The sequence below is a fragment of the Pipra filicauda genome, unplaced genomic scaffold, assembly GCF_003945595.2.
Source record: "Pipra filicauda isolate LSUMZ 115617 unplaced genomic scaffold, ASM394559v2 scaffold198_size2598500_pilon, whole genome shotgun sequence".
Taxonomy (NCBI): domain Eukaryota; kingdom Metazoa; phylum Chordata; class Aves; order Passeriformes; family Pipridae; genus Pipra; species Pipra filicauda.
In genome coordinates, this window is record NW_024104307.1 from 413,283 (window position 1) to 557,461 (window position 144,179).

Genomic DNA, 144,179 nt, shown 5'->3' on the forward strand with positions numbered 1-144,179 from the left:
GGGACAGCAAAAGCTAATTAAAAGCAAAATTTCTGATAATTTTAAACAGTGAAGACACATAAATTAATGTCTTCTAAATGGTTAGCTGTCCTCAAGGCAGTGTGACCTGTGGAGAGAAGAGCAGTTTTCTGCTTCTGTCTTCACTGTTGTCCTGCTGGGTGTCCTTGGGGAAACTGGTGCACAAATAAGTGCTTTTCCTACCTGTAAAACGGTGATAATGACACTGACCTTCTTTGTAAAAAAGCTTTAAAAACTAGGGATAAAAAGCATTATATAAGGAGTGAGTATTATTATCGTTGCCCCTAGCAACTAGCAGCCTGCTTCCTGACAGCCACAAGAGCAATTCTCAAGTGACAAAAATCCCAGCCCTAATTTCCTTCTCACTGTTTTTACTTGTGAAACTATAGCTTTCACTTATTCTTCCATTAGTATGTGCCAGTTATATACTCATGTGATGTAGTGCCTGGGAGGGTCCTTCTACCTCTGGCTGCTGTAGCAAAAGAAACGCTGCAAGGATTGGTTTTGGGGTCCTGTGTTGCTCCAAAGATATCCTAAATGTCTAAATGTCTACCAGTAACTCAAAAGGTAAATTGAAGGACAGAACTACAAGCAGTGAACAATGTTATTATCATTTAACACCCACCAAAAGTCAAAACCTGTGTTTGTGCAGGCTTACTTTGTACAACCTGTCACTCCCCTGTGAGAAGTGATGGGAGAAATGCTTGGCACACTGACTCTAAAAGCAAATGCTTCTAAAATTAGAGTTCATTCCAAGTTTGATAAAGGTATATTAATAAGTGTTATGACAGGAGCTATGTCAAATTCCATGATAAAATGAAGAAATCAGGAATATGCTCATACTTTAAGTTACAGGACTTTTATGAAAACATATTTCCTGCTAAAACAGAGCACAAGAAAAAGACATTGAAGTGGTGACAAGACATTGTCACTTCTTCAACATTTATTGGTGATTGAAATTTGCTAAAAAGTATTCTAATGAATTTTACTGGAGTGGGCGAAGGGTGCTGCAGAGTGTTTTGCTTTGAATGGAGGTGGTGGAGCAGCAGGGAGTAAAAGGAAAGAAATATGTGTTCCTGGATTTCCTCTGCTGCATGGAGCCCGGTGACAGCCAGTGGGCTGATTCCAAGCAAAAGCACTCGCTTCCCCTGCAGAAATAACGTCAACATGATTTCTTTGGAACACAAGAACATTGATATTCACAACACTCTTTTTCTGCATTTCATTTCCATAAGATTTTAATGAACATGAAAAATCCCAGATTTGGAAGTGATTTTTAAACAGAGTTCAGGCCAAATCTCTTCTTGTTTGATTTGTGAACTGAAATTGAACTGAAGTGTAAAATGTACCTTCTAACAACAGGATGCTAGAATATAAATCTGTGAAATCAGATTGTTTTATATCTTTTGGTTTATACCTAGTTGAATGTGTCTTGTGTTCTTCCATGGATTTTTTCCTTTTAGATGGGCATCTCTGTTTGAATAAGTGCGGTACCTAAAGGTTAACCCTATAGATAATAAAGTGGGGATTTTTTTAATATATGCATATATATTCACTCACCCCTACATACAAAATGAAAAAACAGATGCATACAAATAATATCCATGTCATGTTCCTGAAAATGCTTCTAAAATTCATCTGTTTTCTTTTGTTTGTTTGGTTGGTTGTTTTTTTTTTTCTTTTGTGTTTGCTTTTGTTTCTGGAACTGCTCAAGTTTTTCTAAAAGTTCAATTTTAAAACATAAAGTGTAACAATACTTCAATATGCAATGACCTGAACACTTATGCGTGCTGTCTGCTTAGCATAAGTGAGGAATGGTGTATAAATATAACTTTAAAATATAACTTTCAGTGTAAATTAGGCCATTAGCAGTTGAAATGCCTTTGGTAGAACAAAAGGTGTTAATATCTGTTGTCATCAATGCATAAGAAAAGCACTAAGGGAAAGTTACATATATTTTTTTGTTCTGTTCTCTGTGTGACTATGCTGTTCTGAAAACAGCCATTTAATGAAAGGACTAAAAATTTTGGGAATGTTTATGTACAGTGGTGGTTGTACTTAGAACGCTTTATCTGGTATAATGAGGAGTCTGTCTGAGTATTTAATTGAAAGATGTAACTTTCTATAGGAGATTGTCTCCAGAATTATTTTTTACTGATAAGACGATTTACCAGAATAAGCTTGTAACTCTATGTGGATGGTACAAAAATTCAGTTTAAATGAAAAGAAATAGTAAATACATAAACATTACAAAGAAGACCTCCATCAAGGTGGAATGGATTTCTGTTAGGCTTTGGTTTTGTTTTTTTGTTTGTTTGTTTTTAGGTTTTTGTTGGTTTGTTGTTTTTTTTTTGAACATTCAGTGGGAATTTTTCTGTGTACATTTTTACTCCTTTTTCTCAGCTTATTTTTTCTTAAGCCTGGAAAGAGTCTGTTCAAAATTAAGTAAATTCAGAATGATCACTACATATAACATTATTTCCTCAGAAGTTACTAAATTTATCTTAGGTCTTAGCAGTCACAAGTAGTTTTTCTGCAAAAGATCCTGAGTTAGTCTTGTAAATTCCAAGTGTTTCCGACTACTTCTTCTCCTTTGCAGTGAACCACAACACATCTGAGTGGCAGAAAAGTAGATCCTTGGTAAGATTAACACCAAAAAAAAGTAGTTTTCTCCTTTCTCTTGAGCCTGTTCTAAGGTCTTATGACCTTGAACTCCCCAGAGAGACATGTCTGAAGTTTTAGGTAATCCCATGGATCCAGAATTTTGCTAAGTACTGTTGACTTCACAGAGGATAAAGATGTATATAAACATGAAATACCCAGCACTTCTGTGCCTCTGTTCTCTCACAGAGGGAGGAACATCTGCAGAAGCATCACTGGAAGGAGTTCTGACTTCTTATCTCTCTTTACTTCCTAATGCTTTACTGGTTTGGCATATCCTACTGTGTTATTTAACACTTCTGCCCATTATTGGACCAATATTTTTTGCCTATTCAGCTGAATCCTGGTCTTTTTTGTTGGATTTTTTGTAAGTTGTATTAATGTCACTCATCTTAAAATGCCAAAGGAAGCTACTAACTTCATCAGTACTATCAGACTGGACAAGTCAAAGACATTTTCTGTGTCAGTTAGCTCCCTCCATAATATGAGAGTAGTAGTATCCACGCCGGATCTCACCCAGATCCTCCAAATATAGACATGTGAAACCAAAAATAGCCACCAAATTCCAGGGCGTTTCTCTTAACCTTCTTTTCCTTCTCTGTATCTTTTGAAATCCAAATACAATGTAGCAACAAGGTCTGGGTGTGATGCTGCCTTTAGGTCTTAGAGAAATCATATAGCCATTGTTTCACTGATGGTTAAAAGATGACTTACTAGTAACTGGACTTCAAATTGAGTTGTTCAGATACATGTTTAGTATCCAATCTCCTTTCCTTCTCCATCAAAATTCCTGTTTGTTCATTGAATTATGAACTATGTTTGTATTTGCTTCACAAAAATATTTTTAAATTATCAAAAAATTAATGTACATAATTCCATCAGTTTGAACTTACTAATTGAAAATAGAAGTTAGTCAAAGGGTGATCTGAAGTTTTTCTGCCACCTTTATAATCTGAAAATGTAGATTTCTGGATCTGTCAATGCAATGCAATTTCCTATTAGTTCCTCTACCTGACCCTTTGCCTGTTCATAGTAGTTTCCACTGTGAATATAAATTCCCCATCTGTGATGTGCTGTTTACTGTGTTGTTTCAAACACAAGAGCAAAAGAAGATCCATTAAAAAAAGAAAAAGTCAATTTAAAAAAAAAAAAATATATAGTTTATGTAGTCCATTTGAATGAACAAGCTCAAAGAACTACCAGTTAGACATGTCAGGTGATAAAGTGTCAACTAATTTTATTCATTGTAAGAATGCTTGAAATCTTTAGCAATTTTGAGAAATTACTTGTTTTGCTATGTCAACTATGCAAAATTCTGTGAGCTCTAAATCCATGTAGGTCATCTTTTAAACATATGTTGCTTTAAGGAATACAGGGTTCTTAGAGTCACAACTCATTTTTCTAAGCATGGGAAAGTCTCATTCTCTTGCTGAAGACAAAGGCTAAAGATCCCTCTCTTTATTTCAGTGACAATGACTCACGGGATGAGAAAACTTACAGTAAGAGAAGGCAAGGAGGTACTTTTATTTGTTGATTTTTCTGGACTTTCTGCTCTTCCCAAAGTACAACAGTGGTACCATGACATAAGGATATCGAGGACATATCTCTACCAGAGCCTTTTGCGAGGTGACTTCTACAATACTCCTTTTTTCTTTCTGTCATTGAAGAAAAGCAAACTAAAATCCTAAAATACAGAAATAAGATTATTTCTTTATGGAAAATACAATTTCTTAATTAATTTTATGTCTTGAAGGAATAAGAATTTCTCACACCCTGTTTCTTTCATCGTGCTTTCACTAGAAGCCTCTTTGAAATTCCACTGGAACTCAGATGTGTCCTGGACCAAGTCTTGACATCTTAAAAACTTAGTCAACTCCATGGACATATACCTTGTCTGTATCTGTCCTTACTTGAGGACAGATATATTTTCATTTTCCTCTCTCCTGCCATTTTACTTCACTGTTTGATATTCAGACTTCTGATCGCTGAAACACTCCTCTTAGTCTAATCTACTTTGTAAGATGATGTCTGGTGTACAATTTCTATAAGTCAAAGAGCTTTATATGCTCTATTCTATTTCTATTTTGGTTTTCACCACACTCCCTCTTGCTTCCCTCATCCCCAGTCATTTCTCTTCAGGGAGATAGCTTTTATTCTTTGGTTGTTTTTTTTTTGGTTTGGTTTGTTTGTTTGGTTGGTTGGTTGGTTGTTGTTGTTGTTTTTCTTTTTTTCTATCTCATCTTAAGACAGTGCCTTAAAATTATGGGAATTGAATTCAAAGATTAATGGATTTCTGTGTACTTTACTTTATCAGCAACGATGTTGAGAACATACACTCCATAAATCTTTTACTTTCACCTCCAAAAGACAAAAACCAGACACATGCAGTCCTACGCCATCAAATTATACACTGATGTCTTGCCACTGCATCACATCCATGTACATAGCTAACACATGCCCACACGTTATTTTGACCTTTTTGCGTCACTAGAGTATTTTGTTTGCAACATAATGTTGCAGACCTGACATGCAGCTCACAGCAAGATGTTCAGGCGTTTGTTCAGAACCACAGATACAAACACACACATTCTGCTCCCCACAAAAAGGAGTTCAGTGTGAGAAAACTTGAAGTGAGATGTCTTGGGGTTGACGGAAGAGTCTAGTAGAAGGATAAAATAAATAATAATAAAGAAATATTTTTGATAAATAATCTAAGGGTCAAAATAATAGAGAGGAAAATATTAGGCAAGAGTGTGCTCCTATGTCTGGCTGAAAGGCCTTTACTGGAGCCTTTTTATAATCTTTTTGATAAGAGATGAGTGCCTTAATATTCCATATTACATTGTCAGTCTGTTTCTTAAGTTTCTTTCTGAAAGGACCTGAAAAATAGCTAGGTAACATAGAGAAAACCTTAAAACATTGTTATTTTGAACATCTGTAGGAAATTGGTTTTCCTCGAAGTTGATACTAAAAATGGAAATTCTATGGATAGTGTACCTCATACATTGTTGACATATTTCATTTTCTTCCATACATTTGAGGGTCTTTATTTTTCTTTTTTATTAAACAAATGTGGACAAACCCTTCAATCCCCAGTTAGATAACGTGATACATTTAAATTCCTCTTATCCTCTTATTGTGAAAAAGAATGTGCATTGCATAAAAGCTGATTCAGCAAATATATTTTAAACACAAATATATACTTGACGACTGCTATTAAGGCTTTAGGAAATATGCAAATGTATGCACTTCTTTGAAGGGATAGAAGATTAACATCTTTAATAAAATATTAGTTGGACTTTGGTTTTATTGCTTGGCTCACTTTTATTTAAAATAAACTATTAGTAACATTAGATTTGTCTCATTTTCTCAAAGCCCTCCAATTTTCTCTTATTATTCCAATGAGATAAGAATACAAAAGCCTTCCTTTCATTGTTGATGTTTGCTTAATTATCCATTTTAAAAAGATATATTATAAAATTGTTTTCATATATACCAGACTAAACTTTTATACTTCTTTAAATCCTTAGACATATACTTGTTAAGTCTGCTAAATGGTCACCTGTTCATATAAGAAGTGGGAGTGAGTTTCACCATGAAACTACATTATTGTGTCATATAGTAATACACATTGCAAATCAGAGTGCTTTTATTTATAATTACTTTCTCAAAATAGTTTTTCTTTTTCTATACTGCAGTCCTATTACAGAGCACTCTGCCTATATCATTCTTGTACAGTACATTTTAACCACTAATCCAATATAAGAAGATGCATTAAAAAATGAAGTATTGCACAATATGCAGTTTCCTTTGCTCAGACAGATTGGACAGTTCTTCACGATTAACAAAGTACGTGAGTAGGTAGTGTTTTTATAAATACTAATTTATTTAATAAAAATACAAAAATATAAATATACATATATAAAAATATTGGGATGAATCAACACACAGAAATTCTTTAACTCAAGAAATATGGCAGTAATATTAATTAGTTTGAAGTATATTTTTGAGATTATGTTACAATGCAGGTGCACACTGTCCAAGACAGTAGGAAAAGTAATGCAAAGAAATTTAAAAAAATGGAGTTTCCATGTCATTATTAAAGGCACAAAAAGCCTTTTTTTTTTTTCATTCTAAATAAAACCCTTTCATCTGAGGCTTCTAGGCAGAGAGGGTGAATTATAGATTTTTAAAAATCTAAATCATTCATATTCATTCACGTTGACTTATTGATTAAGCAAACCCTTACTAAGACAACACTTATTTTTTGTAATTTTTTTATTCCCAAGTAAGAGAGAGTAGGTCACTTTATCTAGTAACATAGACATGAATTCCACTAACACTGACCAGGTCACAGATTATTTTCTCAGTCTCGATCACTATCCTCTCCACCATACATATCTGCCAGTTTTTTAAACCGAGGTCCCCAGTCAGTGAGGTACTCATAGTCTTGATTGCCTTCAGTGGTAAGTGACTCCAGGGAACTGAGTGAATTTGCTATGGAATCATTTCCTTCATAGGCATATGTTGCTAGTGAATCATAAGGAGGGGCAGCTGGGTCTAAATCATTTTCCTTTAACCTTCTATGAATAAAATCTTGGACATCGATGTTTTCCCAAAGAGGTGCGGTCCGCCTTATCTGAAATATTGTTTCTGGGATGACATCTCTTCTCATCTTACTTTCCTCCCTCGCTTCTGGATTTCTCAGTGTACCAATGTCAAAAGCCTGGGTATCTTCTTCCCCACCTCCTTCATCATTGTAGGTCACAATGTTGTCCCGAACATCATCCTTGGAGATGATCAAGGGTTCTTTCTTCCTCTGTCTCTTGAGAGCTGTAAACAAGACAACTAATACTAAAAGGAAACAAAAGATAAATGAAGAAATATGTAGTTAGCAGTGAAATAAATGAGCAAATATTTTATATCATCTGTTGAACCAGAAATGTTTTTAGGCTGGAATGGGATTTTTAGTAGGAAAATATTGATAAAAGCTGTCTCCAAGTTGAAGGTAATAAGAAAAAGTATTAATGATTTTATAGCAGTGAAAAAAATATGCTTTTTTAAAACCTATGGGAGCAATGATCAAAATATTATATATTTTAAATAGATATACAATTAAGCTGAAGTTAAAAAGCAGACAATGCCTTACAATATATGGTCCTACTAAAGTTTGACTTTATTTTTAGTTTTGTGAAGTACCACATTTCTGGCAGTCATTAAGGGTGATTTCCTCAAGTATAGTTGAATCTGCTGGCAAAAGTAATTCGCACACTTGAAAGCTTGTGATTTAGGTATTCCTAAGTGTCTAATTCACTTTTAAATATGAGATCTACAGGTCCTTCTGAAAATAAGAACCTGAAGACCGTCAGCTATCAATATTATTGACGAAACCATTTTTGGCTTCAATGACTGCAAGAATTGAAATCCAGTCTTTGCTACTGTTTCTTTTGAAAAATATGATCCTCCTAGTTTAAGTGCTAGTTGAATGACTCTTTCTTCTGAAGAGGTGAGGATTGACACAAAAATGAACCTCTGCAAAAGCAGATGAAAAAAAATGAAGTTAAGATTTTTAAATACATTGTAATGCTATTGATTTTAGGAGGAATTCAATGCTTAACTGCATTTTAAAATCTGACCCTAGCTGCAGTAGCTGGAGTAAATAGGAGAGGTCAGAAAGACTGTCTGTCAATGAGGTACAACAGTGGTTGCTAAACCATACATTACAAGTTATACATTATAAGTTTTTACTCTGAGTGATTTGAGTACTGATGAATAAAACGTAAGATTGGACATGCTGCAGATAGGGAGAAGGGAACAGAAATCTTCCACATGCCGTAGTATAATGTTGTGAATAAAAAGGCTGTTCTGTTCTGTTTTGTTTTGTTAGCTTTTTTTCTTTCTATCTGTACAGGAGCCACTTTTTTTCAAGCTTTCATAACGCTAGACAAGAAATAGCACACTTAAGTAAGTTTAAGAACTCCATATATGAGACAAGGGCAGATCACTAAAAGGTTACTATGAAGTGCTTTCACAGCCTGGTACTTAGTAGGTTTCTCCTATGCTGGGTATGTTGACGTCAGTCTACTATTCTAAAACACTGCACCTCATTAAAAAATTGAATAAGGTGCTGAGTATCACACTAGCTGTAGACTAACTGTTCTGTTTAGATGCTCTACAGCCATACACTTCTTTCATTTCAGATATGTCTGTAACGCTAAGTAAAGCAGGGCCTGTAACCCTGGGGCTAGAGACAGGACGTGGTCATATTTGCTCTGCATGACAATGGTCCCTGATCCTGTTCTGAGTCTCATGTGCTATTGATGTGATCCTAAGGCACATTTAGATTTTCTTTTTTAGTGCATTCTTTCTGTACTAAAAGGATTGCAGCTGATCAGAGTAATATTTTCACTGTAAGTAAGGGTATGCCTTCCATGCTCCATCTTTTGATGCTCTATGTTGGGGCATGAAGGATGGTTTTGAAGATGCAGAGCCTGTTGACTGGTGTTAAGAACTTTGCAAGGTGAACAGCTAGGTCTGGCAGAATTGAAGCATAATTGTCTGCTGGCAGGGGTTCCCTGCAAGTTCTGCTGCTCAAACTATGCCTGGGCAATGTTGTCCATTGAAAATCAGTTTGTCAGAGCTTAAGTATCCTTCCTTCCCTAAGCCCAACATTACAAATATAGTTCCTAGATATTGCCCCTCTCCTAATAAACTCTGTGACCCTCTGAATATTTACTGGAGGTATCTTGAATCCAGCCTAGAAATTGGGGGGAAAAAAAGTGATCTCCTTATAATTATATAAACCAATACCTGTAGCTTCTCATTGCCCCCTTACCTAGCTGTGTTTGCTGTGGCAGGTGGAAGAGATTTTCTGCAGACTTTTACTGGAAAGTTAAGATGATGGTACTTTTAAGGAGGCACTTCTCTGGTAAGCAAAACATGCAAGTTGCAATTTTTTTATTCTTAACACCAGGGTATGAGTAGCATTTATTCTAGTTTTCTCATGTATCAATGCATTTTTCTAATGCTTCCACTCTCCAAACACCCACCTAACTCTGCGATCACACTTTATTTAGTCAGCTGTTCTTGCTATTACTTGCAAGCAATCAAAAATTTCTATGTTTTTGAGCTAAACATTTCCTGAGCAGAAAAGAATATAAACCATTCACCCTTTAATAACTAGTATAATTTATATCATTTAGTCACTGCAAAACTTAACACTCAGATTCAGGAATATGATTTTAAAGTTCTGGATCTAAATGAAGATCTGATTATAGTAAAAACATTATTCAAATAAGCACGGTATCTAAAACTGACCTATATTTTCAAATTTATTTAATCTAAATAGCACAGTCTCATTCCTTTTACATATTCTTCTGAATAGAAATGATGACAAACAACCCATAGTACCTGCCTCTCCCCCTCTCCCTGTTCCTTTTCCCTCTTAGACAACAGTTGGTAAAAAAAAAAAAAAAATCGAGAAAAAGACCATATCAGGTATGAAATATTGTTCTGTGGGTCATGTGAATAATGACCTTTGCCTAGTCAAGTAAAGATCTCATCACAGGTACTTGCCTAGGAGGATAATGATGCAGAGGAGAATGGCAACCAGTGCCCCTGTGCTGAGGCCGGCAGGGAGGAGCAAGGCCTCAGCACTGCAGGACTGCATGTTCCCCCGGCTGTCGCAGGCACACACTCGAATGGTCAGCGTGCCCGTGCTGCTCTGGATCGGGTAGTCGTTGTCAAATATTATGATTGGCAGAAAATAGGTACTCATCTTACTACGGTTGTATCCATTTCTTCTAGTCAGAATTCCTGCTGTGTTATCTAGAATGGAAAAGCAGAATCAATAAATGTTTCTGGATTAAGTTTTATGTGATATTGGGGAGGGGGTGGTACAGTCAGCAATTACCTTTGTTGTCTACAATGGAGAAGTTAGGGTGAACAGCAAATTCTGGCGCCAACTCAAAGAAAAATTTGTGTCCTCGAGGAGGCTGATCTTTGTCAATTGCACTCACAGTCTGTATCAGCTATAAAGAAAAGAGTATTTTATGCTATTTTAGAAATCATGTGTTTCAAACCTCCGCTTTTCATGTCCAGTAATAATCCAATGAATCTCTATCTGAAGACATAAACGGATGTTTTAAGCCAAATGTTTCCTACATAAACCAGTAGAGGTTTTGGTAAATACTTTGTTTTATTATTTAAATACATAATGAAGGATGGAAAAGGATCCAGTCCTCACTGCAAAACAGCCATGTGCTTTGATTTGTACTCATTATCTTGCAGTGTTACACAAACAATTCCCCTTCTGTATAAGCTGTAAACCTCCTGTGGCCTCATCGTAGCAATGATATTGTGTAAACCAGTTGTTGACTGGGTCTGATTCTCAATCCACCTCATCTGCTCCTGGCGATAAATTGGAGTACCGCACTGGTAGGATGCTTGATTCTCCTGAGGTAATAAAAAGAGATGCTTTACTCCCTCCTAAATTGAAAGCTCTTACTGTGGAACTTAATAGCTGCCCTAACAAGGCCACTCAAGCCCAGCTGGGAATGAGTGATAAACGTAGCAGTATAGGGTGAGAGCAGAGAGGACTAAAAAAAAGAAGCTTCAGCAGTACCTCTGGATTGCACAAGCTTTTCTGTTGCATCAAAATGTGCAAATATGTGTACTCTACTCATGTGTGTATAGGCATGCATATGCACTAGTAATTTGACTCTTTTTCTGCTTTCTCTGTCTATCTGGACTGATAGATAGAGGCTAAGGGAAACAGCTCCAGAACTGAGGAAGGAGAAATTGCCTGGGAGTAGCTGTGGTTTATGAATGGACTTGCAACAGTTAAAATGCCACACTACATGAGTCACAGTAATGCCAGTAGGCTGTATAAATGACTGTTCTATCCTTTGCCCTTCCTGATGGGTGTCACACTAGAGAGTAGCCCCTAGTCCACCTTGGCTTGCAAGGACATGTTTGAGTTCAATAACAAGATGACAAAACTTCTTGGCATAAGACCAAGGAGTGAGTCTCAACTGAGGATGCTTTAACTCAGTAGAGGTGCATTCCTATAGCACCTAAACTTAAAGCAGAATGAGTTTGTTTCTTTCAAAGCTACAAGAGAGCCAATGACTGTCTTGAGTTTTCAGGTATTTCCATTGCACAGGTTGTCTTGAAATCCTGCAGACATCAAAACAACTTTTTATCAAAGACTTCGTTGTTTGTTTTTCTTTTATTTCCTCAGAAGGTGCAGCATGACTTCTTCAAGAAATACAGTAGTTGACAAGTAGCACTGATACAATCTTTGGCTTTGCATGAATCAAATAAGGAATTACTTTTACTTATGTACTTTCTCTGAACATCAGCTTGAGTAGGACTTGAGGATACAGTTAAATTTTGGAGGGTATTTAGTATCTCACAGAATGGAACACTGTTTTAGGCAAACATATTTATAGGGTTACAAAATAAAGCATTTTTATTACTGTAACATTCAGAAACATGCTGCTGCTAGGGTGCTGTACTGCATCATGGGTATTCAACCCATTTTTTTCTAGTTAACTTTGGGATAATTTTATTACAGCTAGTAATATTAAGGTGCAATTAAAACAAACATAACACAAAAACAGTAGAGAGGTCTGAGTTTAGCTTGTTCAATTCCTAGCATCTCTTTCTAAAACAGCTACAATACTTTTTTTATAATTTCTTTTTATTTTTGAGGCATATGGAGGAACTTGAAAGGTAATTTGTGAGCATCAGCCTTACACAAAAGGATGTGACTATATTGAAAGCAGGATTAGGCAGTTTCTAAGTGCAATTAGAATAATAAGTACATGTTAAGATCACTTTTAAAGCACTTAAAGATCACTGTTCTTTAAATCATTATTTTTTCCCAAGATTACTCAAACTCTCATTTCTGGTTAAGTACCTTTTTCAGTATGTTTCTGAGTCTCTGTTTATGCCAACATTTTTCCAATGTCTCATTGCTTTGATCTTTTCTGTAGTCTACCTCTGAGACCATTAGTACAGCAAGCAGGACAAGGGTTGGACTTAATTTTAGTTTTACAATGTCTAATAATAGTGTTACCAAAAAAAAAAAAAAAAAAAAACAAAGAGAAGAGAGAATAAGTGACATTATTTGTGGAGTTACCTGCTGAAAAACCTAAGGCGAAAATACCCATATCCTCATGTAATAACTACCAAAAATTGCAATTTAGTATCTTGGGGCTTTTTGAGATGCAATCAGTGGGGTATTTGTAAGATCTGGATTTGATTCTCTTCATGTGCAAATCACATGGAGAAGCACAATTGTATGAGGCATAGAGGAACCTAATTACAATGAAAAATTATTGTTGAGGGTAAGGCAGAAGAAGAAATAAAAAAACCCCAACCTTATTACCTGTTCTAACTGTTGGATTCATAAGCTAAGAACCAGCTGTTCTTCTACCAGAAAAGACGGGAGAATAAAAGAACAATGAGAATGGATGATTGCAGGTGAATTGTGTTAAATGATGAATAGGTGAAAGGAAATTAGAAATTTTATCTAATTAAGGAATTTTTTTCAGTTATACAGCTGTAAATAACAGAGAATGATGTCAATGATAATTTCTGCAGAAATGAAACAAATCTATTTTTAAGGATCACATTTATATGAATAAATTTAGTGTTTTGTGTACATTTTGTAATTTCATGTCGGAAATATATTCTACCATTTAGATGCAGTTATGGACGTTGAATTATGATCGCTCTTCACCAAGGCTTCAGAGAAAGATCTCTGATGCTGTAAGATTCATGAGGGAAGACTTATTTCAAGAAAATTACTTTTACCGGAATATATTTCAAGAGTATCAGGCTTAGAGAAGATAAAAAGCATTCCCATTCTTTTCTTTCTTTCATACTTTCCTATGCAAATGAGCACACTTTAGAAAATACAGCATTATTGTCACTATTTTTTTGACAGCTGCCTATGCATGTGCATGTGCATGTGCACTCCTGTATGTTTTAAGAAACAGTGTCATACTCTTGAGTGGATCTTATTCGATGGATTCAAGTTTTTAGAGGTCGCTTTTCTTTGAGGGTAATGAAAATTTAAACATAAACATTGACATAAAGTTTTCTCTTTACATTCAGAACAAGGTGTTGGTAGCAGTTTGACAATGTAAAATGTGTTGTGAATGAGGAATTATTCTCAATGGAAACATTTCTCGAAGATCTTGGGACTAGTGCTGTTTAGTCATGATTTTTATTGGTGCTCTGACAAAGGCCAGTGTCTTGGGACAGATGCTCTTTAATATCTTTGTCATGACAGACAGTGAGATAAAGTGCATCTTCAGCAAGTTTGCAGATGACATGAAGCTGAGCAGTGCAGCTGACACAGCAGAAGGAAGAGATCCCATCCAGAGGGACCTGGAAAACTTGAGAAGTGGACCTACAAGAATCTCATGAAGTTCAACAAGTCCAAGTGTAAAGTGCTACACCTGGGCTAGGGCAATCCCAGATATGAGTACAGACTGGGAGAAGAACTAATTGAGAGCAGACCTGCAGAGAAGGACTTTAGGGTTCTGATGGAAAAAAACTGGATATGACCCAGCAATGTGCACTCGCAGCACAGAAGACCAAGTGTGTCCTGGGCTGCATCAAAAGTCATGTGGTCAGCAGATCGAGGCACTTGATTCTACCGCTCTACTCTGCCCTTGAGAGACTCCACTTGGAGAACTGCATCTATGTCTGGCATCCTCAGCACAAGAGAGATATAGGTCTATTGAAGCGAGTCAAGAGGAGGGAAACGAAGATGATCAGGGGTCTGGAGCACCTCTCCTATGAAGACAGGATGAGATAGCAAAATTGTTGAGCGTGGAGAAGATAAGGCTCTGGAGTGAAATTATTGTGGTTCTCCAGTACCTAAAGGGGTCTTATTAAATAGAGGGAGTCTGACTTCTCTACACAGGCAGGCAGTGATAGGACAAGAGGGAATGGTTTTAAACTAAAACAGGAGAGATTTAGATTAGACATTGGAAAAGAATTCTTTATTCAAAGAATAGTGAGGCACTAAAACAGATTGCTCAGAGACATTGTGAATGGTCCATCCCTGGAAGAGTTCCAAGCCAGGTTGGATGGGGCCCTGAGCAACCCAACCAGTCTGGTGGGTGACATTCCTGACCATGGCCAAGAGGGTTGGAACTAGATAATCTTTAAGGTCCTATCCAATCCAAATCATTACATGATTGTATGTACATTATTCTATGTACATTATTCTGTTTATTTCTTTAATGATGAAGACAGAGATTCTGTTAAAGGGTTTGGACCTGTTTCCCATTGTTTTGTTTTGTTTTGTTTTTTTTTTCCAAATATGGCAAAGGTTCAATTATAATACTGTTTTGTACTGTTTGTTTGTTTGTTTGTTTTTCTCCTGGATGCTGTGTTTTTAAGGCCATGACTTTACATCACAGTCAAAATTGTGACAGTCAGTCTAGTTCATAGTTATTCATACTCATGTCTGAAAAAGTGATTGGGGCTAAATACACAGCCTAGTAACAGATTTCTTATGTGTACTTGATATGTCCTTAGACAAAGGCTACTCTCTAGTTTTTTTCAAGTTGTTTAAAAGAGAGAAAGCAAGTAAAACCTAGGTGGGGGAATTCTGAAATAGGAAGATTCACTTTGCACATCAGAGCATGCTTTTAGTGCTCCTGAGGCTGCATTTGTGGATGCAGACACCTGCACAAGTAGAAGACTTGGGTCATGAGCTCAGCCTTGGGAATGCCTTTAAAAGGAATATAGGAACCATAAGCAAATGTTAGGATAACAGTGCATTTTTAACAGTACAGAGGTCGGCAACAGCTAGTCACATTTTAGATGAGCTTTTCAGCCTGTGCTGGCTTGGCCTGTCATGCAAATAAATGACAGTTGCACATTGGGTCCAGGGTATACACTTAAACCTGCAGCCATATGCTTCGTAAAGATTCTTGAAAAGCTCATTGAAGAAAGATGAACAAGATAAAGTCCATGGGTGGACAGATATGACGTATTTTCAGGTTAAACATTTCAATTAATAAAACAATATCTGAGACAAATAGAATGTACACAACTAAATCTGCTGCTACTCCTTTTCAAAACAGCAGCATGTTTGTGGTTGCTGTCTGGTATTTAAGCCTTCTTTTTTTCTTTTTTTTTTTTCAAAATTCCTTATTTTGAAATTCCCTATAAGACAGTGAAAAATAATTTAAAGGTGGTCAGTGTTGTAGACAGTGCCTTCTGAAGTATTAAAATAATATCATTACCATATAACATAAAAATTGTACTTCTAGAAGTAAGACCACTGGAGACAGATGTTGCTAAGCTAGATATACAGTAACAGCTGCTGAATTTTTTTGTTTCTGTATGCAACTGTAGAGTTGCAGAGTCTAGGCTTTTAATCCACTTGAATCGTTTGGGCTTTCATTCTTGTTATATTATTCTCTTAGTTAAATCTGGTTATTGTACAACAGACATATTGTCTAATGTCACTTATCTACTTTCAGCTGTTTCAGAGATTAGACTTTAAAATACTACTAGGTATTTAAGGAAGGAATGTCGAGGAAATTTTAACATTTGTTTTTGTCTAACATTTTTCAGAAGTGGTATAGGAGAGAACAGAACAAATTCTAGACCTCAGCGCACTGGTTTTGTCATTCTTTGAAGTAATCAATCTTGTTTTCAGCTGCAAGTATTTTTCTAGGAATCTGAAAAGATCTCACTAGTTTGTCTGCAATAAACTATGGGGAAAAATATGGTGAGAGAGACTGTGTTTTAGACAATCATGAGAACATAGTAGTGTGCAAATGTTATTGGGGAACGGCAGAAGAACATCTTTGTATTTCTCCTGTCCTTTCTTTCCCTTGCTTCTTTTTCCTGCCTGTATGATCTAGCAGGGCCAATCCCTAACTAATCTTGAATGTAACAGTTAGTAAACAAACAGCACAGTGTAAATGTGAGGGATGAAGATTATGTAGAATGTTTTGAAGTGGCTACATTTCTCTAGGAGTGAAGCAATGTTATGATTCATAGAAGTGTTTCAAAATCAATCCAGCTGTCACAGGATGTCCATCTTGTCATTATGCAGCTTGAGTGATCACACATGAACAAACACAATTCTAGGATATACACCTGTAAGCTCCTAGCTGCAGAAAACAACCTCCATCACATGTGCACAAGCTAGAATACATGCCTGCCACTTAACAAAGCTTCACGTTTAGTAAAGCAAAGCAGTTTGGTTTTCAGATCTTGGCTCTGTTCCAGAAATTTGTTGGCAGTTTTAAAGCAGGACTGAATGCTTATCAGGAGTTGGAAAACTCTCTCTTGCAGTTCAATTCTTACTTCAAAAGAGAGACAGATTGTTACACGGGTCTCTTACTAAATCAAGCCAATAGGTGTCTACCTAGAGAAACAGCTACAATGTATAAACAAGTCATGACTCATAATTATAGTGGCCACATGAGAAAAAGTGATCTCTATCTTTAGATATCTGCTCTATCTTTATAAGAGAGGGAGGCTATGGAGAGTAACGAAATGAAAAATCAGCCAGCTCTCTGAAGGAGGAAACAAACTTTCTCCATTCTGATGTCTGAGAGCCTCTGAACGGCAGGAAAAAATATAGCACCAGTGGGAAAAAAATTAAAAAAAATTAAAAAAAAAAGTGACTCAGGTTATTTGTTTCAATATTATTATGGGTAGGTGTTGAAATTAGCCAACTTTTTAACCAACAAATTGTTCAGTTAAATCACTTTCCTTTTCAAGTAACTCTTCCTGGTTTCCATGGAGAGGACTCATCCTCTAATCCAACTAAAAAGACCCAATTAATTCCTGTGACAAGGCCATGAGAGAACTTTTACCAGAGCCTTCCCCACAACAGTCCCTGGGGCTCCAGCATGCCATTAAAGGATTAAGGATTTCTAAATTGAATGAGAGGAAGGCTGCTTCATACTTTTCTTTAGCCAGTGTACTAGCTGGTGGAATGCGATTCACGTGGTGACAAATGTGTTCCAGCCTAGTGAACACAGTTTTTTATGAACCTTTAGTGATAATGTTTCTCCCCAGTCATATAATTGTTATTTGGAGGCAAAAGAGGAGGAGAGAGTCTGCAGGATTTTCTTTCCTCTGACTCTCCTAAGGCTACCTGAAAAACACAAGTGCAGCCTCTAATATCTACTGATGTTGCAAATAAGTAATGTCACTTGCTAGCAGAGAGCAATGTTTGATCAGTCTGCTTTCTGATGCACCTGAGATTTAGAGAGCAGTGTGATTAATAAAAAAAAGTGTAGTTAAAAAATAAATTTAGAAATTAACTAAATATATTTATGTTCTCAGTCTGTCTCTTTTGCTATGTGCATCAGATGTAGAAGCAGTGCTGTGATGTGTCAGGAAGCAGCAATGTTTCTAATAAGACAGTTGGTTTAGATGATCTCCAAAATAAGGTGTAGCAGTACTAAATGAACACATGATTCCATATCTTTCTTGTATTATAGGGGACTGCTAGAGACATGAGCAATACAGACCATCTGGAACTTAGCATCCTTGGCCAAAATATTCAAGTTTCTATCTCTATACTTGTTATTTTTAAGCACCAAAACAAAAGTAGTCTCACGTACTAAAGGTAGTCAACTAACTGTAAATGTCCATACATGTATTCAAGGTGCCTGTCTTGAGGAATCCAATTATTAATAAATAGAAGAACAATCTGGCTCTGTCATTTTTCTGTAGCTACACTCGGTGCATACTGTCTTTCTAGTAGTTTTGGGGAGTTTTCCAGTGAGGGAAAATAGTTGCTGAAATTATGTTGGTAAACTAGATGTACGGGAGGTCTGAACAACAGTATGCCTGTTGTATGGGTCTCTGTCATCTCTGTTTTTAGGAAAGCACAGAATTTACCAGAAAGGTAAATGAAATTTCGTACATTAATGGATATTTCATCAAGGATGCCAGACTAGATGGAAATGGACTTAAGGAATCTGACAGGCAATATGCCTGGGTTGAACTTCTTCAAATATATAACAAAACCTGTGTTTGCTGCTTGATAAAATTGCACAAGAATAATTTCAAGAAAATCTTCATTTGTAAGCTTTAGAAAAAAAATTTTTTGTTATGCAACTAAAATACATGACTCACTTTTCTATCAGTCATTATACCGAGATTTTAAGATTTATTTGCTTCAGTTTCATCTTCTGCAATGACACTGATGCACAGACAGAATTTAGATATCTGTTTGAAATTAATGGGTAGAGTTCTCTGAATGTATTCCATCTGAAAAAACAGCTTATAAATCATAAACCAAAACAATATTGTTAGAATAGCCAAAAGTTTAGGGAATTTTTGTACATTCTTATACTATATTTTTGCAGTGACAATTTAAGTTACTGCTTAGGATAGAATGTTATGATCATAAACTTCAGTTGTTTTGAAAAGTGCTCTTTGCTCATTTTTCTGATATTATAATTCCTTCCACTTTTCTAATTTAATTCATCACTGCTTTTGATATGTATATTCATCTATTTGTGTCATTTGCATGAAAAATAGTAAAACTTTCTAAAAAAATAATTAAAATAATGGTCAAGTACCATTAAAGCCAAGTAATTTTAATCCAACTATCCTCTGTCATTCTAACTATAATAAATAGAATTGAATGCAGTCTACAATAATCTACTGTATCCTCTTTTTCTCCTTTTTTTCCCTTTTTCTATCTGTTAAACTATTCATAAAACATCGTTTGAATTGCGACTGGTAAATTACGTGTTCTTTCTCTGTACAGAGTTCTCAGTACCTGAAATTCTAGACTCATCTCAGGTACGATCTATGCTACTTTCAGTAGAGCCTCTGAAACTCGGTTAAATACAATAGTGGGCAGCAACCAAGGTAAAACATAAGCATGTTATGCTTCCTGATGTGTATCCATATCCATCATCTTTGTAAAGTCTTTGAATGTTGTATGGTCACTGTGCTCTAAAACCAAAATATTATACACATACTGTCTGTGAAGTCAGCCAGCTTTGGTTGGATGATGGCAGCATAAAATTAGTGAGACATGAGGATAGACCTAAACCAAGCTTAGGGTTCCAACTTGGACTTTCTTTGCTGGAGTAGGAACACACGTTTGTGCTGGTTAAAATAATGATCTCAAGATTTTTCTTCCTGTCAAGAATGAATCAGTCTAGACAAGAGGCTCATGTATGATCTTAGGCCTATTCCTGAAAGATAATCTCGAGGTCATAATAACATATATCTTTCTTCACAGGATTTAAAACTGAAAGACTGACATTACCATAAGCAGATGATGTTGTAACATCAGTAATATTAAGAGATTTCTGTAATATACTGGTTCTGAGTTCTATTGGTCTGTCTACTTACTCAAATCCAATTCTGAGATTGTTTATAAAGGGATATATATGAGCTTTGACCAGATTCAACACAATACCAAACTGGGTTTCAACTTACAGTGGAAGCAGCTGCATTGCCTTTTATTTTTGTAAGAGTTCATTTTTCACATCTTCTCTTCTGAAGTATAATAAAGATTTCCTGTTTTGTGTACTTGAAGTTGTGGCTACATTAACTAAGGTTTTGATAAAATCCAGAAAGAAATTGAATTATAAAACAGTGTAAAGGATTTTGTAGCGTTATACACAACTTTTTCCCAGAAATATGTTCTGATACTAGAAAAGGAAAGCCACCTAAAACTATCATTTTGTATTATATTCTATGTTATTATACTAGGGTATTATCCTTCATCTTTTATCTCCTCCTTTTTTGAATCAACTGGTATTTTCTGTATAAGATAGGAAATAAAGAGGCTGGGTTATTTTGCAGCTGCTCAAATTAACATATGTTGAAGTATCCATGATGGCATTCCAGGATAGTTTCATTGCAAGTTCTTCAGTAACATAAGTATTGGTTTACCTGTCCTGCTTTTGCATTTTCACAAACAATTGTTTCATAGTAGTTGGCAAACTCTGGTGCATGATCATTTATGTCTAAAATCCGGATGAAGACAGGTATCTGGCTACTTTGTTTGGGATTATCTGGAAAAAGAAAATTATTTATATTACAATAGAAAGAGGTATGTCTGTGAAAATAGTCCAATACATTTTTTCCAACAGACATTAGAAATGTTCATTTTTATTATACTAAAACAGTTATGTTTCATTTTCTACTGATGTACATTCCGTTTATATAAAAGCCCTATTTATATCTGAAACAATTTTTTATTATGGTATGTATGTTTTGAAATAATATAAAGTATACTTAAATGGATTCGCATTAAAAACAGGTGACAGAGTTATTATTGCTTTGTATTCCATACATCAGTACAGCAAATGATTCATTGCAAAAGTTGTTTCACGGGGTCGAGCTGTCAAGAACATTTACTTTTTCAAATCAATAAAGCAGTAAAACAGTGTCAGTCAACAACGACAACACAAACACACACATAAAACCACAAAAAAACCCCCAACAAAACAATGTTGTCCTTTCTCCCCAAAACATAAAAAACAAAACAATAAAAGGAGATAGGTAAGATGTGATCAATCACTCCTCACAAATTTGACCTCCAATCTCAAGCTGCTACCAGAAAAGGTTCTCACACTACACATATCAAAAATGGAGAACGTTTGACCAAAAAATGAAAAGAATTTATGAGGAAAAGATATCAGTCTTTCTGAAAATGGGGATAGGATTCATCTCTCCATATTACCTAAATCCCAAGCTGTTAAGCACACTGACTCCTGGGGAATCTATACAGAGAATTAGGTAAGGGAGAAAAGTTGTTCACTAAAATTAGTGTCTCTGTTTCCCCTTTGATTACTGTTGCCTGGAAAAAAAAGTAGGCAAGAGACATCCATATCTATGAGTTTCTAGCAGAATAGTAAGGAATCCAAGTGAAAGACTAAGGCCTAAGGTTTGCTTCAGAAGTGGAGGGAAAGAATTTTCCTTGGCTTCAAACAAAGCCAGTTTCTGAAATAAGTTAAAGCAGTTGAGGCAAAGCATAACTTCTTCCCATTTACAGTGGCCATTCTGACAATGTATTATTGATATGTCATGGACAACTTTTTATTTTTTTTTCCAATGATTTTCCCAAAGACTTAACTTGGGTCAGAGCCAGTGCATCACACCTGCACCAAATTATTGTCTGTGAATTATCAGAGAACCAGTTAACTTGTCATATATATATATAGTACATGGTTTTGTTGAGCCTGAGAATTACAAATTATCTTTTCAAAAATGGGCAAAACCAATCTTAAAGTAATAAATTGAAATTTTAGATGTGCATTTAAAGTTGCTCTGTATATTGATAATATCCAAATAATAGCAAAACTAATGAAACAAATAAGTCATAGATACTGCAGAATTTAATTCTTTTCTCAATTCTAATATTCCTCTGAGATAAATTTTCTTCAGCTTACTGATTTCAGTTGCTATGACAGTGATGTTGTGCCAGGGAGTTTCTTCTCGGTCAAGTGGCTTTGAGATGAATAAGGATCCATTTCCTGAATAGATGTTGAATATTCTGTCAAGGTCAGTGTGTCGATCCACAGAATATCTGTCAAGATACAGTAGAACTGAGCATTACTTTCTCCTGTTGCAGTCTCCAGTTTAGCTTACAGCCATCTCTAAAAGTTTTCTAATTTTAACTGTGGTTAATCAAGAATGTTTTCTTAACAAGTAACCTAACCCTTCCTGTAGCTGCCTACATGCTACAAATAGTGAGAAACAAGTTTTTAAGACTAATGAGCAGGAGGAAGAGCAAATTATTATGTGGGCGGTTTGTAGATCGATATTGGAACTTACATTTCAGCTCATAAAGTGAATTCTGGAATAACAACTAAAGGCAGATATTTTTAGATAAGATTTTATGCAAATTAATTGTCTCTTAGAGAACTCTGTCACCAAAGGACACACATTGCAGATATAAGTAAGTATCAATTTTTAAAATAATATTTTTGGGGTGTCACAAGGACAATCAAACTCACCAGAAAAATCTTCATGTTAGTTGCTGTTTCAGATGAAATTTCTTAAAATCTTGTTTTATGATTCTTGCTTTTGCTTTGTTCTTACCCAGCAAAGAAAAACTTATTTTACAGGTGTTTTTTAATTAGCCTACTAGTTACGAGTCACTATCAAGTTAGATTGAGATGTTATACATAGTTTACTTAAAAATATTTTATTCTCTTCCTCCTCTCACACTTCCTACCTCAACGTGTTCTTCTGCAAGATATAAAAGGCTTGTTCAGAAATGCAGAGATCAGGTTTCATAGTCACTTGCATGGTAAATACACAAATTTAAGTGCTGTATTTATCAATGCAGATAATAATAGCAGAATTACAGAAATTTTACAGTGCTGAATCCTCACCTCTAATTGTTATGACTTTCTAGCAATTGCTTCTTATTCAATATACTGTGATCATTAAATTGTTAAGCTATAGAACATGGTAGACAATATTATGTACAGAAGGCTGACTGCTATCAAGCTTCACAGAACATAGAAATACATAATTTTGAGTTTTTACATGATATAAAACATAACTTTATGAAGAGTTTGGTGAAAGTACTAGAACATACCAGCAGTTAAATGCTGACCTCTCCTTTCTTTTTACATAGTACCTATAGGCTGTTCTTCAAAAGCATTGTCTACACTGTTAATTGTGTTAATTGTATTTGTTTTCACAAGCTCCACAGCTCTCTGTTCGACACTTTTCAAGAGACCACGTGTGCTTAGTTACTCAGTCTCCTAATACATTTCACTCTCATCACTCTCCATGCATGAGACTTGCCCCACATCCAAAGCATTTTATATTGTGTAAAGTCTTACTTTATTGCATTCTTTGCTATATCTGGATCTTGGGCTACAACTTGCCCAATAATGCTTCCTTCCCTGGCATCTTCATCTACCTCTATTAAATACCAGGGTCTGCTGAACATTGGAGGTTCATCAATGTCTTCAATAGAAATTTTGACCAAAGCCGTGTCTTTGAATGGCCCCAGCTGAAGAAAACGAGGATCAGGATGAGCATTTGTTGCTTCCACTCTTAAGGTATATAGCACCTTGTTTTCAAAATCCAGATGCTGAGGATCAAACAACAATAATAAAGAAAATTATGTCACTTTACAAAAAATGTGAGTTTTATAATGCTGAATTAAAAATGGAAACATTTTTAGAAGTGAAAGCTCTAAACTTTAATGCATCCTGGGGAAGATTGAGTATATTAGGTCTTTTTCTAGGCAGAAGAAAAATAAGAATTGGTATAGGAGAGTAAGGCAAACATGATCCCTCTGCCTGCTACTTATTTAGGTTTATAAAAACCAGAAGAGTTCAACCTATATAAAATACAAAGAAAGAAAGACAGAACTGTCACTCAGTACACAAGTAGGAGTTGTTTAAAGTCTTATTTGTCTTATCTCATTGTAGGAAGAAGAGCAATTTTCTCTGTTACTAAATGTTCTGTCATATTTATCTTTTCTTTACTCCTCCTCCATTAACATCTACCCTTGCCTGTTTGGCGTCAGGAGCAATCCAGACTTGTCCCTGAACTCCATATTCCACAGTGAAAAGAAAAACCGTGAAATCTGATTTCCAATATGACACTTACATTATTCATATCCATATATGCATACATATACAGACATTCATATCTACACATATGTACATACATAAATATACATGTTTCCAAATATGTTTATAGATCTATCTTATATAGAAAGAAATCAATTAATTTTCAATATATTCAATAACAATAGAACTGGAAAGAGTGTTCAGGCTGAATTTTGAAAAACAACTAATAAATATGTCAGAGATGGTATTTTGAATTAAGTTTCTACCAATGCCTTTGCTCTTTGGATTTTCACTGACATAATATGTAACAACCAAAGTTTCACCATGGTTGGACCTGAACTGAGACAGATTTCAGGTCCTGGAGGCTGTTGCACAATTAGAGAGGGAGAGTTTAGGCTTGGACATGTAAGTTCATCAAACTTCAGGTGAGCCTCCCAACCTGGTGAGTCTTACCACAGCAATCAGCTGACAAATCCCACTATAAACTGAACCCCTCTAGCTTTTCACAATCCTAATTTGAAAGTACTGTGTGTGAGACTATATATATTGAACAGACAGCAGCCACTGAAATATTGCTTTATGTGAAGTGACATGCCAGTAAATTTCCCTTGAGACTTGAAAATAACAGATATCTGCTGAAGAAAGAGAAGAACAAAACTAATACAACAGCTCCTTGGCAGCCTGACCCCTTGTGAGACCTACCATCCCTTCCCCTGGAAAAAGAAAAATAACTGTAACACTCGGAGAGCTAAGTACATATAAAAGAGAGGGAGGAAAAAATAAACCTTTTTGACAGTTATAATCCCTTCCTGTGTGTCCTTGTCAGTGACGATATCAAACATGTCTGATCCATCCCCACTGGAGATGCTGTACTCAATCTCTGCATTTTCTCCCACGTCAGGGTCATTGGCTTTAATTCTGCCAAGAGGAGTCCCAGGTGGTGCGGATTCAGGAGAGCTGAATTGGTAGGTTCCTGGGAGAGTAAATTCAAGCATTTATTGTTTTGAGAAACTTTTTTCTTCTGAATAAAAACCCCCTCCAATTTCACATGAATTTATTTAAGTAACTTGAAGTTCCAAACACGTTAAGAAAAGTGCTCTTAGTCATCATATTAAACTTTAAAACAGGGTTCAGAGTTGATTGACGAACTGTTACAAAAATTTCAAGTTATTCTTCAAAGCCATTTAGTACTGTGCCTTTGTTTTGTTGTTTTTTTTTCTTTTTTTTCTTCATCTGTAAGGTGCAGAGAAGCTAAACAATAAGGTATCAGTTCTTATCTTGATTATCTAAAATTATATGTATGTAAATATATTCTCTCAGTTTTCTAGAAATGTTCCTAGATATATTTAGATATAGGAGGGGATTTAGTTTTGTTTTCTCAATGCATAAGCATTGTAAAAAGCACAGAGGATTTTGGAAACAGACTAAAATAAAATCGGGATCTTTTTTTATTCTTTTGAAATATGTATTCCGTTAGGTGTTCTGTGTGAAAGTAATTAATTCATCCACTATTGGCAAAACCTACTAAAGAGTCACGGATATATGTTCATTTGGATATATGTTCATGTTAATTGCTACAGTTAATTGAAATGCAGATTCATTCAGATTTTCCTTAATTTACTCTGCATATACTTTTTGTGCTCTTTTAATGGTTGGTTTCATTTAATGTTTTTATAATCAGGGTTTTCTAAAAGAAATCTGATTACAAAGACATTTTAATCTTGCCCATGTACATGAAAAGTGAATTTATGTGTATTTTATGACAATATTTGTAATAAAAATCAAATTATAAAGACATGCTGTTGCAGAAGTATTAATTGGATGGATTTCCTGACCAGTCAGAACAAGACATCGAAGACTTTTCATCACTAGCAAGACAAAAAAAAAATTCAAAATCAGTATTTTCAGTTATTTACTACCAAGAAAATGTAAAAAAAATAAATTTGATATGTTCAGATTTTGCATGAGATGCCAGGATCTGGTATTTCTTTTCATCTTTTTTTTCCATGTAAATTCATATTATTTTACTGAGTGAGGTAGTAGCATTGGAAAAATACCTTAAGAGTCTGACAAAATTAGCACCTGATAAAATGTACAATCCTTATTGAAAGGGTTCAGTAAGAACCCGTAAAAATTGTGTTGACTTGTAGTAAAGTACAGTCAACTGTCTTTCTTGCAACTACCATATTTCCTATATTTACATGCTCTTTACTGTCTTTTAAGACTCCTAAAGGATCCTCAATGTTCCATTTAATACCAGGAAATACCAAACATCTGAGCGCTGGATGAGTTTCTGTCCCCAGTTGTACAAAGCACAAAAGAGAATCACTGCAAATACCTTATATTAATATAAATGTGCAACAAAATGGAATCTAATGCTTGATACCAAACTGTTGCAAATTCAAGGTTGTAAGTGAAAACTCAGAGCAGCCTGTTTGACTATCATCCACACAGACCAAAGTGCATTTGTTTCCTTAAACCAGTCTGAAAATGGGAAAAAGGTAGGATTCTTGAAAGCTAAACCAAGAGTTTGAAGGTTTGAACCCTTGACAAATTCAAGGGTTTGGCAGGTGAGCCAGAAATACCATAAGAACAGATTTAATCATGGTACTTATTACTCCTTCCAGACAAATAACTCCCTTTAGTGCTTTTTCATTTGAAAGTATTCCTCTTTTTTGTGGTCCTGTGTGAATGTCACACATTTTTGGCATGTGAGGTGGATGTTTGGGTTAGAGTACAATAAAATTCAAAACGTGTAAGATTTAAATTCCATTTAGACCTAAGTCTTCTAGATGTCCAGGATTTCTTTCAGGAAACAAAAAAAACCAGAAAATCTGTTTCGTTTTAATGCAGTCCGAACAACCAGTACTTCACAGTGCCATTTTACTTTCTTCTGTCCCTCTAAAAAATTAAGCTTTAGTTCTTAAATACCTTGATATTAACCGGTGCTGCTTGCAATTGCCATTCACCCTCTGTTCTGGCAACATTTTCACTTATTGTAGCCTCACACAGGAGAAAATGGAAGACAAACGTTTTTGTAAGAAACAAACTTCCAGAACTAGATAGTTCTTTGAAGGCATGCCCTGCTTCATAGCTATCTAAGAAGAACTCAAATCCTTCAGATGTTTCTCTATGTTTGATTTCCTAGGAAGTAATGAAAACCAGCCTGCTGAGGACAAAGAAAATGACAGGGAAGGGTCATCAGCAAAATTAAAATTGCACCACTGAACAGATCCCACAGCAAGCCTTCTATATGCCATCCAATGTGTTTCAGTGGTGTTTGAAGTCGAACGCTGCAGAGAATATTGTATGAGGCATCAAATTGTGTAAATTTCTCTATAAAGTACCAAACACAAAGATTATTGAAATAATCATAAGAACTTCCATAGACCCGAGCCTTTAGTTAATTTTGAAAGAGGAGCATCATAAGGAGCACATGCTGAGGAGATTGGAAATCTTAAGTTATTTTGCAGTTCTATACATTTTTCATTTTTTATTTTATTTTATTTTATTCAACAGCAAGACTTGCAATGCAATCTACTATACTAAATTATAATTTAGGTTCAAGAATTCTTATTTGCCGAAATATAACAGGCTCTTTCATGCTATACATGTTTAAAAAGTATCCCCTCATAAAGTCAAACAGGCAATTTAGCTAAAAATTGCTGTTTGAGTTTGCCATGTGAAGTTTATTTTCAGCAAGTGAATTCTCAATAAGTGAATTCACTCTGAATGTGAATTCAAATTATCTTTTCTTTATGAGTGTTGCAGTACTTCTTCTCCTTCTTTTTTTAAAGTTATCGGTAATCATGGCTAGAGATTAAAATAGTTATTTGTAATTCATTCTTCCATCCTGCCAAAATTTTTCATTATTTTTTTTTAAAATCTGCTCTGGGTTGACCTGTTTGTACTGCTCTGGTTGTACTTATTGTCATGGTACTGAAGTGCTTTTCAAGTTTCTTTAAGTCTGGAGGAACATTTTCTAAATCAGCTCTGTTTGTTCAGTCCTAAGTGAATCTGAAAGAGAGCCAGGTCCCTCATCAGCATGAATGAGCAATTCAAAATTTATAATGTGGACATTTTTCCAGCAGGCACTGAAATGAGGCTGTAAATTTCTCCTATCTGCAGCCTATCAAACAGTTATCAGACACTGACTATAACAATTTGAGATTGGATTTAAACCAGAGGCCTAGGATGAAAAGATCTGCAGTGTGCTACTGTAAAGCTTTTTGTATTGTGCAGCTTTCTGTTATTTGCCATTTTTTATTCTACAGATGTATTAAAAAAAACTTTATTGTGTCAGACTGGTCTAGATTTTCAAAATCACTCAACATCAAGAACTGAACAGAAATTACAAGTACCTAAAGCAAATGTTAGACTGCAAGCACAGCATACCACCTGATCAACTTTGGGCAAGGCAGAACATTAGAAAATTTGCTGACCTCTTTGCTTGCCTAAACATACAGAACTAAAAATGACTCCCAAAACTGAACCCTATATTTTGTAATTAAATTTCTCTGAAGGTTTTCAAGTCCCTTCAGTTAGCCTAAGTCATCGTTACATCTTATATACCTGTAAGCAGAGTAAGAAGCAACTTTATCATTCCAAGAAATAATTTGCTATTAAAAAAATGTAGGCAGAGATTCCCATTTGCCTTAATAATGCTGCAGTGTAAACAGACACAGCAGTGGGCCAGTATTTACACTACCAAAATAATGAAAAAAAAAAAAGAAGTTTCCAGGTGGACAAAGCAAACCAGGTGATTCTAGAAAGGTTCTTTGGAAAACAGAACTATTAGATGCTCCATACTCTGGGGGAAGCGAGGCGGATTGTCGTTGACATCAGTCAGTGTGATATTCACGGTGGTGGTCCCTGATAGTCCTCCCATCTGGCCTCCCATGTCTTTGGCCTGGATGACCACTTGATACTGTTCCCTGTTTTCTCTGCTCATGTCCGGTAAAGCAGTCTTGATTATGCCTTGAAGAAGTGAGAAAAAGGAGAGACAGAACGGTGAAGGAGAAGCACCACCCACTTTGAACTCAGAATTTTTAAATGGACTCATATAAGATATACTGTGTAGATGATAATCCATAGTAATCACAACAAGATATACAGCAATAAGCCTTTCAATCTATAACTGATTTACTGTGATCTTAAGGAGAAAGATAAATAAATGTAACAGAGACATTAGTCATTGTTTTTGATGTGCTAAATCAATTTAATTATTCTTTCAATGACAAAAATATCAATATATCTGTTGAATTAATGAATTTTTTCATTTACTAACCCCAGTTATTATTTTAATACATTGTGTTATGTCCAGCTCTGGTGAAGTTTTGATATTATAACACAAGGCTAACTCTAACATGCCCTGTATTCATTATTCTGGGCCGCAATAGATCATAGATTGTAATGCTCAGTGATGGACACTGTAAATCAGCTAGGGTTATAGCTAACAAAAGAATTGGACAAGATTGTAAAATTAGTGTTGGAAAATTCTTTTTTGGGTGTTCAGTTTCAAAAATTTCATAAATGTAATTTAAATACATCAAGGTCTTGTATGGCACACAAAAAGAATAGGGGCCTCAGGTGAGAAAACCAAAAGACTTTTTCATTAAAGTGGTCATACACTTTTTTTTTAGAAAACCAAGCAGAGCCTTTTTTAATTTTTTTTTTCTTTTTCTTTTTCTTATTTTTATTTAGAAGGGTGGTGGCTTTGCAGGTCTGGAGTTATGAGAGTTTTCTCTTGTGAAGTGGAAAAAGTTAAATATTTTGTCCTTTTCTGCTTGGAGGATTCCCACCCCTGCCCTTCCTTTCTCAGAAGAATGCTCTTGTTATAGGATGTTAGATATTGTACAAAAAATCACCCAACAAACAGAAAACAACTCTGGAAAATGTCTGCTTCTAGAAAGAGAGGAAAAAAACCTTTGTAGTTTAGTGGTTATGGTATTTATGTCTGATCCAGGATTACCAGATTCTGATTACCATACCTAGGCTTGTTAGTATATATAACATTAAAAAGTAAGTTGGTTTAAAATGAAAGATAATCCCTGAACCAAAGGTGAGAGCCCAGGTCTGCCGCAAAACAAATGCCTGCCTAACCACCTGCTACCATCAGTTATTGTCCATATGATACTGGTCCTGTTTCCCTGATCATGCTTGTTAAAGATGTTTGTGTAAGGGACTGGAGAAAAGAGAAAAAGGCGAGAAATTGAAAAAGGTGGGAAAAAGCCAAACACTTATCCAAGGCAAAATCGTTTTGCTCCCTTTTAAAACTGTAGCCTTGTGACTCATTTTCTTTTTTATACCATGCCCTTGCTGTATTCTAAAAAGGAAATTGTTTCAAAAGGACTTTAGCCATCTTCTGATCATGCTCAATGGATTAGGAATTCAGGAGTTCTGGGCAAAGTAGCTCTTAAATTCTCAGTTCTCAAACTAGAACAATTTTGATAACATGCAGGAACAAGCTAATGCAATTCCTGCTGAGTCTTGAGTCCCTTAGGACTCGTCTGGAGGAGAGACTGTGGTTGAATGTTTCTTTTTTGAACCCTAATTTTGAATTATAGATATCTGAAGTTCACACATTTTTCTAAATTTTGGGGTTTTTCTTATACAATTTTCTGCATAACGGTGAAAAAGACTTTCATTCGTGCTTTACAAGATTCATGCTCCAGCCACCTCTCGACTCGAGCTGGTTCCGCTCCAGTGCTGTATCTGCCCACCGATTGCAGCCCTCTGGCCGGCCGATTGGGCTCCGCGCCGCCGCCTCTCCCTGGCAGTGGGAGGGAGGGTGCGGTCTTAACTCAGCATCCTGGCCCAGCTACAAAGCCATGCCAGGTCCCACTGACTCAGGGCTGGGGAAGGAAAGAAGCCCCCGGCCCCAACAGTCAGGACGGGGGGAACCCCACACCCACCCACCCCAGCCCGCCGTTTAACACGTGTCATCTCAACTCATAGCTGCCTCTCTTCCAGCTACACAATTAAAATTAACCTCTTCTCTTCTGGTTCTGTGAGTATGTAATTTCTGCTGGGGGCACCAAGTTTTTTAATTGGCCCAGTATTAAAAACACTACCCCTGGGGCAGACTATCACCAGTCCCGGGGGGGAAAGGTTTTTTCCAAACCACCACATTCTTGCTTCATTCTAATAAGAGTTGGAATTAGAATACAGTTTCCAAAAGCATCTTCAGTTAAAAATTGTCAGTGGTCAGGAATCAATTCCAAACTTTTAGAAATAATTAATTACCTATGAGATTTTTCTTTTGTTTTCACCCTATAATGTGAATTTGTTCATCTCTTATTTCCTTTTCTTAAGGACAAACACATGAAAATCCCAGAAATTGGTGTAAAATAGGTTTGATAGTTTTTGATAGTTCTTTTTGACCTTTTACAATTAACAGTCATCTTCTGGAAATCTTACTCGTAGCATTTAAAACAGTTCTTCAATAATTTCATTTTAACAGAAAAGCTGTACTTTTATTGTGATTCCAGTTTTCATTTAATGGTATCAGCTTTGTGTCAAGTCATATGATGTCATACACCTGTTCCAGTATCGAAATGGAAACAAAAAGTATCTTGGTCCCTGCATCCTGTCTCTGTTATTGCAAAAAGTAAGACTGAATGAATTGCTAACCTGTTTCTGGATCCACTGAGAAATATGGCTGCCCCTGGAGGATGCTGTACACCACTTTGGCACTGTTTCCGTAGTTGGCATCATCGGCATCTGTGGCTGTCACCTGAATAACAGATGTACCTAAATGGGTACCAAACAAGGAATCAGCAGATTTTAAGAAGGCATCTACTTCTTGTAAACAAGGCATCGTTCTTGTAAACCGCATACAATTGTGGCAGTGCTGAATTCAGTAAGAAGTCAAACAGTATCCAGTGGACAAATCCAGAGTTACCCTACCCAAGAAACAGTAAAATAAAATCAAATCTCATCTTCCTTGTGACTAAACCTAAAATCATTATCACTTAAGATTCATGTTTCAATTAAACACAAGTAAACACATGGGGACCTACACATCTTTGAAACCCAATACAGCATTAGGTTCTTTGGTGATCAAACAGGTTTGAGTATTGCTCTCTGGTACATGACCTCAGCTGAAACTGTTCACTCAAAGGTTTACCTTAATCAATAAATAAACCTAAAGCAAATTTTCCCATACACATTTTCTGCCTAGATGGCAAACTCCAAATATCTGAAATCAGACTGAATGTAAAATTTTGTCTCAACCTAACTGATTTTAAAGATGCTCTTAAAAATTAGCTTGGTTTTGCAATGAGAAATTGAGGTTTTGGGTTGGGTTTTTTTCTCTCTTTGTCAAAGTTATCCATCTATTCAGCAAATAAATGTCATTAAATGATAACTATTGATAATAAGTGAATAGTATTCACTTATTTTGTGTGATAATAGCTCATCCATGTCCTGTGATCATAATGAAGACACTATAGGCTATATGGGATCAAGAGTACTGTGAGTCAATAAATTTGGTATAGTTTATGGATTAAAAGCAAATGAAAGTCTGTAAAGAGTTTTTTATAAGATATATAAAAGGACAAAACTGTTCTTCACAAGCTTTTATTTCTTAGTACTTTTCAAGATGTCAAAATGCATTTTGCTAACCAAGTTTTGAGCTGACAAATGTCTAGACAAATGCAGGCAGTCCAATGACTGGAAGTGTAAAGGTCCTTCACTCCTTGCCAGGGGAAGAAGGCTGACTGAGTAGAAGCTCTTTACCCTATTTTTGGCTAGGTATTTTTTATGTATCTCACTTTCCTTGAAAGAAAAAGGTCTATTGAGCACTGTTCATTTAAGTGAACATCATTCCCTATTCCTTTTTTTTAGATCTTCCACCTCTCTAGATTGAAGTTTATCCAGATAACTTGCAACTTGACTAAAAATTTAGAAGATGCTCATTTACCTGGGACTAGTGGAATTGAAATGAATCATCTCTACTGTCGCTTTTCAGCATATGCAGGGGATGGAGGAAAATAGAAATCCAGAGTAATCAAAACAGATTTCATATTAATATGAAATCCTGTTAGATGCAACTATTTTTTTCATAGTACATAATACAGCTTTACAAATAATAATTTTACCTAGATAGCAGTAACAATTTCCACTATTTCAGGTTATCTGAAAAGCATGTCAAGAGAGGAGGAATACTTCTTTCTCTGCAACAAACTAGCAGAACAAAGTTGTAAAAATGATCTGTCACAAGTCATCAAACTCTAAAGAGGATTTTTGCCATCAGCTATCTGGATTACTTTTTTGCCTGGTTAAACAGTTGGAGGTCATCTGTGTGCCAAGCTTAGCTGCAAAGATAATCCCAAAGAAATTAATATTTAAGGACATTTTTATCACTAACTGTTCAGCAGAACTGCTCATCTGGACAAAAAATGAAGACAGCTTTTTGAGAATGGTAAAGTTCCATTAGTCTTATCTATTTTCAGAAAAGCAAGTAAGTTAAATCCCATGCCTCCTCAAGACTAACAGGGAAAGTCAATATCCATTGCTAGCCTAAAAAAACCCATAAAGGTAATCAGTAGACTCAAATGCTTATACTGTCTGTCATTATGGCATCTAGAAGTTAAGAATCAAGAGAAATGTATGTATATATGTCCATCCCACCCTCCCACCTTGCCCCTCCAAAATAAACAAAAAAGAAACCAACCAAAATACCTTCATCAGGAAAAGTCATTGGTGTGGTCTCCTGATCTAGACACTGTCATGGTTATAACAATGCATGCACATCAATGTTCTTTCTTTCTTTTCCTAGTCTACTGTTTTGATGAAAAAAGTTGCTGAATCTTTGAATTTCTTTTGAGTTGGGTTTTTTTGTTTGGTTGGTTTGGTTTTTGTTTTTTAAGACAGGTATATTACAGAGCTCAGGGCAGTCTTTGGGAAATTTCTGTCTTTGTCTCATTGGAATGTCTATCTTTCTTTCCTGAGGCTCAAGTGCCATATAATTATGGTTGCTGAGGAGAGTACAGAAGATGTAACCCTACAGAAACTTTTGAGATGGTGAATAAATAGTGTTACAAAGCTCATTCTTTCTAGGAAACTAACTGTACAACTGTGAAAAATGATTAACAAAAGTACATCCTCAGAAAATTCAGTGTCAGCCTGCAGTTAACTTTCTTCTCTGACACAGTCTGCTGTGTCGTAAAGGAGGATACTCACAAAAGATAGGCAATGCTTGTGAAAGGTTCTTTCACGAGGAAAGAAACTTCTCTCAGTTTTTTGGGTTTGAAGTGGGAGTGAAAAAAAGGTGGTGAAATAATGGAACTCAACACTAAGTATGAAATCATTGGCAATGAAGCAAAAGCAGCTTGGAACTTTTTAATTAAAGTATGTCTTTTCTTTACTCCATTTGAATGGTACCCATAGAATTATCCATTTATTCATTTGTTCATTTATAGTCTAGATTACTTCACAAGCAGCCTCTTAGCACCTGTATTGATGAATACAGCAGGAATGAAGGGAGGAAGTGGAGCCTGGGAAGAACTGGGAGTGAAGTAATGTATTTTAGTGTTTATCTTTTTTCTTACCATCCAACTATTTTTAGTGGGCAATAAATTAAATTGATTTTCCCAAGTGAAGTCTGTTTTGGACATGATGGTAATTGATAAGCAATCACTCAGTCTGTATTTCAATCCATGAGCTTTTCCATCTTCTTTTCTCTCCTTGTTTTTTTTTTTTCAGCGGGAGATAGCTGGGTGGGCTTCTGGCAGCCAGTCAAGATCAAATACATCACAGGAGCAAATTGGTGTGAAAGATCACCAAGAAAATGTGAGAATGACTACAGTAGCAGTCTAAGCAGTGATAACACCACTCCTCTGCAAAACAAAGTCCACTTCAACTCAACCCAAACCAGCCAGCCTATTCCATCTCAGGATGATAAATAAATCTCAGAGTTCTCAAGAGATGTGTACTTTTCTTTTTTTCTTTTTCTTTTTCTTTTTCATTTGTTTCGACAAATTCTCAATACTTCTTTAACACAGCTTACTGATCATTTTAGTAGCTTTGTCTCTCAAGGATTTTCTGTCTGCACACAGTAGGCAAGAAATAGGAATTTGCTGTATATGTTGGATTTACCAAGCTTCATGAGTGCTATAGCACCAGCATTTCCCCCCCTTTTTTTCTCTGCTTTGAGTCTGGAATCTCAAGCACTTTGGTAACATTTCTGTGATGTATGGGGTCCCAATGTAAAGGCAGAAAAATGCAGAAGGATAATTGTGAAGGTAACCTGAGAGAAGGTAAATCTATGCTAAATCTGTGAAAGTAGTGTTGGTGTGTGTGTGTTTGTCTGTTCATATGTATTGATGTATGTTCATGTCAGAATGTAGAGTCCAAAAAGGAAAAATGAGTTAGAGAGAGCATCACTTCATATCTAGGACAATATAATTCAAATGTCAGAACTGAATGTCGCTAACACAGACTACTAGAACTTATGAGGAGTGAGACATAAATTTGAAAAAAACCGCAACATTTGAAATGAGAATGTTTTTATAAATTATGTTTAAAATGCTTTCTATCCTTTGTGCTGTGTTTGAAAGAGTCCTACTGGTATAATTAGGTCTCCCAGCATGACACCAGAGTGCATCGCAACACTGAAGTAAATAGCCTGAAGAGTATTGCTGTAGTGCAAAAGAGGTCTTCCACTAGATGAGAGGAACATATTTTGCTACATTTTCATATGAAGTCATGCTGTTCAGCATGCAACTCTTGTTCCTGCTTGGCTCCTTTGGTTGACATGAATCCTGCCAATCAGAAGAATATATATACCTCTATTGGAAAATGCTATTTTTACTGATAACTTGTTCTTTAACCTTCATTTTGAACAGTATTCTCAATCTTGGGTGAAGAAAATGAGCAGATTATGTTGTTAGTAATGTACGTTTCAAGATTCCACCATGAATATTGGATCAAAAAATGACAGATAGTGATTTAAATATCATTCAGAACCATGTCAATTTTTTTACAAAAGGCAATGCTCTAACTTCAAAATGCATTTTGATTCTGACATTTTTATAAAAAGTAGGATTTCAGAACAATTAAAAATTCTCATTTTAAGGAAAAATAAAAAGGCTTAGACTTTGACCTTCTAATATAAAGCATTCAAAAATAATTTGAAAGTAAAAAAATCTGAAAACACTGAAACAGGATGTCTCTTATATTATGAGACAGCTTCATTTCTATTCTTTTTTTCAAGTCAACTTCTGTCAAAATTGGTAATTATTTAAAAGTTCTGGTTTTTACAGAGAAGTTTTGTCTGTGCATGTGCAGAAAGTCTGTTTCATTTTCAGAAATAGAAGACCAGCTGGGGCAAGTGAAGAGGCAGGAAGGACTTTATCTCCCTAAAGGAGAAACTCTTGTGCTTGCTTCCTGTTTTCAAGTGCAATGACAATCTGCTGTTTGTCAAGTTTATTTACAGAGGGAAGATTTTAGAAGAGGATTACTTTTACAAGCAAAAAAGATTTGGATGAGCTCTGGAAAACCTCTGGAATAAGGAATTTTGTATGGCTAGAAGCCTAAAGAAAATGAGTGGACAGGTAGTTTGCTCAGACAATAAGGTTCCAATGATTATGCAGGCATACTATGGAGATGCCCCTGCTGAAGACATAAGTAAAATTTTAAGTGAGCTACAGAAACAGAGATGTTAAACTACCTTTTTCTTTGTGAGCAGGTTGTTCTCTCCAGATAGTAGGCTGTGCTTAGGCAATGAACTGGACACATTATGCAATAGGAGATAAATGGCACCACCCAAGCCAAAAAACATTGGACTCACCATCAAGGATCTCATTACCACATCAGTTGGATGACTTCACTTCTGACTACTTTCTATACAAAAGGCAGGGCTAAATAAGGTTGAGCTACAACTCTTATATTTTGATTGTAAAACAAATCTACCTAGGAAGCTGAAGGAATTTCAACTTCACTGCAAAGTGAACTTTGCTCTTTTGTGCATGACCACAATTTAGTGGAGCTTTCACTAGACTGCTCTTCCTTCGATGCAGAAAAGGACAGGAGGTTGGTAACATGAAAGATTTCATAGAGCAAATGAAAAGAAAGAGTAAAAGCAGAAAAGGAGCAAGTGTCAACAGGTAAATAGATAAATGATAGAATCATAGAATCATAGAATCGATTGGGTTGGAAAAGACCTCCGAGATCATCGAGTCCAACCCTTGGTCCAAATCCAGTCCATTTACTAGATCCTGGCACTCAGTGCCACGTCCAATCTGCGTTTAAAAATCTCCAGGGATGGTGAATCCACCACCTCTCTGGGCAGCCCATTCCAATGCCTGATTACTCTCTCTGTAAAGAATTTTCTCCTGATATCCAACTTAAATTTCCCCTGGCGGAGCTTAAGCCCGTGCCCCCTTGTCCTATTGCTGAGTGCCTGAGAGAAGAGACCAACCCCCACCTGGCTAGAACTTCCCTTCAGGTAGTTATAGACGGTGATGAGGTCACCTCTGAGCCTCCTCTTCTCCAGGCTAAACAACCCCAGCTCCCTCAGCCTCTCCCCATAGGACTTATGCTCCAGTCCCTTCACCAGCCTTGTTGCTCTTCTCTGGACCCGCTCCAGCACCTCAATATCCTTTCTGAACTGAGGGGCCCAGAACTGAACACAATACTCAAGGTGTGGCCTCACCAACGCAGAGTACAGGGGAAGGATCACTTCCCTGCTCCTGCTGGCCACGCTATTTTTGATACAGGACAAGATCCCATTGGCCTTCTTGGCCACCTGGGCACACTGTTGGCTCATGTTGAGCTTCCTGTCAATTAGTACCCCCAGGTCCCTTTCTGCCTGGCTGCTTTCCAGCCACTCTGTGCCCAGCCTGTAGCGCTGCAGGGGGTTGTTGTGGCCAAAGTGCAGGACCCGGCACTTGGCTTTATTGAACTTCATCCCATTGGAATCAGCCCATCTCTCAAGTCTATCCAGATCCCTCTGCAGAGCCCTCCTGCCTTCCAGCAGGTCGACACTCCCTCCCAATTTGGTGTCATCAGCAAATTTGCTGATGATGGACTCAATCCCCTCATCTAAATCATCAATAAAGATATTAAACAGGACTGGACCCAACACAGACCCCTGGGGAACACCACTGGTGACCGCTGCCAGCTGGATGCAGCTCCATTCACCAGCACTCTCTGGGCCCGACCCTCCAGCCAGCTCCTAATCCAGGAGAGGGTACACTTGTCCAAGCCATGGGCTACCAGCTTTTCCAGGAGTATATTATGGGAGACAGTGTCAAAGGCCTTGCTTAAGTCTAGAAAGACCACATCCACACTAACACTAGGAGTAAATGGCCATTACTGAGAAAAAAAAAAATGAAGCCAACTTAGCACAAATAAAGAACCCGAGGAACCAGATTCAATAAAAGCAATAACACAACAATGGGAAATTAGAAAGGAACTTAGAATGTAGTTCAGTCATATATATTGAGAAGAAATATCTAAAAAAGGAGGTAAAAAAAAAAGATGCAAAAAGGTGACATAAAAAGGACATGTAATAAATAATTAATTTTTATTTTTACTAGTCTACTGCATAGATATGAGGTGAAACTTAGGTTCACTTGAAAACATGCTGTCTTATTTTTGTGTATACTGTCTCAGAAAATGTCTGATTGAGAAGTCAACTGATATGCCAGCTACTGCAAATGGGTACTGTGCCTTGAATTTCAATGTCCACTGATCTCTCATGCAGGAATCACAAACTTTGCACCACTGTGGTGTACGCAAACAGTCACTGCAACCCCTGCTAATTTGACCAAAAGTAAATTGTGAGAGATGTAAGAAAGACAAGCATTAAAAGCAGATGGACCTTACCACCCATTTCAGAAATACAAGATGCTATTTCTATGCAGTTTTACTTCAGAAACAGTCTCATTTATTTTGTAAACATTATGGGGAAACAATGCTTATAGTTTTTTGTGTGTGCTGCATTTTGAAGGTTTTGGGTTTTGTTTGATGTTTCCTTTTCGATGACAAAGAAGTCCCATTTTAAACTATGTTATCAAAACTTGCATTAAAGAAGTAACTACCTGCAAATGATTATCTCACTGTAGTGAGAAAGGTGCAATGTGACTAAACTATAATCTGACCTGTCTATAATCTGCCTGAAATGCTGCATTTTCCAGTGAATACAATACATATACTGCTGTAACATAAGGTCAAAATTTGAACTAGAAAAGAACTGCTAAAACTGAACAAAGCCTCTAACCCTCATCCTCCTGCTGTTCAATACCTTGATACAGTAACTTAGGTTTCCTTTGGCAGTAATTGTAACTGTGAAGTGTATCAGATACCCTGCATGAGAATTTGAAAAGCATTATATATGCATTAACAAGTGGAAAACAGGAAAAAATTAGGAATAATTTGAAGGATTGGTGGGTGAACAACTCTAAGTTTATTCTTTTGTGAAGCTCCTTTTCCTCCTTCTCATCATAAAGTCTTTTACTCTTTCCTGGAACAGTAATTCTGGTGCAATCAAATGTCAGAGATGAAACAGAGAAAAGAGTAGTCAGACTCTTTTAAGTGTTAATGTAGATTAGCTTTTACATTGCATTTTCTAGTGAATAAAGAGGTACAGTATAAAGTGATCTGCCGTCCATAATAAACAAACTACATCTTAGAAGTCCTCTAAGTCCTCTTCATTTTGTTCAATATTCTGTATATACTTACAATTAGAAAACACACTTCTTTTAAGCAGAACAAATGTCTACAGTCCATGTTTAAAAATTTAAACCTCAAAATTAAAATAATCACTGAATAATCCTCAAAATTTCTATTCAAAATAATGATGAACGTCACCAGTAGCATGTTCTGGGCCTGAAGCTGCTATGCATGTGATAGAGTTGTTCCAAATAGAAATAGTGACTAATGAAATCAACATGTTGAAGGAGCAACAAGTAATTCTATAATATGGCACTTAATTACCTTGATTACTCCTAATCTGACCACAATGCTTTTACAGAGTATGTGGAAATGAGCCAGCTGTGGGACCTGACAACTGTTCTCCATGACAGGTCAATCACAACTCCACTACTTACTTCCTTTTATAAGATGAGAGCTAATATTTTTCATCCTTTGCCCCATCTTAATTTCTGGAATACTCCAACAGAGAGAAAAAACTTTCAGCTGCTTTTATGATAAACATAGGAAGAACTTGACCCTGTTGATCCCATTAGACGAAGCAGTAGTTCATAAAGGTTGCAGCATGATTATCTGTTGGTTAGAAATCTCTATTCCTAGCCAACAGTTCCAGAGAAGGCTTTAGTTCTATTTATAATTTTTAATTTAGAAAATAATTGATTAATCATAGGAATATTATTTATTAGTTCCCTTTGTTCATGTAGCACAACTTTAAGACACTTCCTGCTTTGCCCTTTTCTCAAAAGAAGTTACTTGTGGTCCTCCGTACAATTTGTAAAGTTCTCATTTAAAAAAAAAAAGCAAGCTTAAAAGAATACATTCCTATACTGTTATTTATTTTGCAATGCAACACATAGAAGTTAATGAATTATTTTTTTTTTTGAGAAGGAACAAGTTCACTTTCTGTACTTATTTTTCGTTTTGTCCTTTTCTGAGCTCAGCTTCTGCATTCGCTTATTAGCTTTGGATTTCTATTTATGAAAGGGAACTAGAAGCTTACTCTCATTTATGTCTTCAAAATTTGTCTGTAATGTGAATTAATAGAAACCTTTAGGGAGCTTTTACCTTTTGTCAGCTCTGCAAACAGATGCATTTTAGAATCACATGTGAATCTCTATTATGACCATGAGAATGTAAATAATTATTTTTAACACTATAGGCTGGTCCTATATTTATTTTACTTGCAGTCATCTTTGTCATCTGCGGGAAATCCTGATTGGATAAAGTTTGTCTCTTTAAACATTAATACAGCTGTGGAATATAGTAATTTTCCATAAAAATGTAGTTAATGAAGTTATTATGGTAACCCCAAATTTGCATTATTTTATAATACGTGATTCATGACAATCTCTTACTTCTGTCATGTTTAGATATTGTGATGTCATCTGTGAAAATAACAATAAAGACCTACAATTTTGAAGAGACATGGAGTCTAAAGCAAAGAAAAGGAAGCAAATTTCAGGGTTATTTCCATCGTTTGCTTTTTAAAATTACATCAGTTAAAGTACCATTTTTAGACAAAAGCAAAACACTTCTAGAGCTTGCATAGGCATATAAAAGTAAATACAGATGTATTTATATATATGTGTGGGTGTAGGTACATGTATAGAGATAGCATATTAACTAAGGTCACTCATGGGACTCTTCTATTATTATTTCTAGACATTTTATTTATCTTCAAAAGTGTTTAAAAGTCTTGAGAATAATCTGTCAAATGATTCACAGGTAGAAGCGTTCTGCTAAAGACTTTTCACAATGTTGGCAAATCAATTACAAGTGTGTTGGTTATTAACTGCAGGATTACAGTCACAGTAAATGATGAACATCATGAGGACAATCTCATTTAGACATATAGATTTAAAAACTTCTGGTTGAGAAAAATTAAAGGTGTTGATTACAAATTGCTTGGTTGGGAAATACTCTTAAAAATACCTGAGCCAATTTCAAAAGGTTTAGACACTGGGTTGATTAGATCTCAGCGAAAATTAATTTGACATATGCATTTAAACAGTTTGTTTATCTTCCTCAGGTAGACACATGTTCCCAATAGTCAAGGTGTCTTTTAAAATCGTAGTCATGAAGTCAGTAAGTATTAGTCTTCTAGACCATGAAATATAAGATTATTTTTTTTCCTTTCCTTTCTCTTAACCACCTCTGTGTGCTAAAGAGGTGTCTCTCCTTTAGGTGTTGTTTGTGGGGTTTTTTTTGCAACTGTCACATATTTTGACTTTATGAGGAAATAAACCTTTCAATTTTTTGTTTACACCTCCAGTATACTGTGTACATAGCCTTATTTATCACAGGTTATTTATCATTTGCCTTAGAGCAGAATGAAATAACTGTTATTAAGTTGGCTTTCTGACAGGAAGCTTTGATGAGAATCTGGGGTTTACTGACAGTTAAATGCAAAATATTCATGCATGTGTACATACTTTACAGGACTTTAAGTTGTTTTGTTCTGGTTTGATGGGGGTTTTCATTTGTGTGAGCAATATATTTTAAAAATGAAAATACGAACAACTTCTATAAGAAATAAAACTAATACTTGTACAGATCTTAAACGTGTTTGATCTTAATTTCACAGTGTCACATATCTATGAGGTTGTAGGAAAAAGCTATTCTGGAAACAGTTCTCAGGCACTTGGTGAGATAGTAGATAATAAAGTAAATGTGAACATCAGGATTGCTGCCATTGTGAAAACTTGCAGATGTGCATTTTGCAAGATACTGAGAAAAATACAGTGATTTCCAAGAGAAATGCGGTAACCCATCTTGTTCCACATACTTAGTAACAGATGAGTATCAGTGGGAATAATACAAAATAGTTTTCAAATAGACAGGACTTAGACAAGTTAATCCAGGATAAGGCTTTTTTTTCCTTCATTTTCTTGACTCTGTGAAGGGTGTGTATAGTACAGAAAATTTCCAAAATTACTATATAATTGGCAAAAAGAAAAATACTGTTGGATAACAGAATTAAAGCTGATTATTAATTGGACTAAGAAACCACAAATGCAGTAACTGTCATTTCTATAATTCATCATCTACGTTGCTAAAAAATTGTAATAAATTCTCATACTTACTTTAACAATTTAAGTTCAAAAATGTCATGTTTATGTAACATATATATACACATATCTTTCTGTATATATACATATAAGCACATTTTAAGTGATAAATTTACTTATTTATTAATACTGTATCCATTATGAGCAGAGATTTCATAGTCCTTCTATTTCTGTAAAGAACTATTTTATCATATCTGTTAAGGCAAATAGTTGACTTCAAAGGCAAATATCATATAAATCATATCTGTTAAGGCAAATAGTTGACTGGCAAATGTTCCTTTTGACTGGCAAATGTTCCTTTTCTGATCTTCCTACTCTTAGGCTGCTGGTATGCTGTGGCTAAATCATTTGTAATAGAAGTGGTTCTAATAATTAAGATTCACATGAGATAAAGGTTTTGTTTTTCAGTCACTCTACTAAAATTGAGGATTAGGTTGGAGGGGGATAATTCACAAAAAGAGGTGTACAGGATAAACAAAGAGTTGAGTCTGGACCTTTGTTTTGTTACAGATTGATCTGTTTGACGAGACTACTACCTCTTTGGAAGATGGAAAATTATGTTAAAACATCTTTGTGTATATTTCACTCTGTGTTTAATGATTAATTACTTTAATTTATATTGTGTTAGAAAAAATACGTTTTATCATGCACCCAAATATGATGCATTGTATCTTATTTATATATTTTAGAGATACTTAGAAGTTATAGAGAAATGTGGTATGCAAAAGCAAACCAAATCAAACCAAACCAAAACCACGGAAACAACCCTAGCATTGTGTTTTACTTTTAAAATACATGCATATATGTGTTAGTAGGATTAAAAAGAAAATACAAAAGTAAATCCCTGAAATTTTACACTTAGTTGCATAATGTTAGCAACTAAAATGTATATTCGAGCATTCAGAAAGCTGTTTTTCCTTTTATAAACAACTGAAAATATTCTGTGTTCAGTAGATTAGACTAAGTGAGCATCCCAGATATGCTTTGATTTAACAAAATTATTTAACAAAAAAAAAAATAAAAAAGAAATTATATTTCTCGATGTAGTTTGTAAATATCTTTTATGGCTACATATAAACAATTCTCAAACAGATTTACCTTATATCTAGTTAATTACAATTCTTGACTTAAATCTGTGTGAACAGCCTTCCCAGCCAACTACAGAACCAACAATGAGAAATCCCATTCTCAAAAATCATTTAAATGAAGAGCAAGAATTTTTTCAAACAGCCAAAACTGCACAAAGGACTTAATTACATGGTGTCAGGAAAGAACCCTGTGCATCAACGTGATATAAATCGTGACATTAACATTAGCACTTTTAAGGCAAAAATCTGTCCTTAGACGACAGATTAACTCCTCTCCGCTACTAACCTGTTTAATTTAATGTCTACCATATTTTAGTTTTAAAGAAGGACATAATATATGTATGCCTCTATTTGACATGTCCCTTCTGATAAAGACACAAGTGTTCCTAATATCAGTGCTGTTAATTAGTACCAGTCCTTAGTACGAGCTCTTCAATTGCTGCAGGTTTCAATATGGTCCCATAAATGTCAGAAGGGGCTCACTGCAACTTGTATACTTTTTCTCAAAACAAGGAAGATTATTTGGTGGCTGGTAGCTGCAAAAGCTCACAAGGGAATAAATTAGCTATCTGTAAACTGGCATCATGTATAGGAACTCTATTTACTGTGGCTCTGAAAACAGGTTGCACATGGCTGTGAATTGTAACATGTTTATATCAAAGGATGTGTAAAAGTGTGTATATTCATATCAAGAGGTATACATATTGGCTGAAGCAACATGGCTGTTCCTTAATAGCTTCAGAATGTCAGTGAGATTTTTAGTTTTCAGATGTGAAGCCATGAAAGATGAAAGGACCTTATCAGAGGGACAATATCATTGTATCAGAGGGACAGCATCTCTAATGATGCAAAATGTATCCCATTGTATTGCACTGCAGTATGAGCAAAAGAGCTGATGTAAAGAATCCAGGTCCACTATGCTTTTGTTCAGAGATTATAGAGCTATAGCTGAAAATCTAATGAAATAAAATTAAGAAAAATTGATACATCAAAAAATCTTTAGTGTAAGTATGGGACGGGAACTTTTAATGCTAATTCCAGGCTCTAATTTTGAGAACAGGTCTAATTTAGTGCAGGTCTCTGGTTGTTTTGTTTCTGGGAGGTTTTTTGGTGTATGTGTTTTGTTTTGGGTTTTTTTTTCCCATTTTGTTTTGTTTTCAATGTACACAGATAATGAAAAATTATAAATTTTTTGCAATAAAGTAGCCAGGCAAACAGTATTGCACTGAATCATTTCAGAGTGATATAAAGGGGAGGCATATTTAACATAGCCCAGACCTGAAAATTCCACTTGGCAAGGAAACTGTCACTCCAAGGCACTGCAATGTCCATTGCTGTAGTAGCTGAACAAAATAAGACATATTTATGATGTAGAACTTTTCTAGTCTTCTACTAATTGGTGGGAATTTAAGAGTTTGTGGTCAGTTTAAAGATGCATCTCCAAAGTTTAGATTAACCAGCTGACAAATCCTGAAGTCCCATAGAGTGCTTTAAAAGTCACCCATCCTGCTTACTAATTGCTGCATTTGAACTGCTGTCATCTTATTTCTTCCTATGAGAAATACTTTAGACCAGAACATAAGGAAGGGTCAGCAGGTGGAGGTCTAAGGACACTCACAGTGAGTCGCACACTGACAATGAGTTGACAGTGGCTCAGTTCTCACAGGACAGACATATTTATGTTTTTCTATGTTAACAGCAAACACTAGCTACTTTTACTTGCTGACAGCGCATCTACAAAACCCCAATTTCTTATAGCACCCTGAGTGAGCTGTTACTCACAATGGGTGAGTAAATGGTTCTGGTTTTCCCATTGTGCTGTCTCAGAATTGTGGTGTTTTAATAAGAAACCAAACTTCCCTCCACCCCCCTTCCAAAAAAAAAAAAAAAAATATTAGAGGGATTTGGAGCTGAAGAAAAATAGATATGTCAAGTGATCCTTTAGCTGAAGTTTGATACTGCTGGATGAAAGAGTCTCTCCTGCTTTTACCTGCTATACATTGCACACTCTTGCCACTTCCCTAGCACCAGTTCTGGCATTTAACCTCATGTGATCTGAACCAGGGAACAAGAGTAGCAGAAAAGGAACATTGATCTTGAACAACCCACTTTTATGATGATTTAGCTGCTTAAACTTTCTTCTTTTGAGTTCACAGAGACAGTGGAAAAGGCATAAGACAGAACACCTGGGAGCAGAGAGACCAAAAGGAGAAAAAGAGAGCCATTTCTTTTGTCTCTAGCTTGAGATCTTATCTGCATTATTAGAATGTTCTGTAAATCTTAAATTTGTAAATTATTTGAATTCTTCAGAAGCACTACATTGAATCTTGTTAAATCTTATGTTCCTCACTTTTCTGAATTTTCGGTGTCTCTCAATTTTTTCAAGTGTGACATTAATACATTCTGCATAAACTTCAAAGAAAAGATGGTATTTCTGATGACTTATCAGAAATTTCCCAAATTTTATAAACATAATTTATTTACTTAAATTTCCTCTTTACCTTCGCAGATATCAGGCTTGCCTCCAGCAAGCTGTGGGATAAGATGCAAAGATTAAAGGGACAGGGTGCTAGCAAGGGTGACTCAGAAGTGTGTCAGCTACACTGGAGCACACTTGCACTCCTACGGAGATGAGACATGGACTCTGGAGGTAAACAGAAACCAAGAGGGAAACACCAGTGAAATAGCTCAAAGGAATTCAGTGGTGTTCCTCTAGGAAGGCAACGTGCTTGACAGCCCAGACGAGGTTCCTTTAGAGCAATGCAGGCAGCATGGGCGAGAAACAGGAGGAGTTGAAAGCCACCATGCTTCTAGAACCTAGCTGCTATTACTGAAACTTGGTGGGATAAATTCCATTATTAGAGTGCAACTATTGATGGCTACAGGCTGCACAGAAGAGACAGGGGAAGAAGTAGAGGGGGAGGTATTGTCCCCTAAAGAAGTGGATTGAGTGTGAAAAACTGTTTCAGAAGAACAGCCATGAGCAGGTTGAAAGCCTGTGGGTAGGAATCAGAGACCAAGGCAACAAACGGAACCTTATGGTTTATGTCTATTGCAGGCTGCCTGATCAAGGGAGCCTACTGATGAAGTCTGCTCGCTCCAGCTACAGGAGTCCTCCTTCTGGAGGACTTCAACCACCCAAACATCTGCTGGGAAATTAGCATGGTAAACTGTAGGCAATTCAGGAGACTCCTCGAATGCTTGAGGATAACTTTGAGTTTTGAGCCAGGTAATAGACAAGTCTACCAGAAGGGGTGTGTTATGGGTTCTGTTGGACACCAAGGAAAGTGAGCTAATTAGGTACATAAAAATCAAAGGCAACCTGGGCTGCAGTGATCGTGTCTTGGCAGAGTTTGCAGTCCTGAGGGATGTAGGTCAGGTAAGGAGCAAAGTTAGGCCCCTGAACTTTAGGAAAGTATTTTTTCAGCTCTTCAGGAAGATAGTCAGTGGGATCCTGTGAAAGGCTGCTCTCAGGGACAAGGGAGTGGAACAGAGCTGGCAGATCTTTATGGAAATAATCCATAGAGCACAAGAGCTAGCGATTCCCAGGAGCAAGAAACAAGTGAGGAAGGCAAGTGACCAGTATGACTGAGTAGGGAACGGCTGGTCAAACTAAGGGGAAAGAAGCAAATGCACATGCAATAGAAACAAGGACAGGTAACCTGGGAAGAGGATAATGATGAAATACAGTTGTGTAGGGATGGGATGTGGAAGTCCAAGACGAAGCTGAAACTGATCTTGGCAGGGGACGCAAAGAATAACAAATAGGGCTTCTACAGATATGTTACCCAGAAAAAGAAGGTCAAAGAAAGTTTACCCCCACTGATAAACAACACTGGTTAACCAGTAACAATGGATGAGGTAAAGGCTGACATACACAACTTTTTTGCCTCAGTCTTCAAGGATAACCACTCTTCCCACGTCTCGACAGAATGGATAGTAGGATGCGGACTGGGGAAGCAAAGTGCTTCCCACTGTAAATAAAGATCAGATTGACCAACTGAGGAACCCAAATATACATGCCTATGGGACCCAATAAGATACATACCAGAGTCCTGAGGGAATTGGTTGATGTAGTTGCCAAGCCACCCTCCATGATATTTGAAAATTCATGGCAGTCAGATGAAGTCCCAGGTAACTGAAAAAGGGGAAACATTGCACCCATCTTTAAAAGGGGTAGAAAGGAAGACCCTTGGAACTACTGGTCTGTCAGCTTCATGTCTGTGCATGGGAAGATGATGGAACAGATCCTCCTAGAAGTTATGCTAAGGTATATGAAGGACAGAGAGGTGATTCAAGACAGCCAGTATGAATTCATCAAGGGCAAGTCCTGCCTGACCAAGCTAGTGGCCTTCTATGATGGAGTGACTGCATCGGTGAACAAGGGAAGGGTTACAGATGTTATCTATCGGGACTTCTGTAAAGCCTTTGACACGGTCCCCCACAACATCCTTCTCTTGAAACTGGCAAGAGATGGATTTGATGGGTGGACTGTTTGGTGGATAAGGAATTCATTGGGTGGTCGCATCCAGAAGGCAGTGGTCAATGTCTCAGAGTCCCAATGGACATCAGTGACAAGTGGTTTCCCTCAGGGGTCTGTACTGGGACCAGTGTTATTTAGTTTCTTCATTGATGCCGTAGACAAAGGGATTGAGTGTACCCTTGGCACACTTGTAGATGACACCAAGCTGAGTGTTGCAGTTGACACATCTGAAGGACTGGATATCATCCAGAGGGACATGGACAAACTTGAGAAGTGAGGTCATGGGAATCTCATGACTATTAACATTCCAAGAGCAAGGTGCTGCACCTGGGTTGGGGTAACCCGTAGTATCAATACAGGCTGGAGGATGAACAGATCAAAAGCAGCCAAGAAGGACTTGGGGCTGCTGGTGGATAAGAGGCTGGACATGAGCTGGCAACGTGCACTTGCAACCCAGAAAACCAAAAGTGTCCTGGGCTGTATTAAAAGCAGTGCGGCCAGCAGGGTGAGTGAAGTGATTCTGTCCCTCTACTCTGCTCTGGTGAGAACACACGTGCAGTGCTGCAACCAGCTCTGGGGTACCCAGCACAGGAAGGACATTGACCTGTTGGAGCAAGTTGAGAGGTGGGCCACTAAATGATTAGCACAATGGAGAATGTCTTCTCTGAGGAAAGGCTAAGAAAATTGGAATTGTTCAGCCTAGAGAAAAGAAGGCTTCGTGGTGACCTAATTGCCACCCTCCAGTACCAGAAGGAGGACAACGAGAACGAAGGAGAGAGAATATTTACAAGTTATGAGTTATGAGACAAGGGAAATGGTTTTAAACTGAAAAAGTGTAGGTTTAGCCTAGATATTAGGAAGAAATTCTTTACTGTGAGGCTGGTGAGGACCTGGAACTAGTTGACCAGAGAAGTTGGACAAGTCCCTGTGAGCGTTCAAGGCCAGGTTGGATGGAGCTCTGAGTAACCTAGTGGAAGGTGCCCCTACCCATGGCAGGGAGGGGGGAGCTAGATGATCTTTATGGTCCTTTCCAACCCAAACCATTCTATGATTATATGATATACACAATATATACATATTATTTTTTTATGTGATTGCTTATATTATATTTTAGGTGTTTATTTTCAGTCGGTAACAAAAAATAATAGTAGTTGTAAATGGATATTTGAATATTGCAGAGAGTATATACATTGATCATGAAATGAAGACCATGCAGGGAGATCCTATCACTTATGTAAAATCCAGCTTGAAATCAGCAGAGCTGTACAAATTCAAAATACCCTCTTTAAAGTATCAGAGATGCAATAAGTTGCTTGTTGAGTAGACATCCTTTTTTGCTAAGAAAATGCTATCTGTACTATATACATAGATAAATGTATAGACAAATGATAGAATAATTTAAAGCAAAAATACTCATGATCTAAATAAGATTTCTTTGGTGTTCCAATGGTTTTCTTTTATTCCCTGGACATCTGAAGTTCTAGAGCACCCCGTGATACTACTATGAAAGAGTTCTGCCTCATGCTAAATGTAAAATCCTTCTATACATTTTCCTAATAAAAATGCAGTGCAAGCTTATTGTAAATAAAAATTCTATACATGTTCTTAACAGAACGTGTGATCAAAATTGAAAGAAAAAAAAACAACAAATACTCCAAAACTTCTTGGAAAACATCCTGGAAACATGCAAATTTTTAGCTATTTAACAAAAAGAGGTTTATGACTTTTTCACCTTGATGATTTAAAGAAAATATTACTGGGCATTGAACTCTTATTTTATTTTTTTTTTTTTTATTTTTTGAAGGAATTTTTTTCTTGTAAGAAAATAATAAAGAGCATAAATTAAGACAAAAAAATCTGCTTATAAAAAGGTTAACTGTATGCAGATTCTAATAGCTTTAGAGGTTTTTAAATTCTTTAATTCTAGTGGCAAATAAAAAACAAATATAGGAAGTATTCTAGCTACTGGATTTATGCTGTCATGCCTATTTTGACTAAAAGGAATTCTAATTTTATATTTTAGTGGCAGAATGTAGAATATGAAGTTTTTGAATAAAATATTTATTTGAAATATATCTTTATCTTAAAGTTAACTCAATAATTCATTTTAAAATAGAGTGCAGATTAACAATTAGCATTTTGAAATTTTGCAAGTTAGCAAAGTAGTTTTCATAAGCTTGTGTCAAAGACAGTCATTCATAGCTTCTTTTTATAAACATCTGAAACCAGGGAAAATATGCAGAGGAGAAAATATAATTATTTCCTGCTGAAACATGAAAGATGAAAGCTGCCTCCCTTTAGTTGTTTATACACATCTGTAGATTAATGGTTACTGACATAAGCAAATTCAAAAATAGAAAATGTGATGGTTACTGCATTTGGCTCAGTTTCTTTCTTTTTTTTTTTTACGGTAAGGCCTACTTGTTCTTATAAGATCTTCCTATGCAAAGGAACAAACTGTTCTTGAAAAATATGTTTATGGTTATGTGATGCTGAAAACATGATGTAACTAAAAATAATATCAGAATGGAGTGTAGTCTTACTTAAATGCAGTAGTAGTTGTGATGATTACAGATTCTCAAGAGATACTATAGAAAAAACGAACAATGATAATAGAACTTCTAAGAGAATAATTGTATAATTGTTGTTTCTGTATATACTACTGTACTCACAGACAATAACGCAGTAATAAAAATGGTAATGTTAATACATTTTACCCTGTGTGTTTTACTGCAATTTCATCTTTTTCTTCATGTATATGTCTTTTATATATGTATATATATTTTATTTAAAGTAGATGTTAAATACAAGGCCTGTTTAATCATGCTATAATCCTGTATGCCTGAGATAAAAATGGCCATATTTATATTTCATATATAACATTCTTGCATCAAATCTCATTGATCAGCTAATGAAAACCTCTTGTATTCTATTTTCAATAAGAGTAGTCAAAAGTTATATGTTGTAAATTTAACCATTTAAAATAAGCTCCTCTATACTTATACAAATCTTGTCATGTAGAAATCCTGAACTATGTTAGATGTCTTTGGTTAGATCCATGAAATCTAGAAAAAAGCAGTTAAGTCTGAAGAAATGACTGCTAAGTTAAATTAGACATTGTCCTTTCTCTTAATAAGATAAATGCAAAGATTAAAAATATGTTGTGAAGTACTCATCAGCTACATGTTAAAGATGCTTAATGAGATAAAAATTAACAAAGAAGGTAGAGAAGATGTAATATTGATCCTGGTGCCCAAAGGGATTGAATTCTACAGGACACCTCATTTCTAACCTCCCTTTTTAAAAATTTCTTAATAAGTGTTTTTCAACATGAAGTGCGATGTTAGTTTTTATTTTATTTTATTTTGGGTTTTTTTAGCAATTATGTTGCACTTGGAAAAATACTTGGACCATAACTTACACTCATGTAAGCCTTGAAGATGAAATTAGTAGATTTTAAGAATGATCAAGGCTGTAGTTTTCCTTCTACATGAAGAGGAAATTAAAAGATTATTCTCATGATGCAAAATATGTATTTAGCTTCTCTGAAGTTTTCAGGTTTTTTGATAGGCAAATCAGAATAGATCATGCTTCAAATCCATGTATTCTTCATTGTGATCAAGACTGTACTTTACAACATTAGTATTCCATCAATTTAAAATGTGAATGTTTTTTGTAAATTTACTTTCTATATTATGTTTTGATTAACCTTTATGAGTCTTTCTTAACTTTTTTTCCTCCATTCTTGGAATTATTTTTTATTGAATTAATTTACAAATTCTGACATAAACCTCAGGATTCTTCCAGTCAACTCCACTGTTCTTCAAAAATATATCTATAGCAGTTATTACCCTCCAGTTCTTCAGTACAGTAGATGTTTTTAATGAGAATTCCATATGATTGAGTTTTAGAATCTTTTAAACTAACTTTCTCATTTAACTTTTTAAGTTAATATCACTGTGAACGTTTAATGTGATCATTTCCATAACATTTATTTGAAATGCCACTGCAGTCAGCCCAGTTCAGTGGCTTTGAGTGTTTCCAGTACTAAATTTGCTACACATCATTTTAGGTAAATGGTGAACTGGATCCCATTTAGACATAGCAAGGCTAATTTATTTATAGCTTGATGGCTGCACAAACTAGTGCACAAATAAGCATTTGTATTTCCCCCAGGCTTGAATAGGTTGTGCTGAAAATCCATGTTATGCTTTCACTCTTCTTACAACCAAACTAGTTAAACATGACTGAGATTCGCTCATTGGTACTGAAAATCACACATTCTGTCAAAGGTGTTGATTTACCATTTTCCCTTGTGTGCTTTAGACATACTTATTCCAAGAAACAGTCAGTAACACACTGAGAAGTACATAGTATGATATGTAATTTGAATAACAGATATACATGCAGCTGGAAACATTGCTAGTGAAGATTCCTCTTCAATTTATCAATCTTAGTGACATTTCTCTGAGCTTTCATAAATATCTGCTGTCGTATTTGTTGGACTTGGTAAACATAATAAATATAATAGTCAAGAAAAAAATTGCATTTTGAGACAGAAAATTGGGAAGAGGTAAAGAATTGGAATAAAATGGGATTTTCCCACAGATTTTTGACTTGTTTATCCTGAGTATATCTATTTCTTAAAATGTGTATAACATATATATAGTAATTTCTTTCTTTTTCTTTCTTTTTCTTTCTCTTTCTTTCTTTCTTTCTTTTGCTTTTCTTTCATCTTTCACTGTATTTTCTGTCCTTTTCTTTCAGTTGCACTTTCACAGCAGCAACCGCCCTAATATGCATTGCTCAATCAATAATTTTACACTTTGTTGTTACTTCATGACTTGGTAACCAGGAGAACCAACCATGTCCTAGGGTGCATCAAGCACAGCACTGCCAGCCAGTCAAAGGAGGTGATTGTCCTGCTGTATTCTGCAGTCTCATCTCAAATAATGGGCAGTTTTGTGTGTCATAATATGAGAAAAAAATTAGAAAGACAGAAATTAGCATCTTTGGACACCATTAGAGAGGTGTCCAAAGCATAGAAAGGAGGGTTATGAAGATGGTGAAGGGCCTTGAGGGGAAGTCGTATGAGGCATGGCTGAGGTCGCCTGGTCTGTTCAGCCTGGAAGAGAGGAGATTGAGAGGAGACCTCATTGTAGTCTTCAACTTCATTGTGAGGGGAAGAGGAGGGGCAGACACCAATCTCTTCTCTGTGGTGACCAGTGGCAGGACCTGAGGGAATGGCCTGAAATTGTGTCAGGGGAGGTTTAGGTTGGATATTAGGAAAAATTTCTTCACCCAAAGGATGGCTGGGCACTGGAATAGGTTTCCCAGGGAAGTGGTCACAGTACCAAGCCTGACAGAGTTCAAGAAGTGTTTGGACAATGCTCTCAGGAACATGTTGTGATTCTTGGGGCTGTCTCATGGAGGGCCAGGAGTTGAACTTCAATGTCCCTGAGATTCCCTTCCAACTCAGGATATTCTATAATTTTATCATTCTATGACTTAATTACCACAACTCTACAATGTCAAATTCAATTTTAAATTCTACAGTACCAAACAAACTAAAAGTTTGACCTGTCTGCCTTAAAAAAACTAGAATTTAGGCTTCTATTTAAGTTGCTTTCTCCAGTTATTGCATTCACTTCCTTGTCTGGAAGAACAGAATAAAGAGACTCCAAGAAGGAATATATATGTGTATAATCCTTATTTACTTGTATGTACATCCTGACTCTTGAATTAGAATTCTTATGACTGACTTCAGCAACATAGAATGTCTGTTTCTAGAATGGACTGGTCTGGATTTTGGTTCTTATTCTCTTCCACTTAAATAAATTATAAAACTATTTTTACTCATTCAAATTCACACACTAAGACTTCCCATTCCAGTGTAGTTTTTATATCCCTAAATGGAAATGTCGAGGAAAGAATAACTCAGATCTCTATTTTTGCCTTCATATTGGAAACCAAAAGGCATTTTTTATTGCTTATATCCTTTTTCCCGAGGAAAAAGATATAAACTCTTCTTCACAGTATAACTCACCTTTACTTGGGTCTTTTGTGGACACTTTCTCAACTTAAAGTACATATACTGTCATCATCCTCATCAAATATAGACATTTCATAGACTTTGTATTTCTCAGGCAGTGCCAAAGCACTGGATTTTATTTGGTTCTTTTTTATTCATGTGTCTCCATTTACTCTAATGAACTCGAATTAAGTGATAAGGTTAAACATAGCCATCATCTTTTCTGTCCAATCTCTTCCCAGAGAGTTCCTTCCTTAAAAAATATATTTCAAATTACATATGACAGGTGTACTGACAAAATTTTTCTTTCAGTGATTATCAGCAGAGAAAACTCTGAATGGAAAGAATTTCTCTATTTTCCATATATCTTTAAAAGAAGCATACTAAGACTCTTCTCATTGCACATAGTAGTGTAGGTCTTCCCTTCTCATTATTATAAAATAATATTTTATTACTATAAAATATTTTCTAAATATACAATATTTTATTTTTATAAAATAATATTTTATAGCATCACAATTATACAATAAAATCCTGTTCTGTTTTACTTCTACTGCTCTCAGAGATAATTATTAGCTTCTGGAAATTATTTTGCAAATATGCATATTAATCACAAGAGTCAAGGGGTATTTTATTATCTCTCTTAACAATGCCATCATCCTGGACTGATTTTGCAAACCATTACAATAACTCATGACAAATAAATAACTCTTGAGAATTTATCTGTAGTTGTTTTCCTTAGCCTATGTGTTTTATGCTTACTCATCTTTTCAAAGAGACTGTCTCAGCTGCAAGAGAGTGGAGCACTTAGGCAATCATGATAACTTCTGATGAATGTGTGCTGGTGAATATTATCTATGACTTTTTATATTTAAACAAAACTCAGATAATTACTTTTCCTTTTATGATATATTTCTCAAAGAACTTCTAATGTAACTCCACATTTTTATTTTTCAGTGCAGTAGTTATAAGTAGCTGTAAGTTTTTACCCATGAAGACAAATATTTTTGAGACAAAACCAGTTTGTTCTCTGGGGACAGAGTTCATATGGTATCAAAAAAGTCATGACCAAAAAGACAAATTCATATTAAAAAAACCCAAACACTACCACCACCACAACAATCAATATTGATACCAAAGAGAAAAAATAATTAAAAAAATACATTTGTAGGAATATATTTTGCATCATTTTGATATATTAATTGATTTACATACTTAGATGTTTAAAGTTGTTTGTGTCTAAAGGTACAGAAGTTTTTCAAAGCTTATACTTCAAAATACAAAGATGATACATTTTATGTAAGTGATATTCTCAGGTGCAACAAAACTGATAAGACAACCGTATATGCTACATTTCCTTGATGATTCTCCTGGTCTTAAAAGAGCAAAGAGTAGCTTACAGCATGGAAATAGGATTAAAAAGTGGATGAAGATCAAACAAATGAATAAAAGCAGAAACTAATCATTTGTGATACGTTACTGGCAACAGAAATTGTTCCATGGATATTCAGAGAAGCTAGTAGTGAGTGTCTCAAATAAAATTACTTATAAGTTCCAAATCAACTCAAACGCATTTGTATTTGACATAAGGATAAGTTTTTACCTACCGACTCCAGACATCTCTGGAACACTGGCGGTGTACATGTCCTTGGTGAATTTTGGTTCATTGTCATTGATATCATGGATTTTAATGATAAATTCAGACTCTGGCTCCACTTGTCTTCCAGTTTTTCTGTCTATAGCCTTGGCACGTAGCACATACAGGGACTTTTCTTCTCTGTCCAATTTCTTTGCAGCATGAATATCTCCTGTATTTTCATCTATAATGAACAGACTGCCAGCCCCATCTCCTGTTAATATGTATTTTAAATTTCCATCTCCTTTATCTTGGTCAGTGTGTAGCTTCAGAGAGGTAGAAAAGAAGAATTCTATAAATATATGTATTATTATTACAGACCAAATAATTCAGGATATATGAATAAGTCTGTACAATCTTGACTATAATTGGGGTCAGTAGTGGTTATCTTCTGTTTCACTGTTGGAAAAATTGAAAATTTTAGACTCAGTCATACACAAAAAAATAGCTCTTATCAAACTCATAAGGACACAGGAGGATGTGTTGGAATAGTATTTAATTAGAATATATTGGAATAGTATTTAAAATGACCAACTTAAAACAAAAAATTATATTTCTTTTAACAGTCTGACCAGAAATGACCAGAACTCACCTTTTTGAAGATGACAGGGGGTGTAGAACTCCCAGGTAAATAATCCTTGCCTTGCCATTTATTGGTTGCTGATAAGGCAACCAGTTAACTTGAAACAACATAGAAGAAATGGGTTTTAAGGATTAGAGCTTCTGAACTTCCACAAATCACCTGTAACCATTCTGATTTAAGTAATTTATGTTTCTAGTTGTCTTCCTTTCATTTTTTTTTCCTTTAGGAACATCTTACCTCAGTTAATTATTTTTTTCCTTCTAGTCCTCCCCACACAGGAGAAATAATTTTCGAGAACACTAGGAGGTAAATTTTCAAAGGATAAAGAGGGGTTTAACAGTCCTTTTCCTACTCCATCTCTTGTTAAGGGTTCAAAACACTGTCACTGTGAACTTACAGGCACTGGTTATTTTTCCATATAGCACCATTATGAAAAAGTGTCTGAAACCAAAGACAAAACAAGCCACTGAAGCTGACACAGGCACTAGAAATTCTCACATAATGCTCTTCTTCAGAAGTCTATTCTTCTATTTCATTTGCAGGGGCACACAGTCCCTTTTTTGAGCTTGTGCAGGATGCTTTCCTTAGATATATGCTTATAGTCACATCTGGCCACAGATCAGTGACCTGAGTGTTTATCAAATGTGGACAGAGCATTATCCCAGCATTTTTTTACTTCTATGAGTAGAAAAATATAGTATATCATCAACCTGAGAAAATATCAGTTATCAGTATCAGAAAATACAGGATCAGTAAAGGTATGACTCTAAATAGTCACTAGAGCAGTAAGTTATTTTTGCCACATTTTGCTTTGTTTCTGCCTTCCTGCCAGTGTTTGCCTCATGAGCCATTGCAAATTTTTTATTACTCTACCTATCTGAAGAATGATTGCAATGGCTTTTGTTCAAATTCTTCACTTTAATTTTTTCCTTTATTTTAACATTGTAGCATAACACTAGTCACCAAATATTATGTGGTTGTTATTTTGGGTTTCCAGTGGTAAGGCTGGATGGGATGACCATCCAGTTTTAGCACTTAGCATAATCAGAGTATATATGTAATAAATAGCTGTGAAAATTATTAAGGATTGCAAACAGTGGGTTGAAACAGTTATACACAACATACCTTTAGCACTCAAAAAAAGATGTTCTTATCAACTTGCAGCTCTACAGGCAACACAGAGAAAATAAACTTCAATACCTTATGGGAATCTTGACACAGAATACAGAGCATTAAGTAATCAGTTTCAAAGTCCATGAGAAATATTTGATTCTTATATTCATATTTGATTTAGCAAAAAAGAGTAGACATGTCAAATACAAAATATGGCATATTTTTTTTAGTCAGATGATTTTGTCTTGTGTCACACAGGACAATTTCCTGTTCCTCAGAAACAGTGCACATTCCTTCTTGTTGAGATATTCCTCACCCTGTGACCTAAACATGGTTTTATCTTCTTCCTTGAGTTAGAAGATTTTTTAAAATGTGCAAGTAAGAATCAGATCTTTAGGACTGATGAGTACCACCTGAACTCAGCTTTCTCATGAAGACAAGTCAGCTTTTTTTTGAGTCTTTAAAATGTCCAATTATTTGTTACAATGCCTTTTTTTTTATGTGCCTCCTTAACATGTTCAGCCAGCCAAGGGTTCAGCCAGAGTAAGAACTGTGCCTAGGGACACCACGAGGGATCAATCCCATGGGTAAGAAGAAGGAAAATAATTTAACATAAGGTTTAGGGAAGTTGGAGCCTCTGAGAAAATAACATCCTTTCTCAAAACTTAATATAAGGAAGCACTTCTTGATTTTCACACTATGAATCATCACTGACTAATCAGCAATTTATTAAACTGTTTATAACACTAACATTAGTCATGTACATGCTTACATTATATAAGTTCTCAAAAGTTAAGTAGTTGTACATTCATTACTGAAGGAAAATATTGCACAGTTCTGAACTGAAAAAAGAATGTGGTAGGAAGTAGAATGAGATTTTTAAATTCATCTTGATTTAGAACAGAAAGCTAAATTCTTTATTTAAATAGGCATATACAGTATACATGGAATTTTATGAGAAATAATAATTACATAATATGCATTTTATTGGAAATTATATATGGAATTAGATTTTAATATGGTAAAGTGTGGTAGTAATGTATTTCATTTTTGAAAACCTTCTAAATATTTTTCCCAGGTAGTTCTGCTGCCTAAAGAATCTTTCAGAGAACATAACTTAACTTGCAGTTAGCACAGAGCTAACTGTTAGCTCTGTTAGCACAGAGCATCTGTTAAAAAGAGGTCCTATATAGTAAAAGAATACAGATGCAGATGAGTATCAGGCTGTGAATGTAAATACTGTTAGCTTGGCAGTCTCATTTTGACTGCTCAGATGAGCAACTCTGCTTCTATTCCAGGGTCAACAACATCTTGAAAGTGACAACAATAAGCAAGTAATGGGAGCAGTGATCTTTTCTATGCTAACAAGTGGTTCTGACAAAGAAATCACATCTGTCCAGTGGCATTCCTTTACCCTGCTTTTCATAGACTCACGGAGATTAGGTTAATTTATTTTATCTGTCTTTTCAAACTAACTACAAAGATGTCAGTTAGTTCAAACTGTGATGTGTATTTTAAACTTCCTACTTATCTCATGTTTCTATGAAATAATAAACAGGATTTTCAAGCACGATGAAATTGTGAATAGATAGTGATTTCCTAAGAATTTAGAGTTCCACCTCTTATTCCCAATTTACTAATAGAAACATCACAGAAAGTTGAAATGGTTTGGTTTACTCTACATGACCTTTTTTTCTCTGTTTGGGATGGGGTAGGTTAGCAAGCAAAAACCCTACATGGGTGGAAAAAAGAACTTGTCAAGTATTTCCTTTCTTATATCATAAATTGTTCATTCTGCAGATCAGAGAAAGCATGAAGCACTTTAAAAAATGATAAAGTAAAAAACCAAAACAACAAAAATACCTCAAATCAAACTGACAAAGAAAAAGCCAAACAAACTCAAACAAAAGTGGGTAATATATTGGATCAGACATTATAAATACATTGAGTACATAGTCACCACTCTGGTAACAAATGCCATCCCCATGAATTAATTTGAAACATGCTGGAACGAAGACATAACCCAGACGCACTGCTGAATATCTGGATTTCTTTATTATTTTTCACGTATTTCTCTTTCTATAGTCTTCTGTGTGGCTGGCTAAACAGTTCTCAATACAACTTTTCCTGTGGATCATCAGAGATAAAGACATTGCTAATGTTTATGGGAGTGATGATTAGCTATTTCTGTAACAATATATATCTGATAAATATGGGCATACTTATAAATGCTTTCTCAATCTTTATTTTCTTTATTTACATAGGAAAAATGTTCATCTCAAATTAGCCTGTCTGTTTAGTTTTGCAAAACCGAATTTTCACGTGATGTGATAACTGAAATCTTGATGTTCTCAAAAATCTTGACATAAATTTACATGGGTCACTGTTACTGTAATTTCCAATAAATAAATGAGTAAACAAGCAGCAGATTATCTCACAGTTCTGTAGCATAATGCTATTTTCCCTAAATCAAATACCTTGCTCCTTTGGCTTACACTTCACCCTTATGAAGTACTCAATATTTGTCAACAAAAGGTGGTTATAGCACATAACTTCTTGGTTTCAGAAGTATTTCATTTGACTATGCATTCTGTCTGAGCCTAATTTATGACTTCTCTCAAAACTCTTATTATACACCATAGAGAAGATATCATCATTCTTTAGAGCAAAAATATAGCTCATAAATTATCAAGTTCAGGAATTTGTATGGAATGGCAAAAAAAATATAAAGGAAAAAGAAAAACTGTTGCCTTAGAAAAGAGTTTCTTAAAGGTCAATGTTTAAGAGTACTTGACTGTTTCTTATCAATTCAATTTTAAATTTAAATTCCTGTAAACTCTACAGCTGATCTTTCTCAGCTCTTTCTAATAAATAATAAGTCTTTTTAAGTTAGGTAGACATATGATCAATGGAAGAGGAGAGAATCAATGAACATAGTTACCAAATTATATAGTGATATGAATGCTTTTTCTGCATTTAGAAGCAAGAAATTGCCTGACATCATTTAACTTTCATTTTATTTGCAGTTTATTTCTGTACAACTATTGTTGCAGAAGAAAAGGAGAAAAAAGAGCAAGAAGAGCTACTTATCACTAGCAAGATTGTTATGAATAAATACAGTGAAAACATTTATTTGCTGCCTAAATTCAGAAAAGAGGTATAATCTCTCTTGTAGAGAGGAGTGAGGGGAAGGTAAAGACATAAACACATCAGGAGAAGGTACACCCTCTACTAATGTTTTCAACTTAGGTGGTTTACATCCTACCTCTGTATCATGGTACAGAAAAAGGTTTATTACTTCAGATCTCTAACCTTCACTGCCTCCACCCACACAGTTGTCTCCAGCAGAGGAATCCTGATACCCCATGTTCTATTTTCCTGTAAATACCATCTAGTAAGTGTGAAAAATTTTCTTTCCTTACTTTAAAGTGAAGGAGATATGCTGGGGGGTTGTTGTGGTCAAATGAACTCTTTTTAGTGGCACTAAATTGGCATATCTGCATATTTTAATGGGAGATGAAGACCATGCTTATTTCCACATTGTTGTGGCGAAACTGCTACCAGAACACAAGTCAACCTCTCCAAGGGTATGTCAAAGAGTCAGGATTGCACTAAGCAGCAATCACAGTTAGAATGCGGATGCACCTTGAAGGGCCAAATGGTGCAAATACAGAGCTTTAAAGTCAGAAGTATTGTGTGGTTTTTTTCAGATGTGTCAAAAATTTACCAGATAGATAGGCAGGTGATTGAAATATGATCTGGAGCTGGAGGACAACTGAATTCTTGAGTATGCCCAGTCCCAGGCCCAAACATCTGAAACTCCAAACACTGTAGTATCCTGGTCATGCAGAAGAGTAATTGGAGGTTCCTATCTGTCTTAGCTATTTTTATTTGCTCTTCTTAGACCGTGACAGGGAGGAATGAGAAGAAGATGCAAAACTGGGTCTTTTCTTGGCATGGGGAAGCAGTTCTGGATAGATACGCTAGACACACAGTGTGTTACCTTTCTTCCTATATTCACTGTCAAAGACGTTGCATTGTATATTGTGCAATCCTGTGCTTGGGTGCTCATCCTTACTTGCTATTTAGTGTTGCGTATAAATAGAAGTAAAAAGTTCTTTGAGTAAAAGTCCTACAAATTGCATTAGACAATTTTAATGTCCTCACAGTGTTTGTTAACTACATCTCGTAGAAGTATTTTCATAGTATCTGTAATTTGCTATAATAATTTAATGGGATTAATTTTTTTTTGTATTACATCTGTGTGATGCAATTTCTAAGGAATCTGCTCTATAGCAGTCTTTTCTGTTATTTCTTTCCATTTCCACCAGTAAATTTAGATTGTATCTGTATTCACATGAAACACTGAAAATGTTAATGGTGAGTTTGTGAATACCTGGACATGGATTCCAGATGTTTGGAGCATAGCCTATTGCATGTTGTTCACTAAGTTTGGCCGGAATAGGGTTTCATTTCAGTATGTATAATTCAAAGGCCTTTGTTAAAGGAGTATATTAGGGTATACTTGCTGGGGTTGTTTTCTTCCAGTTTCAGGAGGAATAACAATAAAATATGAAGTGTAAATGGTGCTAGTTATTTTGCTTTGAGATTATCACAAGTCAGCAGAAGAAACCTGAAAGCTATAAAGGACAAAGATTTTTCCTCCCTGTGAAAATGAAAACTGAAAAAAGTTGCGTTGGTAGTGTCTTATTATACCAAATGTATTTCTGTTTAAAGTTTTGATAAGCCATAATTCAGCTGTCCAAACATATCTCTGCTCTTTTTTTATTTCAGATGGAAAATATTCCTCCTCCACCACAAAACCACTGTATATTTAGTCTCTTAGTTCCTGGTGCAGCTAAGGTGCTTTCACATAGAATCATAGATTGTAAGGGACCTTAAAGATCATTTAGTTCCATGTCATGGGTAGTCATAACTTAACCTTGGTTCCAAAGTCTTTTCCTTGACTTTATCTTTCATAGCATTGCTTTCTTTATAGCTTAAGGCAAAGGTTTCAAGCCATATATAACTTCAATTTGAAAGTATTTTTCATGAAATTAACATAATGAAGCATTACATTAATAACTTGACAGCTACAAAATGTTGAGTTTTGGCTGTAATATATCCAGACCTACTGACTCTGCAAAATGTATAGAGAAACAATAATAGACTACATAGCTTGAACTCTGAACCTGAGAAAGTGTCACGAACTGTCAGATTTAGTATGATCCTTTCAACTATGCTTATATCTTTTTAAATTTGAAAGCAATAAGCATAAATAGTAAGCAATGGGAAGGAAGAGGGAAGTATAAGCTATTCATTAGTGTCCAAAGGGACCCTTTCTGAAACTAGTGGAAAATAAAGAAAATTTCTTAATTTTTAGGTTTCCTCAAACATCTTTTAATCACAGTTTTTAGCTAAAGCTCCTGGCCGGAGTGAAGAAACATGCTAAGTACTGGAAAACATGCGTATGTTTCTTCTAAAAAGTCATGTGTCTATTTACATCAAATTTCTATTCATATATGGTGAATATACTATGCTATTTATTCTGAAGATGTGGAACACAAAGAAATTGAGTTTTCCAAGTCATCCCAATATGTATTAAACCACAAATTGATTTGACCCCAGGAAACTTGACTGTAATTATTGCTCTAAGCTTACTCCAAGTAAGAAAGGTTATTTATGTAGAGGTGGGAAAGAGACAGTATTTGTGAAAGAGGACGGATGAATATTACTTAAAATAAAATAGATTAATTCTTATCAAAAAGTGAAAGTGGTGTACTTGAAATAAGAGCTTGTAGCATCCCAGACATAAAATCTCTCATTGAGGGCTAGTGACAGGCAGAATATTGACCAGTACCCCTACTCTATGATTTCAGATCTTTGTGAGATTCACAGCAGCTAGGATACATCATCAACAGCAGCTCAGTCAATATTCTCCTTCATTATCATTTTAACTAATTAAAAGCTCTGAAGTTGTCTTAATAGCTGCAGTAGTTTTTTAGTGTAGATTGAAGTAGCAGTATAAGCATTGTTTGAATTTTCTATTTATATATGTTTAATCAAAAGTTTTATGTATATGCTAAATGGCAATGTATTTACCTGACTTAATTTGTGACATCAGCACAAACTTCTTAATTAAACAGCCAAACTCCGTGTGTGATGGTAACCTAAGTGACTGTATATTAAACAAGGCAAATGACATTTACTTTTCTTATCTTCTGTTTTCCAGCATCTGGTTCTTGTGTTCAGCTGTCTATTGTTAGGAATTCTCTAGAGAATGATGTAGTGAAAAACACTGCTGACATTAGCTGCAGGTGCTGATTTTGACTTAGTAAGTAAGCGTAAATCTGGTTTCCATTCTGGAAGGGTTCAGCAGAATTTTTTAGTAGTCTTTTGGTTCTGGTGATACAAAGACAATATAGGAAAATTCCATATATATCCCTTCCCCCTTATACCTAAGGGGGAAGTCCTGGAAACGAGAGCTATATTCTCAAGCATCTCCTTTCCCTGCATACCTTTTGTATCTCCTTTGCCCTAAATGCTAAGCTGTAGTCAAATCTGCAAAAGTGGTTACATTCTTACTTCTGTACAAAGAACTGGATTTCAGAGCACATAAAATTTTTTCTCTCTCTACTCTCAAAATCAATGACTGGGTAACAGGTTTTCAGCCTGACAAAAAGAGCAAACTTTTTTTTTTTTTTTTTATGGTTTGCCATACACTGTCATTTGTCTGTTCCATAACATGAGATACAGATTTACAGGAAGTGACTGTAGTTATCAGTTGTGTCCACAGGTCAGAAATTATCACATCATAACATCAAACAGTGTCACTTTAATCAATCCCTGGAATGGATGTTAAATCCATCATTATTTTAAAGGCTTCACAATAACAAAGGATATCTTTTTCATGGATTTCTCTCACTAGAAGCTCCTGAGTGAAATCTGTCTGTGTGTGCAAAGCAATATCTCTTGCTGTTTTAGAGGCATTCAAAGTGCACTGTAGTTCCAAAAGATGTGCACAGAGATAGACAGGAATAAAAGCTCTGGCCATGGAAGCAACATGAATTTGTCACATGGATAAGGATTATCCCTTACCCCTTACAAAACTAATTGATCTGAGCTCAGGTCTACACCAATACCTTTATAAGAAGTACTTTAATAGGGGAGACCAATTGTTCTTCTAGCCAAATGCTTTATTTCAGAAGCAATAGGAGATGCTGGTTTGAGAGAGTACTCAGTATGACCACTATAATTTTTAATTATTTTACAGTCCCTGCCTCCCTGGCCCCAGCATCTAGAACTTTCAGATTAGAATAGACCTGTGTGTGGGTTTGTGTTGTGTTATGTTTTGTTTTGTTTTATGAATCTGATGTCCTTGAACTTGTATGGTTACTCATTGCCCTACCTCTGGACAAGTACTGCATTGGCTGAATATCCTTAATGCCATACTGTTTCTAGGGATGGGTCATCCACAATGACCTGAAGGACACATCAGTAACAGGAGTAGTTTACCACTTCTAGTCATAATTTTATGTATATATATGTGTATATAGATATATATGCAGGCAAATATTTATAGATCAGAACTGCATGATTTTTAGAAATTCATACAGTACAATGGAATGGTAAGATGTTGAGATGTAAGCCAATATGATAAGAGCCTTTTTTGGCTTTAAAAATGTAAACAGACTTCTAGGTTTGCAGCACCAAACAAACAAAACCAGACTGTTGTCCTGCTGACTCAAAGGAAGCAGATCCCAGAATACGCATTTTTCCTAAGCTGTTCAACTATATGTAGTTTCCAGAAATATTAAACATATTTTAAGTTATTTACTATTCCTAAACCATATTTGCTTTTACATGAATGCATTTCAAACCTAAAAAAATATTACGTTGAACTATTGATCCATAATGATCTCTATCACAAATCTTCACTTTAAAATGATGCATTTTTCCTATGATCCTGTTTTGCAAACTGATAAACTAAATATTTTGTGGACACTGTACACACTTCACAAAAATATTTTGTTCATTCCTCAATATTCATTTCAGAATGCTGTTGTTAAGTGGTGACACTAGATATTTTAAATGTTTATCTACAACTGAATTTTCAAATGAGCAGTGGTAGAAAGTAGGTAAGGTCATTGCTTAACTTAAAGTATCAAGCAAAAAAAAAAAAGAAACAGACATATTAAAGTATTATACTGTTTCTCTATCCTGCTGACTGTATTGCAAATGTAAGCTGCCATGCCAACTGAAGAGTACTCAGTGAAGGTACACTGTAGAGGTATCCATGTCATGCCTTCATCAGCCTGAGTGCAATTCTCCTGCCCCATGTCTGCTCCAAGGTACATAGGCACATGCCCAACTCCTGGTAAAATCTGGGAAGCAGATTCTCAAAGGAAGGTATATCAAAGAAAAAGGTTTGTAATCAGGACAGGACTTAATAAGCATCAAGCCTTGAATTTGTCTTGTGATAATGTAGCTTTCTAAGTGAAGCTATTTTTTTAAGCAGAGCATGATGAAAAACAGTAGTTAGGAAAGGAATGTTTAGGGTAACTTTTTTTTCTTTTTCTTATTTGTCATTCATTTTGTATTTACTGAAATTTTCATTGCTTACCTGTATGGTTCTTTTAAATTTTGTTTCAGAATACCATCTTTGGAAGGTCATAACTGTAATGGGGGCAAAGACAAGGTGGTGGCTGGAATAGTTAACAAGACCACTTAATAACTTTCATGGCAAAACAGAAACTGATAAGTGTAACTCTATTTGGAGGGGGCTCGAGATGGGCTTCGGGTTCTGCATAAACCAGAGGTTGATTGTGCCTGTCTGAATAAACATGAAGACTGTGCAGACTTTGACTTAGAGGACAACCAGGATAAGGCTACCTGAGGCTTCAGATAAAAGCTCCATGAAAGAGAAGTGTTGCCTAGACAAATCAAAGCATAAGGCCCTAAAGCAAGCATAAAGCCCTGCAGATGAACAGGTTGCTTCATCGAAAGAATGTTTAATTTAATAGCTGAATCTGCAAGCTGATCATATGAAGTAATATTAATATGGAGACATTAAAAAATTCAGAGGTTTGCTTTTTTTTTTTTTTTAAATTCATAATGCAAATATTAATGAAAAAGAAGCCCAGCAGGAGGAGCATAAGGGAATAGTTAAATTATTGTTAGTTTAACAGCAAGGATAGTCAAGGCTTTTGCACATAATTAGACTGGAAAAAATCTGAATCTATTGATACTAACTTTCTATTAAATTTATGAAAAAAAAAGATTTTTTGGGGGGAACTGGAGTCTTCAATGCTGACAGTCTTCATTCTTTGGTGAAACCATTTTTTGTCTAAAGAATTGCTCTGTACTTTGCAAAAGCACACAGCACATAAAATAAAACCTTATTGTTTTACTAATTATCCTATGACTTTGTCTGGAGTCAAATGTTGACCATGGTCTTGTTAATCATTTGGAGATAGGTTTTAAGACAGAACTTGAGATTTTGCTAATATTCAAAATAAGGTATTAGAAGTGCTTTTTTTTCTTTCTTTTTTTTTTTTCAACTAGTTTTTATTCTTTATGAGAACTGTCCTTTCTTGTCTGGACCTCTACAAATACATAAGCCTTGCCATTATGCTAAATTTGTCCCTATACAGTGGCTATTCAGTTCTGCATCTAACTGTTGTCATTGATTCACTCTCTGACCTCAAATCACTGTTTCAGCAATTTTGCTGCAGTTTTCTCCTCAGAAGAAGAGATATGGAATTGCCTGTCTCACAACAGGTACTGTTCATTTAATGGAAAATACTTTGATATATTTTATTGAATGATACTTATGCAAGTGGAAATTATTAAAAATAATCCCAGCATCATTATTATAACATTTTACTTATCCTGTTCTCTTTTATCCTCATCAGAGGGATCAACATAAATCCTTTCTTTATCCTGAAGATAAAACAGTGTTATATATAGAGATACACACACATATTTTCTCATAGTATTTTAGAAGCATAGAATGACTTTAAACTCTTTTTTGTTATTTCTTTTTCTTTTACATATTTTCAAGTTAGACCAGATTTAGCCACCTCAGGTACAAAGAAAATTAAGTACAGAACCACTATTAAAGACAAAAACAGAACGAGTGATTCCTGTTTCTATCAGTACTTTTGAAGGACTAAAGAATTCCTTCTGCTATAGATTCACATTTTGCCCTTCACGCCTTTCTGCATGTGATTCTACATTTTTCATATGGAGTGGGTGAGAATCAAACTGTTACCTCTTCGACTTCATAATTGCTAGGCTTTACAGAGATTAGTGTATTTGAATGTTCACTGAAACTTAGAAAGATAGTAAAAAACCCCAAACATTTTAATAATTGATTTGGCTTTTTTTGCCACAACCCTACTTCCATTTACTTCAGTGACAATATATACAGAAATACTTGCTCCCATGCCAAATTTCTCTTTAAATTCATTTTATTGTCCACACCACTTGTTTATATATAATATAGGTTTAAAATAAAAGGTAAATATACATGATTATTTCTTTTAGTCACTTGTTTTACACAGAACCTACAGTATTTTTTCCATTTTTTTTAAATTATTGTGGAACTTTAGTCTTACCATTTTAAATGCAAATGCTACAGTGCTAGAGAGACAAGGTAAGCAAACACTTTCAATATTTTGTTTTCCATTTGTTACTTTGGTCCTATCAGTCAGCTACCTGACCCAGTTACATATGAAGATTTAATGCTCTGTTCCCTCCTGGTATTTGACAGTGTTTATTCATCACAAATGCTTATTAGAAAGAAAAATATGTTTACTTCCACAATCTCTGTAAGACTGAACTATCAGAAAAGCACCATTTTTAAAAGTTGCATCAGTACTTGCAACATTTTTATCAGTTTGATATATTAGTGTTAATTCCACTTAAACTGTGTAGAAGTTGTAAACCAGAACTTTTTTATGAGAACCATATTTATTCTCAGTATTTGGAAACTCAGTATTTATTTCAACTCTTAACCAGAAATATGTAGCAACAGCTGAAAGTTCAAGGGGCAAAAATAGCTACAGGCGTTGACAACAATCACAAATTTTAAGTTAAGTAAATGCATTTTATGAATGCTTGACTAGAAGTATAACAATATCCCACTTAGTATTTCTATCTTTGTTATTGTTATACAATAGGCAAAGTTAAAGCTGTCATTTGTATCACAAATTAAAACATTCAAGCACTGTTCACAAAGTAAGCAGATATTAAATATTTGGTTCTGTATTTTCCTCCTTTTCATAGTGTGTCCTGATATATTGTTCAACCCAATACTTCATGGCTGTTTTCATTATATTCTAGAGCTTTTTTTGTAATATTGTGTGGAAACAATTCATACATAGACATGTTAAGAGGAAAAGCATTGTTAGAGAAGTGTTGGCAATTACATTTTACAGATGGAAAAAAAGCAAAATTTATACAAACCAAATATTTAATCAAATTTTATTAATAATTATTTTCAGCATTATCAAGTATTTATTATACCAATTATTATTTTTTATGGGAAGATCTAGGCTAAAAATTTACACCTGTAGCTGAATTAGCCATTCCAAAGACCTCTTTGAGATTTTGTTAAGAGTTTTACAACTGAAAAAAAAGGAGAATTTTTCCCTAGGCTCCTTCTACAGAAATGGAGAATACATAATAAAAATTTCTCTTCAGTTAAAGAACTCATTTAATATTATCATCCTGGTTGTCATTTCTTCACACTCACAATTTGACATCTGAAATGGGGATACTTCCCTAAAATGTGAAACAAGACAGGGAGAAATTGGTAACTTTTAAAATGTTCGTGGAGGCTGTAATGCTTTCTCATAATTTTTATTAAATTCTGCTGCGTAAAAACAGAAAAGAGAGATTTCATGCCACACCTTGACCTTAGAGTTATGTAAGAGTGAACAGAAGTTACCCCAGTGTGTTTGTACTTCTACAGCAATACATACAGCAATGATATGTCCGTAATTATGTATTTCTGTAACTGATGAGAGATTACAAGTTCCTCTTTTGATTGATGCCTGGCACAATGCTAAATTGACTAATTACATGGACTAGACTAACATTTTTTTTCAGTTTTCAGAAGACTGAAACATGTGATGAATCCTGCAATAGACAGGAGTTGATGTATCAGGCACATACAGAGATAAAAGACTTGCTCTTCTTGGCAGTTGTTTGTTGACAGTCTCCCTATTTGTCATCAAGGTGACTATTCATAAACACATGTCCGAGAGACAAGACATTGCACCATGCCATCCTCCGATGCAGTCAAATTGGTCTTTTTAGGTAGTCATATATTGTTTTGTTCTGACGAGTTTTGAGCAGTTTTTATCAACAGGCTGGCAGGTATCAGTAAACTACAATATAGTCAAAACACTTCCCCTCTTCAGAATTTCTCCCCTAATGTAATCAATGGAATAAATAAACAAGATAATGAATAATATCTTGTGAAATGCAATTTCCTCACCCTTTCACCTTTTTATGCACTCTAAATGATTGCCTGATAACAGACAATGATAGGTCTGCAGATTGCCAGAAGTCTAATCTTCTCTTTCCAGGCTTAAAGCTGCAAAGCTGAGAAATATCAGCCCATGAAGTTGTAAAAAGATAGGGCTATTCTACGAATAACAATTACTTGTAGAGTCAGGTTCCTGAGCCAGCCAGGTCTTGGAGGCAGACCTCCTTAGGCCTTTTCCAATGAGGAGCTTGACAAGAACAAGAGCCTTTTAAGCTCAGAAAAGCCGCTTTTTATTAAAATGACAATTATATTTTAAATGGCAGCTGGAAATTACCACCGGAGGCAGAAGAGGACTTCATTTTCCATACTCACTCTGTGTTTAAATCAGGTACTTTTACTTCAAGTCTTGTTTTTTATTAGCTTGTCAACACCCTCAATCCCAGCAAACCCCACTGGGGGGCCTCCACTGTGCACGGCCCCTGACCTCCATTACTGTTTTCCTGTCTCACCCCCCTTGTGCTTTGAGTACACTCAGGAGATACCCGGGGAAGGGAAGCTGTCACTAAGCCAAAAGCAAGCGTTGTAATGAACTATAAACTAAACTCCAAACAATAACCTTTGCTACACTGGGGGCTGGGCGATCATAATTTTTTTCCAAAAAGAAGCATGGAGGGAGAGAGGAAAAAGGGAAAAGAATTGCAAAATTTTTGTCGTTTTGCCTTTGTTGAATTGTCTTGCATTGGCTTTGGCTTTAAACATAGCTCAATAATTTTTTAGATGCATTTATGCCACGGATGAAGTTTTAAGTTAGAGTTGCAAAATTTTAGAAAATTATCTTGCAAATTCTCCTTTTTTCATTAAGTGCAAAACACCTATAAAGGCACATATTTGGCAGCTTTTTTTTTTTTTTTTTAAATTGAAAATCATTGCATACTGGATGTTCTGTCCCAGAAGAGGATAGGGGAGGAGAAGGGACAAGGAAATGGAAAAAGCAAGGAAAAGGAGAAAGGGAAAAGTTCGCAATAAAAGGTTTGAGGATTTCCTTATTTTGTATTTCTTATCCTTTGGAATTATTTTTTGTTGTTTGTTGTTTGTTGTTTGTTGTTTGTTTGTTTGTTTTCCCCACAACCAATCCAGCTAATTTAGCAATTGAACTCGAAAAACACACACAGAATCCTTGAGAGGAAAACAGGCACGGACCAAAAGAGATACCCATCCTCCTGCCTCCAGGTAAGATCAATGTCAACTTTCTGACCTGTGGTTTTTTTTAGTTTTTCGTGAAAACCTGCAGTAAGAAGACAATTCAGCTTCTCTGAGCATTCTTTACCTCGTACTTCACTGTGTTGACTGTATTTACTATCAAAAACTTTTTTCTGATGGTGAATGTAAATCAATCTTGTGACAATATGAACCCAACTTCTTGCCCTGAACATGACAAGAACTTCAGATTTTTTAGCAGTCTTTTATGTAGTTGAAGAAACAGAAGCTGTCAGATCTCATGACAGCTGCTCCATCTGTACCAAACAATGCCAACTCACTCTTGTTATTCATGTCTTTGAAGTCTCTGATCATTGCAGTTGTTTTCAGAAATAATTCTTTACTTTGTGAAATATGATGTTCAAATTTGACAGCAAAATTCTAACTTAGGCCTATTATTGCAATGTAACATTCAAGTTTTTTTGTATTTAAACTGTTTATACTTGGTTTATGCATGATGTGACTAGATCTCTTCATTATTTTTGAAACTTCAATTAAAAATGTATTTAGGTTATCAGAAATGAACTGCTGTCCTTCCTTCAAAACAAAACAGTTCTATTGTGTTTGGAAGATGTAACAATTGTCTTTCACAATTTTCTTCTTTCTTCCCTGGCCCTTTAGCCTTCATTTTAGCAATGAAATTTTATTGAAAACTTTTGTTTTTACTATTTTTCAACAAAAATAAATTTTCCTTCCAACAATTTTTCAATAAGGTTTATGCTGGCCTTCAGAAAATAAATTATTTTTAAACAAGTAAACCTATGGCTCTTTACTGGTGTTTGCAGTTAAGTTACACATGTATCTAAGACAAGAACTTGTTATGGCACTTTTTAATCTTTTTTTTGTTTACCTGTTTCAATTTTATTTACGAAATACATCTGCCTAGAGATATATCTGCTTGAAACTAGACCAAATATTTGTTGAAGAAATGTACTAACTGAAAAATGCAATGTAAGTGGAGATACTTTATTAATTTATTAATCAAATAAGTTTTCTGTTCTGTATTTTTTAAAATATTGGTCAGACTTTTTCTCATTCCTTTGATATTTTCTGTCCTTACTTTTTTTTTTCCTTTCTCTTTTAATACATCATTATTTCCCTGTATTTATTCAAATACAAGGAAAAACTTGGGGTCTGAGAGAGGAAAGTAAAGACAAAAGGAGGAGACAGAGGAGACCCCACTAAATTTTCTTCTTTTGTTTAATCTTAAAATATTGATTTTACTTTAATAGTAAAGATTCTAATCAATAGATATTATTTAATCTTCTTCAAAATTTGGAGTTTATAAGATGGCTTTGGGATATAGTGCATACTAGATGGAACATACTAAGATTGTGATGAAGTCTGCACCCAGTTTAATTATACTTCTAAATGATTGTGGGTCAGTAGCATATGATTGTTTATGATTCTATTGTTTTCTTGAAACTTACCATACTACTAAGTTAAAAGATATCAAAAAACACGCTGTTTTTAGCAGCATTTATGTGCTGTACTCATTGCAACAGTTTTACAAATGGGATGCAGATATAACAAAGTGGAGAACACATTTGAAAGACTGAAAAGATAGTGCATCTGCATGTTCTCTCATCCTAAGAACAGGTCATTCTTAAAATGACTCTACAGAGGGAAAGCAACAAATACTGTAAAGAAATCCCTATGGATAAATTGCATAAATTGATTAAAGTCACAAGCAGAAAAGTTCTTTCCATTACTCTAAAGGCAAGATCAAGATAAGATTTCATTACATAAAGAAAATAACATTACATAATTAATAAAAACTATTATGGATGAGAACATTATGCTTCGGGATGGAGCAATTAAGTTTACTGCCAATTTGGGCACTGTAGTGCTGTCGAGTCAGCTCAGTGGGTCACCTGTTTGGGCCATAAGCTTCTTCTTCCCAAACTGCTCAAAGCAGAGGCTGAGTATGGCCAAGGCCTCAGCAACAAGTTGAAAAGACATTAATAAGTGGGGATAAGACTAAAGAAGGAAGGGCTTTACTGATCCCATTTTATGACTTTTCTGCTGCTTTGCTTATTAAGAAGGAGCCTGCTCTGGAATTCTGTGGTGTACCAAAGGCAAACTGCAAAGTACTGTGAAATAATATTTTCAGGCATTAGTACATTTTCATTCTATATTTACAAGGAACTACTATCTAATTCCATTAAATAAGAAAAAACCAAAATGTACAGTACAAAAGGGAAATTGAGTGAAGTTCTGTATTAAATAACAGCAAACCTGTTGGCAATTCAGTGAGACTTCTTTAGTCGTTATATGAAGTTCTTTTAGTTTTGTGTCTCTGTTTTCTGTAAGGCAGACTGCTATAGCATACAACCTCATCTGCAGATGTCTGAATATTTTTAAATGTAGGTTACAAGAAATAAATGGTTGTATTTAATATATATTATACCCTACCCCACCAAAACCCAAAACAAACACTTCTCTCCAAAAAACCCACCCTCTGATTATTTTTATTTTCACCTTATTTTCACCTTATGAAGACACACTGAAAGATGTCATGAATCAAATTCATTGGTCAGCTGAAGGTAGAACAGAGATTTTTCTTCGGTTTGCATCCAATCTAAATGATGCTTATAACATGCAAAACCCACTTCATTTATTTTTATGGAAGTAATTAAAAAGGAGTCTATTTATGGAGGAACTAATTTTGAGCAGTGAAATTTATTTTTTATTTGCTTTTGTATTTCCCCCCTTAATATGAGAAAGAACAGTTGCAGGTAGCTTACAAAAATGTTTTTATTCTTGTTTGTTTCTTCATTTTAAAATTCTGGGATACAGCAGGTGTTTGATTGTAAGCTTACGATTGGGTCCAACATATATTGCATGGAACTTCACACATTATCTGCCTATCAAGATTATCATCCTTTGATTAACAAAGTGCCTTTTTAATATAGGAAGAGACTAACTTTCATGTAAAAAATGTAATTGAATGACTTAAGGAAGGAAAAATCTTGTCCCTTGAAATCATTTCAGTATATTGTTGCAAAACGTAAAGGACTGTGTTTTCCAAAATGGCTGATGATTTTGCTTAGGCCTATTTCTTCTTGTCTAGGGATACTTCATAATGACAGAGTTAATGGTATTTCTCATTTTGCACAAGTGATGTCCACTCAGTGGGTGTCAGGTATGTCATGTAGAAATAGAGACACATAAAATCAATATTATCTTTGGAAAATAAAACCAATTGTTCCTCAAGGACTACCTGGTAAGAGCCTTCTGTGTATTTTATTAGTTTTTTCTTTAATTAATGAACGTCATCCTCATCAACATTTTAATACTTCCTGGATTGCATGTCCTTTTTTTTAGATTATTGTCTCTTTGTAGCGTTTGTTAGTAAGTGAGTACATTTGATATGCTTTCTCATAAAAAGTCAGTTTTAACATTCATTTTTTAGGTTCTGCATGAGGCTTAAAGTTAGTAGCAGCTGAGAAGTTGGATCTATTGATCCTCACTAGTGAAAAAAAAGGAAATTTCAGAAACCAAAGAATGCCACAGTATGATATATCGCCAGGTGTTTATTTTATCAACACGTTTGTATTTCACAAAAATACTTATCAGTTTGGTTTTTTTCCTTTAAAAAGAAATTAATCTCATAAATTTAATTCTGAATGCTATATTGAATCCACTTCAGTAGGCAGAATGAGTTACAATTCCTCTCACTATATCCTCTGAAAATTCCTCACATTAATGATCTCATTGAAATATTCAGCATTCACACTAGGTAACAGGCATCTTGAAAGAATATGGCCATTTTTATGTTTTAGAATTTATTTTTTCTTCTTGGCTAAATTTTTAAGCAGGACTGTGATACTGCTTACCTTACCTGTGTCTGACTGAATATTGCAGTTGCAAACTCTCCAGAGTTTGTTTATCTCCCTGTGCATTTTTTAAACAATATCTAGCATGATGGATCCACTGGTTTCTCTAATAATTTCCTGAATATAATTTAAAAGGATAAGAGAATAAAGGATACCATAAGCAGTTCTTGCATTTTTGCAGGTATGAGTAGTAGGACCCAATAAGTTTAAAGACTTCCTACGCACTTATTTTTTATGCATTTGCCTGTATATGAGACGGATCCTCTGAACTGAGAGAAGAGAAGAAAAGAAAGATGAGAGAGGGATACACTGTAAGTTGTCTGGATTTACCTTGACTCCCATCATGTTCACAAGACAATTGTTCTGCATATATCCCCTGTTCTTGAAGGGTGATTGCTCTCTGAGAAATTTCCTTACTAAAATTGCTCTAGCCATCAAGCCTTTTGGCAGCTGTTGAATACTAACTTCCTTTGCTCATCAAACAATATTTTCAATTTCTGCCAAGCATATCAGACGCACTTAGTGGCCTGTATTTTATGTCACCTATCAACACTATCACTGTTTTTGCCTAAAAGCTATCTAACTGTAATTAGCAAAATAAGCTCTGTTCTAGCTTTTCAGGGTCCATTAACACTGTGTTAGCTCTGTTAGCAGTCTGTGAGCCATGCACCAGGTTTGCATGGAGCTCGCTTTTTCATCTACCTTACAAGTACACCAGAGATCTTTTTATTATTTACTTCTTGTCACAGGGCGAGACCTACCAACTCAGATAAATGAGACATGATTGCATTTGCCAGCCCTAAGTGCTTAGATTAGTTTGGTATGTATAGGAAAGAAATGAAAAATCAGTCATGGAGCTGTTGATAACTTTCCATTCTTGGAGGATATTTGGGAAGGAGACCACAGGGTGAGAGTAGTCCCAATAAAGCTGCTCCTTGGACTTAGTTATGGGGGAAGAGATCCTGGGGCTACTTGGCTAGTGAGGCCATTGGCTGACAACAATCTAACATTAAAAAGTAATATTTAAGATTATAATATCTTAGATATGAGGGAGAAACTTTGCACTCCAGGAGGAACATTTGATGTTGAGTGGACCCTGAGCACAGGAAGTCCTCTCATGGAACCAGACTGCCAGTCAGGACTTGGACAGTCCACCGGTAAAAGCAAGTACCCAGTGTCCCTGCTCTGGGCTGGTATCTGAGCAGTAAGAAAGAGAGGTGTGTGGATTTCACAGAATAGCTCCCCATTCTATGTACCCATCCTTCTTAGGAAACAAATTTTATCTCACTATGTCATACTGAGTGATGCTCCCCCACTGCCAATAACAGAATGCACTCATAACAATATAAAGCTTCAATAAAGTGGCATTAGTAACAAAACACATTCAATGACCTAACAGATAAAAATTGTATGAAAATTGAACTAGAGTAGGAAAAATAATTTTTTAATATTATGGCTATGATCTCTTAGAATTTTATTTCCTGATAGTTTCTTAATTCAGTTTATTTAATTTTTAGTGCTACATTTATTATTCTACCCCAGTAATCCATCTGCCTGTGCATATCCATCTTAAAAAGGGCTTGGATAAGAATACTTGCTATGAACTAGTTCCCATGGGTTGGAATAAAAGTGTTCTTTCTTCACACATACCAATTTGCTAATTATCATCACTTTGAGCAGGAGAATAGTAAACCTGAGATTTAAGCCTTCCTCAGAATAATATTGTTCAAAGAAGTTGTTAGGGTTTTTTTTCTTTAAAAAAGATTCCCTATTTGACTTCTTGTTGTAGCAGCTCCTCTTGGTGCTGTATGTCACATGTACCTAGGATAATTTGAACTAACTCAAACAGATTTACCATGGTTTTATACCACGGAGGACAGAACTATGATAATTTCATCATCTTATAAACTGTTATAAAATTTATGCAACCATATGGAGTTCATCACTTCAGTGCAACTTCTTCTCTTTGGAACACAGGGTAATATTTGGGGTGATTTCCATCTCTTTAGAGAATCAGTGATGTTGACCTCTGTCAAGGTTTTTGTGTAATATTTTGCAGTGACGTGTAAAAAATCGTAAGATGGAATCAGCTCTTATTTTTAACACTTCTCCTCTACGACAGCTTTCTATGAAAAAAAATAATTCTGTGAGTCTAGGTAGAACTTACATCTATGGAATTCTATATTATTGTGTACCTTTTTGTATGTTTTCTTGGTAAGTCTACTCAATACTAAATTGCACTTGCAAACAATTTTTTTGAGAAATATCTCTATGCAATTAGTTCACTCTTTATTGAAGATCTCTTTTTCTACAACAAAACTTCCTATTTTACACACCGATAAACAGATCTAGCAGTAGGATTATTTGCTCTCATTTCTGCTACTGCAAGTCAGAATTTCTTTCACTAAAACCAAAATTGTATGGTGTAGTTGTTGCTAGAAACAAGGTCAGAATCAAGTTCATAGTTACCATGGTTAGCTTCTTTGACATTGGTTTCTTAATAGAGAGAGATGATTTCCACATTTTCCAGATGATCATGTCTTCCATGACCAGAGACACTAGTTAATGGTCAGAAACATTTTGGAACTTTTGACTATAAATGTCTCAATCAATTTCATATCTAGGCACCCCAAAATGAGAGAGTTACTTGACAATAAGAGCCAGTGACAACACTGGGGATAAATGACAGAAACTAGAAAGGATATTTTTCACCTTAAGCCATTAAGATAGACATTTCCTTAATTTTTAAGTAATTCTGGATATATTCTAGATATTTCCCAAGTTTGTTTGGTTGTACCAGACCACAAGTCATATCGATGGATGGTGAGACTCCACAAACGACTAAATATCTGGAAATCTTTGAGTCTTGTGTTATCAGAAAAGATAGGACTGCAGACAACTGTAATTCAGGGGTGCCATTGTTGGCAATAGAGGATGTAGATAGATTTCAAAGAATGTAAAGTCCTTCAAGTCATTAATTAAAGATATCAGTTTATTTCAGAAGTGATGAAAACTAGATTTTTTTCACCTCCAACACTTCATCCATACATGGAATTGTGGATAGACAGCAATTTTATTATTAATAGAATTCTAGATTTCACTTGAGGAAGAACACAGCCCAGCATACCGGCAAATGCCTCAAGGTAGATGAATGAAGGCATAACTTTTCTATTCCCTTATGTAATATTTATGTTTAACAGTTGAAAAAGTGATAAAACTTGCATAGGCATATGTAATAAGAAATTGGAACGTTTTAGTCTGAACAGTTTCCTATTTTCTTTTCACTGAACTACTTCACATCTCTCACAACTTCTAACAATCATGGAAACCCCAGGGGGTCTGTGGTGTGCTTTGACTTAACGAGAAATTGGGACCACTGCTGTATAAAAAGCAAAACAGCTGTGAAGAAGGAGTGAAATTACCAAGGGTGTCAGATGCATCATCTTTAGAGAATCTTTTAAACACAAGGCTTACCTTGCCCACGTATTGAGTATCTGGACCTGTGTACTCCTCCAGCAAGAAAAATTGATTCCACATCCAACCACGCTTGGTGCGGTGCAGTGTTTTTCCATCATTCTCTGACAATTCTGTTATCTTTTCACTGTGTGAGTGCTTGTTAGTCCTTTTTTGGGATGGCATCATGTGAATCACATGAAACATATAGCTCCAAAGCAAAACTGTCAGGAAGGAGTAAGTCCTCATCATTTACAGAGATGCTGTTAGCCTCCACTCCTCTAATAATTCACCAGAAAAATTTTTTTCAAATGTTATATTCCTCTTGTAAGTAGAACCTAGGGGATGGAGAAAAGTATTTGGATAAGTTGCAACAACTTTTTTTCCCTAAGGAAACAGGAACACAATCTGGTGATCACAACAATACCCCATGTCAGTGACAAATAATCATAAAAATTACTCAGAGAGTTTTAGATCAAGTTCTTTAATGTCTTTTTCATCTTTTTCTAGTTCACTCTCACATGGTATATAGACATTAATTTAAAACACAATCTGAGTAAAATAGTTCATCTGAAAACTTTAGCTACCAACAGCATCCTGACACAAGGAAACAGCCCAAATAATAAGAAACCTTCCAATCTAATCTCTCCCAGCTCAGTCTGATGCTATCCTCCCTTAATATCTGTTCAGAATGGTCTGCAAATATGAATTGTCTGTTACTTTGTGATTAATACAACCCATTCTTCTTCCTTGTTAGCCCCCAGTTGTCCAGAGTATCTTCTTCTATTTCTGCAGAAAAGAACTCATAAAATGAGATTTATAAAGTGTTACTAATGTCTTTAACGAGTTCTTTAAACAAGAAAGAAAATTACTTTTTAGATAAGTATGGGTTCATAGGAATCCTTCTGGAGTTAAAAAAACCTCTGCATCTGGAACAGAATTCTCCATTTGGAATGTATTTATTTTTCCCTGAATCCTGGACGAATGAATGGAAACTTTCATGATATAGAACTTTACTGTAATTATTATTTCTCTGAAAATGGCTTTGATGGTTTTGTGGAAGTTTGTAAGCAATATTTAATCAAACCAAATTAAATTCATACTCTTTATCTGGCAGTGCAGCTTAGGTGCCTAATGTCCCAGTCTTTTCCATAAACTTTTTCATGATAAATCTGTTTTTGCATTAGGATATCTTTTCCTGAGCTGTCATTGTATATCACAGAAATCATAGGAAAATAATTCAGCAGCAAAAGTACATTTTCTTTTAGAGTCCTAGTCTGTTAACAGTGATTGTAGCATGGGGTCACAGCACTCAGAAATTTTAGAATAATGAAATCTTTAAATTAAAAAAAACACATATAAACCTATCCTTCTTTCTTCTGCAACCCAATATTACTAACAGCTACTTTCACTCTGCTGTTTGTTGTGTTATTTTTTGGTGGAAGGGAAGGCAGTCTTCTTTTTGTACAAAAAGATATTTTGGAAATAAGATGCTTTTTGTGAAAATTATTAGTCTGTTGAGAGTCTGTTTAATGGAAAACATTCAATGAATTGTACTCTAAAGACCTTAATGATTAAATTAATAGAATTGTGCCCTTGTGTGAAGTTTTCTTAAAATGATTATATCCTGCATGGACTCAGGATCTTAGCTAGCAATCCTGAAGGAGGATCAAAGTCTCAACGTTTTAGTAACTTCAAACAGAGTTTTAGCTGAGAAAGAAGTGAAGGCTTGGAATATTTATCACTTTCTAAGATCATGTTCCAAAACGAAAAGAAAACAATTCAATAGGTGTCAGATTTATGCAGAAGATCATGTATATAGTTCAGGAAAGCTTGTTTTCTTTTGCTTTTTATTTTAATTTAAGAATCAAAACGTAAAGTAAATTAACTCTATTTGCATAAAATTATGAATGTACATAGATCTTGGCATACATTTGTGGATGTATTTTCTTTGAATTCTTGTTTTCTCCCTTGTAATGCTCAATATGTTCCTGTTGCAGGCAGAGGGACAAAGTACAACTCTCCTGTGGCTAATTTAATACCAGTAAATTTTGACGTTAACTGGAAAACATTTGAGTACATGATGATCTTGCCTTGTGATTGAAATTTACTGGACACAGATCAAAAGAAAAAAAACCCTCAGCCAATCTTTTATCCATGTTTAAGTTTGATGATTTGAATTCCCTGCATAATATAGATTGAAGCAGTGTTTATCACTGAATAAAACTATTTATCAATGCAGAACATTATCATATGTGTTTCAAATTCATCGCACTGCAACATCTGAGGCAAATTGCAGACTCTTCATGCTTTGTAAATTAGAGGTGCTTAAGGTGTTGCAAAATGAAAGTAGATGTGTTGGTAATATGGTATTCGAAAGGCAGACTATCAAGTTTGTCCAATGAAGTAAAATGCAGGGCCTGCATTTTACACACAATATATATACACACAATTTTGCACACAATATATATAAAGTCTGAGGCTGAGACTTTGGCTTTAGAGTGTGATTCTGATTTGAAGAGAGACACCTTCAAAAAAATGGCATACTCTGTAACTCTTATTAAATCTCTTGTCTTCTGGAGATGGTCTTGCTTGATGTGCCCTCAAATAGTGCTCCTTCATAGCTCCATCACAACACTTTTTGTTGGACTGTCATTCAAGAATTCATTGTCACAACATTCTGAATGATAATGTTCAAATGTTTGTACTGATTAAATTTTGGATTTGATTACTTTTGCTTTGATACCAATTATGTTTTACTTCTCAACTATTCTAATACATGTTATTTTATATATATACATATATATATATAAAAAACATGTTTTTATATATTTAAGGTCATGACTGACTTATTTCTCTAATTTCTTGGAGCGTATCAGCTTTTCTGGATTAAAACATAACAAACCATAAAATAGACAAAAGTTCTGAAAATTATGTACAAATTTGGCAAAATTTTAATAAATAATGAATCTATGAAACTACTAAAAATCATAAAAGTATGTTTTACAAAACCTCTTATCCTTAAAAGACTGTTGTCAAAGGCAAGTTATGCAAAAATTTCAAACAGTTTAAATTTTCTCTTTAAAATGTCTTCATATCAAAACTTAGACAAACCTAACACTCAGATGATTCAGTCTGTTTTGTTTTTACTCTTTTTTGGAAACAAGGGGAGATACAGGTGATATCATTTGGTCATTTTCATTTGGCCATTTTGAGATGTATGATTGCATGTTCGGTTTCATGATAATTTCAAATGTAAATAAAATTTCAAATTCTTCACTTTTATTTTTCAAAACAACACATTTTTAATTTCCTGAAATTGCCCTAATTCCTTTCTGTCCAAACACTATTTGCCATATGATGTTTATACTACTCTTTTCTTTGTACTCAAAGAAACTCTTCAAGGGGACCATTGGCTTTTACAATTTATCTTATAGTCAGCTGTCGAAGTGGGTCAGCAGTTGCATTTGGTACACTCAGAAGGTGTAGTTTAACACTAAAACAAAGGATTCTGGTGTAGTACGGAAAAGTAAGACCAGTTTTTCAAAGGAACTCAGTGCACTGTGCACAGATGTTCTGACCCTGCTGTAAGAAATTATCTCTTTGCAAATATCAATTTTTCACGGAGGTTTTTTTCTCAGGGTAATCAAGGTTCCAACAGTTTGTCCCAACCAGGGCAGAAGTTAAACTGAGATTGCTGAAAACGTGTGGTTTTCTGTGTAGCGCTGCCCTCTACTGATTTCCTTGATAATTAAGAGAAGAAATTCACTAGTACCGAACAGAAAGAAACCTTAATGTCAAGAAGAATAAAAACAAGCAAACAAACAAACAAAGTTACAGCCCATTTTTTCCTGGTTGTTTTTTTTTTTTTTTTTACAATAATTGGTGCTACTAGGTGTAAAGAGAGGGTTATTAGTCTCAATCTAATAGGGTCTGCTGAACATTATGATAAACATCTAAATCGATTTCTTCTAAAGGAGCAAAGGTCTTTAGTCTGAAAACAGGGAGAATATTTTTTTTCTAAGCAATCAATCAATATTCTACATGTACTCTCTCCCACTTTGTTCCTCTTCCATCATTTAATCAGTATAATGTCAACTAATTGTTCTTGTCAAACAGTGGAAAATGGTTTTCTTCCTATTTGTATTGGAAACTTCTCTTCCAATTGGGGTGTTCATGTGTTAAACATGTTAATGCCAAAAATTTTGGAGAACCTGTACTTCTTCCCCATTTTGCAAATCAGCAGATCTAAGTGGAGGTAATAAGTATTTTTTCTTTTGTATGGTTTGAGGGATATTTGGTGTAGTCTAGAACCATTGCAGTGTCTCCGTGTAGTAAGGAGTGATATTAGAATCCTACAACAGTTCCAGGTAAATGAATTATTTCTGTATGAAAAATATTATCCTCCTGAGCACAGTAACAACTGGAAAAAATTATCTTTTAAAGTCCTTTTGAATGCAAAATATTCTATTTAGATTCTTCAGGTGTAGTGTGAAATAAGCCTTGCTGGGATCAATAGCACGGATTTGTTACTGATGATGCCAATTTAAATGTTTCTATAGCAATTGCCATGGCAATGTTTTTAATTAGTGCAGTGCAGTCACTCACAAGCATGACATGAAGAAAAGCTAACCTTCGGCAACTTGATGATGTATCCCACATTAGTTTGTTTCATTTGTTAACAGTGAAGTAGAATTCTGTTCTAAAAGAAAAAGGATGTGGTGCTCGTGTATAGCTAAAAATAGCAGAGTTAACTGCAGCAGCAGCACTTGATATTGAGCTTTAATCTCTAAATAACAAAGATGCAACTAATGTTCAGGATGATCCAAAGAATCTGTAAAACTAAAGTATGTATTTTAACAGGGTATACCAAGTATAAATCTTGCGTAGCCTACATGAATGAAAGAAGTCTCATTGGGAAGAAGTCTCATTGGCTTTGTCAGTCTTTCTTTTGAAAACAAAATATCTGAATGTAGCTTTAATCCACCTGGACTGAACACTAAGAATGATGAAGCTATAGCAACAAGAGGCTGTGCTATAAACAGCACACTGCCACTGATAATACCAAGACTTAGGTAGAGACTGGATCTGTGCCACTGTAGGTTCACTTTTAGCACTTCCCTCGCTAAAGATAGCCCAGGTATGCATACACATGCTGCAGCATTCACATCCTCTGAGAGCAGTCATCCTATAGACATGAATATATCTTCTTCCTAAAGTTTTTTTCTTCTCTCTCTCTTCTTCATGGATAAAGATTGGTTTGGAGCTGAGATTGAAAGGATTAAAAGGAAAAAATGGGCATATAGACTGAATCTGAGGTAATCCAGAAAGGTGTTTTCATTTATTTCTATGAGACCTGAATTAGTTTTTGAGGGATCCCCAAAACTTAAGGAATAGTTTTTTGGCTGATGAACACCCATTCTTTGAGTACAAGTACTCAAATCTAATTCAGGCACAGAAGTAGGGGCCACACTAATAAAGAAACACTTCTGTACTCAGCAGCTACCACTGCAAACCTTTCAGAACAGATTTTCAGAACTGCTTTTTGCCATTGTGTTGCTGATCTGTTCAGCACTACATACAGTAGAGGTAAGCTCATCTGAAAATTTTGCTAGGAAACAGCTGAATGCAATCCTTTATGTCTTGGACACCAGTGCAGGTTTCCTTAGCTACCTCACTCAAGGAGTCACACTAATATAAATAAAGTTTTAGGGAGTGTGAAATAATAGCAATTTGTACTGGAATGCCTGTTGAATTACTGTCTTTAGGTAAATGAACCTATGGTTTGTAGGTGCTTTATAAGAAACATTTATCTTGCTGTGACAAAAGAGGGTTATTTCAGAGCTTTACCAGCCTCTTGGTTATGTACATTGGAAACACAGGTTCAAATTCACCTCATTGTGGCCTCAGTCACCTTCTCTATAGCACATACAGTGAGTAACGCCAGTGCCCAAGGTGGGTGGATCTGGCAAGAGAATGTGTTGATTCATATTTGAACAATCCCTGATGGCAGAATTGTGCAGAGATACAGCTGTGATTTAACTGTCCCTGGGCAGTGAAAATGCCATCTGCCCTTCTCTGGAGCAAGTATCTTCTGAAGAGCAAATGAAACTGTTTCTGAACTGTTCGTCCTCCAACCACCCTCCTATCAGCTAGTGAATGAAGCCTGCAGCACTTCCGACCCATCCTATATACAGGTCTTTCAATTCTTAGCAATGGTATTCAATGAAGCTAAAAAGAGAGTTTTAAAACATCTACTTCTGAGGCAGCAGGTCACTAGATTACAAATGTGAAATGTACAATTTCACATTGAAAAATAAAAAGATTACTCTTTTTCTCCAATAATGAACATTTTTACAGGATCTGCTTTTCATCAGCATGAGGGAAACTAGGAAATATAGCACTTGTAAACCCTTCAAGCAAGGCCTTTTGAAGATATTCCTTTGATCTTTACTATTGATTTTTCTCTACAGGGAACACATTTCACTCATCATATAATGAAACTGCATTATAAGTTTTTATGCCACACCTTATTTACAAATGCAACACATTCATTACATTCATGGTTTTAAAGAATAGCCTTCAGACACATGAAGAACAATAAATGCTGTCATCAAAGCAAAATTCCTCTCTTTGCTTCCCCTTTAAGATTGTCTCATGTTCTGTCATTCATAAACATATTTTCTGTACTTTGATATTGATACCCTGCAGGCGTCAAAATTAAGGCATTTATTTTTGTGAGATTTTTTGTTTGGTTTTTTTTTTGGTTGGTTGTTTTACTTTTTGTAAACAGCATAGCCTTCTATCTGCCAGATACAAACCCAAGCCATATCTGGAGGCATAGGCCCCTATTTTCCAGACACATCAATTCTCATTAGTCTCTCTGCATGAAGCAGATGAGATTCACCTATGGCAGCACTGTCAATGACTGGATTTACCAGTTCTGTTAACTAGGACTACATTCTTTTGCCAAATGCCTCTTTCTTATTGCTTCATTATACAACAATCTACTCTGGTCACACAACCAGCAACTAACTAGGCATTCTAAGAGTCTACATCATGTGCCTTCTATCTCTGCATATTTCCTAAGCATGGCATGTACCAGGATTAGAGCTTACTAAACTTTCTGAGTCTACAGCTTTTATAATGGCCCAAGAGCTTGTGACAAGCCAGAATTTCCCAGAATAAAGATATCTTCAAGCTAGTATCGCAAAGATTTTTAAAAAACTTTAATCTCTGCCATCCTTTTATGGTTTTGTTGGGGGATTGTACTCATGTACATCTGAGTCATTAGAAATCTTGTTCCTATGGAGAAGGACTTAATTACTGCCTGCAAGGGAATATACATTCACTTCTCTGGACTGGAAAAACTTAATTGCTGACCAATTAAAGTTACTTAGCAAATTCGGAAGGTAATTGTAGCCCATTGTTGCTGCTTCCTTCCTGAAGGAATTGAGCAGCTGCTGAATGCTGTCATTTATTAGAGTTCAACCTCCTTTATGCCCTTCTGCTGTCTCCAGTGGGATCACAAAATCAAGAAATGTCTCATTCTCAGAGCTGAGCAGGACTCTTGGAAGCACAAGAATTTGTGCACAGAAATAGTGCATAAACTTAACATAATTTTTTTTATTTGTTTATCTAAGGTAATCTGAAAGGAGTTTGATGCAGCTGAGGCCTCATCCTTTATTTCTGTAACAAACACCTTAAAATACCTACAAATCATATTTCTATCACTTGCAAGAATAATATGGGTCTCAGAAACACAAAGTACAATGACTTTCCTTTTCCTTATTTCTGGGTGTGAAATAACTAAAAATATTCCTCCAACAAAAGCATCTTTCACTTGCACGTCATTTGACTTGATTAACGAAAGATAAATGCAAAATATGAATAAATTCAAAATAAGTGTAATAAAAGTATTGCTTATTCTGTTAGTATCCTGATAGTACAAAATGTGACTGTCTTTAACAAACAGACACCCATGATAGTGCATAAGCATGGAGAAGCATATAACGTTTTTCTTCAGTATGTTTTCTCAGTCTCCAAATATTAGGTATCTAATAGTCCCCAGTAGATTCTCTTCGCCATGACTTTCTCAACTTTTGCTTTGGAAGCACATGTGCTTCTCAGAGAAACAATGTTCTGCAAGGAGACACATATTTTAACGAACTTGTGAAAAGAATCAACTCTTTTTGTTTGTTTTTTGAACATTGTAACTGACATCTTCATTTGACAACTAGTACTGTTGTTGGAAGCCACAATAAATAGTCATTCCTTCTCCACTCTCTTTGCCACTGATGAATGTATAGACAAATCAATTTCTCCTTCAGCTGTCTCTTTTCCAAGATGGAAAGTTCTGGGACTGCCTGCTTAATCATTTCTTGTGTGAAAGCTGTGCCAGACTTGATTGCACCTGTAACTCTCTTTTGAATCTCTTCTGGTTTTTTGGTATGTCTCTTGAGATTGGCAATCATAATTTGTTGCTTAGTGAATATATAAACAGCACCTTAATTGCTTTTTCTACTTAATTTCATCATGATATATGGCATCGTTTGTTTTTTTTTTTTTTTTAAACCGCTGCAGAGTCCTGGGCTAAAGTTTTCCTGTTATTATCTATTGTTACATTATGTTGTTATTCCCTATGGCAGTAGCCAGACTTTGTTATTTTAAATGTATAATCTGGGGTTTAAAATGTGTGTGACTTTACATAATTTCATAACAATTTAATCATGCATCATTTGGGTGCCCGCTCACTCTATTACATGGATTTCAAATATAAATATGACAAACCACTTACTACTAGACCACTGTAAGGTAGAAATCAGTTGGCATGGCAAGGCTCAAATCCATATGGTTAAACTCTCTTCTTCTTCTTTCCCCTGCCTCAGTCCAAAGTAGCGCTACCATGTCAATACCACCTACGAGAAATCACCCCAGGAATTTTCTGGGAGAGTGCCAGTTGGTACAAGCTAAATTGACATAATAACACTGAAAAGTTATGGACAATTACATTACAAAGTTTCTTTGCCAGATGAAGTATATTTCTCCCCACAGTTTTATATGCTGAGCATGGTGCTATATGGTCTGGAATATCCCTTGGATCAGTTAGGGTCAGCTGTTCCAGCTGTGTCCTCTCTCAACTTCTTGTGCACCCACAGCCTGCTCGATGGTGGGATGCTGTGAGGAGCAGAAAAGGCCTTGACTCTGTGTAAGCACTGCTCAACAATAATGAAAACTATTCTGCATTATCAGTGCTGTTTTCACCATAAATCCAAAACACAGCCCCATAGTAGTCACTATGAAGAAAATTAACTTTATCCCAGCTCATGCTGAATGTCACTTGCAAAGTTTATCACATGGTATTCAAGCCTGTTCTCATTTCATTTATGAGTATACATAGTACTGGCCCTAGTACAGATCCCTGCAGAACGCTGTAACATACATTTCAATGTGAAAACTCATATTTACTTAGTCCTGCTGATTTCAATCATTTAATCAATTTAATAAATTAAATCAATTTATTTAAATATTACTTATTTAAATTAAATTAAAATAACATTAATTAAAATTATTTTTATTTAATCAATTACTGATATATGCAGGGACCTTCACTTCTACTTCATGAATGCTTGAGAGCTTTTGGTGAGTGGCCTGTCAAAAGCCTTCTCGCAAAACTAGATCATATCAAAGTGATCAAAGCTATCCTTATGCTTGATGACTCTTTCAGAGGACTTGACTAGGTCTGAAGCTACTGTGTTCTTTGCAAGTGTTGTTAACAGTTTCATTCATTTGGGTCTCAGACTTTGTTCCTGCAACTTATTCCTCATAGAACTGAAACTGTTTTTAAAACTCTGTATTGCTTTTGATACCCTCAAGTATCAAGGAAATTTAAGTGAAAGTTTAGAATAAATAATGAATATTTCATTGGTTTCAATACTGAAATTTTTAAGATTCTTGATAGTATGCATGAAGTCCCTGCCATTTACTACAACTTGAAATCCCACTGTACTGAAATGAGATTTTCTACCGAGTCCCTGGTCAAATAAATTAATAAACAAACGAACCAATGTGGCATTTATTCCTTAGAGGTTTATAACTCCTATATTTTCCTGAAAACCGTGACAAATGAACCACAGAATATGGCGTAGAAACAAGCACAGCACTGATGGTAAAGTTTTTCATGGAACTTCCAAAACAAGTTTTTAGTTCTTAATCCCAGCAGTTTGTTTCCCCAGCCTCTGAGGAAATGACAGAAAGTGTATCACACTGATACATAGCCCTGGATGTTGGGTGTATACGTTTTTTTAGTGAAGACCTGTTCTGCTATTTGTTTCGCAAGGGTTTATACTCTCTCTCCCAAGATCTAGTAGCCTAGATGCAGCCAGTCAAACTCCCTCTGGTGCTTGACAGCCCACCAAGAACTCTGAGCTACTGCTGGTGTTAATGTTCAATTTTGTGTTGAAGTTTTGATTATATCTTTTCCCCAATGAGGTTTCAAGAGTTTCTGTAGTATTTCCTGAATTTGCCCTCAAATTTGTACCACAAGTGAAGACTTTATATGTTGGTTTATTGTTGCTCCCATGATAGGCAACTTCAGAAGACTTCAGACCCACCTGGAACTGAGTCTAATGATAGAGAAATATGTCATCTGCATATGCATTTAATAATTTAATTGTGCTCTGATGACACTGCAGTTATTATTGCAGACACCAACTGTTTTGCTATGTCTTTTGTTATTTTGTTCCTTTGTTTCTAGCTACCAGAAAAGGAATTAACCAGTTTATTTCGCTTAAAATACCAGTTAGCTTTAAAATGGCATGTGGCATGTTTCCTTCAGTAAAACCTGAACCAGATGTAAGAGTTTAATAATCTATATCTTAACACGAATTCCCAGAACATGCAGATTTTAATGTGATTTATTAGGATCAATTCCAAACACACAGAGTACTTTTCATATATCATTCCAGAATCATCCCCTATATTTTACTTGTCCTTTTTGTTAAAAGTCATTAAGAAGCAAAAAATATAACTGCATGAAAACTTCAATTTCAGAGTGAAAAAAATTTAGAAATACAGTTGAAAAAAGTTGGTATAGCAAAACATTTGCTTTATGTTTCCTGCTCTATTTCTGCTTTATGTTTTGTCTAGCTTTGCCTGAAAAGACTTCAAAACTTTATTGAATAAACTCAAATGCCTGTGACTTTCTCCCTTCCTTCTTGCATTCAAAATAAAAATGAGGGAAAAGGTTATATGAGGAGATATAACTTTGTGTGAGCTTCATACTGTTAAGACAAATCAAGAACATGTGACTTCATAGAAAACAACTTAAGCACGTAACAGGAAAAAAGATATTGCATAGTTCGTCTAAACACAGGGATGTGTAAGCCAGGCACTCTTTTTTAATCTTTTCTTGGTTTGAATAGGAATAGATATTTTACATGAAACAAACTTATGCTTTCTATAAGTGAATTTCCTCCTTCTTCTTACTTTGTGATTCTTCAGTCATTATTATAGCGAATATTTTTGTCATGTTTTAGTAGTATGGCTTGAAGTACAAAGTATCAGTTAGTGAAGCAGCTTAATTTCTACTTTCAATACGGCATGCTAAATTGTTCTTTATTCCTGACTCTGAAAAACTGCCATTATATGCAATGTCCACAGGCAGTTCTTCGTGGAAGAGATGTACCTTCATCTAAATCTCATTGCTGCAGTGTTGATTATACAACAAACATGTTATAGTAACTGTTACAAATAAATAGAATGAATAATAATGATCCAGCATAGCCAAATGCAATTTTCTTATTGCAGTCAGGGTGCTGTGAAGGGAAAACGTGTTGCAATGGTGTAATAAAAATGAGCATCATGATATAACAATTTTAAGCTAGTTGATATAAATCCAGATAATTTTAAAATTGTATAGCTCAGCATCTTAATGAATGTTCAGGAATGGCTATGTTTAGAAATAGAAAGTGCTAAACAAAACCTATAAACCAATTAATTTTTATATATCTGCCCCCATCAATATTTTACATAAAGGTAATAATAAAGCAACAGGAAGGGGTTTTGAGTGAAATAAACTGACTTCTAGCTGACACAGCTGAAGTCATGAATAGTGTTACTGAATTATTCAGGGACATTTTTTTCCAAAAATTTTATTCCTACGTGTCTCACAGCAGCATACATGGATATATGGAGAAAATTGAACCTGTTTTGTAACATGAAATTATGCTTAGATACTAATGTAGAAGAATGATGGTATGCTGCCAATACTTGTGAAAGCAAAATTCAAATTCAGAATTAAATAGCAATGTCTATAAAGCTAGCATTGATTATCAGTTTTTACATTAGGAAAAATCTTAAACCATAGGAGTTTAGGCTCTGTCAGGAGTCACTATTTTGTGTTGATCGACATCTTTTAACAGTATTACTCTTTTCTCACTTTCCCATTTAATAAAACACGTTTTATTTTACAGATTTACTTTTTTTTAATTCTAAAAATGCTATGCTTCTTTTTATTCTTCAAAGGTATGTTTAAAAATTTCCCCAAATCAACGCATATAAATCTGTGGCTTTTCAACTAAGCTGTATTTATGCTGAAAATTTTAAGCAAAGAATCCACATGACCATTTGTTCTATTTTTCATTCACAGTTATAAATGAAGTAATAACACTTTAGGAATAAAATTTGTTCCTTTCTGGTCACTTGTCCAGAGGGTAAGTTAGATTAAGTGCTTTCATCAATCTTCCATTTATTGTTCTTTATTCTGTATCAACAACACTGCTAAAATAAAGAGCAATCCATCAGAGAATTTCATGTTCCAATTTTTATAGGTACTTGATAGACTAATGTTTAATGTATTTCAAAAATATTCTAACTACAGTGCTGTCTGGGAAGTGCATGTCTATTTTTATGTAATGTAGAGACCTGCAATATTACTGCATTTTTCAAGAAACTGACAAAAATCTTGTTTATATTGACTGCATTAATTACTGTTACACTGGGTCTGGGGGAAAAGTAGAGTCTTGTGTTATTTTTTTTGCATTAAGGGCATAATGAGTTTTCTTATTATTGAATACTAGATATCTGCTATCCAAAAGAGGGAGCCATAACATTATACTATATCTTTCCACTGCATAAATTCTTCTATTCCTTTTTTCTTAAAGATGATGCTTGCTCTGAGGTGGCTTTTTACTCTTTTGTTTTTTTATATTGATAATCAATACAGCCCAAAACTAGATAATACATGTTCATGATCTTGATGGAGCTGAGTGAAATGGTTACACTAAAACCAAATATACTTTAACAAAACATCCTGTCATTAAAAAAAAACAAGGCTGGAATAATTTTTCTTGCTCTTAATTCTGCTACATTCATTTTATCAATTTTGAGAAAAGGGATTAGTGTACTTTTACTTTTTTTTCATCTTTTGGAATAGAATATATATATACACACAACTATCAAAGGAAAGTGCCTGAGGTATTTTCTAAACATACTGTGCTTATCTCTGTAAAAAGTGAGATTGACATAAAATATCACTCTTAATACCGATGAGACATCCAGTTATTAAACCTTTGCTTGGAGGAACACAGTATTCAGAAATGCATTCCCTATATTTTGGAAAAAAATGGACTGGATTGCCTTCATATCTGAAAGGTCAGTGGACAACAATGTATCCGAAAGAGTAGAATAGAAAAGCACATAGTGATGAATAATATGGGCTTTACTTTCATAATTTCTTTTCAGCATTCTCTTTTCCTCTTCCTGAGAGTTCTCTGTGCCACACTGGGCTTCCGGCACAGCCCAGTCAACCTATGTGAGGAAGGACTTGTGGTATTCTTAGCATTAGAGGAGTATTGACAGCTGTTTAATCGCTTTGTAATATTTTTTTAACTAAAGTATTTGATTTTCATGTTGATTTATAGATAAAAAGCTCACCTGATGGTTTACCTGTGACTATATCTCATTATTTTGTAGCAATGTAATTGGCAGAAAGAAACATAAATGTTGATATTACAGACCTATTTGGTCACTGAGAAAAGACAGACCACATCCTAGAGATTCAAGTCCAAATACAAAGTCTGTGACTGAAAGCATATATGAAAATAAGCTCCTCCTTGTATAGAATGTGATTTCTTCTAGTATTTTCATTCCTATTCTTAAGTAAAATGAAACTTCATACCCTGAACTATGTAATCTAAACCATGGTGAAATGAATGCTGAGTAAATGAGAAGGGAAAAAGTAAGTGCATCAAGGAGATGAGGAAAAAGGTGAGATGAGGAGAGGTTACAAACACTTGAGAACAACAAAGCTGCAGGATAGGAGAATAAGTATTCTTCAGAGAAGTGGATAAAGTTAAATGTAAACATTCCATCCATAGCGTCTATTTCTTAGATAAAGTTTGGCTGTACATTAGAATCACTTTTTCCAGTTAAACATCTCAAGAAACATGGATCTGACTTTTTCAGAGCTGCTACGTATGAGTGGGCCCAGAAATTAAACTAGTTTTATAAATGTTCAGAAGTTCTGTAACAGATGTGTTACACTGGATCTATGGTTTCATTTATTTTGAGATTTTTTTTCTCACTGGAAATATACTTAATAACAGTACTTTCTCCATGTATTTAAGAGTCTCTACTACTTTTAGTGGAACATTAAAGATACACATGTCTGGGAGTAACCATCATTCACACAAATCAATATTTATTCCAGTGGTATCGGAAGTCACCTAACAGTTCCTACTGCAATAAAATATATAGATAAGATCTAGGAAAATTCCTGTGTTATTTGGGTTATGATAAGTTTTAAGAGTGACTCCATTGCAAAGTAGACAAGAAGGACTGCAGATTTTCTTGAGTAAAGCAAACAACTAAACAAAGCATAACAGAATAAGTATTCCCCCTTAAAAGACTTTAGCTGAAAAAAAGCATCTAGGAAGCTTCTTCTGCAGTCTGAAATTCTTTAGTAGTTTTTGTTTATCTCATATCTCTTTATGACCTATGGTCAATCCAGCCTATGATGCACCTTGTTGTAACAGCTTGTGACTTGCCCTCCCAATAATTTGCTCCAGCAAATTATTCAACATTCAAACATTCAAATTATCCAATATTTGAACTCAAAATCTACAAAAAAAGAGAAGTTCATTTACAGATATTTATCTTCAACAAGTTTTTATTTGTGAAGAATATTTCACCTTTTTTAATTTACTCTCATTACCAGTATTTTTTCAAATTTCCTGTAAAAGAGACATTCTTTAGTTGGTATATTTTAAAATTTGTGCTTTTCAGTTTTACTATTGATATTTCATGATCTTTTATTTTATTGCCTTACAATATCAAAACAGCTCTCCACTTCACCATTTCTGTTGTGACATGGAATTTTTTAGTAGTTTAGATGAAATAATAACATCACTTTAATTATTGAAGGCCTTGTTATCTAATACAAAATGGAATCCTTTATCTTAATTTCCAGATTGAACTCCCCTTCCATTTCTGTCATAATGAAAGTGAGTAATCTTGCAGAGCAGTTAATTTCATACCATAAAAAAATACATTATCAGCCGCTATTAAGTCATCATAAAAGAAATTATGAACTTGAGGTTGAATTTTCTTGATCCATAGCTGCCCCTTTTTTGTCCTGATGAATACATAAGAAAATACATTTGTTGACACCAGTTTGTGTGTTTTGAAATTATAAAAGACAATGCATCGGAAAATATGCTACATGTGAAACTTTCACCATTTGGATATGATCCTTGCAAATGTAATTAAAAATAAAAGTGCTTACTCTAGACATGTTTTTACTTTCTGTTTTCCCTGTTGGCATTTGAAAATATGGTCATGTTTCCTCTAATTATATTCAATGAAGTTTTTTTATGTGTCATCAGACTTTGAATACTCCATAACAAAGTCAAAAACATTCATAATTTCAATTTGTCTTGTTTTAATCATGTAAGTCCTCTATCGTACAGTGAACTATGATTACTTAAATACTGTCTGTTTTTAATGCAGGTTGTATCTTCACCTACACTAAAAAGTGGCCTTACTAAGAATTTAGGTAGTTACTTCATAGTTGGAATTCCCAATTTCTGGTGACTTCTCTATGACTCATAAAATTATAATTTTACATTTTCTTTCTGAAAGCCAATGTATTCTGCATTTTTCTGATGTGTTTATTTCAGTATGTCTTTATTTTGGCATTCATTCAAAGCTTAAGTGTGGTAAGGCACTCCTTATTTCCATTCTTTTTTACTTCATCACTTACACACGACATTATTTCAATATGCAATTAATTTTTGTAGGGATGTTTTGGGTTTTTTTTCCCTTTCCTACATGCACTGCATTTTCTCTTCTTAGGTATGCATAACATTGTTCATATTTTTCCCTGTTTTAGTATTTTCAGGACATAGAACTTTCTTCCAAGTCATATAAGTCACTAAAAACATTCTGCTAACTGCAGTGGCTTGCAGTTAGGTTTCTGCTGCATTTCTATGGTTTTTCCACTTTGTCTGTCATTAATTTTAATGAAATTTTATTCAGTGATATATACATTTGAGTGCCTTCTAAAGCCATGGTTTCTTCAACATTTTGTATGTATATATTTGATTTTGATTTTTTTAACCAAAGATTTTTAGCACTCTGTACAATTGATAAATCTGTACTGTGTGTTTATCTGTTGTTCTTATTATGTAGTACTCATGTATAAATATTTATTTTATCTAATAAAAGAATTTATTTTTTATAAGCAATAAGTTCACAATATTCTATTTATATAATTTTAAGTTATACTAAAATTATATTTCAATCTCATTTTGGTAGCTGAAGAAGCTATACTTTCTCCCCCAGCCTATGCAGAAAGAAGCCTCTTTACACTATCTGTATTTTCCTCTAACTTTATCTTCTGATGTATCAGTAATCAGTCTGTTGGCATTTTGCAATACTGTTGCCTCTGACATTTACCTTAAAAGGAACATGGATTTTATTCCACTTATTTGTTTGAATACTGATGACTTCTGCACAGAACAGAATGCATTTAAAAAAAAAGTTATTCAAATAATTTTGTTCACATATTGTATTATAATTGACTTTGCCATGTAATGCTGTCTACTCACTTTATATACACATGCACATTATACAAATTAACATGGATTCTGCACACATACTGACCTCTGTGCAGCAGGAAGGATATGAAGAGACTGGAAAGAAAAATATCTAATAATTTAACATTAGCCCTTACTGTACAACAGTTGACCATTTCCACCCTATTACTACGGCCCAGCCTGCAGACCCTGGTGAGGGTCAGGCACTTCAGGCATTCCTGAACAAGCTGCTGCTCAAGCGTGCAGTGCATTTTCTGTCCCTTTGCAGCTCTCCAGTCCTCTGCTTGGCCTGTTAATGACTGTGACAATATTTCCTCCCTTTATAAAGATTGTATCTAAATGTTACTGATGTCCATGGGAATATTCAGCTGGACCATGATGAGCTTTACATCAGGACTATGTGCACTTCTGTTGTTTACCTGAAGCTTATACTTGACTGCTCTCATAGAACATTTTGAAATACTTTGTTGTAATTACTGACTGATAATTGGCAGTTTCTGAGGGACACAATGGGAATACTAATTTACTTGGTCTCTAATATAACAGTGATCTTCTTTCAGATCAGTGAGATAGAATCCTATCTTTGCAAAGACACTGCATATGATGTGATAATACTATTTGTATAATTTTCTTGTGTTCTAGTATTTCTTCTTCAAGGTTTCAGTATTTCATTCTATGCTCAATGAAAAAGCCTATTATTCGAGTTCATGTATTTTTTTTACTGAACAATAAACTATGACTGTTTACACTATCCTGTTGTACCAGGAAATTGACAGGATTCAAATTCAGAAGTAAAATTATTTGGTTATTCTTATCTAAGGTGAAGTCAAAGGCAAAACTTGAACTTAAAAAATGCAGGCTTGTATCTATGCAACTTGTTAATAGCTTCATAATAAAACTAGAATGGTTAAAACATCTCTTTTTTAAAACTTCACTGTCTGTGCCTTCCTGATTATTGTCTTGTCCTTCAGATTTCTTAGTGGTATCAGAATCAAAACAAAGCATGAATAAAAAATTCTCCTCTCCCTATCCTTTCACAATCTCTGCCTTTGTTTTCCTCCAGTATTTTCAGTCTGTGAACACAAACAAGGCTACTTAGGCCACATATCTTTTTTTATAAACCATTTTCTATTGAAAATGCAGTAGATACATATTGTTCTCATTTTTTTCCTTTTTGATTAGTACAGATTACAGACACTATAAGTATTTTCCATCAAGAAAGTGGGATTCTGTATGACAAATTTCAAGCTGCTTGTAATTCCCCTGTATATTTTTGTGTAGGTGTCCTAGAAATGGATTCCTTAAAAATTTGCAGTCTCATAGGGTGAGAAACATTCACTTAAACCAGTGTATCCCTAGTGATCTAGGTAGTATTGTGCTGTTCTGTGAGAACTGGGTTCAGTATCTTTAATTTACAAAGGATAAGTTGACTTTCACTTAACTAATACGTAGTATTTTCCATGTTGGAGGAATGCAGAAATATTAACCTTTATATTACTTAATTATTATAATTTTTGCCAGGCAGTGACTATCAGGAGACATAAATATGATAGAAGAGTATATAACTCATGTGAACAATGGCTGCCCTAAGAGCATGATAAGCTCTGGATATCCAGTGCTGTGGGTACATGTACTTAGGCCGGGTTGCTTTAGCCCAATTCTTGACCTTTCCTGGAGTTCTCCTAATGATGGAGTACAGACAGTAATGATTCTTAATCTTAACCTTCTCAATATGTCATTGTTTTCATATCAATAAATTGTTAAGATAAACATGATGATGACATTAATTCTTTTGGATAACAGATCAGTGAGACTTGGAGTAAGGAGAAAGATCTTTTCCTACACTTGTTGCACCAGTTTCATCTCCAGAATAAGGGAAAAGGATTTTTTTGCTGATATATCACACTACAGTGGAGGCTGCCACCCTCTTTTTCCTCGCTTCCTTCAGGTTGAGGATCACTCAAGGATACTTCTGAACTCTCTACTTTCCTCTCTGCAAATCAGCAGGTCTCTCTGTCCCCATAAAACTCAATAGTTTTCTGGCTCAAACCACAGCAGGAATAAAATGGGGCTGGTTGCTCCAGAGTATGAAAAGAGATAAATGTTGGAAATGTTACGATACTGCTGCCATTCTTTCAGATAATAATTTTTGTAAGTGGCTTCATGTAAATTAAGTTTCTACTGGGATATTGTGGTACTCCCGCTCATGACCAAATACACTCGAAGAAATTATAATGTATGACTCTCATGACTAAGTACTTCAGCTGTTACTTTTTAATTACATTTATTTATGCTCATAAATACACATAAATATAAATATATATATCACCAAAATATAGGATATGTAAGTTTTTGCATTTAAATATTGAGTTTTTTACACTGAGTTTAAATTTATTTTGCATGTACTTTTGTAGGACCGTAGTCAATAAAACAAATGAACATTGATAAATACTCATTAAATTCTCAGTGAGACAACCTACAAGTTTTAACATACAGTAATGAATATTACTGGAAGAGTATTAAGGTAAATCAATTCCTAGTTACAACTGTTTAACATATCATATGGTAACATTCCATGTCTTGAAGAAAAAAAAAAACACTACAATACATGCTACCATTATATTTCAGGGTAAATAACAGTTCTCCATCTTTTAAACGGGATTGGTGCTGCTGTTTGCCAACCACACCTGAGAAAGCAATTGCTTGTAAATTAAGTTGGTAACTTTGTTCTATGACTACTTTCATATTTAAATCTTGAACTCTTCAATTGTCTTTTTTTGTAAATAGCATAAAAAATCTTGGATGCTCTGTGGTAATGATGAAAATCTCATTCTTCGTTCAGTGTGCCCTAGAATTAATGACTACTGACTACCTGCAAAAACCCAAAGAACATGCCTATGTCTTCCTTGTCCTTGCTGTCCTTCAGATACTTGATAGTGGTTACTGGGTTGAAAATTTCTGTTTAAAGTAGATGCTCACATCATTTGACCTGTCAGTTATCAGGATACAGCTAAACTTCAGGACAAATTAAGTGAAGTAGGAATAAGAAGTCAACTTTTATTTGCATTGTAAAGGGACATTTAAATTCAAGTCATTAGAGATATTGCTTTGTCTACCTTGGGGCTGATCATTTAGATGACCACACAGTAAGGCTGAAGATATTCCAAAAACTGCATTGTAGTTAAAAGATTCCAGATTTCCTGAATCTTTGCTCTTTCAGATGAGAAACAGTGATAGAAGCTAAAAAGCCCATGTTGAAAATATTGTTTGAATTTTCTGAAGGTACAAAAATTGTCAATACATGTAATGAGGTAGACAGTGTATGGCTATTTAAGTGCTTCACTAAAAGTTATCAACCAGTCATGCCATGTAATTGTATTAATGTGACATAGTCAAAAGTTCCTCTTTCATGGAATTTTTCCCTCAAAAAGAAATTTATTGAATGAACTGGAATTTTTTTCTATAATCTTGAAGGAATAAAATTATGCTGATTTGACGGAGGACCCTGGGAACTGCTGGCCAATCAGCTTCACCTCTGTGCCTGGTATGATTATGAAACAGATCCTCCTGTTAAAGCATAAGGAAGGCAAAGAGGTAATTAGGGACAGCCAACACGGCTTTACCAAGGGTGACTCCTGCCTGATTAATCTCGTGGCCTTCAATGATGGACTGACTGCATCAGTGGACAAGGACCTACAAGGGTCATGTACCTGGATTTCTGTAAGGCCTTTGAGGCCCCCACAATAATCCTGCTGCTAAATTGGAGACATACAGGTTGGATGTTTGGACTGTTAGATGGATAAGGAATTGGCTGGATGGCCTCATCCGAAAATTTACTGTCCATGTCCAAGTGGAAACCAGTAATCAGTGGTGTTCCTTAAGGTTCTCTAATGGGACCAATATTATTTTATGTCTTTATTAACCATATAGACAGTGAGATTAAATGCACACTCAGAGAGTTTTCAGATGAGACTAAGATGAGTGGTGCAGTTGATATACTTGAGGGAAGGGACATCATCCAGAGGGACCTCAACAGGCTTGAGGATTCTGCCTGTGCAAATCTCATGAAGTTCAGCAAGGCCAATTCCAAGGTCCTGCACCTTGGTTGGGGCAATTCCCAGTATTACAGACTGGGATGAAAAAATTAAGGGTAGCCCCATTGAGAAGGACTTGGGAGCACTGGTAGATAAAAAACTCAATGCGAAACAATGACTTTAAACTGAAACAGGGAAAGGTTTAGATTGGACATAAGGAAGAAATATTTTACAGTAAAGGTGTTGAGACACTGGAACAGGTTGCCCAGAGAAGTTGTAGAAGTTTTGTTACTGAAAGTGTTCAAGACTAGGTTGAATGGGGCTTAGAGCAACCTGATGTAGTGCAAGGTGTCCCTATCCATGGCAGAGGGGTTGAACTAGATGTTCTTTAAAGTTGCCTTCCAACTCAAACCATTCTATGATTCTGGATTGATAATGTAGACAGAACAGATGTTTTGCTGTGTTTTCCTCTGATATTTACCTCTCTGGGTTTGATGTGATAGAATAGAAACTTGAAACGACCCGCAGAGTCCTCCTCAATGCAGAGCATGTAGGCATCTTACCTTACCAGTTCCTGTTTAGAACTCAGTTTGCCACTGGAGACCTTACAGTGCAAGTACATGCATGACTTTCATGACACAGATGCTGAGCAAATAAAAAATAAAACAAAAATTTAAAAATCTCTATCGATGTAATTATACATATAAAGATACAGTTATATTTACACAGATATATGTAGATACATGTGTGGATATATCTAGATCTCTAAATCTCTTTATGTCACCTCTGCCTCTAAAATTATATCAGTAGTGACACAGATACTGATATAGATATATGTATACACTAATACATGTATATTTTCACCACAAGCAATGAAATTTCAGGGCTTTTTTAAATTACCTACTAAACTCACAGGCTGACTAGCATGAAATTTAATTAGTGCCAATTAACTAGAGGTGAAGGAAGCAGAAAATTAATGTGACTCATTTATTTTCAATTCTACTGCAATGTCCCCCTATTTATGTTCCTTAAAGCATTTTTTTTTCAGATTTCAGTTTTCAGTCTGTACAAATTATTGATTCTGATGCTATTTGCACAGAAAAGGTATAGATAAATTATAACATTCATTTTGGTCCTATTTTTATTACAGCTACCCACATTATTGCACTTTAAATTACCTCAAAACAAGTAATCCAGAATCTTCTCCTTGTTTACATAAATCTTTATACTGCTTCAACTTTGTTAATCTACCCCTCTTGGAGAAGAAGCCTGCCTTCCTTCCTTCCTTCCCTCCTTCCTTTCTCCCTTCCTTCATTCCTTCCAACTAGTGATACTTTGTACCAGGTTGGTAAGGTTTCTTCTAATAGCTCTCAGCACTTTACCGATGACACGGGGTTACTCAATGCATGTAAATACAAAGCCTTGGCTTTGTATTGTTTGGGACCACCACATGTAGATCTCATGAAAGTTCTCAGTGACATACAGTGCTACTGTTTCTAACCATCTGCACTTTCAGAAAGGTATCACTTTCTCCTGAGTTTATATACTTTATCTGCCAGTTAAAAAGTAGTGAAATACTTTTTAAATAGAAATTGAGATCCATTTTATGTCATGAGACCAGGAACTTTAATCCTGTACCGGTTAATCCTTAAGACCCATTTTAGTTCTAATCAAAACTTAAACTATGAATATATGCTTCTCCTAGTGTGTTAGACACAAACTACACAGGAACCATTTGTTCTCATATGTAATTTTTAGGAAATATTTTCTATTTATTTGAAATCATCATTTATGTATTACTAGACGTTACTGAGTGTATCTCTTGAGTAATCAAGGTAACTATGGTCCTGTGTCTGTGTATAACTGCAGTTCACTATTTAATCAAACAAATGCTTTGCAAACATAATCTTTAAAGTAGTTAAAAATCTATTCAACCTGTAGGCTTCTAGTTTTGGGAGCGTTATGAACTAGAGTCTCAACATATTTGGGAGACAAAAAAACGTAGAGGGCCTTTATGTATTTGAGAAGTTTATTTTTTGTGGACCTACATTGTAGGGAGCTGTTAGGAAAATTTGCTCTGAAATGTAAATGTGAGTTGCATGAGCACAAGTTCAAATGGCAAATAAATTATTATAATGAGCACCATTGTCAGAAGTGCTAAATCTTTCATTCTAGCAGTGCTAAGAGTTACATTTCTGAATGTGCAACACTATGTATATTCCTAAGGCATTATCTATTAAATTTAACCTTTCAGTATGGGTGAACATCTTTTATTTTAATTTTTGTTTCTTTTTTATTTTGGACAAAACCATCAAACTATGGTGCAGTCTAGCCACTTCCTAATTTACTCCCCCTTTTGACTTCACTGATGTTATTTCCCCCTTTCTTGAATGAAAGCTTCAGGGAAAGGTTCTTAACCAGTAGGGTTTTTTTGGCCACTTGTAGCTGTACCAACATTTTTGAGAGTTTCTCGTCTTTAATTGCCTTAAAAAGTGGTTAGAAGTACGTTAAATGCATTATGTACTTTTCTGATTTGGAAGTCCTTTTGTTTGCCGCATGGATGGCTCACCATCATGGGTAGATTTTTCAGAAGGACAATAATGGGAACAGCAGGCACTACCAGAAGCTTGGATTTTATCAAAATGTGACAAATGTTATTAAAACATTACAAAATCATTACTTCAGGTGATACATGAGTTCTCAATCTTGATGCTGCTACTATTACTACTACTACAGTAGTTATAGATAAAGTAGTTCTATTTCCATTAAGGAAATTGAAGAGATTAGTTAATTTTATTTAGAATACAAGTTTTACTTATTATCTTACCCCTAGAAAAGGTATAAATACAATCCAGAAAGCTGTCTTGGTAAGCACAGAAGTCATGTATAACAAAAATTTAAAACCACTAAGAGCAAGATCTGGCTTAATTTCTGGTAATCCATGGGAAAGGAATGAAGTATCTACATTATTTTTTAAATATATTTCCATTTTTTCAGCAAGTCTGAATTCTCATTAAGAGTGAAATTACCTTTTACATTTGGGAAGCAAATGTAAGGATTATTGCAAATCTTTCAGGAAATGGGAAAATATTTTGTGTAACATAATATTTTTATGTTTACTCTGAGGGAAATAGAAATTTTCATCAGATAGAATTGTTATAAGAACACAGATTCAGCACTTATTTTTACTCTGGGTAAGGGAAATGCACAAAAGCAATTTCACTGGCTTCAGTGGGACTAGTCTTATTGCAAAATGTTAGTCATTCTAAATATGGGTTCCGGAATGTGGCACAAGTACAAACAACTCTCCTGACATGTAGTTTAAACAACTACAAGAATTTCCTTTTGAAATAAGTATGTTTTCCTGATTGTTTTTCTTTTACTACACAGGCAAAATGAGTTCCAGGAGATTACCCATAACCAGCACCTATGTCTTAAGAATCAGAAGAAAGAACTTTTTTGCAATAGCTTCTCACTGCAAAGCTTGATATTTAAATCCATTAATATAAAAAAAAAAATTACAAAGAATAATTCAAACCATGTAAAAGTATTTTGATAAACAACAAAGTAAGCAGGCAAATTCATCCAGAAAACAGCACTACAAACTTAAACAAACCCATTTTAATATATTCTTTTTTAAAATATTTTATCATTCTTCTTAGAATTTGCATAAGTTATGCTTGGGTTTACATTTCTATTTGTATGTATATATGTATAAATGTATATATATGTATATATACACATATATAAAAGTTCTGTTCATAAACTGGGGTTATTTTTATTTGTTAAAACCAGCTTTGAATAGTTTACTGATAATTTCCAGTCATACAGAACTTATCACTGCTGGATTTCAAAATACTAATTTTAATTTCTACTGTAACTACTTTTCTTTCAAACAGAAGTAATGGGATTAACTTCTCCTTTATCCCCAACTCACACCTTTTTCACTTTGCCTCTTCATCATCTCCCTAGGAGCAAATATTGAATGATGGAATACAGAGGAAATAAAGAACAATTATTTTGGTAAGATCTTTAACTGAGGTTGTTAGATCACTATATTTTTTACATTTCCTTTATTGAACACTCTTTTACAACTCGATGTTTTATTGAATTCTTTTTTAAGAGGTGCGAAAATATAAATGTCAAATTCTACACCACTGATTATCAGTATTATAGGTCATAATTTTTTTAAAGTAATGGCTAAATCTAATTATTCATGTATATATTGCCAATAGGCCTGTATACATTATTAATTGACTTCAACTGAACTATTAAAAAATATGTAAATTGAGATAATCTCCTTATGAAAGTTGTTGTGTAGTTTGTCTAAAAGGATGGAAAGGCCTACTGTTTCCATCCCCAAACATAAAAATATTATTCCCAGTTTTCTTTATTTCACAGAGTCTTTCTTGAGTGTAATTTACAAAGATAATGTTTTGAATTTGGGTAACTGGTTTAGAAGCTTTTCTTAACATCCTTATATACAATAGGAAAATGCTGTTAGTATTTTTTGGAAATTGGAATCTCTAAGTATCAACATGCATGGTCTAAAACTGTAATATCCTTCCAGGCAGAATTTCTGTGAAGCTGGGGGTTATTTCCCTCAAATAGGGTTTTTGAGGACAAAGTAACTTGAATATTGTCCAGCACGCAGAAAATTTTTACTTACATAAACCTCTCTAGTATTTGCATTTTCGTATCAGGAGTTAGCGAATATGAAAGCTATGTTTGTATGAGATAGGGAAACAGAATCTAAAATGATTCGGTCTTCATGTTGCTATTACTCTTACTGTTAAAAAGTGGGAAATTTAATTATAGACTTTTGCATTTTGCTAACAATGGAATACATTGGCCATCACCTTAAGCATTCTATTTTGCAGTGGCAGAAATATATTTCCAGAGAAACATCTGTGGTTGTTTATGGTATCAAATTTAAGTATTCAAGGATATATGAATATTGATGTACTCATACAGAGAAATTGAAGGACTGTGAAAGGGGAGGCCCCATTCTACCCCTGGCTCTGACACAGAGCTACTCCATAACTGAGATCAAGTCAACTTTCTGTGTAATAATACCTGTGTGTGGGATGAAAACAGTGCCACCCACGTCCTTTTGTTATCTTTCCAAGATTGTGGATCAGAGATTATAAGTAGCATACTTAATTTCCTATCTTTTCTATAATAACTTTACATACTAGGCATTAAAAAATTATTTTCTTTCCAAAACATACTCATTTTAGAGCTTTCTTTTGAGCTGCACCATACATCCAGTATTTTTTCTTTCTCCTGAAGTTAGTAACAACATTTTCTTGGGAGTAACCAAGGCTCAGTTTTGCTGGGATTTTGTACTGCAAACACATGATATGATCTGCTTAAGATATGCTTCTCCAATCACGCTCGGCAAGTAGTCCTTGATGCCGCTGGGGTATTTTTATCATGATCAGTCACTGAAAGTCAGGAAAATAAGTCACCTTTTACCATTCAGAAATTTCACATGTGTTTAAAAGGCAAAAGGAGAAAGTTGTTAAAATGACAATGACTGCTTTTATAAAAATCCTTTTTATTCATTTCCCCTTGCTTTATTTTCCTTCTCTTCCCACCCCCTTTAGCAAAATTTTGGATTTATTCCTACAAATGACTTTTCATAAACTCTCTCACATGTGGAATGCAGTTAGCTTTCAGGCATCCCTATTCATGTTCAAACATTAGTGCTTCTACAGATAACATTTGCATGTAACACCTGCTGCAAGCCTTAGAAATTCAGATGTTCTGATATGAGTGGGAGATGCATTTTTCTCTAGGTTTTTGCTCCAGTTGCCTTCTGCAGTTAAATAGCTCTGACTTCATAGAAGAAACACATAACATTATATATCTATAGTGTCTTACTGCCTTATATCCCAGTCTATATAATCCAGGTTTTTTATAAGCATAAGGTTTGTGCAGAAATTGGGAGAATTTTTAGTCAGTGATCATTACTGAATTCTGATTTTCAGTAAGGTCTTCCTGTGACTGCAGAACAGTTTTCAAAATTGGGAAAAGATGGGGAAGGAGAAAGAAAAGGAGAACAGTTCTGTGCTTCTGTTTCTCTCTGAAAATAGTTGTAAGAATCTATGTGTTTGTGGTATCCTATAATAAATGAAAATTCTGAGGTAATGGTTGTTCCTTCATGTGTCCGGTTATCATCAGTCAACAGGAGACATTAGTCTACCTTGTTTTATCTCCCAAACAAACTTGTCTTCAGAGGAAATTGTCAGTCCTGTTACTTTCTGGCTCTACTTCTCAAACGCTTCTGCCAGTAGATTACTTGCAACCCATATTTTACAAATTCAGAAACCATGTCCTGATGCCAGGGTATAAGTGACTGTCAGAATTAAGTTCTTTCTGCAGCATTGTGGGTGATGACATTTAAACTAGTGGATTTGAGTTATTACATTTTTTTTTTGGTGCATAAATTGGGGAATGCAGTCATCCTTATTGGTTAATCCCATGATGAGAGGGCGTCTCTGCCAGCACCATGCAACTGCTGCTGGGATCAGCATCCTTGTGGAGCAACAGCTAGGTGAGGGTAGAGCACAGATCCCTGCACATGGGCTGCCGCCTGAAAGGAAGGAAAGCCTTTTCAAAATGGTCACTTCTGCTGAAAAGCATGCAAATGCTGAAAGCTTGAAGCACTTTTACTGTGGAGCTGTACAAAACATACGGCAGAGCTGTTTCTCTCCTCATTTTCTCTACAAACTGCATCACCAAACTGCTTTTCATGTTTAGGTGAGAGGTATTGGTTGCATACAAAACATAATTTTCCACAATAATGGCTGTAAGACAACCTCTGAAATTAAATACTCTACTTCATTCACAGGATAAACATGAAAAAATTTGATTGCTGAAATCACCTCATCAAGTTTAAAAAGACTTGGCAACAATTTTAGGTACAAGATTAGTACGTATTAGTAATACTAATATAGTTACATTTCTCCATTTAAAATTCATCTTGTTTATCTAACTTTAAAAAAAGAATCATTTCTTTCATAGGTATTTGACTTTATAATGTGACCTTGTAAAAGTTTTATGTTTTTTAATAAAAAATCACATTAGCTATAAACATATTTAATTCTGTCTTGAATTTACATTATTACATAGTGAAGTACAAATGACAGGGCAACGTATTTTACGTGTCAAATTGACATACAGATAGCAAAATACTTTTTTTTTAAACTAACATAGTTCTTTAAATAGAGTTCTTAAAAATCATAAAAAAATAATAACACAAGGTTTATTAATATTTAATTAGTCCACTCAATTTTTGGAAGAGAAATTAACATTTCAAATAGGGAAAATGACTTGGAAACAACAATTTTTAAAGATCTGTCATTAGCAATTCCTATCGCTACAGCCAACATAATTTATTAAACAAACCTTTTGATCATATCACTGAAACTATTACAAGTATCACACTTGTGTTTTTATCCATATTTATCCTTACCATGAGTAGCTAGTGTAACATTCAGCAATGAAATATAATCTTGCTGTAATTTCAGTAAAATACAAGTTTTAACACTGACTTTAATAAAAGCAAGACTGACACATTGGTTGTAAATTTGTCAACTGAAAATGGAAATTATCTTAAGAAAATACCATTCTATTTTCTGACCTATGACTTAACTCTGTGACAAGGTGAGTAGCTACTGTATGCACATTGCCTTACAACAGCAAAGTATATAAATTTCCTTTTAATTCATAAGCATCATTCTGTCTTTTAAGCTTATAGAGTGAAATTGAGTGGATGTGACAGCGTGTCTCTTTCATGGGAGAAGAAAAGGCAAAATGTCATTCATCGGGCAATTGTTTTCTGCTGGTTACTTCAGAATCAAGTGGTCAGTGTGACCTTTTGTGCTTTCTGTCTTGCTTTCTTGTGTGAATCTCTGATTATAAATATTGGGCTGACAAGGTTGTTTGGAAGCACTTCTGGAAAACATCCTTGCACTTTAAGCCTGTTGACTTACTGCTATGGATATCCAAAGGGACATCTCCCTCAGATCTCAGTCTTTCTGAACCCTGAGTTACCACTTCTCCCTACAACACATATTAAAAAACCCCGCTAATTTTGCTACTCCCACTAAAGAAAAACAAGCTAAAGCATTGGTACTTCATTCTTAGTAGTAGTAAAGACCTCTATTTTTTCATCCTAGATGTTTATCAGAAAAACAAATGTGAAAGAAAGAAAAAGAGGATAGCTTCTATCTGGACAGGTGAAAAAGCATCCTGCACAAAAGTTAGGCTGTATCGTTACTGCTATATGGCAATAAAAACTGAGTAATGTCAAATAGTATTGCCAAATAGCATATGCATTGCTAGTTTTCTAATATACACATCAGTTGTCATATATACAGCAACAAATGTTTAGATTTCAGCAATTTAGTGTGCAGGGAGGTGTTTCTGAACTGTATAAGAGAAATACCCCCAAAGTGTTCTGCTGATACTGCCCCTCCACACACACATCCCCTAAAAAGTGTCTGTAAGACATCTTTACACACTCCTAAAGAAAACATCTGCTCTTCTGCTGTCAGGAATTCCGGTGCTAAAGAAAGTTAATCTACTCACCGAGTCTGTCAGCGTGAGCCTAGCTCTGTCCGTTCATTGCTGCTTCTCTACCTGCTTCCTCCCTTCTGCATGTTACCATATCTCCAGCGCTGAATGCACTTGCATCTCTCTAGGGCTCTCTCTCTCACAGCATCACTTTTAAGTCAGGCAGGCAGCGAGCAGAAGCAAAAAGGACTCTCTATCTGATTGGTTTCCATTCAGTGCCCCTGATTAATAAGAACGGTCCCTCACAGGAAGAGGTGTTGCTGCCCCTCACAGAGATGTTACTGCTGATAGAGCCGCAGTGCTCAGCGTGAGAAGGTTTGGGGCTGTGGGGGACAGGACGACGGCTTTGTCAGCCAAACAGTGATTTGCAACTGAATGCAGTGGGAGGGTTCAAAGGGGAGGGCTTTGTTAAGGACCCTCTTATTAACTGAGGCTTAAATACAGAGACTCATGCTATCACCTCAGTTTGGTCTGTTTTAATAATAGGAGTAAAGGCATACCCATAACGTTTGCATTATGTGGATAAAAAAATCACTTTAAATATCTACACTAGCAATACAGTGCCATTTGTGTGCAATACACATGGGAGAATGCAAAATTATCGTCTAACACTACTACAGTGACAAATGATTTTAAGGTGAAAGAAGGTAAGGTGCATGAGATTTCCCCCTGAACACAGTAGGTTTACAGCTCTAGCATCACTTACAGCTATTGATAATGATGGGCTTGTCATTGTACCTGCAAGTGGACATAATACAAAGTTGCAAGGGATGTTTTGGCAATTGTGACTAATATTGTTCAAGTCATTGTCTGAAATACACAGTTTTACCAGAACAGTAATGACTTTCCTGCTTTCTGGTGCAGCCTGCTTGGGTACAAGTAATCACTGCTCCGTACTACAATAGATGTTCAATATCACAGAATATTGTGGTTTGCTTGAACTAGCATTTCAAGTGAAGCATAACATGTCCCCTAATAAAATGAGAGAACTAAAGTATTGTAAGTTCTGGATTTGGATATACATATGTGTATATATATATATATGTATTTGTTCATTTTTTTGTGGGTTTCTGGGTACTAATGACTATTTCAGTCAACAACATAAGATAAACATTTGAAATGGGACTCTCAGGAACTGGTTGCTGTACTGACAAACCCTGAAGATAGTTTTCATCAAAAGTCCATTGCGGGCATCAATAGAATAACACGAAATGCTGCAAAGTGTAGCTTTCTGGTCTTGGTGCATAATTAATTTAGGACCAAAATTTCCTCTTAGATGAATCATGAGTCTAATTTGTAGTTATGAAATGTTATTAGGGCTGTGCTTTCAGTAGTTGGAGTGAAAGAAGATACCAGTTTATTCTTGTGGAGAGACTGTACTGTAACAAAAGAAAGGTTTATATCAAATAGACAAGTGGGAAACCTAAGCAAACTATTTATTTTTTCTTTAGGCTCTTATTATTGCTTTAATACTACCATTTAGGAGCTCAACAGACTAATATTCACTGTATACTGTTCTTAGTGAGAATCAAATCACCATTAGATCTCCTCTGAAATTATTAAGTGACTAATGCAATTCACATAGACATAAGTCAGAGCCTTTCATCGATTTAAATGGCAGTCAAATTTGGCTCTGAATGAACTATATCTTCTCTGTGAATGCTACAGATCCATGAAAACAATATTTGTATATCCATAATGGACTGCAGAATTTGGTCTAATATTTCTAAAATTAAAAACCAAATCTAGAGCCAGAAAAAAATCAATTAATGTACTTCGGGTAAAACACATAAAGCAAAGTTTTAATTAGTAGTTGCATCCCAAAGATGGTCCACTTTAACAGTGGAACTACTGAAAAAAAAGTACTTAGCATAACTTCTGTCTCAGTAGTTCTATGGGAGAGTAAAAAGAAAAGTTACAGACAAGTGTATATCTCTGATGTCCTAAGGTCCCAGTGTAACCTTAAATCTTGTGGATCCTAAAAAGATATTTTCCTAATAGGAAGATGTCTGGATGATAAGAAGGCATGAGTAATGGCTCTACTTTTTTCATTGTATTGGCTTTTTTGTACTCTTTTGGCTTCTGTTTGGGAACATTGTGGCTACTCTAATCAATAATACAAGATCATCCAGGTACAGAGGAATCCCCGAAACGTGAGAGGAACAAAGTATCTTTTCACAATACTGTCTTGAGCTTATTCAGTGGCATCTGAGGAATGGACCCCTGATTAAAGACTGTCATAGATCTGTTCATAACAGTCATAGGACACTCAGATAAATGGGAGTGGCCCCATTTTTCTTAATGCCATCTACAGGTTTGCAGTAAAACAAGCAACTTTATTTATATTAGACAGTGTAATGCCTGCTCTCTAACATGTATTTTTCATTGTGTTGTAAATATGGCACAGTGACTACTACAGAGAAAAAATATTGAAATTACGTGCGTTCACCAAAAAAAAGAAGCATTTTTTAATGCAAATGGTGTTGCATGATGGGGGTAAAAAGTTTTGTAACATACACTGTAAATGGAATATACATCAAAAGTAGGCCAAAAAGGAAAAAGCGTAGGTGTGACAGCAAATAGGGAGAGATGGGTGGAAATCTAAGCCTGTGCTCTAACATGCAAAAGGCTACTCCATATAGGGGAGGAATACAAAATGCTCCTTCTGAAAAAGCGTGGGCAGTGGAAAGATATAGAAAAACAGAAAGTGCACCAAAAGGATAAGGCAGGATTGCTTTTATTGCAAGACAGGTTGTACTTGTGTTTCATATTTCATATAAATATTATATTCATCTTTCTTTTTTTACATTTATAAAGATTTGTCTGCTAGCATTCATGGGAAACAGCGATTACATATCCACTCTTCGTTGAAATTCCAAACATTTGCTTGTTTCACGGAGGCTAAGATCACTCAGCAGTGCACAGACTTGGGCTGGTTGCCATGTTAAATCATTTGGAGTTCAATCACAGTTTCCCATCAGTTTTTCGTTTCCTGACATGTTTGTACTTAACCAGTTTAAGCAAAACTAAAAGCAAATAAAGCTTCAGAAGAGGAAAGGAATAATCTATTTTTATCCTTAGGTTTTTCTACCTGTATGTAGTCAGCAGATGATATCCAGAAATCTGCCAGTGGAACTGATATCTTATGTGATCCCTTCTCATGCTTCCTATAAGCCAAGGCAGAGCTGAATTTTCACAAATCTGTGTTTCCACAAATCTCCTAGGGTCTGTAAAGAAATCTTAGTCTGGGGTTTAGTAGTAACAACTTCCCTTCATTATGCCACTTCGAGTTTTTTCCATAGTCAGAAATCTTAAATATGTATTTAATCTTTCTTAAATAAGAGACCCTGTGTGATGCCAAAAAAGAACAGTGCTGAACAGAATGGAACAATCAAGAAACATATAAATAAGAAAAGCTCCCTGAGATACACATGAACAAAACTAACAGTTGGATAGCTTCAGCTCTGCTTGTTTTCACCAGAGCCTTTAAGATTCTGATACATAAAGAAACTGGATCAAATAATTACCACTAGTTGAAAAACTAATCTGAAACATATCTATATTTTTGCTTAGTTAATAATTTCAAAAGATTGCCATTAGCTTCTTTTCCAGCTTTTCTCCTAGCTTTCTTCTCTCTTTCTGTGAAAGAATTTGTATGATCCATTTGTCAAAGAATATGATAAAGTGCATAACTTTGAAAGACTGTTGGAACATCATTGTGTGAATAGCCACAGGCAGGCAGCCAGAACACTACAAAACCACTACTGCAATGCAAAGAGTAAATTTATTTCATTACCTCACTAACTGGAGGATCATGAAGCAACACCTGGGCAGACACACACAAGTAGGACTACAGGCATTGTAAGGCTCAGTCCATTCTGGCGGGAGGTAGGTCTGCTATTTGAACCCATTTATCAAGGACCCATGCATGTGTAGTTTACCACTATGCTGTCATCTCTGTGCTTTTTCATGATCTCTAAGTTTTGATCTTCTCTCTCCCAAAACAGGAAGCTCAAGAATATCAGTGAGAGTGCCTCCCAGTCTCTCAAAACACCTACGTTATCTCTACACAGAAATTCTGCTTCTCAAAACAGATAGAAGATAAACAGTAGCAGGTGTAATATAGGGGATTTCCCACACTGTTATTGTCCAGGCCTCAGCAATCCCAGCTGCAAGGTCACTTGAGTGAATCTACCATCCTCCTTGCCATTCTTCCAGTTTTAACCCTTTCTTCCCAAGAATTGCTAAATCAGACCTGGCAAGCACTAGATTTTGGCTGGCCCCAGCCTATGTGTATCCTACACAGAGGATGGGTCATAAGAGAGAGAATAAAAAATCTCCTACTTCTTTCCCACTTCTGAACCTCTTCCTTTGATACAATTATGCAAGGAACAGCCACTCTGTCTTGTCTGAAGGAGAAATATATTTCTTTATATGGCTCCAAATTCCCAAAAAAGACATGAGAGGATGGAAGACGTATGTGGGAAGGAACATATATCAAGACCAAAATGTGATAAGAACAATTAGACATTGCTAAACTTTGTTTTGTTTTAAACAGCTCAAAGTTAAAACACGTGTATAAAGCAACCTGGTGTAACACAGACCATTGAATTAGGCTAACATCTCCAGACGTATTTATATTTCCTGTTTGAGAAATGTAGTAGTAAAATATTTAGTTAAGAATATATGTGATAATCCATTTCATAGCTTAGTCTGTATACAGCATTTTTAAAGTAAATTAATTCCCTAAATTTAAATATTTCCTGGCTTGGTAAAAACCCAGTGATTTATTTAGATAGTTGGTGCAAAATTATTGGAGTTATTTGCATACGCACACATGCATATGCATATTTACATACATGCACCCTTTATCCATTTATTTCAATGAGAAAGCTTATTTGTCTTAGGAAGTCAATATTCAAAACTTGAATTCAATATCATATTTAACTTGATTTTATGGGTTAAATGTGTAGAAAAATAGGTTTAGAAAAACCGAGTAGTTTCAAATTTATTAATTTATTTTTAATTGTTTTTTTCGTCATCCATAAATCAATGGTATTGACCACTGCTATCTTGCTTTCTTTCCTCGGTCTGCAGATATACTGTTTTGAAATATTACAATAAGATAAATCTGGGTTAGGTTCTGCTGAACTGACTGAAGTTTTAAAACATCAGACCAGATTTTACAGCAGCAAGGCCTTAATGATTTCCACACCTTTAATCAGTTAAAAGCTGGTTAAGATTTTGAAAGTACATAATAACCAATGGAACTATGTATAAGAATTGAAATGTTCAGATTTTCAATCAATTTACCAAAGTTGTCATAGAGTATGATTTATTGCATACACAAAAAGTAAAGTACAGTATACTAAAGTAAAAATGACAAATATTGGATGGATGGTACTGACACTTGAAGAGAAAGTGAAAATAGTCATCTACATGAAAGTGTGTCAAGCTGAGTTTCAAGTCACAACTACTTTATAAACTGACTTGCTTAGAACTTTATTTTTTATTCTTATATAAACATTTTTTGCATGAATTTGTAGACCTGGTAACAATCTTTAACACAGATTTTTTTCTTGGAAATACTGATTCACTGAAAGTATTGACAAATATTGGTTGCTCCTTGCTTTTTTCCTGTATCAATTCTTTTGGGAACAAAATTGTGAGCATATGATTCATGTATGAAATGCAACTTTATAAAATTATTTAAATGCACTGTTTTGATTGACCAAATCCTAATAGCTTTCATTTGCATCTTAGTCTGCAAATGTTTTGAAACTATTTTGCTTGGGAATAAAGCCTCTCATTTCCCAGAAATTTGAAAAATCACACTGAGTGGAAAATTTATTGACCTCTCTACAGTAACTATCCAATTAATTGCAATAGCAATACACTTTTACAAGATGTACTTGTGAAGCAAATTAGTTTACCTGCAGAGGTGAAATAATGAAGTTAAATATTCTTCTGGTACAGGAAATAAAGTTAAGGCAATAATTTGATCTGGATAACCTGAATCCACTTTCTACTCAAAACCAAAGATCACACTGATCTCCAAACACTAAGAAAATAGGGTTTCTTAAATATTAAATATTAACAAAAATATGCAAGACTCCAATGGAACATATGTCCCAGCACAGGGTAAACCTCCACATATACCACTTACAGAACAGAAGACCAAATCTACAATAGTGTTTAAGTATCTTCTAGAGAAAATAAGCAGATAAACAAAACATGTAGTACCTTTTAGAAACAGTGCCACTTCCATGGGCAAACATTACTCACCCTCACTTTCATATTATAGAAACACAATTTTAATGGTCCACAGCAAAGCACTCATCTTAGATCAGACACACTGATCTCAGACTGCTCCCACTCTCATTCAGGTTTATACACACACAAAAAAAAAATCAGGGCACAATAGAAATACTTGTAGTTCAGAAGAGACAAAAGTAAAGTGCTCTGGATTGTAAATGTCACCAGCTAACTATAGACACAGTTAAAATTTCTGAAAATAAAAATAAATACTGTGATAATTGTGATTGCTAAGGCACAACCAGAAAGTATGTTAACTCCACGTGAAATTTCCATTCTTAATTCCACAGTAAGAGTCCTTAGGAACTTTGTATGTGCATTCAAAAATTAATCAAGGCGAACAGCTAACTGTTCAGCTGTCATTTCTTCATAAGCTTGATGCCGAGATTCTTTGCTTAGAGTGTGTGATATATGACAGTTGTGAAGAGTTTCTGAAAAAAATCGTGGGAGGAGAGTTCTTTTCCTCTAATATTGGAGAAGAAGCTGGTTTAGAATAAAGAAAATAGCAGAAGCATGATCTTTTTTTAAAATGAAACAAAGCTATGTCAGATGATGTTTTGCCCCTTGATATGACAAAGGTAAAGCATGAACCCAAAACTGAATAAATTAGCTTTCACTCTTTTTAAACTGGGATAAATGTGCATGCATAAATAAGTCTATTAACAGTGATCTTAGTCTGTTGGTGCAAAATATTCCCAGACCTCTCCCATGTTGCTCTGTGCTTATGGATGTAAAACAACGCATAAATGCATAATCTTCTCAGCACGCGCCATTGCTGTACTCCACCAGTTTGGGAAATATCTATTCTTTTAACATCAGGTTATTTGGATGGAATTCTTTACCTTCTGTGTGGCAATATTCAAGTTTCCTTCCACTACAGTCCTTGGAGCACAGTCAAAATCTCTAATTTTGCTGTAATTGGATCTTGAGATGGAATTAATTTCATGTCTTTTACTAGTCCAGAAGTTAGGCAGCCACCTCAAGTTATTTCATGTATAATGATTGGAAGGTAAAAGAGGTCTCCAGAGGAAGATTCATCCCATTTTAAGATATCTGTCTAAGATATTTGAAGAAAATTGAAGTTGCTAAGCAACCTCATCTGGATTTTTTTTTTTCTTTCTTTCTGCTGTCTGTGGAGGGAACCCTGCTGAGGAACTCAGCTCTTTGCCTAACTTCCAACTGCTCCTGATAGGTGAGATGAGTCCTGTCCTCCAGTTCCAGCTCTCAGAGTTCTGAAATGTCTATAATTCATGATGTTAATTATTTGAGATTCATATTTTTCCCCAATTTCTTATTTAAGTATGTTCCTAGTCATCATGGTTGGAAGGAAAGAATGAAAGGGCAACCAGAAAAAGAGGGTAAGAAAGAAGATTTTGGCATATTGTTATTTGTAAAAAAATATGATGGTCAATGTTATCTCAGAGCTTGACTTTGTCATACTGCTGAATTACAAGAAGGTGTCTATGTAGATCATACAAACGTAGCAGTACTGAGAGGTTAAGAAATGCTATCAAGTGGTTTGACGTGGTCACACCAGTTGTGTTTAATGATTCATAGATTCTACTGGTTGTGCATGCATTAGCAGATGATTCAGATTTTTCTAATTAAAATATTTTAAAGTAGAAAAACAAGCAAACAACAACATCATATTTATTACTCTTGATTTTTGTTTCAATTATTAGCTTTTTTCCCTTTAATTTTCATTTGAAAATATAAAAGCCACTCTCGACTACTTAAAAAAATTCTGTTTCAGTCAACTCTAATAGCAGTGCTCTCTGATAGGAGGAGAGGAGAAAGAGAACTAATATTGTGCTTTCATGTTTATATGCCTACCCTTTTATTATGAAAACCCTATGCCTTGTTTTTCAGAATTGTAAACTACACAGTTCTTGTTTTCCTGGCCTTTATTTTCATAAAACTGTGATTGTTTTAGTGTGAATTATCTTAACTAGAAAACTTATGTGGCTTCAAGTCTCATATAATCAGTTTTCTCTAAAATACAGGCATTTTTGATAAATGTTACTCTAGTCACAGCAGCATAATTTTTAAAGGAGAGCCCCTTGTGGGGGCTGTGTAAGTTATTTACAAATATCAGAGGCAATATTGTCTAGGTTATATTGAAATCCTGGATATTATCAGGAGGGTAATGGAAACCCCATTATCATATTCTGTAAGTATGTACACAGCAACACTTGAACTTATAGAGGTTAACATGAAAATGCTATACTTTTTATTTACCTATTGTCTTTACATGACCTGAAATCAGTAACTGTTCTCTGTTGTTTTCCAAGCACCTTAAATTAGGTATGGAAATGGGGAGAAAAAAAGAAAACAGGAGGCACCATAGCTCACAATAAGAATAAAAAGAAGAGATGGATGAGCAGAAAATATATTAGGTAAATGCATCCAAATACGAGGCCTGATTATCTGGTTATCTTCTTTTCTAATAAAGCATCCAGAAATTATTCAGATTCAGAATTTATTCAAAGTCCAAAATATATTTGCATGTTATGAACAACACTATACAGTGCTCAAAAAAGCATTATTCTAAGAGGTACAGAACAACTCAAGCTTCAAAATAATGTCCTGGAATGAATAGGCACCCTCTTAGGATGAAGGCCAAATGGAGTGTTGGAGTACTTTGTTTCTGAGTCCCTCCAAACAGCAAAACATTCAAGTTACTTTAGCAGACAGACTAGAAGTGGTTTAGACGTAGCTGGCTTTATAAACTTGTGTTTGAATGGGTCTCTGTGTTGTGACAGTCAGTCTTTACTATTACCTATTTCTATTATTGTGGAGAATAGAGGGCTTTTGAAGGACTTGACAACATATTATGCAAAGTGTTTTGAAAGCATGTGGCAAGACACTGATTTTACATTATGGAGCGTAAGTTTAGACTAGATATTGAGAAAAACTCCATCGTGGAAAGGATTGTCAAGCACTGGAACAGGCTGCCTAAGGAAATAGATGATTCATCATCCTTGGAGGTATTTAAAAGACATGTAGTTGTGGTGCTTCAGGACATAATTTAGTGGTGGATTTGGCAGTGCTGGGTTAACGGTTAGACTTGATGATCAAAGCGGTCTTTTCCAAACTAAAAAATTCTGTAATTCTAAGGTAAAATTTAAATAGACAAAGATATTTTAATGTGAGTGTAAAGGATGCAAAGTAACAGCACATATAAAACTGCTGAGATTACTCCTCTCAGTCATAAAGTCCCTTAATACATTTCCCCTTGTGCACTGCGTCTTCCCCTGATAATGCTGATTTCAAACCACTTTAGTTGAACCTGTGGAAACTTAATTGTCACCACATTGCCCTGGTTAGCGGATAGAGAATATGCAGCTTCTGCTCTCTAACACAATAGTAAGAACTTCAGCAGTGTGCTGCCTGCCAGTTGAGCAGCAGCAGTTTTTGGCATGGAGATGTTTTAGAGTTTTCTGTTTGTCTGTGGGACTTTTTGGGAGGTTGTTTAGGATGGGTTGTTTTGTTTTGTTTTGTTTTGTTTTGTTTTATTTTGGTGGTGGTGGTGGAGTTTTTATTGTGGTTTTTTTGCTAGTTTTTGTTTGCTTGTTTGTTTTTGTTGTTGTTGCTGTTGTTTGGGGATGGGAGAGGGGACAGGTATGTCTTTCTTCAGTACAGTTCAACATACCACCTGTGCCTAGATGAGGATTTTTTCCTCTAAAGGTCACACAGCATTAGACTATCATCGGCAAAAATGTAACTTACCTTTGGCAATGTTGAGCTGTCTTCTATCTTGTCAGGAGACATTCAGTATTTCTCAGCTTTAACCACTGCATTCAGTGGCCAAATGACTGTTAAACACATTGTTCAGGAAGCTAAAGTAGCGATAACAGAGCTCCATTTGCTTGCACATTTTATCCAGTTGCAAATCACAGCATTCACATGAATATATTCATGTGAATCAAGCCAGTTTCCCATTTCTTTCTTTTTAGAGTCCTCTGTCTTAAGAAAATTATTTATTATTTGATTAAAAGAGTGGTCAGAAGAATTTGTGCAACCAAAGATCAAAACTTGTGAAGCCAGTTACTGGAATTAAACCAAAACATGTCCAAAGACATTGCTCTGAAAAGATGAGCTGGAAAAAGTAAGTGTTACTGTTTCTGATCTTAGCTGTTGTGCAGATTGCTTTTAAAATTTTGTTTTGGAACAATGTCTCAGTTTGAAGAGACTGGAATGTTTGCTAAAGAGGATGAATTATGACACAAACCAAACTCCTCTCTCTCAGCAATTGTAAATTCAAAAATTAAGGGGCTTTAATCGAGGAAGTGTGGGAAAAAAAAAAAAAAAGAAGAAATAACAACCCTTTATTAAAAGAAATATTTATATTGGCAAGAACAGTAACAGAACATAAAAACAACTAAACAATAGTCCTGTACCCAGAAGTTCCCTTCAAACAAAAGAAAAAGTCTGAATACTTCTCTGTCTTCTAGCGCAGTTCTAATCACGGCCGGCAGGGGGCGCTGTTGGGTCACTGGAGGTGCAGGGCCTTCAGTTCTCTGTGTTGACCTGCAGGGGGCGCTGTTGGGCTCTGGTGGTCACCGCGCGGGAAGGGGTCTGTGGGGGTGGTCTCGGATCGCCGGAGAAGCCGAAAAGAATATGGGGACCCTTCCCCCAGTGGAAGAAGGGGGAAAGGGAAAACAGTCCACCCCCACGGAACTCGCTGTTGTCCTCAGATGACGGTGTCTCAGGGCTCCTCCTTTTTCTCCCAGTGAGCACAAAGATCTCTCCGATGAAAACACACCAAAACTCGGGCCGGAGGCAAAGGCAGCCTACAAGGAAGCTGAGGCCAGTGAAAGAAAACCGACCTCGAGGCTCCCCTCTCCCAAAACTGCCCGCACACAGACTCTGTGTCCCTTCTAGAGAGTGAACTCCACAGTCCGCTCTCTCCCCTCTGAGCAGAGCCCACCCCCCCAAAAACTCCTCCCCCCTCCCCCCAGCCTCTGATGGGCCATCAGCTAGGAATGTGACCGGGCCAGCTAGTTTTTTTTTTTAAGGATAATTGACTCCCTTCCCCCTTTCCATTCAAACTCTGTCTTTCCTACAGTGGGGGGCAGGGGGAAGAAAAAATTCCCCTTCTCAGATTTCTAACCTATAACAAATAAAGATGAAAACTTAAAATTAAAGCTACATCAGCTGCAGCAGTAAGAAAAAAAAAATTAAAAGACTCAAACCAAAGCAAACCACAATTCTTGAAAGAGTTAAAGTATGGGAATAAGCAATACAAGTCCTAAATAATGTGTTGCAATAATTATGTTGCCAGTAACACTTTTTCTGTTTTGTTAGTAAAGAGTTTATTTCTTTTGTAAATAAGAGTACAACCATTTCCAATTATCTCAGTTATTTCTGGGTATTGAGTCTGTAATTTTGATTGTAGAAATATATAGTAGCAAATTAAAATATTAAGACTTGTGTAAGATTTATTATTGCTCAAATTTTAAATCTTCAATGACAATGTTGTCTAGTTGCCACCAAGAAATCATCTTCACTATATGCATAAAAGTTACTCCATTGCCTTGATGACAAACTTATCTATTTAGTGTATGTGGTGTTAATACAGTGAATTCTCTTCTGTCCTCTCAAGTCAAGTCAAGCATAGAGCTGAGGGCACTGTAATAAGGAAATCTGCGTGTTAGAGGCCCTCATAGCTGATCAAATAGATTAACAAATAGCAAACACTGACGTGATCTTACCATATCACCAGTCACAATTCTTCTCCTTGGGCACTGATATGGGCCCTGCTGGAAAGATTAAAAAGGAGCAGCCACCATTTTGTTGGTCACTTCAAACCAGATGCCTGGTGTGATCCTGCCTCAAGACTTGTTCTCCTGTTACTGCACTGCTCTTTTCCTTCTGCATCTGATAAGGTATGAGGGGACTTTCACACACTCTTCTCCAGTGCCTAAGCCCTAAGCACCACTCTGCTGCTCTTTAGCTTGCAAATGTATGTTTTACACATACAAAAAGAGCTGAAGGACTGTTAAAAAGGGGGCTCTGAATTAGAAGAATTTCCTCTACATGACTCTGAAAAGCTTGTATTGCAAAATTAGTTCACTCCTGCTAAGTTGCAAAACTAGTGCAGTCAAAGGGTCCTTCATGTCAGGGAAAATGCAATGATCTTTCATTCCTCAGACCTGTGGTCAGAATCGATGCAGGGACTAGCTTACCAGTGGCTGCTAGATTTCCTCTAGTGTAGGTTTCATTCTTTTAAAACTACCCTCTGGGATTTTTTTCAAGACTCCCTTCTCTAAGTTCTACATTAGTTGTCTTGTTGTCTTTCGGTTTATATACCTTCTGCCAAGCTTCTTAAAAGATTAAATTGAATTTGCTCCCGTTTTAAGTTAGGGATGCAGTGAGAGTGAGAAAAGAATTTGATGATATTCTATATGTCACTGATTAGTTTTAAACTATGTATTATTATTGGTTCAAACCACAGTTTTATTCATAATCCTAATGAAAAAATGAAAAAAAAATCCATCTATGTGCAACTTTCCCCAAGGACAAAAACTGTTGTTGGCATTAAGGAGAATATAAATCCTAGGGAAATCAGACCACTGCTGAAACTCAGTCTGTGTCAAGCTGCCTAAAACTGTAGAGCAAAACAAGGTCTCCTGGGAAATTGCTCGATGTGTCAGGAAAAGCATGCAGTCTGTGTGAACTACCGTTCTGGAGACATTAAAGACCTCCAAGATAAATTAATGCAGCCCAGACACCATGCCAGCCTCATTGTGATAATTATGACACGTTCCTTTTACCCCAAAGGAGAGCTACACTCATTTAGTCAAATGTAATTTCTCCTCTGACTGATGGCTGTTGCATTTAGAGATTAAAAATATCCCAAACCTACAATACTTCAGTTGTTGACATCTTAGTACAAGTAGTAGGCAATCATAAAGCCTCAGATTAATAGGACTTCAGGGCAGATTTGCTTTATTCTGACAGTTTCCATTTCATTGTGTTGTGTTCCTCTGTTGCCATAAGGTTTGATTTCACTAATTCATTTTTAATAATCAGACTTTTAATGCCCAAAGTGTAAATAATCAAACAACTACCAACAGATGTCCACAGTTTTTTAGAAAATAACATGAGCGTTTTTTGTATAAAACACACTTAAAAAATGTTTGTTTAGGATTTATTATTACCATGATTAGTGTTTACTAATCAGGTGCTGAATATATAGTATTGATTCTCCCATTTTTTTAATAATGAGTGTACTTTTAGAATTACAAATCCAAAGGTATGAGTTGGGCTTCAAAAAAGTGTAGAGTCACTGCAGATTTTTAATAATTAGACAAGAATTACTCATTTTCTGATTTTTGGTCTTCTATGTGTGTGTGTGATGTTTCTCAAGTTTAACAATTACCTTTAAGCACATAGACAGATCCATAACTGTCGTATACTTATTGACAAAAAATCAGTTTCCCATGGCTCTTCTCTGTGTAGATTTGGGGATCTTGTAAATAGAGTAGATTCTAGTAGTGCTAACGAATATTTCTAATTTTAGGGGTGAATGGTGTAAATGAAAATTATCAAAGTAAAAAAGAGAAAAAAAAGTATTTTAAAGCAACCAGTCAGTGGTGTGATTTTTTGACTGTTGTTGCCTATGAAAAACACAATATGTGTGATTAAACTGGATATGAATTGAAGGATTAGTCAGCCCTCACTATTTTGTTTTAGGGGTTTTGACTTTTCTGGTCTCATTTAAATAGGAAAAATTTGATAGGTCAAAAATTTTCAAAGGACAAGTAAATTATTTCTTGACAGCTGTACTGATAAGATCAAGTTTGTATAGCTTCAGGTTATAAATTAAGTTATCCTTTCAACACTGAAATTGATGTATTGCATGATATTATAGAATATTTTTCAAAGTAGCATGGAAAAAGAATAAGTATGTTCATACTAAATGAATATGAACTGTTAGGATAAGTATATGTTTAAAATTGAACATAAACTACACATCATGATAGTGCTATTATGTAAGTGTACTGGACAAGGCATTAAAATAATAGGTTTTTCTTTGACATGAAAAGATTAACTCATTCTCCTTTTTATACGTACTAATGTTGTCAGTGTGTCATTATCATTGTTTTCCATCTAATTGCTTGTTTAAGATAATATTAAAACTCTCTTCTCACATTCAAATATGTTATTAATTATTGCCTTTTTACACACAAAGTAGCCTTTAACTCAGCATGAGCTTCAAAAGAGGAGATGATGGATGCTAGTGAAGATAGATTGAGCAATGTTCTGTGTGGTGAGTAAGCACGTCATGCTTTCAGATCTCTCAGTGAGAAATTTCAGAGGGTTTAGGATGTGTGTATGATTGTTTTCCTGTGATGTTTTTTCAGTGTTCTAATACTACAGTAAATTAGGTGGTATGATTAAAACAGCATCTGGGGAGGCATCTGAGGATATGTGGTGATGTATACTACATGATTTGGCTATTTGGCTTTCAGAAGAACACCACCCGAGGACGCAAACCTGTATAAAGAAAGGAAGGAAACCAAATAACTGAACAAGATCACGATGCAAATACAGCAAACAGAATGAGCAGAGGCCTACCAGAGGATGCATATTTTCTTCCTGGGCAAACAAAGCAGTTAATTCAAGAACCGTAATTTATTTATGAATTAGGGAAAACTTGATGCCTACACATCAAACTTTAAAGAGGTAACTCAACACTCAGTTCTTTCTTGAATACTCACCAGCTAATGCTTTTTCACTTAAGCACATTAGCACCTTGTAGCATTGCCGTGGATTATAAGGTGATAAAATAAATGAATTCCCCAATAAAAAAGTTGGAAACTTTCTCTAACGCTTTGATGTGCACTGTGAGTGCAATATGCAGAGCAGGTCCGGATTCCTTGAAATACTACTGTTGCACCCTCCTCCTTTCCACCTGTGATCACATTCCTGCACTAAATCCTTCCTCATACCACCCCATCTTTTTACCCAACACTGGAGCACCTCATCTATAATGTTCCTAATGTTAGGAATGTGAGGCCTGATAAGCCATAATAACAGCTGTTGAAATGTCAATAACTGATCTAGAGTGCATGATTTTTGTGATGATAGGAAACTTGGTTCCTCTTTGTAGGAGAGAAACAGACAACTATGTTTCTTTTATTTAACTTCGCTAGCTTTTGCTTTCTGAAATAAACTAAGTTGATGCATGTTATATTTTATGGTTACATCAGAACAATTGCATACGGAACAACCATGTATCAATGATTGTCTGTGTTTCAGGCCTTTGAAAACATGCAACATTCAACAGTTTTAGTCCCTTGTCAACATTTTTTTGGCATCCTGATGCCAGCAGTCATGTCTGCTACAGCTTGGTTGGATGTTTCAGTCTTATTCTTTACAAATAGATCAGAAGTACAGTATGTGTATAGTAGTTCCAAGGCTTTCCAGACACAGCCAAACTACTGTTGTGTGGTGAATTGCGCATCTGAATATGAATGATATGTGTCACGTGCATCAGTTGCACTAAGTCCACAAGAGCTGCGTGCAAAGCACGTGCATTAGACAGTGGAGTTTTCAAATCATGAGCAAAAGTACGGGAGGTTAATTCATTTAGGTAGGAGAACTTATACGTTGCTTTGCTACCAAAAAGATTTTCAAATAAGTACTTTTTGAGTGAAAAACAACACCATCAAAAAAATAATGCAAAAATTGCTTATTTTGATAGTAAATTTAACTGACAAACCAAACAAGAATTTTTTTCCTTTAAATTCAAATTTTAAAATGATTTAACATAAAAATTCTGCTATTTTTCTGAAGATCCTTTTTGTTTCCTAGATTTCTAATTTCTTTAAATTAAAACTAAAATAAAAATCCAGAAGACATATACTGTCTGTGGAAATTGCTTTTGATTCAAAGTAAATTTTTTATTTCACACAAAACTAATATGAACCATTTACCTTCACAATGTTTGAAAGTTTTGATTATATGAGCTAAACAAATCAGTGGTTAACCTCTTCACAAATATAGAAATATAGAAGTACCATTTTTAAGAAGATGTCAGATTCCCTAACATGCTATCAAATGCCATGATGTCGTTGCAGCAATGCTGCCCTTCCTTCTGGTGTGACATACCCACAGGCCACTATTTACCAATGTCTTTGACAGATGAATCAAGAGATAGGAATATGGGGCTCTACTGGCAATAGAGCTCTGATTAATCCACTAGATGCATGTATGTTCCCATCTCACTAGCAAACCATTTTTACTCTTCTGCTCCTCTCACAGCATCTGTGACACTGCCTTCAGCAACCATTTCACTAGCCCAGCTGCCCTATAATCAGTTTGGAAACCAGCTGATGCTTTCTCCATGGAAAATTCTGTCTACTTCACAATACAATTGCTCATGACTAGGATGGCATTGCTGAACACACAAAACTGAGTGTGTCTGTCTCTTTGCCTAAATTGCATTTAACATCACAAATATTAGATAACAGAAGGAGGCGTTCCCCTGCTACCTGTGGCTACAATGTAAATCACCTTGCGAAAGCAAAAATGTGCAATCTACATTGTTTGAAGAAATACACCTTGTATTTCTAGTGCAGTATAATAGAATTTTCAGCCTTGAACTAACAGATATACTTGGAAATCTAAATCTGATGCAGAAGCATTTCAATTTGGACAGCATCCCTTCATTTTTCCCATTACTCTAAATTAAACAAAAGATCCACGTAACACAAGTAAACCAAAAGCAGCAGATTTGGTTGGTTTTTTTTTAATGTTCAGTTTAGCTTACAGTTTCATAATACAAATCCATAAATTGTCAGAAATATTTCATAACAACATTTTATTCCAGAATGCCTTTGATCTGTATTTGTCTATGATTAAAATATTTTCATGGGAGATTCTCAGAAATTTGGAAAAATTAGAAGTGTGTATTTATACTTCCAGAGAAGAAATGAGTATGCTAATATAATTACTATAAGACCAAGTACTACACGTTCAGAAAATGTAGTGCTAATATCTATATTAAAAGAAATAAAAACTTATGTTAAAATATTTAAGTCGACTCTAAACTGTCAAAACTCTCATTGCTATGATGTTAGAGAGGAAAAATTGTAACGCATGTCTCATGAAGAGACCTGAAAAACTTTTTCATTCCTCCTAATTGTATTTTGTGATGTATAATTAAAACAAATGGTTTTAGTGGCCTTGACTATATATTTTAATGTAATAATGAATTTAATTTTTTTTTAAGATCACTTTTAATTCTGAAAATCTTCTGAAGGACATTTAAACTATCTGACTGGAATTGTACATCTGCTGGAGTTCATAAAAAATCATATAATGATTGCTACGGAGCCAAGCTTTCACCTTTCTCTGCTACAACACTGTCCAGTTTTTAAGGATATTTTAGGGTTTCTTTCATTTGAATCCCAAGTTACTGATCAGTGCTTTCAACTCATTTTAACACCCTTTAAATATGTAGATCATATGTTACCACAGGACACGTTCTCTGGATTTAGGAATACACTAAGTATAGCCTTTTTTCATCTGAAGTGAACCTTTTTTTTCCCTCAACATATATGTTAGGCTTCTAAGATAAGCTGTTCCTTTGACTTCGTGAGATGACTCACTTGTTACAATGTTTTGTGTATCCTAGCCAAACTGATATCCTTTGTCTTTTTCTCTACCTTATATTTCAAAATCTTCAATAAGATTCATTCCTTCTTCAGTAAGAATTTGGTGGGGGAAAGTAATATTTTTGCATATTTGAGTAATCAGAGACCAAATTCTAAGTTTCAAGGGCAGTTTCAATTATTATAATTGAGTTGCATTGTTGAGAATATGTGCAATACATTTTCATTAAGCAGAGACAATCTCTGAAGTCAGCATGTGATTTTTTCATACAAAGTGTAACTCTAAAGAAATAAAATTACTTTGGGACAAGGTTTGCATACCAGGTAGATGAATTTGATACAAGTTTAAGTAGCTACTGTGTTATTCTGTTTATTAAGGATTGCAGAACTTGACATGTTTCCTTGCCTGTCCTTCCTTATTGAAAGTTAAATGCTAGCTTTTGTTGTGTTTTCTTTGAGTTTGGGATATCTATTTAAACACCTGCCTCAGTATTTTGAATGAAATTCAAAATATCCTTCTTCCAAACATTGGAGCATTAGAAATGCAGCATTGAACAGAACACATCTTGTTATACTGTAAAAAGGAATTTAAAATGTCAATTTACTCAGTCAGGTGAAAGTAATCCCATTCTAGGAAGCAATTAGAAGGGTTTACAGCTATTAATTGTCTCAGGTCAGGATGATTAGAGAAAGAATCCTATTTATTTAAATAACTATGGGGCATTATTATTATCTGTACTGCCAGGGTTTAAGACTTTACTGACACTTGACAAAAAGGCTTTAAAAATTACTCCTCTCTGCCTAATTATTTTATATATAGTAGGGAAAAAAAAAATCCTTGCTTGCATAGAAATTACTTGGTAATCCCAGACTACATTGTATTTGTTACTATCTTAACCTACTTTTCCCTTATCCTTCTCATTTCTTCTTCTACTTGAGTTCTCTTCAAATTTAAATGTGACTAAGGGACAAAACTGACAACCCTTGTTTTACAGTAGTATTTTCAGCTCATTTTGGCTGTTATTTGAGCAAAGCCATAGTGCTTAACTAAGGGTTATGATTGTTTGGGTGACAGTAAATGACACCAATTTTTTTTGAAAGAAGGAGATAAATATAGGTTGGAAGTATAATAAATGTCAAGAAATAGGTGACACAGAAATACTTTTTTCTCTTTCAGATGGGGCTGAAGCTCTTATCTCAAAATGAATCTGACTTTCTTGTATCCAAAATTACTTTTTGAGCTCAAAGGAATCAGGATACAACAAAAAAATCAGTGAAAGCAAAGATGCTTGTTGCTTTAATATGAGTTACTAGTGCAAGTTAAAGTCTTTAAGGTGAAGAGTTTACTTTGACATGTTTATCCATGTGAAAATTACAAGTTACCTTGTCTTGTCCTCACATTAGTCAAACCCTGTAGTGAAGCCACATAGCAATTGCTGCAAGGCAAGCAGGGATATAATAAAAATACAACAATTCTTCATATTATACCTTATTCTAATTTGGAAATTATTTAAAGAAACCAGTGGAGGTTTTGCTAAAAAAATTTATTGTGAGATATAGAAAGAATGATGGAGACAATAGAAAATGTAATGGAGGGAAATTGAGGATTTTTTAGTTTGATTTTTTGAGATACCTAGGCTTCTCCAATTATGCTCAATTCATCCTACAGAGTCTGGGTCTCCCCATATTTAGTAGATTTGTGATTATTTTTTCCTATTTTTGAGCTAAAAGAAGTGACTGTAGCAAAATGACTACTGCTTTTCTAACTGACATTTCTTCTATAGTAGTATCTGTAGCTTGCAAGGACAATGTGCTTATACAGCTAAAGAATAAGCAAGAAACTTCAGTTTAAATAGTTTATCTTGATGATTTCCAAAAATCCACATATTAATTGCTTTAGACCACAGGCACCTTCAGTATTCATATATTTTATTTATGGATTTGTTTCTTTAGAAATCAATTTCCATTAATCGAATTAGAAGCCCAGAGGGCATTTCTGCCTGAAAAAAGTCATAAGGAAATATTATTGAAAGATGGTATTTTATATAATTCTTGATCACCATGGCTTGACAAAAAGGAATAATCCAAGTATATCTACCTAAATGGTAAATTTTCTGACCACCAGTTCTGACATTGCCAAGTAATTGTTCCTTTTCTGATTAACACTATCTTATTGAAAAGCTTGCTCTCATTTATATCTAATTACCTACAGAGGCAGGCTCTTTCAGGAAACAGTAAAAGGTAAAGAATAGAGGAGTTTTCATTTGCCTTAACCCAACAAGGAGGGCAGGGAGGTCAAAACATGCATGTTTTGTCACATGCAGCGAATGTACTGCAACTATTTAAACCAACCAGATAACATAAAAATATTTGCTGGAGAGAGAGAAATATATGGGGGAGAGGGAAACATTTTTTAAAAATGGCATCTAAGTATCACTTTTCTGAAGACTCTTCTAAATTGTTTTCCTTCTGATTTTTTTAGTCTAGGAAGGAAAAAAACTGACAAAGCAGAGAAAACAAAACAAATAATTTTTAATCTTATTTTTTCTTCATAATATATGTGAAAATAAGTCCAAACATTATTAGAACCCTAAAAGAAAAATTATGATTTTGCCTTCTCTATTAAAAAGAAGGAAGGACAAATAATCTCATGGAATTTTCATCTTGTCATGTATTTTTGATCCAAATCCCCTGTAAGTAGTAGCAGTCTTCTCTTGACTTCAATGAAAACTGAAGTATACCTTGGTCAGAAACGTGATTAAAGTCCCATTGTACCTGCACTTTGCCCTCCAGCATTTTCACTTTACTTCTATTCAGCAGCAATGTCACTCTATTAAAATGATCTTAAAAGTTAGGGTTTGGTTGCTCATGCAGACAGAGTCATAAAAGAAGTGTTTTCTTACTGTGGGAAGTGATTTAAAGGGCAGCAATGCCCTTCACACAATTTCAAAGATCACGAGTCAGAAAATTTTATAAGACTTCAAAACTGAATAGGGGTTTATTTGAAACATATTTGTATTGAATTAATTAGAAGGTGTTTTGGGAAAGATTTTCACTTAAAAATGCTAATTCTTTAGGTGAGTCACTGTCTTATATGTTTCATGGGGGTTTTTTTCACCTTGTTTTTGTTTGTTTGTTTAGGGCTTATGCCTTTATCTCATGCTGCAATGCTCACACCTCATTCATCCATCCATTTCTACTCATCTTTTTTTCCCTCTAATACCTTAATTTTCTTCTTTTGCCTCATCCTCTTTCTTCCCCTGACCTCTCTCATGACAATTCTATTTTGCTCTTCTTATAACCATCTAATCTTCATTTGCTCTTCCACCATTAAAATCAGTGGATGCATTATATTTTGCAGGTTTTCTTCTCACATTCCTTTTTATCCAGAAGATTGCCCTGAACTTCTCTTATCCACCAAGAATATTTTTTTTCCTGTTGATATCATCATCCTAAATGACATTCAATTCCCTCTGGATATCATTATTAATTTGGAAATTTACTAATCTTTCAATTTGTTCTATACATCTGTAAGACATTTCCTTTGATGACTGCCCACAAAGCTGAGGTCCTGTCTCAGGTACTGCAACATTATACCACCTAGACTTGATAAATAAACAAATAATTTTTTTTTTCTAGGATTCATATAAAATCCTGCTGCAAAGTTTATTTATATTGTCTGTTATCAAAGCCATAAATACTTCCTTGTTTTCATCTTCTTCCTCTGACTTACCTCTCTATATCTTATCTAAAAAAGCACTACTTTTAAGGGCATCAATCGCAACTCTAACTATTGTTCTTTATTCTCTACCAGTATTCAATATTCTCTACACCATTGTTGTTTTTCTAAACATTGAAATAAACAGCTTCAATATTATTTATAATGCTAGTCCTCTAACTTAAGTATATGTGTTTCACTGTCACTTGTCAAAACCCTTTGTCAAAAATTTCCCCAGGAAATTTGACAGTATTTAGGCTCTTAATGTTTCAAAATTACTGACTTCCAGGGCAGCACGTATCCATAATTTTTACCTTATTCTTCTCATACTTCTTTTTTTATGACTGGAATGTGAGCTCTGTGGTACACAAGTTTTTAATTATTTTACAGCAGTTCGGCATTGCCTCCTGTGATGATGTTTCAGAACTGTGACAGTTAAGTACCATGATCACTAGCAACACAAACAAAAGATTCTTTTTCTGCAGAAAAATGTACAAAAACTATAGTCACCAATAGCCTTTGAGGACCTTCACAATAACCAACCTGTTGAGAAGTCAAAACCCCAGTGATTTTAGTTCCTAGAATAAGAACCAGAGAACAGCCCTAACATGTGACAGTATGTTGCACAAGTTGTAGCACTCCACTGCAGTACGCATTTCTTTTAATCAGTGGGAATTTTTCCCTTGCGCCGGCTTGTTACTGCTGCACAGTTTTAGCTTTTGAATTCCAGATGCCACTGAGGATTATTTTCAGGCACTTCCCTGGCTATCTTCTGGAGGACTAGTCCTCTCTGAAACCTGTAGCACCTACTAGCAGGTGAAGCTTCTGATATAGTCCCTTCAGCACAGGATGTCTCCTTTACCCTGCTTTTGTTATTATGAAAATGTCCTCTTTCACAAGAGAAGACTTTTGAATATCATGCTAAAAGTCTGGTGCTGACAAATATGGTGGTTTATTCTGTAATACTTCTCATTTAGACAAACATATCTCTGTTAGGTGGTATCAACCAGATCTCTGAATAGAAGAAAACAAATTGTGAGTGCAATTTCAGTTATTGTTCAATTAATAAAGCTACGTATTTTTATGATAAACAATCAAACATATTCTTTCATATCTGAAGTTGTTAAATGTTAAAGTATGAGTTTCAAGAAAATTCCTCTTCCTATGAAAGATCTCTGAACTATGGTGCTAAGTAGACAAAATGAGTCAGCGAATTGCCAAAATTTGTGCAAATTACATCAAAAAGCAGCCAAGTAAACAAAAATTAAAACAGGGAAGATCCTAGTCTGGAGACAAATATGATTTATTGGAAGATTGAGTTTACAGAGAAATAAATCATCATGCATTTAGATCAAATGGGTATTCCATTGGTAAGAAAGATGGGCAAGATTACCATGTAACTTCTGTTCTTATTGCTGAAGCAAAGGCCAAAATATCTTACAAAATTTGGTTGATCTGAAAATATATTAGAGGGTCTGCCACCTTTTGTGTAATTAATAGCGTTGGAAAACATTCAAAAGTGTTTTGATTGTTCTGTGAGATTTTTTAAACCTCATTTTGAAAGCTCTGTGATGTGACCTGTCACTAAATTTCAGTCATGACACTGTGCTCAGGGATGTGAAACTTCAGAGAGAATTTGAACTCAAGCCAAGATTAAAAATTACATGTGGAAAATTTTTCCTCACTTAACTCTACCAAACAGCTAGATCCCATGTCAATACCTAACAAAAGGCTTATTTTCTCCACCAGTGGAAATCTTCCAAGAGCCATTACTTTCATGACATTTCAAACCTCTAAAGTTAAGGACACTTATAAATACATATGTCCTCATGAGACACCCTTTTCAGGCTAGAAAATAAATATTTCTCATTTCCAATTCAAATGACCCCAAAACTATAAAACATCTCTGGCTTCAAGTCTGTCTTATCTTTGAATGTTAATTCCATTCTCCAGAAGTTTAAAAGAAGTTCTTAATAAAGACTTAGATATATTGACTAATTTTCTATAGATGGAGTACTTTTAAAAATGGCTACAAGATATTGAATTGTAATTCTTGTTTACAGGAAATGCTATGGTACTTCGGAGATCAAGAATACACAGGTACATAGAAACATTAGGAATAACACAAAAATATTCTTTATGACTACGAAAAATTGAGACTATATCTGAAAAATGAGCAACATTCAAAATTATCCAGAACAAGTCAAGCTAACTGCATCATAAAAATATTTGTGTGTGGAATGATAACATCTGTTTTCCGTATGCATCTTATCTTACAGAAACAGAACTTGTTCGGTGCCAGAGAGTGGGGGATTGATCCCAACTAGCAACTAAGCACCCACCAGCCAGTTGTTCACTCCCCACTCCCAGGATGATGGGAGAGAGAATTGAAGGGCAAATGTAAGAAAAACTCATGGATTGAGATAAAGACATTTTAATAAGTGAATTACAAAAAAGACACCCAAAAGCCCAAAAGTGATGTGAACACAACTACAAACTGGTGCCAACCAGTCTCTGAGTAATAGTTACCTTGAAACCTCCCACCCTCACCCCCAAATTATATTAGTGAGCATGATGTTATATGGTATGGTATATCCCTCTACTCGGTTTGGGTCCACTGTTCCAGCTGTTTCTCCACCTAAACTCTGATCCACAGCCTACTTCCTAGGGGAGGCTAGTGATAAACAGAGAAGGCCTTGATGCTGTGCAAGTACTGTTCAGCAATAATTAAAACACAGGTATGTTATCAACACTCTTTTCCACACAGATCTAAAACACAGGACCATAGCGGTCCTGAAGAAAGTTTTCTGTTCCAAGCAGACCCAGGACACAGACCCCATATAACAAACAAACAAGCACCCAAATAAATAAAAATTTTAAAATTAATTGTTAAGAAATAAGGTTCTTTTGTTTGTTTTCTTTTGCTTCTAAAATAGTGCTGTTCTTATTATCATGAATACAAGTCAGGAGGAAAGAAACTATAAGCATAAGCATTTAGGAAACCTTAAATTATTTCATAATTAAGTGTCACAGTACTCTCAAAACAAATGAAGCACCCGATCACATCTTTGAAGGAAAGAAATTTGTGTGTGAATCCTTGAGGAAATTAAGCAGAGAGACAGTGTAGCTGACATAGTCAAAGATTAAAAAGGGTATATTAGAATACAATTTTCCAAGTGTTTTATAAATATTTTTGACATGAGTTAGAATTAATGTTTCTGCTCACCTTGGTGACAGGAAAAGCTTCAACTAGGGTTTGCAACTCAGAGACTAAAGTGATCTTAACGTTGGGCGCCACAATATAAAAAAAAGACATCAAACTATTAGAGAGCATCCAAAGGAGGGTCACAAGGATGGTGAAAGGTCTGAAGGGGAGGCCTTATGAGGAGTAGCTGAGGTCACTTGGTCTGTTCATCCTGGGAAAGAAGAAGCTAAAGGGAGACCTCATTGCAGCCTTCAACATCCTCACAAGGTGAAGAGGAGGGGCAGGTACCCATCTCTTCACTCTCCTGATCAGTGACAGCACTCGAGGAAATGGCATGAAGCTGAGTCAGGGGAGGTTTAGGTTGGATATCAGGAAAACGTTTTTACCCAGAGGGTGGCTGGGCACTTCTCAGGCTCCCCAGGGAAATGGTGACAGCACCAAGCCTCTCTGAGTTCAAAGAGCATTTGGATAATGCTCTCAGACACATGGTATGATTCTTGGGATGTTCTGTGTAGGACCAGGGGTTGGACTGGATGATCCTGATGGGTCCCTTCCAAATCAGCATATTCTATGATTCTATGATATGCATTAGATTCAATGTTCATAAAACTACTTGCTTCAATGTTGAAGAGGATATTACCAGTGTTTCAAGCTCATAGGCACTCATAATACTATACTCTAAACGTGCTGCAAGCAGCAGATTAGTCTTGCTAATAATTAAATGAAAAAGAATATTAATAAACAATCTTTAAGGTCACAGTGGCATATGTTGCTATCAGTATGTCACCATGTAAAATATTTAAGCTGTCTCACATCTTCTAAATAAATCTTCTCAAAGCATAAGAAACAAAGTAAGGTTTGATTATGCCATGTCCTCCCTGGGTTAAGAGCAATATAACCTCACACTAATATAGTCATACAGACATTTCTCCAGAAGTAAGAGTTACCTTACAGGGGAGATTCATCTCTCAGGTAAATGTTTCCAGAGTAGTCACTTAGATTTTCCTGTAAAACTAGTCCAGATAAGAAAGCAATTCTGAAACACAATTGACTGTCCCACCTTAATAATTTGACAAATAGTCTGGCCTTCTGTTGACCAGCTGTCTATGGCTTCTGGATCACCTTCTTCCTTCAGGGGCATAATATTCTCTTTAAGAGGTGGAGGAAATATATCTGAGGTATTACCACAACCAACACTTTCAATAGACAAGCCTGTTCTCCTTGGCACCTGTGTCTCAGTATTGTTTGTCTGCTGGGACGTAGGCTGGCAGTGATACCAGGAAAATTTTATTTCCTGTAGCTGAATGCACCAGCACTTAAACAAATGAATGAAAAAGAGCAATCTTAGAAGAGTACGGACAAAATTGAAATATGTTGCCATAAAAAAAACTGAGGAGATAAAATAAATTATGTTAAGTGCAGACTTGTGAGAAAGGGAAGAAAGTATTGTAACTATCCATAAAAGTTTTAAAACACACTATGGTTGTGACTGAGTAATGAAATATGGATTAAAAAAAGGGACCAGGTATGAGCTGAGTGGGCAATGACACAAGTTGCCAGGGTAAAAAAATCATCATAATCCAGGGGAAACTGTAAAAAGAGGAAGAGAAGTTTGTGAGACAAACGTGATCAGGCCCTGTAGCAGGAGAGGTGAAATAATATTGCTAAGCAGAGAAGACTAAAACCAGACAGAGTCCAGACAGCTCATATGTGATATTACTACACAAATGGACCCTTTTAATGAGTCCACTGATTTGCGCATTTTTAATATGTAAGATACATGTTGAATGAGTTTAAAGACGAGAGGAAAAAAAACAAACATCTTGGAGAACAGGTAAATGGAAGTCACCATAAAAAGCCCTCTCTGTTTTCGTCTGTGCAGTGTAGGTTATACATTTGAAGAATCACAGGGTGCTTCAGTCTTAAAAATTGCATCATAAAGCAATGCATAGACAAAAAGAGAATGAATAAGGGTTTTTCATTTAAAGTCACTAAACTTCAAGTATTTGAAACCAAAAAAATCTAGGAAATTTAGTAACTGCTACGAACACTGTTCTTACTCATTGCTACATTTTAAATAAGGATCTTGAAATCTCTGATAAGATCTTTGCTCCTAAACTGATGTGCCACTGAGGTACATACAGCACAACCACGCTTTGAAGTTTTGTTTTCAAAGAGATTAAGGAGTATTGTTTGAAAAGGTTGAATTTCTAATTAGTTAACTTCAAAATTCCCTAAATCCAGAGCATGATACAGCTTTGAAAGTTTTGCTAAAGTCAAGGTAAACAGCATAAAATGGTCTCCATCTGTGGATAGCTGAAAAGCAACGTTTGTATCAAAGTTAGGACTTCTGTTTTGGATCAGTAGAGAACTAGATGCCTAAATAACAGATTTGATGGTCAGGATCAGTGAGTAGCTGTTAATTGTTCTTATTCTACATGGAGATCTGTGGCAAGCATCTATTGCAAGGGTCTGTCTAGGACACATTTTGTTTAGCATCTCTATCTAAATGACCTGAAGAAGAAGGTGAGGGAGAGCATTCTGATAAATCTTAGAGGTGGCATCAAAGTCAGAGGTGAGGGGAGGGAAGGGGGGGCAGTGCCACTGGGTGCACTCAAAGACAGTCTTGCCACCCAGAGAAAAACAGACAGGCTGGAGGAAGAGGTCAACAGGAACCTCATGTATTTCAATGAGGACAAAGCCAAGTACTGCTCTGGGGTAGGAAACACTGATGTACAGACACAGTCTGGGTGCTGCCTGATTGGTAGTAGCTCTTCAAGGAGGGATCTGGGGGCTTTGGCAGACACAAACTGAGCATTAGGCAACTGTCCTTGCACCTTGGGAGGTATTCATAGAGGCAAAGACAGGGCACCAAAGGGAGGAATTATTGCCCTCTACATAAAAATTACATTTGTCATGAACCAGGAGCCCAAGATTTTGACCAGCTTTTGCAATACAAGTAGAGCTAAGAGCCCTTTGTCGCATCATTAAAAAACAAAGGTGTGTTCAAATGTAAGCAAGAGTGTTTCCTATCAGCAGCGAAAGCAGTTTCACTAAAGAGGCACACATCATTCGTTTGCACACGCAAAATTTTAGAGGTATTTGGAACATGGGTATTTCATAACATCTTTCCACGTTCTGCAGCTCAATGTCAGTGAATATTTTATAAAAATAGACAATAAACCTCTTATTTCTTATTGGCTAACTTCTAAACAATCCTCACTGCTGCTGTGGAATACATTCTGTCACTACATGAAAGCATGCGAGAAAAGGCAATCTCAAAAATTTAGATTCCTCCAGGGTCTGTCATGATTGTAAGAGCATAAGTTCTTGCAGAAGGATAATTGGCTACTTTTATCTCCTGTTAATTTCTTTCCCCTTTTTTGGTTTCCATGGTAAGGTCAGTCTAGATATCATTAGGAGTATTTGCCTGTCACTCTTCAACAGCAACGCGAATCTCTTCTGTCTTCTGTTTGCACCCCAATAATTTATTCTTCCAAATAATAACCAGACTAAAATTCCTTTTCTTTGTTTCCTGTATTTACAGAAGAAAGAATGGGAACATTTTCCACTGTTTGTCTGTTATTATTTCATTTGTGCCTGAATAAGTAACAGACTGGGCAACCTTCATTCCTCTTTACATGATTCAGTCAGAGATGTCTTTTGAGGTAGCCTTGCATGAAGATATTAACTGAATTGCTTGATAATTTTTTTCAGATAAAGAGTGTTTCATAAAAAAATTAATTTGTGAAACTCTATTCTCTCTGCAGAAAAAAACAAACACCACATTTGAAATTAAAAGGACAGACCAAAATATTCTTCAAGGCTCCAGGGAGTTGCCTGGGGTATTTCATAATGCACAGAACTACTTCTTTATTATGTTTGCGGACTCACAATTCACTTCCAAGGCTCATTTCATCGCCTTACAGAACTGTTACACCTGCCTTTGTTATCGAAGTAGCACTGTACTGAAACTTATGTTTAAAAGATCTTCACGTTAATTGAGTTCTGAATTTTGATAATCTTCACTATGGCACTAAACTTGATATGCCTGGCTTTATGCCAGATGCTCTGAAAACAGTACTGAAGTAGATTTCTAAGGACTAAATATTTAAAATAAGAGATTTTTGTAGGTGTCCAGTTTATTTGTATCTTTTTACACGTGTAAAGCTATTTCTTCTCTTCAGCACTGCAGAAGATAGATTCGTTCATTGCTCTCCCAAAGAAAGCCTCTGCATTCATTAATGTTATGTTCATATTTTTTAACTTTTTTTTGGAAAATTAATTACTTTTTATATGCTTTAATCTGTATCATTTCTGTCTTATCACCCAATTAATATCTCAAACGAAGCAAGTGACATCTCATCATTATTTCATTTCATATTAATAATTGCTTTATTCATTTATTTTTTGGCTTTTTCTATTGCAACAAATGTCAGAATTCCAGGAGAATTCTTTCATAGCACACTATTGATGTCTTCTCATTATAAAACTATTTCAATTTATTTAAAATATAATTTCTGGTAGATGTTTCTTATCCCTAACAGCTGTGATGAACCTTCTTTGGCTCACTGAATAATTTTGAAACAACCTCAATAATCATTATACACCAGTTCACATGCTAAGTCTAATATAGAGTAGATAATAATTATCTTTAGCATATTTTAGTGGTGAGAAAATGGAGGCACCGATTACTGTGGTCATTTACAGTCTTGGGACACCTTTTAGCAAAATAAGAGTATTCAAGTGGGCTAACACTGGCAAATTCCAATTTCACTTGTAGATTCTAAGCAACATTTTGTTTCCCCTGGTATTTCAGTGTGGAAAAAGGAAGTTATTGTTTTTCTTTTTGTACTTTCTGATTCAATAGTTTGTTCAACACCTTGGAGTAGTGAGTGACACCTACAAATAGCTGTAGCCAGCCTATGAGTGTGCTCAGCAGATAATTAACTTGGAAGTCTTCCGGCACCACTGTCTTTTTAGGAAGGGAGACTGGGAGAAATGCAAAACCACATCAGTGTAGAAGTACTGTAACTAATATTAAATTGTTCAGAAATCTTCAGCTGAGATTATGACATAAATCACCATTGTATTTTTCTGTGGTTTTGTAATGTACATTTGTGATTCTACTTAGTTAAATATGACCTCATAATTTCTATACGATCCCTCTGTGGTTTACTGTAACATTTAGTCCATACACTTCAAGTATGCTACATTCTTTAGAAGGTGCATGCAACAATTTAAATTTCTCTGTTTTCAGTTACTCAGAGAATTAAACTTTGTAGGTTTTTCTGAGGTTAGTTTGATTTTGTTGTTCTGAATTTCTCTCTCTGTTTCGTCTAGCCACAATTTGGGATGTCAATTTTTTCCAGCTTTTTCTTTTGTCTAAATCTTCCTCAATATTTCACAGCAGAGTTGAAAGGGGTGAAACCAATATACACAGTTTTGTCTTCTTAAAGAACAACAGGACTTGTTTTGAATTTTAGTCTTTTTTTCTTCCTTAGCCCTTATATATGCATAAATTATCAACAGTAGTGACAGTTCTTGTAGGAATAGATTGGGTATAATTTTGGTTATAAAATGAACAATGGAGGTCAGAGAATGTAGTGTCGTGGTTTGACCCAGGTGCCAATTTTTCAAATCCCCACAAATTTGCTCAAAGGTGAGAGAAGTTTCCAGACAGGCAAACAAACTCAGCATGGGGAAATAATACCAAAATTTATTGCTAACAGAATAACTATAGGATAATATATACACCAATCCTTACATCCTCCTATGATGATAAAACCATGTATTTACAAAAATCACCCCTTTTACCCCCAGGAGTGAAGTCCAGGAGGAGAAAGAAGTCTCTCCTTCACTCTCAGGGCCACATTCCAATTTGCCATAGCAGGAAAGTCTTCTCTCTCTCTCCTGTAGGGTGTGGGGTCTCAGTACCCCACCTCTAACCACTCGGCTTCCACTGAGGGTTCACCATGGGCTTCAAGGGAAACACGTGTCATCACCATGTCTTCACCACGGGTTACAGGGACTTAAAGCTTTAAGTTTTTTCCCTGACGCGTGAAGGTTTCCTTCCATGGGAGTTTCGGGGTCCCCCTAAGCAGGATCCACCCCTCCCCGGGTCAAAGGCATCTTGGGGTTTTGGCTCAGTCCACACCCCAAGAAGGTTCCAGCTTGGCTTCAGGTCCCAGACACAGGCTTCTCTCTCTCTTTGTCTGTTTCGTTGCTGCTGCTGCTGCTTCTGCTGCTTCTTTGCAGGGGCTTCTCTGCTCTGAGCTGCTGTCGGCTCAGAGTCATGGCTGCTGACCCAGTGTCCTCCCTACCAAGGCTGGCAGGGTCCAGCCAGCCTATCACCACCCCTGCTTCACGGTGAGGGAAGTCAATAAGGCCGGCCGGAGAACTCCTGGGGAGTCTCTTTCTGCTCTGCTTCACGATTGCTGAGGGGAAATGGAGGGGAAACTGTCACGCCCCTGGCCAAGCCAGGGTTGCAGGGGCCCAGGGGTCCCCCCCGAGTTCAGCCATCCCCCTCGGTCACCCCTGGAGCTAATTCTTTCTGCGTTCACGTCTCAGCTAGGGGCTTAGCTTGGCTTCAGTGCCATGCCTGGCCCCAGGCCGGGGCCGGGGGAAAGCTGCCGGTCCCCATGGGCCGTACAGCCCCCTCTCCGTCTCTAACTCGTGGTCTCTAATTCCTACTGCGCCACCAAGCTTCTCTTCCAGTGTATCAAAATATGTCATTTCGCAGAGGTGTAACTACAGCTTTTGATTGGCTCTGCATCAGAGGAGCCACTCTGGAGCAAACCACTTTCAGCCCCAGGGGAGGGGGCCTTCTCAAACCACGATATATGGGTATCCATACAGTAGTACGAAGAGCACACTTACTTATTACTAGGCCATATATATCTTCCCATATTATTTATTAATGCCATTTTACAAAATTTCTTGCTGCTTGCTCTTCGCATTGCTTTTGACCCAAATATGAATCTCTGTAATAATGAAAGTTATTTAAAATAATGTCTATAATAGCATAGGTAATAACCTCTTACTGTAATAAAATTATATCTTTCTATTGCTCTTTGAACCACTAAAAAACTCTCCTACAAAGTGGTCAACAACCTTTCCTCCCAGTGTAATGAACAGAGTACTAAATGTTGCCTTCTTGACTTTGAAATCTGATACGTAGGCTTGGGGAATTATAACTGATGCCACACGCCCCTCAGATGCCTGGTCCCACCTTAGTGATTTCCTTTGTCAATTTTTCTACTACAGTTTATGTACATTAATTCAGCAGTATTTTGAAAATTCAAGTTTGAGATGTTGAAACAGAAATGAATACCAAAACTAAGAAAGAATGTACTTTGACACCATGTGTTAATTTCCATATACAGTTCAACAAAACCCTTCAGTTCATCCTTCATCTTAAGTGACCAGGATATGCAAAGGGCAGTAGTGAAATACTTTAAAAACAGTCTTGGGGGCCAAACTAGAACTAGGATTTTGGTCATTATTTTATACCTGTTGCGCAAAAATGTCAAAAGGAATTTTTTCTATAATGAGATTGGTTTATGAAGAAAATACAGGTAATACGTACAATGGCACAGTTAAAAAATTCTATCATATATGCCCATGCATTCATGTTTGTGTAAATGTGAAAGCCTTTTTTTAAAAACACTTCCTTTTGTTTTTAATGTTGTTACTGAGTTAATATATATAAAATATATTTTGTTTTTAAACTTCTTATGAGAAAGAAAAAGTCCTGGATTGCTTTTGTTAAGAATATTTAAAACCTCACTGAACAGTAGCTGTTACAAAACTCCTTTGATTTTACATTTTTCCTTTCACAGTGTGTGGCTCTGTACTCTATTTCACAGGGCAATGCTCTGTTGAAATCTGTCACTCTAAAAAGCAGTATGGTAGTTGTCAGTGATATCCAAAGACGACTGAATTATAAATTATATATACATTTTTTTTTTTTAATGTGTCCCTAACACATTGACTTTCCTGGCTGTGGGAGCTTACTAAAAAAGAGAATCAGCATAAGGTAAAGCATATCTCTTGCTGGGTGGCCAAACTGCATGAAAACTCATACTTCATTAATGGTGCTTCTCATACCATCTGGTCAATGGATCATGAAAATGAATCAGAAGTATAACAGGGATTTTTTTTTTCCAATTGTAGCAATCATAAAGAATTATGAACTGCTGACTTATACTTTTTCAATACTTAACAATTTCATTGCTTTTGCCTTAGCCATAAAAGTAACATAATATAATGTTTAAAGCCGATGGAGTGGCGAAGGCATTAGCAACCTATTTAATCAACAGGTCCCTTATTTTGGTTAGATACTTATCCTGCCTGAGCTTCATTTTGTAATGTAGACATGACATTTTATATCATAATATAGAAATAAAATTATTTCAGTTATACCCCACCACAAAGCTTTCACCTCTACTTAACAAACTTAACCTCTCACAAACTTAAGACACCTCTCACAAACTTAAGACAATGATTTATGATGTCTCTCTTTCTGGTTTTCTCATTTAAAGGAAAGGAAAGAGAGGCCTTAGGTTTTAAGGGAGAATATTTATCACCTGCTGAAAATGTGATTTTTAAAGTGCTTTGAGGTATACAGAAAGAGGGAAAGAAAACCTTAAGAAAAAGGTAAGATATTAATGCACGGAATAATGTAGCACTTCCTTACATATTTCAAACTTTTATCTTTCCTTCAGTCCTTTGCTTGATGTTTTTCTCAAATAAGAAAACTATACCTCTGTCAGTATGTGTCCAGATATGAGTAAATTGCCTTCCACTGTTGTCCTTTTTCTAACAGTCAAAAATTTCTGATCAGTTAGGCTCCACCAGAAAAGAAGGATCTGAGAAAGAATGTAGATTTTCTTCACAGCATCAGCTTCTTCTTTTCTTTAACCATTCAAGACGGTTTTATATATATATATATATATATATATATGAACCTTCTCTTTCTGCTGCCTAAAGTGTTCAACTACAGGAATTACACTGTGTTTACTTTCTGATGGCACAGCCCGGGCTTTCAGAAAATAGGAAATTATACCAAATTAAGGCTTTCACCATAGTGATTTGTTCAGTGCAACAGTGTGAAGCATTGTCTGGGAAAGAGCTAAGAGCTGAACAGTACATCACCATGTGTACTGGCCTACGAGAAGTTTGCTCTGTGATTAACTATTATTTAAATGTGGTGTGCCATGCAGGTCAGTGGGAAAGAAAATCGGTTCTAACATTCAAAAGATTGCATCACTAAAGAAAGATTTTACAATGTTTGAACAGAGCAAAGGTTGGGGTATTTTCTGGAAAAAGGAGAGAGGAATCAACTAATCAGCACTTCCTTTTAGTGTTCACACTTCAGTCCTACTTAATCCTCTATGCTCTGATGAATTGAATTTCTGGAGTAGGATTTGCAGTTTCAGATAGTACAAGGTTCCCTTGTCTGAAATCAGCAAAGATTTCAGTCCGTCACAAAAGGAATAGCTTTTATGCAGTTTTTCTTTGCTTAACTTCTGCTATGTATATCTAAAGATGATAAACACCACATAATCTGTGCCATTGTTCTTTTCTTTCCTCCTCTGCATCCTTAACTCTAAAAGAAAGGTTATATTTTATCAACCGGGATTATATGTTTATCAGTCTACATTATATTTGGATTAACACAGTTGTGGCTTTTTTTTCTCTTGGTTTGGTTAGGAGAGATGTGCAGACTGCGGTTTGTTTTGATTCATCCTCTTCCTTTGTTCACTGCAAAGGTTTGAATCTTATAATTTATCTGCCATACTAATGTAACAGCTTTTCAGCCTCATAATCAAATACTTGAATGAACATGCAGTATTCTTGTCTATGTCTTACATGAAATATAAAAGGCTGCATAACTCTAGGCCAAGCGTATCTTTCACACTGTTAATTCTTATCAGTAACTACAGATTGTAACAAGACTGCATTCAGCACTCGGAATCACATACTAAAAATGAAAGCACCAGTCAATATACTTTTCTGTTTTTACTGTGGATGAAGAAAATAACAGCCAATATACTTCACAGATTCACATTGTCAAAGATCAGCACAGATTTTTATGTCCAGCTGACAAGGAACAGAAAATCCACCTGTTAACTTTGAAATTAACTTGGGGACCTACATCTTCCCTCTGCTCTTTTACTACTGCATGAGAACACTATAAAATAGAAGCAGTCAAAGTAGAAATCTTTGTAATGAAACAGCTTCAGTAATTTCTTTAGCCAGAAGTAAAATTTTCAGACATGTCTAAATGATTTAGAAATTAAATCAACTTTCACTAACAGACTTAAGGTTAAGGGAAGTTTTAAAATGTGATTTAAATACCTAAGAGGCTATGAAATTTTCATAGATTCCAGGGATTAAAGCTTATGAGTCACAATATTTAAATCATTCATTGGAATGTTTATAAAGAATTTACTTTTTCTTTTTTCCTCTAGTATAGTTTTGTTATATTTAAAATAATATTCTACATTGTTCTTTATTTCTGAGAATTATGGGGTTTTACTTTTTCATGCATTTTGTATAAAAAAAAAAAAGCAACATCTTTTTTTTTTGTTTTCATGAGTGTGTCCTCATTAAAAAAATTAAAAATATTAATGGAAAAATGTTATAGG

The 144,179-nt window shown here is 35.3% G+C and overlaps 1 protein-coding gene across 2 annotated transcripts; it reads right to left on the reverse strand.

The window, feature by feature from the left end:
* Positions 1 to 6,544: 6,544 nt before the first annotated feature.
* CDH9 (cadherin 9) lies at positions 6,545 to 108,948 on the reverse strand. 2 transcript variants are annotated; one of them, XM_027734675.2, is made up of 12 exons: positions 108,681 to 108,948; positions 78,974 to 79,290; positions 56,183 to 56,477; positions 31,881 to 32,000; positions 29,058 to 29,225; positions 25,034 to 25,221; positions 23,508 to 23,761; positions 22,101 to 22,237; positions 20,599 to 20,720; positions 10,592 to 10,709; positions 10,255 to 10,506; positions 6,545 to 7,533 (listed from the first exon to the last, which is right to left on the reverse strand). In XM_027734675.2, the coding sequence occupies exons 2-12, from the start codon at positions 79,202 to 79,204 to the stop codon at positions 7,046 to 7,048; spliced, it is 2,373 nt and encodes a 790-aa protein (XP_027590476.1). In that variant the 5' UTR covers positions 79,205 to 79,290; positions 108,681 to 108,948; the 3' UTR covers positions 6,545 to 7,045. The 2 variants fall into 2 exon arrangements, with proteins under 2 accessions (XP_027590476.1, XP_039236473.1); XM_039380539.1 differs by lacking the exons at positions 56,183 to 56,477; positions 108,681 to 108,948 and having other exon boundaries at positions 78,974 to 79,063.
* Between the last annotated feature and the right edge of the window lie 35,231 nt (positions 108,949 to 144,179).

Excerpts from the sequence above, each read along its gene's own strand:
- CDH9 (XM_027734675.2), bottom strand. The coding sequence starts at position 79,204 with ATGATGAGGACTTACTCCTTCCTGACAGTTTTGCTTTGGAGCTATATG. Across the intron at positions 23,762-25,033 it reads GGATTATAACTGTCAAAAAG|CATCTGGATTTTGAAAACAA; the intron begins GTTTATTTTTTC and ends TTTGATCCTCAG. Across the intron at positions 20,721-22,100 it reads TGTCATAGCAACTGAAATCA|ATAATCCCAAACAAAGTAGC; the intron begins GTAAGCTGAAGA and ends TTCTTTTTCCAG.